General features: G+C 39.8%; 12 protein-coding genes across 30 annotated transcripts; 6 read left to right on the top strand and 6 right to left on the bottom strand.

Annotated features, from left to right (window-relative positions):
- Window positions 1-20,825: 20,825 nt before the first annotated feature.
- LOC115727743 (cysteine-rich receptor-like protein kinase 10) lies at window positions 20,826-22,601 on the bottom strand. The gene is made up of 5 exons (XM_048276415.1): window positions 22,466-22,601; window positions 21,990-22,200; window positions 21,664-21,901; window positions 21,326-21,456; window positions 20,826-21,222 (listed from the first exon to the last, which is right to left on the bottom strand). Exons 1-5 carry the CDS (start codon window positions 22,553-22,555, stop codon window positions 20,945-20,947), a joined length of 948 nt encoding a protein of 315 aa, XP_048132372.1. The 5' UTR covers window positions 22,556-22,601; the 3' UTR covers window positions 20,826-20,944.
- Window positions 22,602-29,026: 6,425 nt separating this feature from the next.
- On the bottom strand, window positions 29,027-32,454 carry LOC115727749 (B3 domain-containing transcription factor VRN1-like). Of its 5 annotated transcripts, XR_004013730.2 has the most exons (6): window positions 32,233-32,453; window positions 31,004-31,592; window positions 30,720-30,931; window positions 30,208-30,528; window positions 29,561-29,705; window positions 29,027-29,519 (listed from the first exon to the last, which is right to left on the bottom strand). XR_004013730.2 is itself a non-coding variant. In XM_030658020.2 (5 exons), the coding sequence occupies exons 1-5, from the start codon at window positions 32,326-32,328 to the stop codon at window positions 29,695-29,697; spliced, it is 1,251 nt and encodes a 416-aa protein (XP_030513880.1). In that variant the 5' UTR covers window positions 32,329-32,454; the 3' UTR covers window positions 29,027-29,694. The 5 variants fall into 5 exon arrangements, 4 of the variants coding, with proteins under 4 accessions (XP_030513880.1, XP_030513878.1, XP_030513879.1 ...); XM_030658020.2 differs by having other exon boundaries at window positions 29,027-29,705; window positions 30,186-30,528; window positions 32,233-32,454; XM_030658018.2 differs by having other exon boundaries at window positions 29,027-29,705.
- Window positions 32,455-42,583: 10,129 nt separating this feature from the next.
- On the top strand, window positions 42,584-44,030 carry LOC115727746 (protein EXORDIUM-like 7). Its single transcript, XM_030658012.2, has one exon. It carries the CDS (start codon window positions 42,658-42,660, stop codon window positions 43,678-43,680), a length of 1,023 nt encoding a protein of 340 aa, XP_030513872.2. The 5' UTR covers window positions 42,584-42,657; the 3' UTR covers window positions 43,681-44,030.
- Window positions 44,031-44,938: 908 nt separating this feature from the next.
- LOC115727745 (uncharacterized protein At4g19900) lies at window positions 44,939-53,840 on the bottom strand. The gene is made up of 5 exons (XM_030658011.2): window positions 52,425-53,840; window positions 51,727-51,876; window positions 47,835-47,969; window positions 47,086-47,280; window positions 44,939-45,311 (listed from the first exon to the last, which is right to left on the bottom strand). Exons 1-5 carry the CDS (start codon window positions 53,747-53,749, stop codon window positions 45,125-45,127), a joined length of 1,992 nt encoding a protein of 663 aa, XP_030513871.2. The 5' UTR covers window positions 53,750-53,840; the 3' UTR covers window positions 44,939-45,124.
- Window positions 53,841-55,312: 1,472 nt separating this feature from the next.
- Window positions 55,313-65,676, top strand: LOC115727747 (light-mediated development protein DET1). 2 transcript variants are annotated; one of them, XM_030658013.2, is made up of 11 exons: window positions 55,313-55,942; window positions 57,085-57,509; window positions 57,615-57,843; window positions 58,843-59,013; window positions 60,272-60,340; window positions 60,463-60,519; window positions 61,013-61,099; window positions 61,182-61,343; window positions 61,702-61,797; window positions 64,670-64,769; window positions 65,194-65,676. In XM_030658013.2, the coding sequence occupies exons 1-11, from the start codon at window positions 55,871-55,873 to the stop codon at window positions 65,328-65,330; spliced, it is 1,605 nt and encodes a 534-aa protein (XP_030513873.1). In that variant the 5' UTR covers window positions 55,313-55,870; the 3' UTR covers window positions 65,331-65,676. The 2 variants fall into 2 exon arrangements, with proteins under 2 accessions (XP_030513873.1, XP_030513875.1); XM_030658015.2 differs by having other exon boundaries at window positions 60,463-60,521; window positions 61,024-61,099.
- Window positions 65,677-66,681: 1,005 nt separating this feature from the next.
- LOC115732522 (non-specific phospholipase C3-like) lies at window positions 66,682-72,695 on the bottom strand. Its single transcript, XM_048276670.1, has 4 exons — window positions 71,910-72,695; window positions 67,665-68,074; window positions 67,350-67,526; window positions 66,682-67,071 (listed from the first exon to the last, which is right to left on the bottom strand). The coding sequence occupies exons 1-4, from the start codon at window positions 72,557-72,559 to the stop codon at window positions 66,737-66,739; spliced, it is 1,572 nt and encodes a 523-aa protein (XP_048132627.1). The 5' UTR covers window positions 72,560-72,695; the 3' UTR covers window positions 66,682-66,736.
- Window positions 72,696-77,274: 4,579 nt separating this feature from the next.
- LOC115757144 lies at window positions 77,275-77,798 on the top strand. The gene has a single exon (XM_030697260.2). The coding sequence runs from the start codon at window positions 77,296-77,298 to the stop codon at window positions 77,764-77,766; it is 471 nt and encodes a 156-aa protein (XP_030553120.1). The 5' UTR covers window positions 77,275-77,295; the 3' UTR covers window positions 77,767-77,798.
- Window positions 77,799-81,806: 4,008 nt separating this feature from the next.
- On the top strand, window positions 81,807-82,463 carry LOC115757143. The gene has a single exon (XM_030697259.2). It carries the CDS (start codon window positions 81,887-81,889, stop codon window positions 82,319-82,321), a length of 435 nt encoding a protein of 144 aa, XP_030553119.2. The 5' UTR covers window positions 81,807-81,886; the 3' UTR covers window positions 82,322-82,463.
- Window positions 82,464-87,124: 4,661 nt separating this feature from the next.
- Window positions 87,125-88,491, bottom strand: LOC115757157 (RING-H2 finger protein ATL52-like). Its single transcript, XM_030697267.2, has one exon. The coding sequence runs from the start codon at window positions 88,342-88,344 to the stop codon at window positions 87,214-87,216; it is 1,131 nt and encodes a 376-aa protein (XP_030553127.2). The 5' UTR covers window positions 88,345-88,491; the 3' UTR covers window positions 87,125-87,213.
- A 1,381-nt stretch (window positions 88,492-89,872) lies between these two features.
- LOC115757137 lies at window positions 89,873-105,280 on the bottom strand. Of its 14 annotated transcripts, none has more exons than XM_048275912.1 (22): window positions 105,087-105,280; window positions 104,945-104,995; window positions 104,087-104,350; window positions 103,812-103,902; window positions 103,637-103,714; window positions 103,476-103,535; window positions 103,268-103,372; window positions 101,428-101,538; window positions 101,051-101,092; window positions 99,429-99,542; window positions 99,138-99,313; window positions 98,239-98,318; window positions 98,060-98,166; window positions 97,931-97,973; window positions 97,725-97,816; window positions 96,361-96,409; window positions 95,352-95,422; window positions 92,019-92,138; window positions 91,583-91,668; window positions 90,673-90,755; window positions 90,537-90,621; window positions 90,174-90,446 (listed from the first exon to the last, which is right to left on the bottom strand). In XM_048275912.1, the coding sequence occupies exons 3-21, from the start codon at window positions 104,161-104,163 to the stop codon at window positions 90,551-90,553; spliced, it is 1,656 nt and encodes a 551-aa protein (XP_048131869.1). In that variant the 5' UTR covers window positions 104,164-104,350; window positions 104,945-104,995; window positions 105,087-105,280; the 3' UTR covers window positions 90,174-90,446; window positions 90,537-90,550. The 14 variants fall into 14 exon arrangements, with proteins under 14 accessions (XP_048131879.1, XP_048131878.1, XP_048131869.1 ...); XM_048275919.1 differs by having other exon boundaries at window positions 104,087-104,214; XM_048275920.1 differs by having other exon boundaries at window positions 104,087-104,207.
- A 7,277-nt stretch (window positions 105,281-112,557) lies between these two features.
- Window positions 112,558-122,356, top strand: LOC115757132 (protein SCAI). The gene is made up of 10 exons (XM_030697244.2): window positions 112,558-113,019; window positions 113,564-113,951; window positions 115,150-115,356; window positions 115,434-115,646; window positions 116,016-116,082; window positions 116,164-116,388; window positions 117,934-118,025; window positions 119,679-119,861; window positions 119,941-120,077; window positions 121,707-122,356. The coding sequence occupies exons 1-10, from the start codon at window positions 112,871-112,873 to the stop codon at window positions 121,942-121,944; spliced, it is 1,899 nt and encodes a 632-aa protein (XP_030553104.1). The 5' UTR covers window positions 112,558-112,870; the 3' UTR covers window positions 121,945-122,356.
- Window positions 122,357-123,101: 745 nt separating this feature from the next.
- Window positions 123,102-128,817, top strand: LOC115757133. Its single transcript, XM_048275631.1, has 6 exons — window positions 123,102-123,407; window positions 123,522-123,571; window positions 124,666-124,771; window positions 124,869-124,927; window positions 128,431-128,519; window positions 128,554-128,817. Exons 1-5 carry the CDS (start codon window positions 123,102-123,104, stop codon window positions 128,477-128,479), a joined length of 570 nt encoding a protein of 189 aa, XP_048131588.1. The 3' UTR covers window positions 128,480-128,519; window positions 128,554-128,817.
- The last annotated feature ends 6,196 nt before the right edge of the window (window positions 128,818-135,013 follow it).

The raw sequence follows: 135,013 nt of genomic DNA, 5'->3' as shown, positions 1-135,013 counted from the left end.
GTTAAGTATGAGCGATTAGAACGATTCAATCTAGGAAATGAATCGGACGGGCCTTGCCCGGTCAGTTCCAGACCAATTCACACGGGGATTGGTTTGGTTTTCAGATAATAGAATTGAGGACCCACCTTGATCCGTTTGATTCCCGATTTTTCGACTTGAACCATTTTGAACAGGTCGTTATAACTTATAATGCAATGTAAAAATTGTGGGCTTATTCTATTTTGATGTTTGCAAGCTGAGAATAGTTTTGGCTTCAAATTTTCGGTTATAGTCATTTAATAGTTCTCCTGGCAAGTGGAAAAGCTTGTGGAACGTTTCCCTCCAGAGTATATAGATCAGAATGTGTCTTCGGTTTAATTTTTAGGCATTTGTGATATGAATTTTTACAATATTGTTGAAAAAACAAATGAAGAGCAAATAAAGACAAGGATTTAACGAGGTTCGGCAATTTGCCTACATCCTCAATAAAAATCCGACGCTCTTTTTTCTTCTCCCTTTTTTTTTTTTCATTTCATATATGATGATTTGCCATTCTTCGCTATATGTACAATACACGGTTGCTACAATTAAGGAAACAAGCAACCACAAAGGAAAATATATCCATGAAATCAAGACACAAGAATAGGAAATACAATATTAACATCTCCTTTCCAAGAATAGGAGCATGAATTCCGCCAACACTCCCCCTCAAGTTGGACCAAAGAGATCATCAGAGGTCAACTTGTTCACAATCTCTTGAAACACTCCTTTAGACAGAGCCTTGGTGAAGACATCCGCCAACCGATCTTCACTGCGAATGTACGGGGTTTCAATGATCTTATCTTGCACTTTTTCCCTTACAAAATGGCAGTCCACCTCTATGTGCTTAGTCCTCTCATGGAAAACAGGATGGGAAGCAATATGAACATTGGCCTGGTTATCACAAAATAGCTTCGTTGGTTTGGTTATAGAATTGCAACCCAACTCCTAAAGTAACAATCTCAACCACACTATCTCACTTATAGCCGTAGCCATAGCTCGATATTCCGCCTCTGCACTTAATCTTGCAACAACCGCTTGCTTCTTGCTCTTCCAAGTAACGAGATTTCCTCCCACAAAGGTGCAAAACCCTGGAGTAGATTTTCTATCAACGAGACTACTACCCCAATCCGCATCCGCATAACCAACGCTGTCAGTGTGACCATTATGCTTCATCAGAATTCCCTTTCCCGGAGAGGCCTTCAAGTACCGAAGCAAATGATTTATCAATTCCATATGCCCCTTTGTTGGTTTCTGCATGAATTGACTCACATAGCTGACAAGATATGCTATATCAAGTCTAGTAATAGTTAAGTAGATCATTCGTCCAACAAGACGCTGAAATTGTTCAACATCATGCAACAATGTATTATCAGAAATAAATTTACTATTATAATCCATGGGGGTGCTTGCCGGCTTGACTCCTAACTTACCAATTTCCTTTAGCAAGTCAAGAACATACTTTCGTTGAGATAAGAACAATCCTTTTCGAGATCTAGCAACCTCAATACCAGGAAAGAACCTCAAATTACCAAGGTCTTTGATATCAAATTTTTTATTTAAATGCTGCTTGAGAGTTTCTATCCCAAACCGATCACCGCCCGTAATCACAAGATCATCCACACATACTAGGACAACAACAATTCCTTTGTCCGTAACTTTGGTAAACATTGAGGAATCTGCTGCACTTCGCTTGAATCCAACCTTAACAAGTGCGGAGCTAAGTCTCCCGTACCATGCTCTAGGGGATTGTTTAAGACCATAGATAGCTTTCTTCGGTCGGTACACAACTCCATCTTCATTTTGTAAGGAATGCCCAGGTGGAAGATCCATGTAGACTTCTTCCTCGGAATCTCCATGAAGAAATGCATTCTTGACATCTATTTGGAATAATGGCCATTCACAATTAACTGCTATAGACATTAGGGTGCGCACCGTATTCATCTTGACTACTGGAGCAAATGTTTCTTTATAATCTATGCCATAAGTTTGCATGTAGCCTTTTGCGACAAGTCTTGCTTTGTGTCTTTCAAGCGACCCATTGCTATTGTACTTGGTCTTGTAAATCCATCGACATCCTATAGTCTTCTTCCCTTTTGGTAGCTTTACTAATTCCCGGGTTTGATTTCGATCCAGAGCATGAAGTTCATCCTTCATGGCATTAATCCACACATTTTTCTTACTAGCTTCCACAAAGCTACTGGGTTCCCGATGATCTTCAATGGCAGATAAGAAACTCCAAAACTTGGGAGAGATTTTGTCATACCTTATATATTCTTGAATAAGGTGTTGAGCAAAATAATATGTGGTGAAGTCCCTAAGGCGAGCTGAAGGTCTTGGAACACGGGATGACCTTCGTGGCTGAACAGGAGCAACTAATGTGTTATTAGTTCCCCTTTTGACTTCAATAGCGGCTTCAACCGGTTGTTCTATTATTGGCATGACAGTGCTTTGTTGTTCTTCAATTTCATGGCCCACATGTGTGTTTTCTTGCCTCATAAAGTCTTGACCAGCGAACAGTCTTTCAATGTGCATAGTGTCGGCATTCACCGGGACAGGAGCAAATTCAAAAGAAAACTCATTGTAATCATTTCGCTCCCCCCGAATTTGAGTCCCGTCTGAATAAAACATGTGAGCTTCATCAAAAACGACATCCGGAGAAATATAAATTCGTTTCATGCTAGGATCATAGCACTTGTATCCTTTTTTAGCATAAGAATATCCAACGAACACACACTTGTGAGCACGAGGGTCCAACTTGCCCCCACTTTGAGAATGAACATAGCAAACGCACCCAAAGATTCTTAAATGGGAGAGATCAAACTTGCGACTATGCAACACTTCCATAGGGCTTATATAATTCAAAATATGACTAGGTAGTCGATTTATCAAGTAGCAGCTAGTAAGTACGGCATCTGCCCAAAAAGTTTTGGGCAAGTTTCCAGAGAAAAGTAAAGCTCGAGTGGCTTCCAACAGGTGACAGCTTTTCCTCTCAGCTACTCCATTTTGTTGAGGAGTACCAACACACGATGTTTGATGAGATATACCCATACATCGTAGCGCAGCTTGGAACACTTGATTGGTATACTCGGTGTCGTTGTCCGTTCGAAGAACTTTCACCGTAGTGTTAAACCGATTTTTCACCATACCGCAAAAATCCCGAAAGATTGTAAGAACTTCACTTTTTGACTTAAGAAGGTAAAGCCAAGTTGTACAGGATTTATTGTCAATAAAAGTAACAAAGCACTTAAATCCTTCTTTAGAATCAACGAGAGAATTTCCCCAAACATTAGAGTGCACCACATCAAACAAGTTATTTGATTTATTGGAATGTTGAGGAAAAGGCAACCTATGATGCTTAGCAAAATGACATGGATCACAATTACTAGAATCATGTGTCAATAATAAGTCTAAAGCTTGTAAGACTCTATCAGAAGGATGCCCCATTCGCAAATGCCAAAGCAGAGAATATGTAGAAATTTGTTTTGTTGCCACAAGACCCGCACCACCACGATTCAAAGTGTATGGTCCGTCTTGTAACCGTCCCTCACCAATCATCCTCTTGGTAATGCGATCCCGAAAAATCACCTTTTGAGGAATAAAGATGACATTGTGTTGACGCCTAAATTTTGACTAATCTATTTTTTGCATAAAAATTAGAACTAATTTTAGTTCTAAATAAAAATCATCTCACATATTTATTTTTAGCGTACATTGCATTGGCATATAATTGGGCAAGCAGAACACTTAATTTAGCATGCGTCTAGACTAGGCACGGGATGGAAAAATACACCGAGAAGATTTGAAACTTCAGGGACTGTATTGCAAATACTTAAAATTTCGGGGACCGCATTGCAAATACTTGGAACTTCGTGGACCGTATTGCAAATACCAAAAGAAGATGAAGAAGGGAAGATGATGAAGGGAAGGTGATGAAGGGAAGATGAAAATGGAAGGTGAAGAAATGTAGATGAAGAAGGGAAGATGAAAATGGAAGGTAAAGAAATGAAGATGAAGAAGAGAAGATGAAAATGGAAGGTGAAGAAATGAAGATGAAGAATGAAGGGTGGAGAAATTTGGCTATAAAAGAGGGAGAGTTCTTGAGAATTGAGGAGGAGAATTTTGGTGAGAGAGAAGGTAGAGAGTTCTTGAGAAGAGTTTTTTTAGGGGGGGGAGTGAAAGAGAATTGAGAGAGTTTTAGAGTGGAAGAGAATTGAGAGAATTTGTGAGAGAAATTCTTTAGAGAGGAAAAAAGAGAGTTCTTGAGAAAAATCGTAAGAGAAAATTTGAGAGTGAAGAAAAAAGTTTTAGTCGAGCATCATCTTCGACGAGTCCCGGCACGTACTTCGCCTCTCGTCATCCAACAACGCCACTGCTTGCCTTTTTTCGACGATAGCCACGTTCTTCCAACTCCGAGATCTTGAAGGAAGCCATAACGTGTACGTGAGTAAGATTTTGTGTAATAGAAGGTAACCCTTTCCATCTCGATCTACAAAAATGTAATCGTTTGGTGTGAACATTTGTTTGTTTATTTTAGACATGTCACGTGTCCCAAAATTTAGCATTATTACATGTTAATTTATTTTTGTAAATACTCGTGATTGGCTGCGTTTTCTTTCTTTCTAAATCACCCATGGTGTATATCGTACAAAGTTCAATGTTTTACATCCCCATAAAAAAGAAGAAAAAAATCAAAAAATTGCATCTTTGAATTTCAAGTAAAATCCATCAAAATTGCCAAATCAAATATTTTTCATGAAAATGGTACCGAAAGGGCGTTAGAGTAATCTAGCGTAACCAAATCCCCGAATTCAAAATCTCCGGTTCGCGGAAATAAGATAGTCTTCTCCCGCTATTTTATTTAGGTTTCTAATCAACCTACCGAAAATGATTAGTGGCGACTCCAAATTCAAAACACATTGCATGTTAATTATTTGAACCTTAAGTTGCGATTTGGTATGGACTTGGGAGAGTCCGAGTTAGGTTAGTTAATTAATTAACCTGATAATCCATTAGCCCGAAAATTAACTTGTTTATTTTTTAGGTCGTGACAGACTTAGCGACTCACTGGGGACCCAAAGAGGACTTAGGCCGGATAATTTCATGAAAAAGAAATCACTTGATTTGGTAAACTTTGGTTGAATTCTCATTCTTAGGTGTTAAATGTTTTTGCAGATTGGGAGTTATAAGGGGAGGAGTGATCGGCTAACCCTTTGTTTTGCGAGGCTTGGTGAATTGGAATTGTGATTTAACTTTTGAATCATTGAAGCGGTGTTTGCCTTTAATTGTTGTGCATGATTTATCGTATTTGCACTACACTTGCACACAACCCGTGACCGGACCCGGGTCACACTAATAGTTTTAAGATGGTATTTAGATGGTTCTTTAACCTTGGTGGTAAGGTTTCGCTAAAGGTTATCCCATCCTGGATCCCGAAAATTTTTCCAAAAAATGGCTCAAGGGTCGTTCTCATACACGTGAGGCTACGATGCATGAGAATTGCCCTTGTCGACCGAACCAAGCCGAAGTGATTGGACCCGACTAGTCATGACTATTGTACGCGAGGTTGCGACTAGTCATGATGATTGCGCGCGAGGTGCGACATGTCATTTCGTTCATCATTTCACTTTGCAAAAGCCTTTTGGATAGATAGAATAAGATTTAAACTCACAATTCATGCGCATGTCTTTGTGATTGACATTTTCTTCGTATGAGAGGTAATTTCTTGTCTCTTGTACCCTGTTATCTCATTTTTATTTTGGGCCGGTCCATGGTTTAGGTTGATTGTTTAGAAGTTTCATTGTCTTATTTCCAATTTCGCACTTTGCTTCTGCAGCTTTTACAATTTCATCGGTTGTCCTCAATTCTGATTTGGCTTATTCCTGTTGTGCGATTTTTACTAAATTCTACGATCGAGCTTTGAGTAAGTGCCAAACACGAAAGTTGTAGACCTATGTTTCAACTAATATCTTGCAAACTTTCAGAATTAAATTCATAATTTAAGATGACCCTTCGTTTTTTCAACAACATACGGTTATAACAGTTTTCTGAACGTGATTTGTTTGGAAAGACACATTAAACTGATTTGATCCATGCATTTCTAGTCCGATTGGCCAACATAAAAGTTTTTCATCACCTTCTCAACTACAAGCTCGTAAAATTTGGACATGTTTTGATCAACGTGCGAATTAATACGAATTTTTTCGTAAAAGCGGACAAACTGAAAATTACATGTTTCAATCCTTTGGTCATAATCACTTTGTTCGTTTGAGTCTAGAGGGATGCCATGGGCCGGCTCGCTATTCTTGCTCCCTATACTAATTTTGGGTTTGTTACTCGTATGCAGGTAATTTATCACGGATCCTCCACATATTACTCGATCGGTCGCAAAGAGGATGGCCGACATCAACGCTACCGTCGGTGCTGCCCTAGACGAGAAACTTGGCTCCTTGACCGAGCGCTTTGAAGGGATGATGTCCCGAAAGATGGAAGAAATGATGGCCGCCTTCACCGCCAAACTTCAATCATCCGCCGCCAGCCCGCCGCTAATCATTCCCGCTCGAATTCCTCCCGCGGATAACTCCGATAAAGCCCTGGAAGTTGCTCCCTATCAGATAATGCCGCTGGAAGATGTGATCATCACAAGCATGAACTCGAGCACGCCACCCGTAGTCCCAATCTCTCAAGTCAGCCCTATGACATCCGGATTGAATGGTGATGCGGCCAAGCTGTTGGCCCAAATGGAACAGAGGGTCCGAGAGGTTGAGGGGACTCACAACATACCCCAGATTGACCTATCTATCTTTTCAAAGGTCACAGTGCGAGAGAAGTTCAAGATGCCCGACTTCGAGAAGTATGATGGGACTTCCAACCCGGTTCAGCATGTCCGAAGCTGTCACAAATGTCAGATTCATGGTAACAAGATTAATGTCCCTCCAAACGAGTTGCATCGGTTATCCGAACCATGGCCGTTTTCTATGTGGGGCATTGATGTTATCGGCCCTATCAACCCTAAAGCATCAAATGGCCATCGATTCATCTTGGTGGCGATTGACTATTTCTCCAAATGGATCGAAGCCGCATCCTATTTAGCGGTCACGGCACGAAATATCGTGAATTTTATCCGCCGGGATATCATTGCTCGATACGGTTCACCCGAAGCTATAATCACCGACAATGGCTCGAACTTAAACAACAAGCTAATGGACGAATTGTTCAAGATCAAGCATCCGAACTCTTCCCTATATCGTCCTCGAGATGAATGGAGCAAGAGAAGCCGCCAATAAGAACATCCAGAAAATCTTAGCGAAGACGGCTGAAAATTATCGCGATTGGCATGAGAGGTTGCCATTTGCACTTATGGCGTATCGGACCTCGATCCGGACATCTACCGGGGCAACCCCGTATTCTCTTGTATATGGAATGGAGGCTGTTCTACCGAGTTGAAGTGGAAATTCCTTCCTTACGTATACTTGTCTCAAGCTATCGACGGAAGCCGAATGGATCCAGCAGAGGGGCGAGCCAATTGAATTTGATCGATGAAAAGAGACTTAAGGTTATATGTCATGGCCGAGTGTTATCGCAGAGGGTTGCTAATTCATTCAACAAAAAAGTTCGGCCTCGATATTTTCGAGATCAATGACCTGGTCTTGCGAAAATTGTTGCCAATGGTCCCACTCCCGGAAGGGAAGTTCGCTCCAAACTATGGTGGTCCATATATAGTAAAGAAGGTGCTCCCCGGTGGTGCTTTGATTCTAGCCGAGATGGATGGTCGTGTCTTTACCAATCCAATCAATTCCGATGCTTGTAAAAAATATTATACTTGATTTACTCTCATGTTTTCATAATCGAGTTATAATATTAAGACAGATTCGCGAGTTGTTCACATTCGGGCATTCGTTTGTTGAGAGATTATTTCAAATGGGGGTTTCTCCGGCCCAATTGAATTGATCATCGGGAGCGTGAGATTTACATATCCACAAAGTAAAGGGGTTATCTTGCAAAAAAATATGACGACCAAGATAAAATCACAAAGATATGGAAGAAGGAATAATGCGAAAGCGAAATGCAAATCAGTAAAAACTTGCATTTATTCCATCCATCGGGAAACCTTACAAACGGATCATCGGGGTGGGAACGTAAAGCCAAACCGAGCCCTAATGAGCATCACAAAGGAGTTTAACCGACTCTCCATACAGTTGATGCTCCGCCTACACCGATCGCTTCGAGAATCGAGATCCGCCAGCTTAAAGAGGAGGAGCTCACATTTCTCTTTAAGCTTGGCCACCCTGTCCTCGTGATACTCGGCAGCAGATTCCAAGTCATGGATCAGCATTCTCCCGCGGGCTATATCCAAGGTCGGATCGTCCAGCCTTTCTTCCAGCCATGTGTATTGGAACTTCAAAACGATATCGAGCGGATCGCGCTCGAAAATGGTCCGGGACATGGCCAAACGTTCCACCAAGTTCCCCCTCTCACGAATCAGCAGCGAGACTTGTTCATTACCATAGTCAAGGGCCTTCTTATGATTGTCGGCTACAAACCGGCCAACACCAAGTCTGTCCGACCGATCCCGATAGCGAGCTCTCACAAGATAAGCCAAAGTAACATCTTGATGAGCAAGATGGTAAGCCTCCCGGGAAGTTAGTGAAGAGGGTAGGGAAGATCCTATATTCCTTTTCTAACTCGGTACCTTGAATAGAAACGGTGTCCATATCCGTAAACATGAGACGGATTTCGGTTTCGACCTCCCGGATGGTTGGCTATATAAGAGTAGCCCTGGCCTAAGAGATTATAAAGTTTCTCCCATTTGGCCAAAACTTCAGCCGAGAAGACGCGTGCGGGGAGGGAGGCCATTGTTGCTTTGAAGCCGCTAAAAAAGAGTGGATGCGAAAGAGTGCTTAGAAGGTTGGAGATGAAGATATGAAAGCGATAATCGTCTCGGCGTTAAATCCTAATTTAAAGGGCAGAAAAAGTTATAGCAATAATTATTGTGGGGGCCGAGTTAATTATCCGGGCAAAACTACAGACGTTTCGTCCGTGAATCACGGATCTACCATCTCGAGGCTCACCAATTCGAAAAAGTTGCGAAATGACTTAAAGGTCTCGCCATATTAAAAGAGGGACAAACATACTCGCGAAAAAGATTTGAGGGTCCCAAAGATGTCGAAGGAAATGAAGAAGACAGAGCGGGAAACATGAAATCTTGGGAGAAGCTCAGGCTTGGTGGTTTTCATCCACGTTAAAAGGAGACTACGGAACATGCATGTTTACTCGGAAGAATTTGGAGAGAGTAAGCATACAACGGAGAGTAGAGTGAACAAAAGGAAGTAAGAAGTATTTCAATCCAACATGTTTGGAGGCTACCAAAGCACTTACCGGAGGCAACCAACCTAGACATCCCCGAGAATGAACTGCTGAATTTCGAGGCGGATCCAGCCAGGGCCGTAAAACCCAACTCCCTTGGCGGTGAAGTTCAAGATCTCGATAACAAGAACAACAATAGCAGCAGCAGCAGCCGTAGTCAACCCCGTAAAAGAAAACATCAAATCAAAGAGCTCGAAGCTGCCTTCAAGGAGTGCCCTTACGTGAACGGGAAACGAAAAAATGAGTTGAGCCGGAAGCTAGGAATGGAGCCCTTGGAGGTCAGGTTTTGGTTTCAAAACAAGCGGGCCCGAGTGAAAGTTCGAGTGAAAGTCATGAACTTGCGTCTCTAAAGGAAGAAAATGAAGAGCTTCGAGCGAGAGATCAAGAGGTATAGGGATGCTCTTAACATCGCTTTTTGCCATGTCTGCAGCAACCCCATCACCTTTAGTGGCATGTTCCTTGATGAGCCACATCCGAGCATTGAAAATGCTCATTTATCGATTCATCCTCCCGAGCAAGTTCTCGCACAATCGGATTTCGTTGGGGATACATCCCGAAAAGTCGGCCTTGCGGAGGCAGAACCGATGCCCTTCGAGGGAAGTGACATGCATCACTACAATTGGAGTTTCCACGATGTCACGCTCGGCCAATTCAACACCGATGAAACTCCGAATCAGTAGCCTACATGAAGCTTGAGTTTTTATTATGGGCTCTCAAAATGTCGCTCTTTTGAGCATTACTAGCCAGCCCTTACGAATCCTCAAGAAGAGTAGAGACATGCGTGAATGAATGTACTGTTTGTTACAAAGTTCCCATGCGAGACATTCTTCCTTTTACGCCTAGAGATAATCAAGGGGCAAAGAACAATACTATCCGCAAATATCGTCATGCTTAAATGCGTGAATTCTTTGTCAGATTTGACCGAACGCCGAAAGAAAAAGCATTAAAAGCCTTCACATAGGTAGAAGCGGAAAGATTTGAAGAGGGAAATAACCGCCTCGCTCGTAGGAGGGAGCGAAAAGATTTGAGGAGGGAAGTAATCGCCTCGTTTGTAGAGAAAGTGAAAAGATTTGAGGGCTCCTCCATATCGGAAAAGAAAAAGATGACAAATTGAGTGAGAGATAAGAGTTATTGCGAAATGGATCCAAGGCACCAAGACCGGAAAGGAGAGAAAAAGCTGTCATCTTTCGTAGAAAAAGCGAGAACTTATATGCGAGACTAACGGATCAGAAAAGTTTATAAAGTCTCCATGCACCTAATGATCACCAGAACTCGTCACGAAAGACCACCATCGCTTTGTGATTTTCGGGCAAATTGTTTTGCAAGTCCGAGAACATCTAATGCTCAGACTCTAGTCGAAACAGCCATTTTCGGTCTACATATGGAAGGTTTTAAAAGAAAAACACGTTCATTCCAAGCGGAAGTATGGGAACCTTCCTATCCCGAGGATCTCGCGAGTCATGGCCATTGATGGCAACCCCCGTTTCCCTCTCAATCCTCGTTGCTATCTTGAGAAGTTGCATGTACAGGGGTTTTTGCTTATGCGAAGGCAACGGATGCCTTAGAAGTGTTGAGGCGATAAAGAGGAGTTTGACATCGTCGTCACAGCCGTGGTAGGGATCGATATGGACGGTTTCGATCTCTTAAAGATCATTGATTCCGAGTTAGACATACAGGTCATCGTAGTATCAGCAAGTAATGATCAGCGGTTCATAACGAGGGCCACATTGCATGGTGCTCGAGACGTCCTTCATAAGCCGGTCTGCGTTCGAGTGCTCCAAAACATTTGGCAGCATGCTGTAGGGAAGCAATTACTCGAACAAAAAAACTACGACCAAGCTGATGACAACGAATTTGTCCAAAAGAAAAGGCTCCTTTGGTCCGCCAAGCTTCATTCTATATTCATTGAGGCAGTTCGACAACTAGGAATCAATTCGGCACGACCAATGGCTGTACACAGAATAATGAATATAGACGGACTCACCATGCAAAGTGTCACGAATCACCTTCAAAGGGTTAGAGATAAGGCGAGGAATCACGATGCAGGTTGGGACCAAGGTAACCGAACCAAAGTTGACTGGAAGATCAATACCGGGAAAACCTACCGAGCAAAAGGTACTCGGCCACTTCCCAATCAAGAATACAAGCCATACCAACCTTCCGCTGGTGGTTCTAGCAGCAGGACCGTTGATCATCCCTACAAGTTCCCGAGCAACGGCGGAAGCTCAAGCTCAAGGAGTCAGACCGCTCACGGCGAAAACAAAGTGGGAAATCCGTCGCCAATGTTAGCAAGTAACAATGCCCAATTCGAGTATCAATTGCTCGAAAAATCAGAAGATTACTTTGATGATGAGCTCACCACCTTGATTAGCCGGTTCGGAGTCGAAGGACCTCCCGAGTTGTGATCCGAAGCAAGTGATTATGGATCCTCAAACAACGATCGTTGGTGTATGATCCAAGACAAAATCGCTCGATCATTGGAATGGCCAAAGAAAAGAGGTGGAACCAATCTTGCATGAATACTCCTTTAATTCCATGTATAGTTCCCCTACGTGGGATATTTTTTTTACTTTCTAGCTGTCTAGAATTTGCCTAGAGTTAAAGGGCGAATTTTCTCCTCCCTTATCAAATGCGTGAGTTCCTTGTTAAGCTAGGCCTGTAGCAAATCAATTTGTGGACGATGCCCCCGAACGCCCATAAAGAGAGATTCCGAATAGCCTTACTTGGGAGAATACGAGTAAAAGGCCAAGCGAGCTCAAAGATGGGTAACTCCGTATCGTCCCAATTGGCTCTCAGTCATTTCAAACTCTAAATTATGCTTATTTTATTCTCGACAGGGGATTGCCAACTGTTTTGAGAACAATATAGCAAAAAGCGAACCAACCGTGGACGCCAACATCACCACACCTGGGTGGTTGGGGAATGACAGTGGTCCGAGGCGTCCCAGGTTCGATCCCGGGATTTGGCATCAATGTACAAAGACTAATAAAAAAACTTTTTTTTGCTTGGCGGTCCAAGATCGGTTGAAGTTTGGGCCCTGATGGTTACGTAACCTGGAGAAATAACATCCCGGACATACGGTTCGATCCAGATGAATTGATCTTTTCAATTCAAAGTTTGCAAGGAATTCGTACAAGGGTAAAGCGGTATCGTTTCAACTCGTTTAGAACATGAGAACGTACATTGACGCTTTCCCTTTTGATTTTTACAGGGGTCACTGCCTTTCCAAATAGGGAAGTATCCATTCTCCATGAAAAAATTAATGAAATGAGAAATTCCTGGAGCCTTTGACAATCTCATGTCTCGAACCCGGATAATGAAGTTTTGCAACTCATTTGCATGAGCGAGGGCAACTCCCAATCCACGCCCCTAAGAAGTTTCTTATGTGCTTGCGAATTCTGTCCACCAAGATAAAAAGTTGCTGCATTTTATATGCTCAAAAACACTCATACACTGCATAGTTTGCGCATGACTGTTCCTCATGTTTAATTTACCAACTCTGAATAAGGAACATGAACTACATAAGATACATCGAATGTATGGAATGGGGCAGGGCAGGATGATGAAAGGCAATCCTTTCCCAAACACGTCCCATTTTTTTTAGGAGAGTTGAACGGTGGCTAAGTTCCGCATTTCACAAGGTAAAAGGTTTTCTCGCAAAAGGTACGATAGCCGAAATGACAAAGGCATTCAGTTCTCTATCCCAAACACTATAGGTGATCCATTGATTACCCCTTTTGAGCGGTGGTTTCATTTCTTTACCCCTATCAAGAACCACCCCACATCGGGGTCCAAACGGGTTAATTCTAGCAGCAACACGAGGTAAATAGTTAGAAATTTTCTTGCTCGGACTAACATTAATCTTCGGGTGTTTCTTTGCATTTATACTCGAATTTTAATTCAAGTGCCTTAGGATGATGAAGAGCATTCACTTCTCTATCCTATACACTTCATTCTTTGCATAGCCCACTTGGGCCCGCAAATTCATTTCTTAAACCCCTGTTGGTGATCATTTGCTCATTCCAAAGACGAAGATAGCATTTTCCCAAGGATTAGAATTGGAGATGGTCGGGTCAATAGAGAATTCCCGAATGGACTCATTTCTTGTATGCTACATTTTTTTATGTTTACATAATTTTTCTTTGTAAATGTTTATGCTTGCTGTAATTCCCGGTTCAAAATCATGGGATTGTAAAAAAAAAAGGAGAGGCAAACTCAGCTTAAAGGAAAAGGGCTTGCTCTCGAAAAAAAAAACAAAAAAAAAAGCAAAATAAAGAGATGTCGAAGAGCTCTCAAAGAAAAAGAAAAAAAATCTCTTCTCGAAAAAAAGAAAAAAAAAAGAAAAATGAGAGTCGGGAGTAAGAAAAGCAAAGGCTGATCTCATATGAAAATTTCAAGCATAGGAAAAGCAAAGTGCCTACCAAAAGTAAGGCCAATGCACATTCATTTGTAAAGTACTTCTGAATTTTGAATGTACATTTTTGCATGTTAAGTTGTAAATTCCATGTACATGTTTGCATTGTGTCTCTTGCAAATCATCGACAGACACTTGTTGTGAAGAAGACTCCCCAAGAAGTCGGTTTGCAAAGTGCAATTTTCAGTAGAAAACTACCATCCCTCATTCAATTCTTTTCGAAGACATTTCCAGAAGACCAAAATCGGTGACTAGTCGGCGATGATCACCAACGTCAAGCCCCTTCTCATTTAATTTCCGAGCCAAAACGAGCCTTTTCGTTCCTCGGTCCCCAATCTTAGCCTACGTTATAACCCTCCAAAGTCTCTTCCGATTAGGGCACTTGAGTTAACGTAGAGTTAAATGATTTTAAGCATCACTCGAAGAAGTTCGAGCAAGATTATTTATCTCTCATTTTTGCAGGGCTCTTGACTTGTAAATCTGGAGCAGATGATGAAGAAATTCATTTCAGCAGCCTCGACTCAACTAGAATCCCCTTTGTAAACCTTTGACCTAGCTCTCATTACGGTCCTAATCAAGACCTCCGGATCGGCTCGGTCGTATCAATTGCGAGATTACTTGGATCCTTATCGAATGCGATGATGGAAAGATTGAGTGATTTCTCTTGAATCCTGCGGGCGGGATAAATAGCTTTTCTCGAGAGTGAGAGAAAGCCCTTTCTGACCGAAGTCCCCCATTCAGCTCACATTCGAGGTATTCGTAATGTGAGAACCTCCCTGGACAAAATTGGTAATACAAACTTGACGGAATGGTTATGCATGAACCATAGTATGAGTGATTGTATTATACTCATTGTTGAATATGTTTGTGTGTGTTACCTCTGACATTCTATGATGGGTAATACATTCCCGATGTTCGAGTTCCCTCCCAAGGTCTCGAAATTCATCCAAGGATTATTGAATGAGCAAGTTTTGCTGGCAAATGTCCGCCAGGTAATCTTTCAAATCCTCGGGTAAGTATATCTTCAACATGAACCTTTCCATGAGATTGAGTGGAAGTCCTTTCTGATTAAAGGTTCCTCATTTGATTTGATCAAACTCGTCAAAAGGATTAGACTGCTTTCCTTATCGACAAATTCCCAGTGGAGCTTTGCAATGTAAACAAAAAATTCAAGAATTTATGGACGTGTCATGTTGCGTTAACAATTGATCATGTTCATCTCAAGTGATTAAACAGGTACGATACAAGCAATCTACCTCGTTCCTTGGTTATTCGTTTGGAGAACCCGGGTAAGTTTTCTAAACCCCTTTTCAAATTAACAACTCTTCTGATGATAGTTGTTATGGTTCAATTCAGGCAATATGCCCCTTTTGTACTTATCGATTTCATTCGGTGGTACTCCTCTCAAATATTGTTCAAATCAGGCAATATGCCTCTCCTGTCAGGTCGTGTAGACATATGCACCGGCGATCTTGACATCTTATCAAATCATAACGACGTAGCTCTTATGGTTTCAATCTCAGATCGTGAAGACATATGCACCGGCGATCTTGACATCTTATCAAATTATAACGACGTAGCTCTTATGATTTCGGTCTTAGATCACGAAGACGTATGCACCGGTGATCTTGACCTTTAGTCGGCTCATAATGACATAGCTCTTATGATTTTCGACTCCTCTATCAAATCATGAAGACATAAGCACCCATGATTTTGATCCAAACCAAATCATAACGACGTAGCTCTTATGATTTTGGTTCCCCTTTGTCGAATCGTGAAGACATATGCACTGGCGATTTCGACATTTAATCAACTCACAACGACGTAGCTCTTGTGAACTTGATTTCACTTCTTTCGACTCACAACGACGTAGCTCTTGTGATCTCAAACGACACACATATCTTGCGCTGTCTTGCATTAGGGAGAAGTCTCGATAACGAGATAGGCCAAATACCTTAAAATCCTTGCATCCGCAAAAGAAGCTTGGAAATTAAGAGAACCATTAGCTTACGAGAAATTTGGTAAAACAGGTATTCTTGTATGCGATCCATGTGCAGTTTCTCTAACATGAAAAAGGGAAATTATGACACATGTTATTTACAGTCTTGCATATCATGCATCACTTCATAAAAATGGGATTAAAACTCCCGCCAAAAAGTTCATCCATAATTTGCAACTTCAAATTTAGGATTCAATTTTGTCTTTGAGCGGAACCTCTACGAGCCTCCACTCAAAGAGGGGCAGCTGTTGACGCCTAAATTTTGACTAATCTATTTTTTGCATAAAAATTAGAACTAATTTTAGTTCTAAATAAAAATCATCTCACATATTTATTTTTAGCGTACATTGCATTGGCATATAATTGGGCAAGCGTAACACTTAATTTAGCATGCGTCTAGACTAGGCACGGGATGGAAAAATACACCGAGAAGATTTGAAACTTCAGGGACTCGTATTGCAAATACTTAAAATTTCGGGACTGCATTGCAAATACTTGGAACTTCGGGGACTGTATTGCAAATACCAAAAGAAGATGAAGAAGGGAAGATGATGAAGGGAAGGTGATGAAGGGAAGATGAAAATGGAAGGTGAAGAAATGTAGATGAAGAAGGGAAGATGAAAATGGAAGGTAAAGAAATGAAGATGAAGAAGAGAAGATGAAAATGGAAGGTGAAGAAATGAAGATGAAGAATGAAGGGTGGAGAAATTTGGCTATAAAAGAGGGAGAGTTCTTGAGAATTGAGGAGGAGAATTTTGGTGAGAGAGAAGGTAGAGAGTTCTTGAGAAGAGTTTTTTTAGGGGGGGGAGTGAAAGAGAATTGAGAGAGTTTTAGAGTGGAAGAGAATTGAGAGAATTTGTGAGAGAAATTCTTTAGAGAGGAAAAAAGAGAGTTCTTGAGAAAAATCGTAAGAGAAAATTTGAGAGTGAAGAAAAAAGTTTTAGTCGAGCATCATCTTCGACGAGTCCCGGCACGTACTTCGCCTCTCGTCATCCAACAACGCCACCGCTTGCCTTTTTTCGACGATAGCCACGTTCTTCCAACTCCGAGATCTTGAAGGAAGCCATAACGTGTACGTGAGTAAGATTTTGTGTAATAGAAGGTAACCCTTTCCATCTCGATCTACAAAAATGTAATCGTTTGGTGTGAACATTTGTTTGTTTATTTTAGACATGTCACGTGTCCCAAAATTTAGCATTATTACATGTTAATTTATTTTTGTAAATACTCGTGATTGGCTGCGTTTTCTTTCTTTCTAAATCACCCATGGTGTATATCGTACAAAGTTCAATGTTTTACATCCCCATAAAAAGAAGAAAAAAATCAAAAAATTGCATCTTTGAATTTCAAGTAAAATCCATCAAAATTGCCAAATCAAATATTTTTCATGAAAATGGTACCGAAAGGGCGTTAGAGTAATCTAGCGTAACCAAATCCCCGAATTCAAAATCTCCGGTTCGCGGAAATAAGATAGTCTTCTCCCGCTATTTTATTTAGGTTTCTAATCAACCTACCGAAAATGATTAGTGGCGACTCCAAATTCAAAACACATTGCATGTTAATTATTTGAACCTTAAGTTGCGATTTGGTATGGACTTGGGAGAGTCCGAGTTAGGTTAGTTAATTAATTAACCCGATAATCCATTAGCCCGAAAATTAACTTGTTTATTTTTTAGGTCGTGACACATTGCAATTCCACCGTTTAGTACATTTGCTCATAGACAACAAGTTACTTTTCAATCCTGGAACTATTAGAGCTTCGGTCTTCTTTGACAAAATATTTACTTGGCCCGTACCTTGAATTGGGACTTCCGCTCCATTCGCAATGGTTATAGGAGGATATAAAGTGCTAGAGACAATATTATATAACATATGTGAAGAATCGCACATATGGTCCGTAGCCCCGTAATCAACTATAATAGGAAAAATAGACTTAGAAGAAAGAGCATGGATATTACCGGAGGTCTTAGCCACATTTCCAGATTCAGTGCTTGTAGCACTCGATCCTTGTTCATGAGTTTGTAGCAACCGCTGAACCCGTTGAGTTAAAAATTCTAGCTTTGATTGAAACTCTGTGACATCTCCCTAAACCGCTAACTTTGCTTTAGGACCTTTATCTTTGCTTGGTCGCAACTGTGGATTAAGAACCCAACATCGTTCCTTGGAATGTCCATCACGATTATAGTGATCACAGTGAAATCGTATTGGTTTCTTTCCCTTTCCTTTTGCCCACCGATTGCCAGCATCACCTTGTTTGAAATTAGACATAGTGTAGTGAGCTAAATTTTCCAGCATCACCTTCTCCTTTGAATCAGTGCCCATGACTCTTTTCCGTGTTTCCTCATTTTGTATGATGGAACACACAGTATTGAAAGATGGCAGCACAGGACGCATGAGAATATCTCTTTTGGTCTCCTCAAATTTAGACTTGAGACTAGCCAAGAGCTGGAAAATTATGTCTTGTTCTTCATGTTGAACATATTCCCGAAAATCTGTAGTAATAGGTCTATAATGCCAAAGTCCTTCCCATTGTTTCTTCATTTTTCCCGGATGTTCCGTAAAAGATTGATTCATCCCTTGCTTGGAATTAGCGAGATCTTGCTGAAGTTCAAACACCCGAGATGAATTATTGGCTTGTCCGTACATTTCATATAAAGAATCCCACAAATCCTTAGCGGTATCCACATAGGCGAATATCTCATATATTTGAGGCTCCATAGAGTTGAATAAGCACGACATAACGTTATGGTCTCCGGCTTGCCATTCTTCAAACTTGGGATCGGTATTAGCTGGAGCTTTGGTCCGTCCCGTAACATGACCCAGTTTGGATCTTCCCCCAAGAGCAATTGTGATTGCCTGAGACCATGGAAGATAATGCTTTCCATTCAACAGTAGGTTTGTCGGGCGTTGAGTAGTTGTGTCTTGCACAACACCCTTGATTCCGGAGGTACAATCACCCATGGAGTTGAAACATAAAGTTTTGGCTCTTCTTGTGCAAACAAAACTTGTAGATCCCGAACAAGAGAGGATATCCCGAACAAAACACGAACAGATCCTGAAGTAGAGAAGATCCCGAACAGAACACGAACAGATCCCGAATTGACGAGATCCCGAACAGAACACGAACAGAGGAGGTCTCGAACGGAACAACGTGGCTCACCGAATAGAGGAGATCCCGAACAGAAATCATGGACAAGTAGGACTAGGTCGATTCACTCATGCTCTAATACCATGTTGAAAAAACAAATGAAGAGCAAACAAAGACAAGGATTTAACGAGGTTTGGCAATTTGCCTACATCCTCAATAACAATCCGACGCTCTTTTTTCTTCTCCCTTTTTTTTTTTTCATTTCATATATGATGATTTGCCATTCACACGGTTGCTACAACTAAGGAAACAAGCAACCACAAAGGAAAAGATATCCCCGAATCAAGACACAAGAATAGCAAATACAATATTAACATCTCCTTTCCAAGAATAGGAGCATTAATTCCGCCAACAAATATGTCCGAAGAAATTCTATCATCGATGGAATGTGAGGCCAATTTTGAAGCAACTAAGGTTCGGATTGTACCAATTTATAAGATGCACAGGAAAAACAAATGAGACAAGTAAAGTGAAGAAAAAAAAAGAAGAAAAAGAAAAAGGTAGGCCACTTCTCGAATGACTCTAGAATCAGCCAGCTCCAAAGGCCAACTGTTTCGGTTTCCGGTTTGAAAAATTATGAACCGACATGAAAACTTAGAACTTGTGTTCTAAGCCCGAAAGCTACTCACTCTGAAATAGATCATCATTGATCAGTATGTAGGAGGGAGAAGGTGCATTTTTCCCCCCAATGGTTATACCCGAGGCTGCGTTTGGTGGTCGGGATTTCTGGTCATGATAGGATTGGATAGGATAGGATAAAAAATCTAGGGATTTGGCCATATCCTATCCACCGCTTGGTGAACTACGGATTTAAAGTCAGATATTCTCATATCCTGCATTTGGTAGAAACCGTATATCAATATAAAAGACATATATGCCCCTACGTGATGCTCATGAAATATTCCGATCTTATTACTATAAAAATAACGTTCTCATACACAAAAAAACTTGAAAATATACACATTTTATTAGATTTTCAAACCTCTTTGCAAAAATAAATAAATAAAATGAAAATAGAAACAAATGAGACAAGAAAGTTGTCATCATTCTAAAAGTTAGCTTTTATATGACGGATAAGAGAAATCATATCCGACCTTATCCTACCCCCTCCCCTCGAATTTTTTTTTATCCCGAGTTTTATACGGACGACCAAACACAGCATGAGATTATAACCCTTAGAAAATAAGCCAATCGGAACTGAGGGATTTAAATATGCAAAAGAAAAGTTCATGGGGGTTCGTACCATACCATGCAAATTATGTACTGAAACATAACACATTTCGTGGTCAGATATTGGGGTGATGACTATCCTTTAGAAAAATTACTATGATGTTTTTACTTTAGGGAATCATAAAACTTATCAAGATTCATATAATTGTGAGTATTGATTGTCTTTAATGTCGTCGAGTTTCGCAATTTTTTCAAGTCTTTTGAGTTAGACGTGGCCCACTTGTTCACGACTCTCTCCCTTGTGCGAAAAGCTTAACTCTTATAATTGTATTAGTTGCTGCTCAATTTTTTATATGATTATTACTTTTAATCACATGCTATGCGATTAAATTGAAACTATATTCATAATCTAATAGAAATAGGATAAAAGCATTCGTATTAAATTACAATATCTCGACAATAGACACGTGGTATTGCACTCATAATTGGCTATTAAAATGCTAATCACTACAATTTAGACTTTAGTTTAATAGGATCACACATTATGCGCTTAGATTTTAATATTATCCTAGATAAATAAATACTTGATATATTAAACTATATATCTGGAAACTTATATAGTGCATAAAACTTATGTATCATGATTGATGATTCAAATGATAATTAGAACAATACTCCTGACTTGTAGAACTCGATCCTCCAAATGGGACAATTCAGAATACTAATTCATAAGGTCTCATCTTTCTTCCTGAGAACTTCGATCGTGTCCGATGGACAAGTTTCCTTTATGATAACACTAGTAACAGCAACACATCAAACCAAGGAACGCCTAAAGAAGCGGCTCGTCGGATACCGAGAGTGAAAGTGCTCGTCCAGCCGAGCTCATCGGTTCTATCGGCCTGGGAAGTTCTGTGCTGTTCCCACCCAGCATGACCACAACGGAGGTCATAGACGGCCGGTTCTCCGCATTTTCTTGCACGCACAACAGCCCAATGTGGATGCACTTCAGCACTCGATCTGCATCGGACGACTCTGCAACCGAAGCGTCCATCAATTCCAGCGCTCGGCCCTGGGACCAAAGTTTCCATGCCTGTTGTATTGAAGCATCTTGCAAAAATTAGAGGAAAAGTACAGCTATAACTTGTTTGACAAGAAGGGGACCAATTACATATTCGGCATTAGGGATGTACCGACGCAAGCAGCGTTTGACCAGGTTCTGTCGAATGCGAGCAGCTACTCTTTGTTCCGCTAATTATCTCTAGCACAAGAACCCCGAAGCTATAAACGTCCGACTTCATTGAAAAAATCCCTTCCATCGCGTACTCTGGAGCCATGTATCCACTGTTGCCACACAAGGAAAGACACGGTAGAAATTGCCTGAGTAGTTTAATTGTAGCAGTGAAATATAAGATCATGAGTTTTGCGATCCTTCTAATTACCCTTTTAATGTCAAAGTTTTACTCACTCTGTAATGCCGAACGGGGTGATTAGCACAAAATCTCCATTAAGAGTTTATCAACATGTAAAAAGGACATAGTAGCAACATACTATGTTCCTGCAACCTTGTTGGTGTTTGCATCGATTTGGTTATCCCCAAAAATCCTTGCCATCCCAAAGTCCGATATCTTTGGGTTCATGTCATCATCCAGCAAGATGTTGCTAGCCTTGAGGTCCCTGTGGATGATTTTGAGACGAGAATCCTCGTGCAGGTACAGAAGTCCTCGAGCGACTCCGTGAACGATCTTCAGGCGTGTCTTACAATCAAGTCGCGCACTCTTGCTCGAATCTATGAAAACATGTAAATCAAACACCAAATTTAATGTCTCATTCTTTCCAAAACATAAAGGAGCAGCCAAAGGTTTATGGGGACAAACCAAAGAGAACTATGTCTAAGCTCTTGTTGGGCATGTACTCATATACTAGAAGCTTCTCACTTTGCTCTAAGCAGCATCCCAAGAGTGTCACAATGTTCCTGTGCTGTAGTTTCGCAATCAAGGTGACTTCGTTTGCCAGTTCGACAATGCCTTGACCTGAAGTTTCCGACAGCCTCTTGACTGCTATTTCCTTCCCCTCTGCCAGTCTACCCTGCAGCGTTGGCACCCATCGACGAGTTAGCCGCAGGAATCTACTTGAATTGGACAAGAAAACCTTTTCCCGTTCCATTTACATCACAATTCAAGTACATCAGTCACCCCAAGAGGTCGACGCATGCACGGAGTGTTCTTCGATCTCGGCATTCCACAGCTTTGACCTCTTGGTCGGACTGCCACCTCCTCGCAATAATTTTCACTGTTCTTTACAATTACCAGGTCTAATTGGTAGGTGCAGGATATATTCTTACAGCACTTACCTTGTACACTGTACCGAATCCGCCTTCTCCAAGTTTATTCTGGTCTGAAAAGCTATCTGTAGCTGCCTGTATGGCAGCTAATCCCATCATCGGAATGTCCTGCAAGACAGACTCCCGCGAAAATACATTCCCGCGGTGCCTTGCCCTGATTTCTCTCAAGTTCAGTGACTGAATCACTGGAAGACTTTCCTTCTCAGCTATTTCCAGTACAATAGGAGTGATGAGAACATGTGAAGTTTGTCTAAACGAATCATAGTGTCTAGTTCGCCTACCTCTATGCGACTTCCTCCTCCTCCTGACCACGACGTAGATGCAGCAGCACAACAATGCTATGCCGAACACTGATGACACAATGCTTGCAATCCAGATCACTTTGTTTCCTTTATCTGTCAAATACAATATGCTTCGTGATGGTTTGAGACCCCCTTCGTGATCAGGATAAAATAACAGGAGTCGAGGAACTATTGAACTCATACTCTTACTCGTTTCGTTTTTTCCCTGGAAAAGGAAGAGTAATGGTACTTACCCTTGGTAGTACGAGAAAGTTTGGCTGTGGGCGGAGATGCTTGAAACACAGATCCTGAAGGGCTGAATGCAGGAGAGTTTTAGCCACGCATGATTGCACAGGAGAATTTTGTACAATTGAAACCACAAGAGGGATACGAACATAATCTGTGGCTATGAATAGTTTCTTTCGTCATTTCTTCCTGATACGACATTCATGAAGATTATGACTCTTTATCTTTATTAAACCAGTCTCATGCAGATCAATTTTGTAACAGAGTCCTAAAATTGTGAGAAGGGTTCTGACTTCCATATGTATGTATCATCGTACCTGGGTGTATCGTTTACAGTCTCACCGAGCAATCTCAATTTTAGTTTGCTTCCTTCTCCCCCACCTTCAAATCTTATTCTTGCTGAGCTTGGCACTGTCGAGGACTCGAAACATCCGGCCACTTCAATCACTGACATCGGAATTGTTAGTCTCTTTCGTCGAAACATATGAAGTTCGTAATGAATGTCCCATGTATGTAGTAGCCCTACTGACTAGGCTACTACTGATACTTTCAGTTCGACATTTAGGCTCCACTTGTTTTACAAAAAATGAGTGATTTCAAAAACATTTAAAAAAAATAAATAAATGAGTGAACGATATTTTCATTGCTCACGTAAATATACAAACATAAATTACTATCAATGATGAGAATATTTTTCATTGGATAATTATTCCAAACGACAAAAGCGATTATTTTCAGGAAAATATTCTTAAAGTCACTCATTTTTTTACGAAACGAACGGAGCTTTGGATGGATGTCCCATTCAAACTAGTGAGGATTCTGACCCACTGCTGACAATTGCCTGTTCATTTAGCGTTGCTGAAACGTAAACCATGTTTAATAAATCGTTTAACTATCTAGTTAACAGATTATAATGAACCATTTGAAGTTGATGCCTTTCTCTTACTAGGAGCTTGCATTTTCAGCACAATGTGCACAAAACCTGACCTCAACAACTCTTCCTCGTTCTTATCTTTTCAAGCTTCAAAATACGACAATAGATCAGCTTTTGGGGGTTAAACATGATTGGTTACATCCCTCTACTTCGTGTTTTATATATTATGGAAAATTGCCTGCCATGGACAATTTCGGTTTACTATATAACTCAAGTCTTTTTGCTAAAATCCATTTACTATGCTTGAAGCTAACACTGGAAATCACGGTGCGAGTTCTAAAATTTGTCGATTTTGTGCACTTAAATCCTAAAACTTTTTATTAGTGCGTTTAAGTCTAAAAACTTTCAATTTCGTACATTTCGATCCTACTGTCTAGTTCAGTAGTTTTAGGTGAATGGAAACATATCTTTTTTGGGTTATTTTCTCCAACATTATGTGCCTCTTGCACAAATAACGTGGTGTTGTGCGCCCCATCAGAAAATTTGACAAATTGAAATTGAAGAAAGAAAGTTAGATGATGACAAAAAAAAAAAAAGACAAGGGTGGACCAGTGGGCCGTCCCCTTTGTCATCGGTAAGGGCCGATGGCGCTCATCGAACTACCGACGCCCTCACCTAGTAATGGAGACAGTGATGATGATGACGAGCCTCGCCACCGCCGGGCTAAGGTCGCCGTTGCCACGAGCAAGGGCCTTCCCCTTAGAGCGACAAAGGAGGCGGCGACACCACCCCCTTAAGCCACCATCCTCAACCTCATGGGGTCTTTCTTCTTTTTATTTTTTTTTTTCAGCTTATTTTTTTCAATTTGTAGATTTGATTATAATTTTCTTTTTGTTGGTTTGTAATTATTATCTTTGAGTATTGTCATATGAAGTTACAAAACGAGCTCCTTTTGGATTCAATTGTGAAAACTTCTTACTTAAAAAAAATCACGTAGGACTGAAAAATTGAGAAAGAAAGCCACACGTACATTTTTGTCTGCTTGAAACTAACACATTCGACATAAGGACAAAAGTGGATGAAAAATACAAGTTTTAGAATTTTATATATGCGAAAGGAAACATTTAAAACTGAAGTATACGAAGTTGATAATTTAATATTGCATTGTAATTATCTTAAACCAACACTAGCCATATTGACGAGGAACAATTGAGCTTGAATCCGGGAGACTCCTATTAGGTTGTGAAGGTGGAGACAGGGGCGTGGGCGACTCTTGCCGGCCCAACCCCCCCCCCCCCAACGTAGGACGGCCGACCACGTCAACAATTCATAGTCGAAATTGGCCCGATGGACTCAATCGATTCCAATACAAAAAGGTTTGAACTAAATTGTTCCAATTAAAAGCTTCATGATTGAATGGAATCCAGGTTTGTGACCTTTTTTGGGGTAGTTTTCCCGTTTTAGAGCGTTTCTTTCACTATGGTTGGTTCTATTCACAACATTATCCCCACAACAAGTCTATCCAGTGCGTGAGAGAGAGAGAGAGAGAAAGAGAGAGAGAAGCCATATATATGTACTCACTGTCACAATATGATCTGCGACGATTGTGTCGATCACGGTCACTGGTATTTTTATGTGCTCTTTGATCAGCTGGGTGTACCATCGGCTGAGGCCCTCTGGATAAGAATCGCCCTGTCCCGTGCGCCCCTTCAGATTCGTCAAGGCTTGTGACGAATCCGTTATGACTTTCGAAAACCGGTAGCGCAAACTCCACCTGATCGTATCCAATCCCCTCGCCAACAGAAGATGATGGTGGTGACGGCGGCGGCGGTGATGAGACATTGAAATGAAATGGGAGACACACATTGTCATCCTCGTTTCCCGCTTTCACGACCATCTCGCAACGACAATCCGCAGCTGCGGATGTCGAATTGTCGTGACATCCGGGGAAATAGCAGCTGCGGTACTGCTTGAAGTCGAAGATGTTCCCAGTACTAGCAGCATCAGGACTAGGAAATCTACCGGTGCGAAGCTCCTTCGAAGCACATGAGGTCGTCGCGAGCAGATACAATGTGGATGCGAATGCGAGCAGGACATGGACATGTGCTCCCGAGATCATCTCTTTCTTTCAAGTGATTTGTGAAGGCTGCCTTCAGTGATTTCTCTCCTTACAAGTACAAAGAGTGTGCATTTATAAGATCGTTTGGGAAATTTGTGGTGGTGAGGCCTGCTTTGCATTCTTTCTTATCTTCATTACATTACGTTGACAAGGTCGAGGAATAATTGAGCTTGAATCTGGGAGTCTCCTAAACGGTTTTACTTAAACGAGAAGGATCGATTGCGAGTGGTAGTTGGCCGTTGCTGTCACCATTGACATAGAGCCCAAGTTGGTGGAAATTTCCGACCGTTGAGACTTGACTAGCATTTGTAAATCTTTCTCTTAATTAAAACCAGTTGTCGCTCATAATTTCTGCGAAGTTCCACATGGAATGTAAAGGTTTCTTGAGTGATTCAAGTAACATTCATCTCTATTGTGAGGAACGGTACGATATGTCCACCTAGAGAAATCGGCAAGAAGGAGCTCGAATCCGAGCCCGTCAACATATTCGATCAAACATACCTTCACTTAACGGCTTAAGCCAATGAGCATGGACCAATATAAATATGTTAACTGCGCTACCAATTCTCCGATGTTGGATTTTTCTAACATAACTCACTCGTGCATTTCAACAATCTCCTCCTCCACATGTGAGCTCGGTGTTAAGTCTGCTCCCCTTAATCCAGGTAACCTTTTGCATCAAAATATCTTAGCTTGAATCATCATGAATGCCCAACTTCATCCCAGGTCTTACTCTCCAAATCGAACCATGAAGTCTGTCATTGGGTCCGCGTTGCTAATCTACAACGACCACCGCTCGGCAATCACGATGGTCGCCGGATTTCTACTTTGAGATATTCACCAAACATCGAAAGAAATTGGGGTTCCACCAATCTACCATTGGCTTTGATACCATTTGTTGGAAGCGCACATCATAAGTTTAATACCTTTACCCAGGAAGACTGCTACAGGAGTGTCAACATATCTACTTGATGGAGATTCAAGCTGAAATATCTTTGACATTAACCAGCGACGCAACCATGTTTCCAGCGTTCGGACTCACCATCCTCCAAGCAACCCTCACACATGTAGCAGGAAATATCGATGCCTCCATCGTGTAAAACAAATCTTCAGCTATATCTTTACATTTTTCGAGCAGCAGTTTCGCAGCAACTTCCGCGAAACAAATAGAGCCCCAATGGTGGAAGCATGCCTTCGTAGGGTAGTTAGCATCAATATCTTTCATGGTGATTGGTTTGTCCTTTTTCTTTCTTTTTTTTCCCAATCCAACCATACGCTCGTATTTCCATCAGTATAGCTTACGGTACCATAAAATTGGTAGGATGAAATAGAACCGAATGAACCCAGAAAAGTTTGTGTATGAGTTCACAAAAGTATGTTTAGGATGTGCACGATTAGTTCACCAGAGATGGACGGTTTGCCCTGTGGTCATTCGTTTTTCCCTTTAGTAATACACAAGCGTGTTTTTAAAGAATGATTTCTTAATTTTTGTACTTTGTTTTACTTTCAAGGTGATCAATGTTTAAACGTTTTTGTTTTTTTAATCCTTGGGCAATGAGTTTCGATGTATTTGGGATATCCGTATTTATAAAAGCTTTCATTTCCGTGTTTATCCCGATTGTTGATTTCGTTTTGTTTGTTTAAGTCATATATTCAGGGTAAGTGAAAACTCTAGTGATTAAATTTAGGTTGACCTACTTGGCATTTTTTAACTTAGCTGGTTAATGATTGCTCATTTAGTTTTAATTTTTATATTAAATGTAATTGGACTTCAAGAATGGCATGTTGAGTTATTGTGAATTCTTGACTTGAATTGAAATTTTTTTTACATGTCTAGAATATGTTTGAACGATTATCAAAAGATTTTACCAAAAAGGGGTATTTTATTAACTCTGACATGTTTTGGTGCAATTTTGTAGATTGCCGTAATTTTCCCAAGCTAGAGGACTAATATGTTAAAAATGGAAATTCTAGGGCTGACAACAAATCTTATGATGATAGGTAGTTAAGTTATCTTATTTAGATAATTGAGGAAAAGGATAATCGCAAGTATCATAACTTTCGTAGAACCCTCACTTAGGCGACAAAATCGTTCGCTTGAGTGTCTATTCCGTCAATTCGTTCGAAGTGGCCTCTTGAATAATCACTCGGACGTGGCTTTCTAAAAAGAAATTGAACTCCATCTTGGGAATTCTTCATCCAACATGGCAAGAGTAGCAAGAACATGGTAATCTCCCTCTCTCCAAACGCTTCCTCTCTGAAACTCGTAAGACTCCATAGAAATGCAAGAATAGGAGAGTGATGGTTCTTGATTTGGAGGTAGTCGCTCTTGATCTGGATCTTCTTTTGACCTCACTTTCTCCTTCGTCGTCGTCGGCGCCTCTGGAGAGGGAGCTTTCACGGCAGCTTTGGGATTTGGACTGATTGATGGCTTCACCGAGAACGAGAGAATTTTTTCTTTTTCTTTTCCTTTTTCTCTTACTCTTCTCTTTTTGCTAGTCGCCAGTCACTGGCCACAGGCCATGGCCAGCGTTGGGTGGCCTGACTTGGGCAAGGGTCGCCCTTACTTGCCACAGGCCATGGTCGGCGAGGGCAGGTGAGGCCGGCCCTCATCCAGGCCCCAGGCAGCCTCGCCTAGGCATAAGGAGTGAGCCAAATTCTGGGATTTGCACCAGATACATTTCAAACTTTAGAAAATAATAATAATAATAAAAGCACCTTTAGTAAATTTAAAGGGAAATTCGCTTTGTTATTATGGTTTCTCATCCTATGATCACGTATTTGCTAATTGATTATCGTACACTTGCAAAGTGTAGTTACATTCCCCGTCTACTTCAGTCTTTCCATAGGCTCTTGCCTCATTTTGTAACGAAAAAGAAAATCAAAGGGCGTATGACTTATTTTTTCGGTCATGAAAGGCATATGACTTAAAAGTAGAGGGAAAATCCTGAAATAAATTTTTTAGATATAGATTACAAAAAAGCTTCCTTCCACAATTTCTTCGAATTGCATGTTTTGTAAGCGTCTTACATGATCATAGTCCGATGATGAACGCAAGAAAGTTTATGTTTTTCGATCAGCACGGCGAGAGCATTATTCTCCATGGAGCACAACAAAGATAATTTCGGGTTGTTTTAGGAGCACCATGTTTCTGTCCCCGTCGAGGGTATATGAAACTTCGCAACCCCAGCAAGCTACAATCGGCTCATGTGGGCTAAAACCGACATGTTCTGAGCGCAAGGAGAATCTCTCGGCATGGTCACGATCCATATAAACTAGAGAAACCCTTGCTCATTCTCCTAGCAGCAGCAGCAACCACGAGCACAGGGTCAAGCGCTGCCGGCGGCTTAATCGTCTCAGCAATACATCATCATCAGTTCATCACGTGCTATATGCAAATTACAACAGCATGCGACGTGTGATGGAGGAAGCTAGACATGTTTAATCGTTTGGCAGTCATTCTATGCACAATGCCAATGCCCAGTTACTTACAACCCAAGTTGTCTTCACCAGGATATAACCAACAGAGTCTGGTCCATGGAGCGTACCTACGTTACATGCTACAAAATGCAACACTCCCCGAGGGCATTAGAATGCCGACCGAGCATGGCCAACGAGCAGAGCATTGCCATCCACCTCAACTAGCAAAAATTAGTCCCACTGCACAAAAAGTTTGTCAAAATCTGGCTACGGAAGTGTCTCAGAAGTATAGAGACATTCAGCCGGCTCCTGCACAGAAACACAAGCATAAGCATCACCGTGACAAAACAAGGAATTTCCCTTCACAATGCTTGTAAAAGGATATAGTATGAAGTGCACTGCTCACCCTCTAATTCGTCGAAGCTGCGACATATTTTTCCTAGGCAACTATAAATGTCAAATTGAGAATAAGGAGCTCTTGCAAATAGTTCTATTTTTTTCTTTTTTGGCTAAGACAAGCAAGAAGACATTGGAATCTGGCATGCATCTGTGCATTGTAATTGAAACAGATCAGTCGACGTCTCTCGACCATTAATATATGAACCGGCAATTTTTCCTTGACTTAGCCTGAATGACCTACCGGTGCAGACAAAAGTTTATATTGCTCTTTCAGGGGTTGACCACCTTAATTGTTTGGGGAAACTTGAATAGGTTGACCATAGGACTTCCAATATACCATAATAATTTGAAAGAAATTAACTAATGGGACACAGGTACCAGGATGCTCACCGAGTTTCTGGAATTCATATACCTGTGAACTATTAAACATCAGCTTCCCCGAAGAGCTTCCTGTTGAACAGGATGCGCGACAGTCGGCCCCGACCCCTATCTGAGGAACTCGAAATATGGTAACTTTAAGCACAATGTCTTCTCTCCGAACCAGTTCGAAGATGCAGACATCTCCTATCACCAGATTATTGTCTGTCACAAATTCACGCCAACCTCTGCTTATCTTGCCTTTGCCACTGAAGAGAATGCATCGGACGTGCCTTTTCTTCCCATCAGAAACCTCAAGAGTGATGTCTCTGGAGGCCCCCTTTAGATACACCCTGACGAAAGAGGTTGGCAGATTCTGTTCAAGAGGGCGAAAAGAAGAGCTTTCCCCAATATCAGTATATATCACGGTGCATATGAACTGAAATTATTACGAAATTCTTTCTGTGGATATCATAGAGGATGTAGGTCTTTCTAGTCTAGTTCTTTTTGCGAAATGAATAAATTGTAAAGGAAAAATCAGAATGAACCATTGCGGAGAGGACTCACCAAAAGAAATTTCTCTTTCACATATGATGGCCGCATGATTACTCGAAAGAACGGATTATTGGGCTCATCCATGTGAGATGCACGGATAGCCATGTCTCTTGCCTTGACGATTGCAGCATTCCACTCCCTTGAAGATTTTCCATAGGATGCCTCGAGAGGAGGAAGTTCATCTCCGTTTTTCCTCATCACTGACGGCTCACTTTCACCTGCATCTTCATCATCTGTGTAAGGAGAAAGTAAATGGGATAAAGCATTGACATAGGTATCGAGATTATGGTGCTTACTAGATTCTTGTATTTGCTTTCTCCTTTTCAAGAATCTGTTTCTCTGAGACAACCAATCTACCCCAACTCCATCGACTTGTACCCGCTTATCTCGATGGAAGGCCTGCCAATCAGTCACAGGCTCAGGCTTGATGATGTTGATGCCATCATGATTCCTGTTTGACGTTCGCCGACCCTGACATTCATCCACACACTTGTCCTTTAAACGGCTACGAATCGAGCATGCACAGCAAAGGTCTCTGATTTCGACAACATTGTCAGTATCTCGATTTTCCTCCATAGGCGTTGGAAATTGCTTGCTCGAAATAAATTCTTCGCTACCAGGAGGATTGTGAGGATTCTTCTCCCAGGAAGCGGTGAGATTATATATGTAAACATGAAATGTGGAGCCCCCTTCATACTTGAAAATCAGAAACTGACCGGAATGAATGGAATGGTGTTCCATGAATCTCTGCCAACCATCATGGAACCATAATCTGTGGTCATGTTTTCTCAACTCAACTAGCCAGATACTAGAATCGGAAGCGACAAGCCTAACGACATCAGAAAGTTCATCCCCGTATTTCCGAGCAAACTTTTTTGGAATCCCCTGCAGATTGAAAGAAATTTAATGCCATTCTCCCTTCAATTGATCATCACGAGAGGGCCAAAATACGAATGTGTTCAATCACCATTGAAGTTCATGGACCCCATATGTACAGAGAACGTGAGCAAGTATAAAGAACAAATTAAAACAGCTGCCCACATACTACATAGGCCAAATTAGCTCCTGCAGACCTTCTTAACTCTCAGAATGAAAGAAGGAATGCACATTAAAAATGCAATAGACATCTCAACCAAAATCGGGTCATGCTCTAAGCCGGTTCATACCGGGTCAAACTTTTGCGTGAAATTGGGTCCAACAAATTCTGTCAAAAAGGCTCAATTTTTCAGACTCCTCTCATGCCACCTTTCCCAACAATTTTTTTCAAATTCAAGAAACAGCTGCCCAACGATTCGACCCACAAAAATTTCAGTCGTTCAACAAGGTGACCGACCATTCATTCCACCAGCATGATCTTTTCTCCTGTGTTCTCTCTTTCACTCAATACGCTTCAAGAAAAGGAAAAGACCAGAAAGAACCAGCCATGCATGAGATTCCTCTGCTCAAGAGATTGCGTGAGCTCATTTCTTGATAAGCAGAAAGACATGGCGACTGGCGAGCAACGATGATCGGTTCAAAAGATTACCAGTCGCTTCTCATGGAGGAGGGAGTCCACCATCAACCTGTAGAAGATGCACGCCCTTCTTCCATTTGCAGACACCCTCGCCTCCTCCTGCGGCATTGTTCCTTACATTTTTGTTCTTGTTTTTCCTGGGTTTTTTTCTTGTTGGTCTCTAATTGCACTCGTGAACCCAGAAAACAGTAAGAACTAATCATCTCCCCTGCGTGAATCTCCATGAGAAATTTCAGATGAAACGCTTCCTGGTGGCCAAGTGTCGTCCAAGGGATCAGTGGATGTTCAGTTGTTCACGTCACCAAGTTTTCGTTCAACTTTCTTCGGGGATTTTCCACTGCCCCTTCCTTTTCTTCGCTGGATTCGTGCTTCAATGAGAAAAGGTTCCACTTTCACCTTTTTAAGCAGGGGTGTCTTCACGGTTCGGTTAACCGAACCGAAATAATCCGATTTGAAAAATGATTATCTTTTAATTACCCGGCCTGAAAACCGAATCAAAATACATCAGATTTTCAGTTTGGTTCTGTTCGGATCGGATCGGATCGATTAGCGGTTTGATTATTGACAACCCTATTTTTAAGCACATTTTCAAGAAAACAAAAAGCTAAATATCAGAAATCGTACTAATCCTTTTGTCGATTTACCTTTCATTTTCCGATTCAATCCACTTCTCTATTTATCTCGGTGTGTTGAAGCGCTCGCAACTAGTGTCCCCCTTGAATTCTTGCTCACGAATGAATTCGACATAAGAATTTTTCTTTTTTCAAAACGTTAGATTGTATATCGAACGAGGCCACATGTCAAAGACTGAAAGGGTCCTTTGAAGATCCCTATAGCCTTTTTGCCTGTGATTTTTCTTTTGGATGGGGAAATGGGCTTGTATTCATTCGCCTAGAAACCAAACTATAGGGACTAAATCCTTTCTCTTTTAGCAACAACAGACCCAGAAGAACAGGGAATGTGGGCTGAATCCAAAAAAATGAAAGGTAAACCAACGAAAGGATTAGTTCAAACTTCAAGCCCACTTATGCATAAGGATTGAGCTAAATCTTATGCATTAGGGAAAATTTTCAGAAGCAATTCTTCTTCACTGCGGCATCTCCTCCTTTTCGGATATAATTCCGCGGATGATTGAGGGGGACTCTAAAACTAAATCTTCCTCCCAATTTTTAGATTCATAAACTCTTTAGTCTCGAGTCGAATAATATCTTCGCAAGATCATGCATGCCCCCAAGATTCTCCTGACCTCGCATGCAAAATCCATAATTAAATGGATTACATTGTTAAAATGCATCCTCAAGTTAGCTAACGCATCTCTAATATAGTCGCTGAATAATTTCATATTTCATTTGGCCGTTGCATATATTCCCTTGAACAACCGCCGCCGGCCGTCGCCGCCTGTGGCCACCAACTCTGTCGCATTCTTTGAAGGTTTTCGTCTACTAACCGCCATATGAACCGCAAAACAACTAACATGTGTATCAATCATTGGCATTCATCTGTCCATCTGCTTTGATTATTTTCGTTTAAATGTAGATGTTAAGACATGCGGACCGATACGGTATTAATGTTCACGGGAAAGATGGGTAGCAATAGACAATTTTTCCATGTGGTTTTATTAGTTTCCATTAGCCAAGGATTATCCCAATCACATACTTAAAAGCACGTAGGTGTGTGCGTCTCTCTCTCTATCGACATATTATACATATATACATATATATACATATATACGTATGTGTGTGTATATATATATGTATTTTTTATTGAGCTTGCTCGAAAATTAGGATTTGAGTTTTTATTTTCCAATTATCACCTCCAAATGATGGACATATAAGCAATCAGCTCCATCATGGAGGTCCAGATTCGAACGCTCCATGAAAAATTAATCATCCGACTAAGATACCCTTGCGTTTAGGAAAAATTTATATCTACCAAACCCCGAGATAATTACCAAAAAAAAGTATAAAGCATATTGTACTGATGTCAATTCAGTCCACAGCCTTTCAATTTGGCCAATTTAGTCCTAAACCTTTTGATCATTTGCCAATATGGTCCTTCCAACCAACTTTAGCAAGCATTGGCTGATGTGGATATTCATCATCTTACGTGGCACGAACCAACATTGGCGTGAACAATTTTATATGATTGTTTCATATTTTTTAATATTTTATGAATTTTTTCTTTTTTTGTCCTTCTTCCTTTATCGAGCATTGGCAATGCATGTGATTGGCCACAGATGAGGGTCGACCTCACCGGGTCTAGCGAGTCCGGTGAGGTCGACCCTCGCCCGAGACCGGTAATATTGGCCCTCTTTGGCCATCGTCGAGGCCCGATGACCGGCGAATGAAAAAGGAAAAAAATAAACAAATCAAACATTATGAAACTTTCAAAAAAAATTTAAAAATGTAAAATAAAAAAAAATGCCCATGTCAGCATTGGTACCAAATTGGCCTTAAGACTACATTGACAAATCATTAAAAGATTTAGAATTAAATTAGTTAAGTTGAAAATTTTCAAACTGAATTGATATTCATATAATAAATTTAGAGTACAGGTAACATAACGATGAGCTTCTGATCACAAATCTTGCATAATAATAGGTGGGCAACCGGATTATAAAAAGAGAAAGATGAGCCAACTAAGGACACATGTTAGACAAATAGGAAATCTGAAAAGGCAATGGATTATCTGAAGAAATAATCTAAGTAAGTAATATTTACAAAGTAAATAATTTATAAATGACTATGCAACTTTTCAAATTTATTTTACATTAGAGTTTCAAAATCATAGAAAAGGAAAAGTAGAAAGGAAAAGCTTGGGGCAAATTTTTTTTATCGCATTCGCTAAAATTGGCTTAAATGGCTCAATTGGAAAATGTTCAAAAAGATTTAGAACTAAATTGACTAAATTAAAAAGTTTATGACTGAATTAGGACAAGTGCAATAGATTTAAGACTTTTTTGACGACTTTTCCTTAATAACTTTGGCTAATACTTGCTCGTGATTGAACACCCAAAAGATGGTTCAACTTGTATGATGGACATTAGAATGTTTTCTAACTCACGTAAAAGAACACAGCGTTATTACACAAAAAGCGACAAAAACAAAATATTTTAAGACGATGTTTAAAGTCGTGAGAATTAATGTTGAGACCCAAATCTCTATTAAATTTTGTGGCCCACAGAAGAAATGAGGGCCCAAAGGGTAAGAAGCAATGAACCACGTATCCAAAAGAGAAAGGCCAGCATGGGACACATCATATGAAATCCAAACTCGAAGTCATTGTCTATGTTTGTTTTTGTCAGGGACAGAACATGCATACATCTTTATATAAAAATAAAAAAATCTGGGTAGATCTTCATCATAATTGTGCCGACAATCATGTTGGCGATTTGCATTTAATATAAATAAGAAAACTTTGCTCTCTATCCCCATCCCCCGTTGCCCCAAAACAACATTGCGTGATTTATAGGTGAAAAAATACCACAAATAATCTTTGAACTTTAACTCAATGTATAACGTTGTATTTGAATTTTTAATTTATTCAATGTAGTCCCTAAATTGTCACGACGAGTAATGTGGTCCATGAATATTTAGACTTGTTCAATTTGATCGCTAAACTTTTAGGTACATGTTCAATTTTAACCCTAGACTATATGAAAATGTTCAATATTGTTTATTTTTATGTTGTTTATGAACTAAGTTGAATATGTATCAAAAGTTTAAAAGTACATTGAACAATTAAAGTTCAGGGACCACATTAGATATTAGGTAAAGTTCAAAAGCCACATCAAATATATTAAAAGTCCTTGGACCACATTGCATATTTGGCTAAAGTTTAAGGGCCATTTATGTCATTATTTGTTATAGGCTATGTCAATCCCTAATCTCATGTCAAGGTCTCAAGCACCTCGGACGACCTTGATCTAAGGTCATACCTATGCGGCTTGAAGCTAGAGGTAGAGAGGAGAAACAGTCAAGGCGGGGGGATACGAGGGAGAGAGACTAAGATGAGGGGGGTGACAAATTGAGCAAGAGAGAGATGGAGGTGAAGACCCGAAGTTAATCTAACCGAGAGACAAGAGAGAGGCGACGACTGTGGTGGGTGGCGGAGAGGGTGGCGGAGGCGACATGACAATGCGCGGCATGCAAAGGCCAAGGTTGATAGAGGCAAAGGACGATGTTAGGTATGTCCTCGTATTTGCTACTAAGAGGGAAGCGAACACAAACGAGTCCGGATTCGAACTCCTCGATGCTTTTGCTATTTATTCCTTATGCTCCTTTTTCTGTGCATGTGAAGTTTGACATCTCATGACTTACGATGTGCATCTACATGATAATTCCAACATATAACTACTAAACTTTAGTCTTTGAGTCGAACAATATCTCCATAAGATTGTGCATGTCGTTAGATTCTCCTAACTGCTCATGCAAACTGCATAATTAAAGAATGTTACATTATTATAAGTATATTCTTAGTTAGCTAATATCTCTGAAATAATAGATTGGATAATTTGATAATCCATTTGTCGAATGGAAATATATTCCCTTGAACAACCGCCACCATCCGTCGCCGCAAGGGGCCACCAACTCTGTCGCATTCTTTAAGGTTTCTGTCTACTCTTTTTCGCTAACTGTCGTATGTCTCTTTAGTGCCTTCAACCGCAAAACAACTAACATGTGTATCAATCATTGGCATCCATTTGTCCATCCGCTTTAATTATTTTCATTTAAAATTTAGATGCTGAGAAATGTGGAACGTATGATGTCGTTTCTCACAGAAAGAATCTATATGACATACCGCACCCACACGTATTTATACTTTCATTTCATAGTTTAGTGTAGAAGATTTTCCTGCAATTTGTTTTTGAAGTCTCCCTAAATTGAGCTTCCTCGAATTTTAGGATGTCTATTTATATCACCTCCAAATGATAGTCACATTAGCAATCAAATAAAAAAGGAGGCTTAGATTCAGGCGCCACATCAACAATTTATGTAGCTAAAATACCTTCACATTTAGGCTTCATTTGTTTCATGAAAAATGGAGGATTGGAAAAATTTCCTGAAAATGATCTCTTATATCGCTTGAAATAATTAGTAAATTAATTTTTTTTATTATCAACAATAATTTATATCTAAAAAAATTTTGTGGACGTGAAAATAAAACTATTTTCATTCATTTTGTAAATAATACGGGCGATCATAGAAAAATATTTTTCAAATCATTCATTTTTGTGAAATAACATACCCAGAATAAATCGCATTTAGCAAATCTCTACTTACCAATCTCTCTCTCTCTCTCTCTCTCTCTCTCTCTCTCTCTCTCTCTCCTCATGTCATTGCGTCTACCGTGCAATGCCTTACGACAGTGTAGTCGCTTGCCATTGCCACCTAGGGATGAGCACGGTTTCAAGGTAGAACCGAAAGCCGAAAAATCAAACCGGTGAGAAACAATCCAGTAGCAAGTACTAAGGTATGTATGGTAGGTTCCAAGTTCGAGAGTATTCAAATTGGAACGTAAAACTAGTCTTTGTGTTTCGTTGTTCTATGTCTTTAGGCGATCCCGATGTATTCCATGGCCCCCAATGATGAGTTTATAATTTGAAACCATTAGTCTAAGCTTCCATTATCGGTGATATCATAACTAAGACTTTTATTTTGTTAATGTTTCATATTTTTCACGTATCAATATATGAGTTGTGGTCATGGGTTATAGGAGCAACTAGTGGTCATTAGAGTTGATGATTTACTACAATCGTTATTGAGAATGAAAGTGAAACTTCGGTAGATGCTAGAACATATGGCAAGGTGGGTTCCAAGATATGCAAAAATTGAAAAACCATTTCCGACTAGTAAATTCCAGGTTCTAGGTAAAATCTGGGCTGATCCTAGAATCGCTTACCCCAGCTGCCACATCTAACAATGCCAACCAAAGGCTACAAATGACTCCCAATTGCCACAGCCACCTCTCTCTCTCTCTCTCTCTCTCTCTCTCTCTCTCTCATAAGATGTTTTGCAATCATGTTTCCGTCATCCGGACTCTCCGTCTTCCTAGCAACCCTCACAGATGGCAGGAAATATCAATACCATTATCATGTAGAACAAATGTTCATATCTCTCTCTCTCCTTTCACATTTTTTAAGCAGATTAATAACTCAAGTTCGGTATCTAAAGATTGAAAGGTTGAATAGGATGGACCTACCACATGCATGTTCTTAGCAACGATAGCCACACTCCCCAAAGAACAAGAATAAGTCCTCCGCACCAGGAACAGACGCCAAATGTACGTTGAATGTCGATCCACTGTGATGGGGGCTATCCAGCCAGACAGCAACGCAAGCATCATCTTTTCTTTTTCCCCATGTAAACTCAACGTGTTCGATTTCCCATGGATGACGCTCAATCCCTATTAATGTAAGCGGTGGTCAGGTCCGTGCATGTTCTGCGTCGGATGCGGCTGTTTAGCAGTAACTTCCGGGGGATTTCTTTGGTTGTGGAGCAGACACACCTGCCACTGTTCATCAAGTCAATGGTGGGATATTGTTCTGAAGCTCTGCCTCAAGTGCTGACCACTTACTTTGCCAACACATGGCCTTGTATACTACGTGGGGGAAATTAAAATATGTAAATAGAAGTAGACGAAAGAATTGGTTTTTAAGAGGAAATTACTCGTGAACCCTAAACTTGTTGTACAGTTGTCACTTTAGTCATCAATTTTTTTTAAAATTTGTTCAATTTACTCCTAAACTTTTGCCCGAAATGTCAATGTAATGCTTTCGGTCAATTTTTTGATAGAAATTACCGACGTGACAGCCCAATCATCACCGATCGTCCTACGTGCATCGTCGACCACCTCATGTGACACACCGCTATGTTAGCAATTTCCGGCAATAATTGGTTAAAAGAAGCACATTAGAAGTTTGCCTAAAGGACTAAATTGCTAAAGTTGAAAATTGTATGACCAAATTGGCATTCTTACAATTTTAGGGCTGATTGGATAATGTCCCCTGAATTTTATCATGTCTCTATATGTATATATATGACCGATGCCAAGATGACCCAATACTTAGAGAGTATCACCTAAAGAGGCATCGCATAATTCAGAGTCCATCAACTAATTGGTTTGATCAAATTATTGAATCTGTTCTAATGAGTAGTTATTATGTGATTACGCCTTAAATTTATCAACTCCCGTATGAAATTACTAACTTTAGTTTAAGGGATTTATAAACTTTTCTCGAATCAAGATATGGAATAGTTCTAGAATATCTACTTTCCTTTGAGTTACACCAAATTTTTCGTTGGGTTACTAATTCTGGAAAATAGTTGAAAAGTCACCCCAAGGTTGATGATTCCATGTAATGGTAGGTGAAGTTCAGAAGAAAGGCAAGAAATAGTTGATTGAAGTTTTGATTTTGTCTGAGACGAGCGAAGGTACTAATCAAAAAGCAAATAAAGTTTAATGATCGACTTTCATAAGACTTAGTAACACAAAACTAGTCGAAGTTAATCATAACAAGGGGTCAATAAGTAAAATAAATAAAAGTGGTAACTAACTATAAGAGTTGGTAAATTAATGAAAAAAATAACTTGGTGAGCAACTTAAATGAGAGTTGATAACCCAATACTAGTTGCTAGCTATAAGAGTTGGAAACTCGTAAATTCAAAGTACTTGTAAGAAAGAATAGATGAATATTGGTAAAAGAAAAAAGAAAAGTCGGTAATTTACAACCATAAAAAAGGTTCATAATTTCATAAAAGTCTCGATAAGTAATCAATAATTATCAGAAAATCAAGTGATCAATAACTTTTCCTTAACAACATTTTTTGACATCTACCAACTCTTCTACAATTAACAAAGAAAAATAAATACAATGGTCAAACGATGATAGACTCTATCCAATCAACCATAAAAACGGTTTAGATGGCATTTCCTTATCTTGGGAGGTGTCCGATAAATGACTACTTGAATGGGATTGGGGATATCAAGGGACCACTGACCTATATAATTGGTAGGCACGTGTACACATCATCTCCCGCACATATAATGTGTACTTCTATTTTAATTACAATGGAAACAAAATCTAACACGTATGCTGACGGTTTAGCACATGCCTAAATCTAATCAATTTATGAAGTGATGGTTCATCTCCTAAGGAAAGAATTTTAAGAAAAGTCTTCAAATCTATTGCATTGTGTTAATTCCATTCTAAAATTTTTTTATCAATTCAATCATAAATATTTTGCATATATGCTAATTCATTCCTAAATATTTTGTATTTATGTCAATTCATTCCTTCTGACTTGTGCTAATGTGACAATTTTTAATAATATTTTGAATTGTTTATACCTTTTTTTTTTCTTTCCTTTTTTCTTTTTTTTTTTCTAGCTTAGGATCGGCGAGGGCCAAAACACCTTTTTTTGTTAGCACTAGGCAAGGCCCGCAGCGCCCTCGCTCGCCTAGATTAGGCGAGGATGCCGTGGCCCTTGCCGGGTCTGGGCAAGGGACGCGATGCCCTTGCCTAGCTAGATTTGGCAAGGGCGTCCTAGCCGTCACTTGTGGCCAGCAAGGATCGCTAGCCCTAGGTTAGAAAAAAATTATAAAAGAATTCATAAATTATTAAAATGTTCATGTCCGTGCCAGTAGCGCTACGTCATCGCTAATCAACCAAAGTTGTCCGGAATAACTGAATTGATACAAATACAAAAGATTTAGAAGTAAATTAGCAAAAGAAATATTTAGGACTAAATTGACACAATTACAATAGATCTAGAATTATTTTGGTAAATCTCTCTTTCCTAAGTATCAATCACATGCGGATCTGTCAATTGTGGGTAAGATTTTCTTGGACAATTCTAGTTTATCAGTTGAAAATCTTGTGTTGATCAACAAAATCCTTCCATATCTCCGCTCTTGGCTCGTCTTCTGACAGTGTCATTCAAAAGAATCCATTGACTTGTCACATGAACAATGACTTTTGGACATAAAGAACTGTAGTGCGGTCCAATGTCGTATAAAGGGTCAAATGATGTTAACTCCAAAAGTGAGAAAACTTTGAAAAGGCAACATCACATGGCCTGGTTTTACTCACGGGCCACATCCATAATTGCTTATTAATACTCAAATTTGTTGACTCTTTATCTTTTCTTTTTGAGCTATACAATTGATTGTCTCTCCAGGACCATTCGTCCAAGCACTGAGGTGGGATTAGCAATTGATTAAGTTAAACCGTGGGGTCTCGTGTTATTAATGTAGGATCCCCAGTTTGATCATGATCTTGCTGGTCAAGGTTACAAAAAGTAGGGGAAAACTTTACTTCCATTGCAACAACCGACCACTGTCCATAGGGGTCGGTTCTCGAAAAGAGGCTTTCCGACGTCCGGTGTAGACTCGAAGCATTCATGAAAGATCACGTAGTATAGAACCGACGGCATCGTCAAGGCCAATGCATATAGCTCGAAACCATGGAGCATTAGAAGTAGAGGTGGCCACGCAGGTTCGAAAGCCGGCTCCTACCATGGAGCATTTCTGTCCCAGACGGATTCGAAAAGGGGTTTCATCGTATGTTCAAAAGTTTAGTCCTAGGCATCCGAATCGAACCGAGAACCTTTTGTCAGGCTAGCACACATTGGCTAGTTTACTGCACTCATGTCCTTGCCAACGACGTGATACGGTTCACACGGATCAAGCCCTCAAAATGAACGACATAATAGCGAAGGGTCGAGCGACGGTGATCGAGATATCACTATTCGACATTCTATTTCCTACTCAACGGGGATGGGTGCTGCAACTTCGCTTTTTTGAGTCTGGAATGAAAATAGCAAATTCTTTCCGGATTGATCGAAAGTTAGATGAAGCCCTTTCACTTTGCGTGCATGATTGACGCATGCCATGCTTTCTCTCCCCTTTCCTTTTCAACTACCTCTTTTTTATGATTCGTCTTACTTTGTTCAACTCTCTGTTAATGATGAAAGGACCATAGATATGCATGCTAGTCAGAAAATATCTAGTGCATCGAACATTTCTCAAATTGAAATACTAAACTCTATTAACCGGACCCCGTTCCTCATTCGCTGAACAAGAACCATTTGCGGTAACGGTTTCAGCGCATATAATAGTACCAAAATTCTTATAATAACCCAAGTGTTTGAGCAAAGTAGTGTATAGGCATAAGGAAAAACAAATCAAATTGAAGAATCCCCATAGCATATTGAGAAGAGGAACAAGAACATTAAACACGAGATGTGGGGACAACAAACATATTATAAAGTAGCAACCATAGAAAATCGGAATTATATAAATATTGCAGAAGAAGAATCTCACCTTCCCATTACTTAAGAAGCTAGCTACCCCAAGTCTTCTCTTTATAATCACTTGGCCTCCCCAACCATCGCCACCCACAAGACAAACTTCAACAGTAGAAAGAAAGCCAGAAAAATGAAGAACCGCTGGATTGAGCTGCTCTTGCTCTGTGTCTGTCTCTTGAGGTTTTCTTCTATGGTGTCACCATTGGACCAGAGCAGAGAGTTCAGTGAGGCCAAGAACTTTGAGGGCTCATCGGATCTTGTCGACCTTCAGTACCACATGGGTCCTGTTCTTGCATCTCCCATCAACCTTTACATCATATGGTATGGCCATTGGAACCAAAACCAGCAAGCCACCATAAGAGATTTCATCTATTCTCTCTCCTCTCCATCATCCTCCGCCTCTTATCCTTCAGTCGCCGACTGGTGGCGCACCGTCCGGCTCTACACCGACCAGACCGGGTCCAACATCACTGGCAACTTCGTCCTTTCCGGGGAGTTCTACGACTTCAAATACTCCCACGGAGGTTACCTCAGCCGCCTGGACATCCAGTCCATCATCAAAAACTCTGTCACCACTTCAGATCCGCACACTCTGCCACTCAATCCTCACAATGGCCTCTACTTAGTCCTCACCTCCACTGATGTCCAAGTCCAGGATTTCTGCCGCGCCGTGTGTGGGTTCCACTATTTCACGTTCCCCACGATCGTCGGCGTCACCATTCCTTATGCATGGGTTGGCCACAGCGGGACCCAGTGCCCCGGGATCTGTGCTTACCCGTTTGCCTGGCCTAAGAACTCGGGCAGGCCGCCGCCAAGCATGAATGGGGGCCACGACATAATGAAGCCGCCAAATGGGGATGTGGGGGCAGACGGGATGATCAGTGTGATTGCCCACGAACTCGCCGAAGTCTGCAGCAACCCGCTCGTGAACGCATGGTACGCAGGGGATGACCCCACAGCACCGACCGAGATCGCCGACCTATGCGTGGGGGTGTATGGGAGTGGTGGGGGTGGAGGGTACGTGGGGGCGGTGAACAAGGATTCATGGGGGAGCGGGTACAACTTGAATGGAGTGAACGGGAGGAAGTACCTGGTGCAGTGGGTCTGGAGCCCTGTGAGGAGGAGGTGCTATGGTCCCAATGCTCTGGACTGAGGAGGTTGACTTGTGGAGATGGGTACATGATGACTTCATGAATGAGTGCCCACTTCTCACTGTCGATGCTCGGAGACCAGCATGGCTTGTGGAGACCATGGCGCTGGAACCGAACGAGGCTGTGTCGGCACACCTTGTGACTGCAGCTCAATGAAATTCCTTGTCTTTGCTTCTTTCGACGGTGAGGATCCGGAGCAACAGTGCTTTGAGAGAGCATCATCCTCCTACAACAAATAAACTCACTAGTGCAGTTCCCTATATATTGCTTCCATTGTAATAATATATTTGCTACTGCTTCTTGTAACTCCATTAGCTTCTTATTGCTTGAAGTAAATACGACTATTGGCTGAGTTTTACTATGCCAGTGACGAGGTTTCCAGTATCACCCAAATTACAAGGCAATCCAGGAGTACCACCTAGAAGCTAATGTTCTTAGTTGTTGTCATAAGCACACCGCCCCTCATACTTACTTGTAAACTGTAAAATCATAGGAGAAACGAACCTGAGCACAAGAATGCATACTCTACAGATGCCTAGTCCTCAACTTGCCGTCAAACTAAAATGCAACAATTATGCAGCACTATGTCAAAAATGAAATTGGACTTAAGTTCCAACAAAGCTAAATGACAACAATTATGAAGCTTACTACGTTAGAAAATGAAATTGGACTTAAATCTCCAACAAGAACAAGGACGAAGTCCAAACTGACTGCTTAATATCTAGGTCTCCTTGTGCTTCTGATATAAGTTGTGTACCGAGCAACAGAAACAAAGACGTCCCACTGAACATACAAAATGTCACAGGCGGGGACAAGCACATGCACTTGCCGTAAACAAAAGCATAACCACACATGCTTGCTCGTTGTCCATTTCTGGACGATACAGGATAATTGCAGATGCCTAGATGACATGATTACTGATATAGCAGCTAAGATAACATACACAATCCTACATGATCACTGTAAATACCAACAGTAAATATCAATCCAAGGGAAGAACATTTTTCTATTATAAAAAGGGGCGAACCACAGTTTCCATCTCCCATTAAGTCATTTGTACAGGCATTGATGAGGAAAAGAAAAGGAAAAACTCTTACACGGAAGAAAAGGAAAAACTCTTACACGGATAATAAAGAAAAGAATAACTGTACAACAACATATATGCCGCCCTAACATAACTCCATTTATGGTTGGCTTCCTTCTGAAGCCGTTCCTATAGCTGGTAACACACCCCACCCCTCCTCCCCTCCCCCTCCCCCCTTCTTCATGGAATTTTCCTAATCATTAATACAAGAAATACATAGGGCCCCTAATCTTAACCAAAAACAGGGCCACAAATCTGAGCAAAAAAACTGAATCTCCACAGCATTTGACCAGTGCATGCTTCTAGCCAATTAGGGTGCCAGTTGAAGTCTTCAATCAACTTGAGGAAAAATTGGGTGAATTTCACAATATGTCAGAGCAATGGATACATCTGTGGTCAATTAGCCTGGATACAAGACTTCCTGGCTCAGGAACTAGAGTAGAAGTAATGCTGTTCCAAAAATGAAACGCCGAGGATTCATCCAGAATTTTTCTGAAAAGAGAATCTTGTTGTGCACGTTCAATCTCCATTGAAGGAGCAACCAAGTATCTGTTTGCAGCTCACAAATGTCAATTTAAGGGCAGACAAGCTTTTGACGAGAAAATTTGAGCTATATATGGTCTAAATGAAAAACAAAAAATATATATATACATATATATATATATATATCTTATGAAACAACTCAAATGGCATCAGTAGTCAAGAAAAGATTTGTTCATACCAGATCTAATGTGCAAGTTTCAACAAGAAGCACACAGAAATGACATATATGAGCAACTATATACCTGTGTTCTTGTCATAACTGATTAAGAGACGTGAAGTTACATAGCGTATTTACCAAGAGGTGCAATCAACATCATTTTTTTGCTGGTTCAAGTTTGTAAGATCACATGCCTCTCTCATACAATCAGTATGGCAGAGGCATACTCAAGGTGCTATCACAATCACTATTCCTGGTTCAAGCTGCTGAAAATTGACATCACCGATTGCCAGGATTAACAATTTTAGAATCTCTTGCTCCAAATTTTCATGAAAGTGCATGTATTTTATCCATGAAACAAAGGCTGAAAGAAGACCATTAGAAGCAAATGTCCTGAAGTCCATCCACTTAGATGCAACAGCTTTCATCGTACTCCATGAAGCCCAATTTATTATTAAGCCCAGAAAAAACCAACTTCATCATGCATGAAGGGTAGACATTATATTCACACCTTCTCTCAATGATGTCAACACAACCGAAACCTATATAGTCATCCCATCACTTCAGAATCTTCCCACAACACTCTTGCCTATAAAAGCCTAATGCTTCGTTTAGCCACACCAATCAAGTTGTGATGGTGCTCAGCCTTTTAATTGAAGTTTTGACAAGATTTTATATGCACAAGGGGTTTCTCTGAACAGAACCCCAAAGTTATTAGCTAACTGTTTTAATTTAAAAAAATGAACTCTCATCTCCCGACATGAGCAATATCTAGTCGTCACTTCCTCTACAGTCTTTTGTGGAATGTTTCTGGTTCAGGATCCATAGTCTAATGAAAGATCAAGCATTTTGCTTCTATTGGGCCGACCTATTTCAATTTGAAGCTTATGCTGGAAACCATCTTACTGTCAAGGAGGAAACGATGACCTCACACCCATAAGGATTATGATCCTTGTCACAGGCAAAAAGTATTGCTTTTACCGTCTCCCAGGAGTGATGCAGAAGATAAAAGAGCAGGTTGTTTCTCAGAAGCAATTGTTATCTCAGCGTCCTTCCGATCAGTGACATAATAACTGGACCCATCTGCGTTGACACTTTCAGTAATTCAAATTTATTAGATTTATTATTTTTCCAATTTTCAATGAACTAGCCCTAAAATAGTCAGCAGTACCATCCAACTTCAACAAGAACGCCTCCACATGGCAAGACAAAACTTATGTATTTTAGCAGATAAGAAAGCTTGATTAGAAGGAGATGAAGGTCAGGCTTTCAGTAATTACCACACCCGATGCCCCATCACTTAACTATAGCTGTGATGTATCTTATCCTTAATGCATTCTTGCTTCATTTTATGGCAATCAGCTTGGGATGTTTTCTCATAGCCTCAAATAGTTTGTATAGTAAGATGTTCACAACTCTGAATGATACATCCAAGTGACCTTATGCGTCAAGACGTGGTCTGATGTGGTCTGACATGAGGCCACCACTTTCTTGCACCCAAAAATATGTGGACCACACACATGCAATTGGGTCAAGTAGGACCCACATGGCTCCCGGTGCCACATGCTTCTGCATAAATATATCCTCCCAACAAAAAATTCTTACAACAAAGGAAAGAGATACCTCGTAATTTCTTGGCTACTAATAGGAAAGAAGATGAAGAATGGTTGCACTTTCAACTCCAGCAGCTCAACTTCTCTCCTCCCACTTCTTGAAAAGTTCTCTGCCACTCTTGTCAAAAGATCAGCCCCGTTCCATCTAAACTGGGTATCATCATACACCAAGTAGAACTCCCTCAAACACTCCATTATGAAGGGGCTGCAAGTGTAGATTACAATTAATGACTCAGCATAGAGTAAAAAAGAAAGTAATAATAACGAATCAATGGATGCCATCAGCAAAATGGTATACTAACACAAAATAAACAGATACACGCTGCAGCTCTCCTTTCATCTTATTTAAGGGTCCAGAAAAATATCCAAAGTAATCATCCTTTTCAAGTTTCAAGCAACATGATAAAGCCAATCCTGTACACTAATAAAATAAATATTCTTTTGTGGAGGTGGGGAGGCGTTGTTCTTACTCATGTGAAAAAGAACTTATAATAGTTGTAAATAGTAATGATATGGAAAGTAGAATATTTAAACAATATAAAAGACACGATGAAAGAAGAGAAAAAAATTAGCTCTCAATTTGCATAGATATATCATATATCAGTGGCATATTTATAAACCTCAGTTACAAAAGTCATTTGGTGAAAGCATCTATCAGTGGTGAGTAAAAGAGACACAAGCAGAATCTACAAAATGACAAGTTACACTTAGAGTTGACAGCACATGCATAATTCCTCCATGGCTAGAAACAAGAAGTACCTATGCCTCCTGAATGCCATTACAGCACCATTGAAAGAATGCCGATCAAGCCGACTCTCCAAACCAACAGTGTTGTTGAGAGAAGAGAGTGATTTCAACACAATGACATCAAAATCGATATATATTCCACCATATCTGCAGAGAAAAGAACAAAAGATATGTAAGTATGTATGTCGAAATTAATTATCAATGGCAATTTACAGATAAGACAGACCATAACTATCCTGTATCTGAGTAAAACAAAAAACTGAGCATTGGGAATCAACCAAGAGATAGTAAAGACACAGCAGACCTATGCATTAACTTTATAACCATAAAAGAGATGTGAATTATATGGATAACTAAATTAAATTTCATTAACTGCTAGATGGCATAATCCATTCTCTCTTTTTTAGGTTGGTATTGCCAGAGAGAAACATTTATAAGGAAAAGACTGCTAAAATTTCAACAGCAATCATGTATCTTCACTAAACTACCAATACAATCAGCATGGCAAGGTGCTAAGCACCTACAAGAAACTATGCTTATACTGCTTTCTTTCCCGTAATGGGCCTCTGCGTCTCCCATTATCCAAAAAGTTGAAAGAGGTATTACTCATAACAGCCTTTCCTTCTTCTAAATAATATGTGAAAGTCCACCAAGGATATGAATAACCCATTGCATCAATCAGAATATTGTAAACACTAAAGAAGGACAGCTGTTCTTGCTGAGCCAAATACAACAAGGGAAAGAATGGTACCAATCTAAGATGTTTGTCATGGTCATAAGCAAGCAAACCACACAAAAACAAGTTATTTGAAGCTGATTGATAGGATAACTAGAACCCCTTCAATTCTTGGCAAGCCAACAAGGACAAACATAGCACTTTTGGAGAAGACGATACTAAAACTTTGCCTTAGAGGTAAGTCCTTGAATATATAAAGACTTCTACCTAGGCTAACAAATCTGAAGCAATTCTAAGAACAAGAAATACTTGATGACTGCCTTAAATGTGAAGCTTCACTCCTGCTAAGGAAGTTGAACTTCTTTGCGCGTGACACATAATAACTTAACTATCCAAAAAGGAACTACATTTCCATAAATGAAGACTTGAATACAAACATTCTTAACTACTCTATGGGTTTCAGCCTACTTACCAACGTGAAGGAGTAAGTAAGATCTGCAAATAAGAATCGTAATTCATGCCTAGCTGATATGCATGCCCATACAGATGCTAAGTTTGCTAATGCAGATGTCTCACCACATTAATAGGGTAGCCTAGAGCCAACTATTACAGTGATTTTTAAGGGCACATTTCCCAATATCACAGTTGTATTCAATTCCTTGAGGAAAATATTTATACCACAGAGAGACCACCCTTACCCATCAACATCAACATCACCTTTATCCCAAACTAGTTGGAGTCGTCGGTCGATGAACCCAAAAATAAATAAAATAAAAGCAAGACCGATTGAGGGAAAAGAAATAATTACATAAAAATAAAATAAATATATAAATATGTATAGGGAAAAAGGACTAAAAAGGATAGTCTAGAACATAGGAATTCTGCTCCTCCACAATGCTAATAGCTTTCCTTCACTCCGTCCTAAGACAAACCGTGCACCAATCTATTTCCCATTTCATTAAATCTTGTTTTACTCCTTTCCTCCAAGCAAGTTTCAGCCGACCTCTTCCTTTCTTCATGTCATGCTCTCGGTAGCAAACTTCTGCTCTTACAAGAGTATCTAGGGATCTTCGAAAAATATACCCAAATCATCTCAATCTATGCTCTCTCATCTTTTCTACCACCAATACTACTCCAACTTTTCGTCGAATATCTTCATTTCTTATCTTATCCATCCATATATGACCACACATCCACCTTAACATCCTCATTTCCGCTACTCCCATTTTATGCTCATGTTGCCTCTATGCTGGCCAACATTTAGCTCCGTATAGCATTGTAGGCCTTACTTCTGTTCTATAAAATTTTCCTTTTAACCTAAGAGGGATTTTACGATCACACAAAAACCCTTATGCACCGCCATTTCATCCAACCTGCTCTGATTCTATGGCTTACATCCTCATCAATCTCTCCCCCTTTTTGCAATATTGATCCCAAATATCTAAAAGCATGTTTCTTGGATGCCTCCCGTCCGAGCATATTCATGGATTCTTTATCTCCTCCTCTTGCGGTGTCGAACTCACACTTCATGTATTCAGCTTTACTTCGACTTAACGTAAATCCTTTAGACTCCAACGTGCTTCTCCATAATTCTAATTTAGTGCCAATCCCAGCAATAAGCACAATATCATCAGCGCCAATCCCAGCCCTGGGTACCACCCTTACCCATCAATGGTAGAATTATTCCTTTCATGTTATCAATCCTAAATCTCATCGACTGCTTTTGAACCTCCAGTACCAAAAGCAGAAAATATTAGCCTGGTGTTATATAGGAATGAAAATTTGCAACATCACTAGCAAAAGTTATGAAGTTGAGAGGTAATCGCCAGGAAGGATTATCCTGTTTTAGCAGATCGGTTGAATTTGGTGCCTACACTAAAAAAGAACTAAAGAGACCCCATGGGGAAGAAATCATTGCTATATCAATAGCAAGAGTTAAGAATTTAAAAGAGGTAAACGCCAGGAAGGAATATGATGTTTTAGCAGATCAGTTGAATTTGCAGCCTGCACCAAAAAGGAACTAAAGAGACCACATAGTGAAACAAAATGCATAGACTGAAGTTGAAGGCACATGTCTAGCCAGATAATGTCAAGCTAAGTAAATTATTTACTCCAAATTCTCATATAACTCTTCTATAGGTTATCAATCCACCTTAGATATCAGTCCAAACTAAGACCACTATGCAAACCATGGCAGTGTTACCCAATGGCCAGTTGTAACTTCATATCATTCTCATCCAAAATCATATCATAGAGGACGTGTTGGAAAATAACTTTCTGATGCTCACTATTTATGCAGCAGATCTCTCCCCCCAAACCAACATAAAGCGGACACGCACACGCACACGTGCATAGAGAGAGAGGGGGGGGGGGTATCTCTCAGTCCAGAATAGTCCCCTCGAAATCCAACTACCAGATTTCCACCTTTATATAACAACATCAGCAAACCAAGCTTTATTCCACTAAGCAATGTCAAGTGTATAAACCCCATTCTATTGTGCTTGATCATTCATTTATATTCTCTGCAAAGCTTTGGATATTCATATCTTTCCTTATTGACTTCTTCCACGTCTTTCTATATCTTCCCCTGCCCTTCTAGCTAGTATTTCCATCCCTTTGTCACACCTTCTCTCTGGGACATCCCTAGGTCTAAATTCGTCATGGAAAACCATCTTAATAAGTTCAACAGTTACTTTGAAGCCTGATTTTTCACCAAATTTTTATAATCTCTGGGAATAATTTTGCAAAGCTAGTTCTACTATATGAGAATCAAAAGGGACTTCAATAGAGCACTCCCAAGAATTTAAAAACATAAACAAAACAAAACAAAACAAGCCTAGAGCTGACTGCTTACAGGTGTTTTTACAGATTCTTTCTGACTTCTCCATTGAATATTTCCCATACTTCAGTAATATTTTGCTACGAGTGTCTCCAGTAATTGTCACTTATGGATAAACTAAGTTAATCCTACAATAGTCTGTATAGCTTTCGCTTACCCATGCAGCATTGCTGGACACACTCTATATCACATATATGACACATTCTAACAACCAGAGCACATTCTCACTTTTCAGCAACAGCACATCATACAAACAAAACCATAGCATCAAAAAGGATTCACATGAACTACTGAATACACTGGGGGTCCTTAACCATTATGTAATTAAAAGGAGACGACTTGCAAAAATTTCAACGAGGAATAAAACAATTTAAATGATGAAAACCTACTTGTAAAGAGCAGCAAGCCGGATTAGCTCACTGAAATGAGTAGGATAAAACTTCGTCTTTCTCCACTCAAACCAAACAGAAGCAAATATGAGGGTGGGTGTATCTTTCAGCAATTCTTCAAGATTTGGCATGGCAACAGCAACTTTGTATCTACAAAATTAAAAGCGAGCAGTCAGTTGGCAACCATCAGTTATTACAAATTAGTTGTGTGAGGTTGTGAGCTTACTTATGCACCAATTCAAGAACCACAATGACAAAGGGAAAAAAGAGCCAATAGAGGAACAACTCTACTAAAGAAATTCCCTATACTCAGTTAACCTGATTAATATCTAAGCCAGAACAGAAGTCAACTAGAAAAGGTGTGTCTGGATAAACTGCACAGACCCAGACATTATTCCAAGAAAGGAACTTCAAATCAAGACAAAAGCCATTTAACACAAACCTGCCCGAACAGGATTAGACAAGATTACCCAAAGATCCAACAGATGCATAGAAACTGGAGTTTATTCAGCACATATTATCATCAGTAGTATAAGACAACCAATGCGATGCGAACTCCCAAAAGAGCAACAACAACTGGTTGAACCAGGTAAGAAGCGACTTGATGCTCATTGTTCAAACATAATTAGATAACTATGCTTATCTATACAGTAAAAGTTCATCTAGAAAAGAAAAGCAATGTGAAAATGAGCAATTACCCATCCTTCAGAAAGCTATCTCTGAAGAAATCGAGCTCGACAGTCTCAGAGAACACAACAACACAAGCATCTCGATGCTGTAAGAGCACACTCTCCAGGGCCCTTTGATGTCGAACACCAAACATCCATGGTGGCGAGTTCCACACCATAAAAACTCTTAAGTGACATGTACCTGTTCTGAAAAATGCATTCATGAATTCTGTGAATGTTAGCCCAGGATGCAAGCCAGGGTAGTAACCCCATCTCCTTCCATCTGCATATACATGACCTTCGATCTCAGAACTCCTCCTATTCTCTTGAATTGTTGCACTCCGACTATTTTCACGTCCATTAGCCTCACTTCCATCATTTATCACAACACTATTGGACGCATTCCTCACATTGTTATCTAATGTCCGTCGCTCCGCCCTCCTAATCTCACCTCTCCTTTCAAATTCACTATCTTGACTCTTTGCACTACCAGTCTTCCTACTACTAGCCACATTATTGTTTTCACGCAATTGCGCTCCATGAGCATCCTCTGAGATCCCTAATGGCTTCTTGACAGGAAACGGCACTTTCCTGAACTCATTCAACCACCATTTCTGCACCAATCTATCTCCTCTTGTATAACCGGTTACGCCAACCCCATCCGGGTCCTGCAACATTGGATTGTTCAACGGATTCAAAATATCTAGACTGGACCTGAACATTCTATCCTTCCTCAAGAACTCGCTTTTCTTATCAAACCAATCGCCCCACCCTTCTCTCAGCGGCGAAATCCTCTTATTCACCTTCAACAGTAGAGCATCCTCCACGCTCATCACTTCAGTCACCTTCCTTCTCAAACCCTCGTCCACTGGAATATCATCGGATCCAAATGCCGTCTTACTGCGATCATCAGGAATCGATCCTAGACCCAAAATCGAGCCATCATAGTCCCACTCGTCGATCGAGCGCTTGCTAAATGCTCGACGTATGGACCCGGTCACGTGGTCATAGAAGTAATTATTACCAGCGGGCGTCGAGCGGTCGACCTCCGGCTCGTCGTCCTCGTCCTGGTCCTCGCTTTCCCACCGCGAATTCGACGCCCCGCTCCTATCGGCCTCCTCTTCGATGATGTCGAGCTCGTCGATCTTGTCGTCCCCTCCGAGCTCGAGCCTGTCGACGGATTCCGCGGCGGAATCGGACAGGATGCGACTGGAGACGGCGTCCGCGGCGGCGGTGGTGGAGGAGAGGCGGGTGTAGAGGAGGGAGACGGAGAGAAGGAGGAGGACGGCGGAGATCAGAGCGCAGACGTGAGCGCCGCAGCGGGGACGCCGCCGGGAGCGGAGAGTTCGGAGCATTATGTTTTCCGGCGACGGCTTGAGAAGTTTCAATGACGGTTGTCAGCTTCGGTTTCGAGCTCCGGAGCGACCACGTAGGTAGGCCATGTGGAAGTGAAGAGGGTCCTTCGATTTTTCTTCATTTTCTTTAATTTTGAAAAAGAACGGATCTAAAAAAACGATAATCGTAAAAAGAATTAATTAAAATCACTAAAATAGAAATAGCGCGTACTAATATGCTTCGATAATTAAACGTTAACACGTTTCGAGAAAAAAAATTACGAGATTACCAAATATCTTAAGAAAAATTATAGATAAAGGGTGCCCTCATTGTTTCAAAAAATGTCTGATCAAGAATATTTTCTATCATTTCTTTAATTTTTTTCCTTTTTTTCTTTTTTTCTTCCTTTTTATTTCTTTTTTTTTATCCTTCCTTCTTGCATGTAGCAAATCTTAGGTGATAGCCGGCTATCGGCGAGGGCAATCCTTGCCCGGCTCGAGGTGACTCGACCATCGCTAGGTAAGGCAAGGTCGCAAGGGTCGCCCTCGGCTCACTCAAGTGAGGTTGATAAGGGCAGCCCTCTAGGTCTCGCATGTGGCGAGTGAGGGCGGCGTTGCCTAGCCCTCTCCGGTGGCCAATCTCAAGTGATGACCAGCCATCACCAGCCATCAGCAAGAAGCTAGGAAAAGAAAGAAAAATTGAAATGACGAAAAATGCACTTGGTTAGTTCTTTTTTTGAAATAATGAAGGCGGTTTATGTTCTTATTTAAAATAAAATTAATTTCATACTCTTATTTGATAAAAATGAGTACACTTTAGGCTTTTATTTAGAACTTTCCCAATATCTTATATGCACTCTTTAATATTTTCCTTTAAAGAATCTCTAATTGAAGAATAAATTAGAAAAATTGGCCAATAGGTAAAAAAAAAAAGAAAGCTCAAGTACTTATGGCCTGAACATGAATATGGTCACACTTTTCAAACCACCACAGAATCACGTGATGCCCTCTCAATTAAACTTAATGACATAACGTAAAATATATTATTATTAAAAATATTTAAAAAATCTCTTTTGCTATGTTTTATATTATATATATATATATATATATATATATATATATTATGTTCTTCATTGCAAGAACACATCCTCCTTTTTTGCTCTCGTCTTTACACATACTCTTTCTCCGCAAATGAACATTCTAAAAGCGAGAAAGCCAAGCACAAAGCCCATCAACTTGCTAAATATGGTTTTACCACCAGAAAGCTAAATCGCGATTAAGTGCGATATTTTCGTCATTTCATTACTAATTTACGGTCTACATCACATATAATTACTTGGTAATTTCATATATTTTTAGTGGGTTTAATTTTTTTCATCAACTCTTGATAAAATACACATCTTTTTTCATCTCTAAATGAACAATGTACCTTAAATACTTGTTTATTTCAAATTAAGTTCGGGCAATGGTTAATATGGTCCACTTACAAATCATTAATAAAAATCCTCTTTATATATTTTTTCGGCCAAAAGATTAAAAATCGAATTTCCATTTTTGTCTCCTCAATTGGCATCGTATCGTTATCAACATGTCGGAGTCGAGTGTGTGTGCGCAGACCGTGCCAAGTGTTCCCCAAATCTTCCATGGCGGCTCTCCCCTCCGCTCCTTCCCTTCTCCGAAACTTGCGTGTACGTCAATGAAGTCTGCGCAGATATTTCCATGACCCAGATAAGCGAAGCTCTCAACTCTTCTGCTAGGCTCGCAAAGGTCCCAAATTGAGCTCTCCAAGCTCTCGCTCGCTCTCCAGCTTCTTCTTCGTCTTCTCGGCCCCTCCTCGGAGCCGGCCGGAACGATCGAGTTTCGGGGACCGTTTCGAGCTTCGATCGGAATGCGGAGCTCGCGTCGGGTGGTCGCGGCGGCTCGGTCGTTGAACAGGCGAGACGCCCACGCCCATTGCTGTCGCTGTTTCTGATCCCCGTCGCTCTGCTTCGCCGTGTTCTGGCTTAAGTTGATTCGGAGAGTGGGTGGTTTTGCGCGCCTAGGGGTTGTGAACGCTTGGCGGGTCGACCAGCTAAAGCTGGGGAAAGCGGAGGAGTTGTTCCGTCGCGACGCATCGCTCGGTACTTGGCTGTTTCGGCCGGGATGTTTAGGAGCAGCAACGTGGCTGCGAGGATTTTCGAACGGCAGATTCGCACTCCTGCTCCTGGCACCAGTGTAATCCTCAGTGCTTTTTCCATGGCAAATTGATCTTCGTTGTTGCTTATGCTTGCTCGTCTTTGTTGGGGAACTTCCGGTTTTGGCAGTTCTTTTTGTGCTCCGAATCGAATTTCGAATTTCGAATTTTACGTACTTAGTCTTATGCGAATTTGCTGAGCTCTTGCTGAACTGACTTTTGGGGCTACTTTTTCCAATAATGTACCATCAGGAATGTGCGTGGAAGAAATGATGGAGGAATTGCTTCATTAAAATTAAACCTCTGGAACTTGGAAACATTTGAGCACTGTTAATTCAATGGAAGTGAGCTGGATACATACTGAACTACCATACAAGACTATATCCCAACAGTCTTTTGGATCGGCTTTTGAATAGTCACAGTTTTATGATTTCTAGCTTTTTTCACTGTTCCGTCTGTTAGCATGATTGGTTCTTGTAGGGCAGAAATTCCTCGTGTACTTTATCCGACATTATATCTACATGGTGCATGGAAATTCGGTTCTTCCACAAATTTCTTGTGCGTGGCTTGATTTAGTAAAGTAATGCTTCAATTAGTCAATTAAAAAACTTGCTAGAGTTGGATGTTGTGATAATGGAAGTTCATGTACATGCATTGTGAGCAGAAGAAAATAACAAATCAAATAATTTTTGTGTAGTGGATGTGAGTGATTCTGCATGATTGTGGGAGAATAGGCAGAAATAAAGTGAGATGATAAAAATTTACATTCCTGACTGTTATATGAGTTTCATTGGCCTATGCCCTATTTTGGATATATAAATCATAATAGCATGTGAGAGCATTAACGGAATAGAAATAACCTGTACTTCTGCAAATTAGAAGCCTTCCTTCCATTGCGTAGTACATATGCATACTCTTTTTGGTTGTCCATGCAGCATATCATTAAATTTATTCTAGTATCTGGAACAAGCAGTAGATAGATAAACAAATTATGTTGGATATTTGGTGTGATGTACTGAACATGTTAGATAGTCGCAGCAAAAATCACATCTGGACATGGCAAATTTTACGAATTGTACCATTAAGACGAATGTTTTGTCCTCTCTGGAGCCATGATTGGGCCATTGACATAGAATGCATGTGGTTGCATCAAGATGAGACTGATCAAATCTGCACCTTGCAGGTTCACTGTGCTAGACTATTTTATGAGAATTTGGTCCCAAGCCACACTATATATGATGTTGAATGTCCAGATCACTCATTTCGAAAATTCACTGAAGATGGTCATTATCTCATAAGTTTCAGCCGGAATAATCAAGATTTGATAGTATATAGACCAAGATGGCCGTCATTCTGTTGCAAAGAAGATAACTGCATTCATGATCTCCCCCAGAAAGCAAAAAGATTTGAGAGTTTTTTCACCGAACTGTACACTGTCTCACTTGCTTCTAACAATGAGCTCATATGCAAAGACATGTTTCTTTACTCGGAGAGCAATCAGTTCGGGGTCTTCGTTACTTCTACTGCTCCACTTCATGATGCACCTTCATCTGGGGAAGCTGTTCCTGGGATCCCCTCAATCGATAAGATAACTTTTCACCTCTTAAGGTGGGTTCTTTAAAATATGAAGTCTCTGGTGTCAAACCTTGCACAGCTTTTCTTAATGAAGTCTTTTAATTGTCTTTCTTTGGTGGCTTTTTCTGGTCCTTATAGACTTCGAGATGGAGATACACTGGATAAGAAGGTTTTTCACAATGATTTTATTAACTTGACCCATAACATGGGAGTCTTCTTATATGATGATCTGCTGGCTATTGTTTCTCTTCGCTTTCAAACAATCCACATACTACAAATTCGAGACTCTGGGAACCTAGTTGATGTACGAGCTATTGGAACATTCTGTCGTGAAGATGATGAACTTTTCCTCAACTCCAATGCCCAGGCAAGTAGACTTCTCGATTTTGTTGTTTAGGGTCTACATGGGCTACATCTCTTTAATTTATATAAGCTTAAGCCTGTCTGCTTCTAGGAGAGAGAACGAACTGCAGCATCCTCCCTTTATAGCTTGTCAGCTCAGAACTTCACATCACACATGACCAGATTGCATGAGGAATAGATGGTTACCAAAGTAGTAGAACGATTACTTGTTGCCATAAGAGATTTGACTGTCGCTCACAAGCTTGGACCTCAATATACTCACTAGGACAGATTACATCTTAAAACTATATTTATTTGGTGACAAAAGTCCTTTGCTAGAATATTATTTATGTGTGATAGCAAATGTGGTTATGCCCTTGGCGAATAGTGATCCTTTTAATAAACTAGCTCGTTTGCTTTTGTGGGCCTACAAGTTTATCAAATGTTCTATTTTGTTCTAAAGGACGTGGTATGAACGTGTCAATTGTGTCAAGCCACGGTAGCGAGGAAGTGGGGAAGTCTACAAAATAGGCAGTACATTTTAATTTTATTGGCAATTCTACTCTTTAATGTTCTGTCTGACAGATAAAACTTTATTGAATGAACTCAAAGGCAAGAGAAAACTGCTAGTAAATTGCACAAAACTGTCCTGCCTATATAATGGAGTTCTCTGCATATGGGTCATTGGCTAAAGAAATGTGATCCATACGGATGTTTGGTTTCTTTAGTTATCTCTTCATGTATGTCTTTATGATGGTCTCTTTGGTCTTTGGTCTCTTTGTAGACTACCAATAAAATTTGTCATTAGTTTACTTTATCCTGAACTGGTCCCATTACAATTGCATACAAGATGATATGGTTTGCTATTTTGACATTATGAGTATCTGAATTCTGAACTTACTAAATCTTGGTTGCTATTCAATGCCAAGGATTTTTCCTATTTGGTTGGTTTTGTTCCGTACTTTTGGTCTTGTTTGTCATCTAAGGTTGCAGTCTCAACTAATGATATTACTGTTGATGGCAGTATATGCCAGTTTCTGACCAAAGTCAACTGAATCACTCAGAGAATGACGTGGAGACTCGTGCGCATCAAAACCCGCTTTATCAAAATAATACTCTTTTAAGTGGCATCAAGCAACGCTTGCTGTCATTTGTTTTCCGAGAAATATGGAATGAAGAATCTGATGATGCCCTGGTTAGTTCATGGTTTTGTTTTCTGATCATTAGCTAGCTTACCATGCTGCTTTTGTGATATGGAAGTGTTCCATTCATTTGTTAGGTGGCATATCCGTAGCAATTTCATTAAAAAGCTTTTTAGATCTTCCCTATGCCGATCACTTTCCTTTCAGGCACTAGCCCACTAATCCATTGTGGCATTGCCCAGTTACAGTCAGCAGTTGGACAGCTGCACTCTATACCTGCCACAGCCCCATCATGCTTGTCAAAGTAGTCCAGAAACTATTTCGATTGCTAGCACATAGAGCAGAAGGCGATACAAATCAAACTTTCTTTAATGATTATGCGTATCATGGTGTTCACTAGGTGGTGGTATCTATCTAAGACAAGCAATTTAATGCAATTTGTGGGACTTAAAATTCTAAATAGGCTTTATGTGGAGTATTTTGACACTAGCTGGCGTCCATATTCTTGTATCTATTGTATCTGGAGTCTCTTGCAATTCATGGACATCTAAGTGCCACAATGGAGGGCCGTTCTTTCTTCAGGTTGTATCTTCGCCAAATATGAAGATAAAGACTAGAAAATGAAGGCAAGGGCTCTGATTGGTTTCTTTTCTCCAACCCTATATGAGAGCCCCAAAATACCCGTCCTTATTACATATTTTAGTGTAGCCCCACTCTCTGTCACAAGCTATAACCACATTCCACGTTCCTCCTAATCATTTACTGACTCTGCATATACCGAGAGAGGCAAGAATCTGTTATTCATTTTGCATCCATAGTGCAAAGTGCAGCGATTCTCTTACGAACCATACTAAACCAAGAAATATCAAAGGAATCGGCATAAAAGATATCCATATGGAATAGTATAATTGAGCTACCTTGGGCTTAGTTTAGAAAAAAAAATGGCTGAATTAAAAGATGTAGGAAGTTTTGGATAGGAAACACGCTGTATCTAGTTCATTCAGCTGATGGATTCTGTATAATTCTGAATTCAAGAGCTTGGAGGAAGCTCTTTTTGTTTGTCAATAGCATCTTGACTGAGTGAGAGGAAAATCCAACCACTTTTATTAGCAAAACTTAATGTTTGGATATGTATGCCAAGCATATGTTATCAGTAGTGTACTCAGTTTGCTATCTTTCTCAATTTCCACTGCCCTCTTTCTGACACAAGTACTTGCTTAAATGCTACACTAGAAGGGGCTCATCATTGTTCTTTGATATCGACGGACTATGATTGCTCCTTGTTCTAATGAACTTTTTTTCTTGGACCAGAGAATTCAATCCCTGAAGAAGAAATTTTATTTCCATTTCCAAGATTATGTTGACTTGATAATCTGGAAGGTAAGGTCTGAAGTTTTCACGGGATGATTTTACTACATCCCTTTGCCCTTTATCCACGTGGACATTGCTTTTGTGTCTCTGTCTTAATTCTAGCTCTTACTCCTATAATAATTTTTTGACAGGTACAATTTTTGGACAGGCATCACTTGCTAATAAAGTTTGGGAGTGTGGATGGAGGGGTAGGTCTCACTTTTTTCTAAAACTACTCTAGCGACCTCTTATAGGTAAAGTGTATAGCAATAAATCCAAGATTACAGTCATGGTAGAGATATTAATCGCAGTGCCTTGTCCCTAATGACCTTTAACCTGGAAATATGGTAAAGATAGGGTTACATGTCAAGCTGGAACCAAGGAAAAACAAAGTGGTACATGGATACCACCTTGTGATGCATCTAGATTAAAGAATCCATATGGAGCCCAAAAACTGTTCTTGCTTAAAGTTCCTTTCCACTAGTTCAGAATCAAATTAGATGAGACACTGATTATGCTCGATGAGTGCAGCTCCTATTAATCCATGTTAGATGGTGCAATTCACTGATCCTGGCTTATTGTATTGTAGACTTTTGAGTTTCTTCATTTTAAGAGTCTTATGTTTGCCTCTCTTAATTGGAGAAAGTATTTCGTAATACAGAAGATATAGGACTGGATCTCCTGACTTTCTTTCTTTTAAAGATTTTGGTATCAAGGAACGCTGATCAGCACCCCGCGTTCTTTGCCGTTTATAACATGGAGACAACTGAAATTGTTGCCTTTTATCAGGTACTATTTGTCTCAAAATTTCTACACTTTCCATTGTACTACTGGAACTTATTTGCAGATGGATTCGATTTTCCATTTGTAGAATTCAGCAGAGGAGCTTTATCTCTTCTTTGAGATGTTTTGTGATCATTTTCACCCTCAGTCAAGAAGTTCGCTTCACATGAACTTCATTTCTTCTCATTCAAACAACATCTATGCTTTTGAGCAATTAAGGGGCATCAAAAAGAAAGCAATCTTTACACAGGTTAGTTGTCCAAGCTGGTGCCTGGTTAATTATAATATTTTATATCTCCCGTGGGTCATCTTGAATTTATTTTCATGTAAAGCATAGGGTAGAACTGATTCTGGATGGGATACATTTACAATATGTTCACCCTCATAGTGCTTTCTCAACCTAGAAAATAAGGGGAAAAGTTAGTAAACCTGGAACCATCATCAGTGCTTCAGTTAGGAACTAATTTTTTGGAATTTTCCAAGTTTTACTGAGTGACTTTGATAAATTTGAAACCGGTTTTTCATGATAGAATTCATTAGTGTTGACTTCATCAACGAAGAAAAAATACAATGGAACCTAATAAAAGTGTGACACTGTCATCTTGCAGTTTGTGAAGAAGATGCTGGGTTCTCTACCCTTCAGCTGTCAGTCACGAAGTCCTTCTCCCTATTTTGACCAATCACTCTTCCGGTACGACGAAAAGGTTTGTCTTGGAAGCTTCTCTAATCTCTAGCCTACTTCTTGCATGTATTGTTCCATGTGTGGAAAGCAACTTCAATCTTGCACTTTGAGGCTGGTTTGCTCACCAGTGAGCAAGGAAGCTCTAGATGTTCAAATTTGCATTTCTAAATTGCACAAGCTTGACCCCTTTCGATACTGAGAATTCATATTGGGTGAGTTTTGGCAGAGGATCTCTTCGAATGTAGAGTTGCTTATAAAATGTTGGCCTGTGGATTTGGTTGATTCTGAGGTTTTCCTCTTTGTTTTGGCCATAATTCACAAGAACATTCGGTAGTCTTAGTAAGAGGGGGAAGGGTTAAGAATTTACCTGGCGGAAGATAGAGGAGCAGAACAATCCACCTATTGATATTGGAAGACCCTGTGGCGGCTGCAATAGCTTTAACAAAAATGGAGAAAATATCTCCTTTTAATTGTTGACTATAAAAAAATCTGCTTTTATTGGGTTAGGAGGGACTAATTGTAATCTTGTGCTTGATGCTGAAGTCTGTGGGTCTAAAGTTCAAATTTTCTAGCCCTACAATAAGAAGAACGAGTGCGCTGAGCATATGTAGCTAATAATTTCCAAATACTTATCTGACAGATATGGCAGTCAACTTAAATGTGGCAATATATGGCTTCTCCCTTGATACTGATCTGTCCTACCGCTAAATTGTATAACTTTTCAGATTCACCTTAGGTATTCTATATCCAATTTCTTTACTGCAGCATGTCTTTCACCAGTAGGGGTCCACCATTTTATTAGTCTTGGGGAGTTACATATATGGGCCTCAGCACCTTGTAATTGAAGATCACTGTCTATCCTTGGTTTTACAAATGTGGAACAAATCATCAAGGATGCATCTTTTCTAACATGGAGTAATTGCTAGGAGTTTTCCCTTAGGTAGCTTTCTGGGAGAATAGAAAAAAGCTGGACATGTCATTCGCTAAGCATGAGTCCGAGGAAGTCGGCAATGGAAAAATGTGGCAAGATTCTGCCTACAATAGTCAGCTACACAGAGAATTCTCTGCAACTTTGATACAATATTCCCAATTATCCGTACACCACGCTAGTCTTGGATGCTTTACCTCTGTCCACACCTCTCCTTGATCATTACCAAGAAATTTTAAGCAACAGAAAATCAAAGGTAACCTGAGAACCAATGAAGGGTAGACCTGGCTACAAGTTAAGAGGAAATGTAAGAATATCGAAATTATTCAGTAATGTGGATCATGGAAGTGTGACACATCCTTGTCAATTCTTGGTTCTGTTTCCTCTTTTGAAAGCATGATTACATCGAAGTTTATCAACTTTGACTCAGTTTCCATCCAAGTTATGGAACCGTTATAGATATTTGTCAATTATCAAAAGAAAAGAAAATTATCCTTGTCCACAACTAAAATGCTTCCTTCAGCTAAAGACATAATTTTACTGGTGTTCATCAATTTCTAGAAAACAGCGACAAATGCCCCCCAAAAAAAAAAAAAAAAACCGCACACTAAACGCGGCGTGAAGGATAACCATTATGTTTCCGGAATTAATTTCTAGCCAAAAATAGATATTTCTATTTCTAGTTTATGGACGAGTTTTTGAGAAAATAAAGGCATTTGAGAACAACACAAAATTTCTGTTCCCGGAACATAAATTCGTTTGACAATAGCATAAAATTTCTACGGTGGACGGTAGATCGGCGATCGGCGGGCGGCGAATCGGTGATCGGCAGGCGGCGGACCCGTGACCGGTGGACAAGCTACCGGTGAATTGGTGGCAAACCGACGAACTAGTAGATGGCGGGCCAGCGAACCGGTGAACTGGTGGACGGCGGAGGTTCGCGATCTATCGGTTCGTTGGTCCGTTGTTGGTTCACCGTTCGTCTATCCACCGGTTGCCAATGGACCACCGACCAATGATCGGTGACCAATGGCCAACTAACAGCAGATCAGCGACCGGCGATTGGGACGTGAGAAAGAGAAAGTGAGCGATGAGAAGAATTCTTATTTCTCATTTCTGTTCCAGAAACAGAGAAGCTGAAAATTTTAACTTTCTCATTTATATTCCAAATCTATTTCTAGAACAAATTACTGTTCTAGAAATAGATAAACAAAATGGTTATCATTCGCGCCATAAAGCTTGAGTGCCCAACATGATCGATGCCAGAAATGAAGGAAGAATGAAAGACAGGGAAGTGTTGAAAGTTGATATGTATTGTAAGACTAGAACTAACTCACGCCCAACTTTTGACAGATTAAGTAGTTCTTCATTTTGGAGTATGTTGTATAGCGTATATAGAAACTTTCACATGCTCTTGGTTCGCTACTGACTTGGCTGAAATTTCTAGAGTTGCAAATAATTCGTTCTGCCACTTACAGGCTTAATTCGGCATGATTGCATCCAAGTGATGAGAAACGATAAATAAAAGCATTTTGGCACAAAAGTGAAAGCACTTGAATCAGATAAGTTTCACAATTCATCCTCCACGGTTGGTTATGAAATTGAAGGGTTCCCTAGGGATTTTCTTTAGGCACTTCTGCTTCCTAAGTTTAATATTCTGTGGTTTCATTAAGGTGGTATCAGTTCAACTATTTGACTTAATTCACCCTGTTTACTATACATGCTGAAGCTGTAGCAAGGATCTTAAGTCATCTATATGCTAATTTTTTGTTAACTCTGTTCTTTCTAGTGGAGAGTTGATGCATACGCTTATTTATTTATTTATTTTTTTATTATCTATTCTAGAGTGTTTTTTCTCTTCAAGGGTGATCCATGCTCCGTTATTTGGTTTGCTTACAAGTGGCATCATAGGTTATAAGATTCGACTATAAGGTTGTGTGCTGGTCTGATTCTCCTTCTCTTGCAGTTGATTTCTGCCACTGATCGGCACAGGCAGTCAACTGACCACCCTATCAAGTTCATTACAAGAAGGCAACCATACACGCTCAAGTTCAAGATTAAAACAGGTAACCGTTTTAATTACGTTGGACATTTAAGTTGGTAATAATCAAGGTAGCGAGGGAGGGGTCTTAATATCGTCATCTGTCTGCATGTGTTTCATTGTTTGGCAAGGTTTAGGCTCCATTTATTTCTCAGAAAATAAATTTGTAAAATATTTTCTTAAAACTAATCGTTTATATCGCTTACAAAATGAAAATTTTAGACATAAATTGTTGTCAAATAATGGAAATATTTTTCATTGACTAATTATTTCAAACAATGCAAGCGATCGTTTTAAGGAAAATATTTTTAAAATCATGCATTTTCCGGGAAACAAACAGAGCCTTAATGATGGTTGAAGTTCCATTAATGTTCTTGATTGTGATTTTTTTTTTCTAACTATTAAGATCAGAGAAATAAATTATTGGAATTGACATGGCTTTCAACTAGGTCCGGAGGCTGGGAGCGCGGATAGTCGGACAAAAAAGATATCCTCTTTCCTCTTCCATCCATTTTTGCCCCTTGCTCTCTCCATACAGCAGACGGTGTTCTCACAGCCATCTATTAACATTCACTTCCGTAAATGAGGTTTCGCTTTATCGCTTGCGGTATTTTTTGCTACTAATAGTCTTGTAAATGTATTTCAGAAATGGTAAAGCTCTAAATGGGTTATTGTAGATTTGATGCAATTAGCCCCTGGTATAATTGCGATTACCGTAGACCTTTTGCAGTCGTATGTCCTCCTATAAATTGCGATTATATTTCCATTGTCTAATGCTAGGTATGTTAAGACTTGTCTCATGTGAATCCAGATGAGGTAGAGATGACGAGAGATATTAGTCTACGTGCCTATTGACTCTTACGTTGGTGTTGAGTTCTTGATGGCTTCGAGTGACCAGACTGAAAATAATCGAAAGGATCCAAATGCTTTAATACCATGAAAATGATCAAGGCCACAATTTAGGTTGAGAATTGCATCTTATGTGAATATGGGCGGGAAATTGAGGAAATTGTTTGTTAGTCTTAAATCTATTGTTTTTTTAATGTCATTTCAGTCGTGAACTTTTCAATTTCGTAAATGTTGCGATAACCATTTGTGCAAAATTTTAATGTAGTTCTTTTGGATGTGGCGGTGTGACATATAAAACGATTAGCAATAATTGGATTGCCATGTTCGCTATTAGTGAAAATTGATCAGAATGATTATATTGAAATTTTGCATGAAAGTTTAGGATTAAATTGGCAAAATTAAAAATTTTAAAACCGAATTGGCATACATACAATAGACTTTGGACTTATTTGGTGTTTTTTTTGTGAAGCTGAGTTTTTTTTTTTGTCGAAAGAAAATTTTCATTCATTAATCAAAAGAATGCTCGAGAGGTACATAAAAAGTCCCTACTAAATTTCAAATAACTGCAGAGAAGAAAGTACATTCCGAAAAGCAAATAATAATGTATAGTCTGCAGCTTAAGGCAAACTCTAATCCCTCGAGAACAGTTTCATCCCTCGAGAACAAATTTGCCATCGTAAACTATCACTAGCCGGTCACCATCGCCGTATAGAGATATTAACATCAATGTATTGAAAAAATACAAATTAAATATCGTTAAGAAACTTTCAAATATATATTTAGATCTAGTTTGGGAAAATAAAGTTCTTATATCTTGATCCGAATCTGAATAGGGAAAGGAGAGCAGCCTAATTTCAAAGAGGTTGTGAAGTCACGTTATGAACATTACCATTGATGGATGTTGATGGGAAGAATGATTGAATTGGTTTTCATGTTCATCCAAGATCATCTTCAGCAAGTTACTCACACATATAACCTCCCAAAACAGATTGGAAGATAAAAGAAAAAACAATCAAGCAAAGACAAAGAAAATCATGGACTAAGTAGCTCTCAGCTTCAGCTGCGTGCCTACAGGAGATGACTAAGCACCATCACCAAGGTTGTACGCGGCACTTGGAAGAACGTAGATGACTGCGTGGAGTGTCAATGATCACAAATTACACAAGAAAACAACCTCTGAAAGAAACTTCGGGACGCCGTCTGAGTCGATCCGTCGGCCTGACCGTCCTCGTACGCATCGTTCAAGCCATTCTCAGGGGGTCCCTCATGCTTGCTGCAGAATGTTTTGAACGCCGATTCAACATACTTCACGGCTTCGAGCACTGTCATGTTCTGCACTAACTTGTGTGGATAGATGTCCTTCTTATGGTCCCCGTTCATCGCCGCGGCCAATTGAACCAGCTGTTCTTGAAAGTCATTGAGTTGTGCTGCCTCCTGTGGCGTTGATTCTCTCAGCTTCACCGGATCTGGTAAAGTCACTGCAGTTTTCATGAAAGATGGTATAAGTCTCATAGGAGTTTCATGAGGCGGCCGATCGCCTTTCCTTAAATGAATAAAACAAATTACCTTACAAAAAAGAATATAAACAAGAATGAACCATAGAAATCAACGTCGAATTTAACTAGAGAGTCGCTGCTCGAAACACATTGGAGATCACGAAAGAGCCCTTGACTAGCTTTTTTGAGTTGAGATTCATGTTAGTCCTCATGTTACGCGTAAAATTAGTGTAGCTAATGTTTGAGCAGTTAATGTTCACCTGGGCAATCTGTTCTTGGACCGCTTCTGTTCAGGTTCAGGACAACATCGAAGGTGCCCGCCCACTCGTCGCGGTTCGTTAGGAAATTCGGGAGATTGAAAATCTTCTTAACTGTTGCTGGGATTGAGGAATGCTCGAACTGGGATGTAGGATATGGTCCTGAAGGCTCATGCAACACTGCAAAGAGAATGCAACATTGTCAATGAATGTGACTAAGCAAATGACTACGCCCTAGGGTTACAATCCTTTCAATTTGAATGAGTAGTTGTCTATATTCCATCGGAGAGACGATGCAAGAGAAGGTTATGAACAAACCTGTTCCAGGCTCAATCCAGGGAGAAACCAATATCGCGGGCACTCTGACACCGAGACGATCAAAATTGAAATTGTAAGGTGCAGGTCCGACGATGCCATCTGGACTCGGGACGCCCTCCACCGGCGTCGGGACATGATCATAGAAACCGCCATGCTCATCATAAACAATCACAAACAGGATTTCGTGCCATTGAGGGCTCGATCTCAAAGCTTCGTACACTTCTTTCACAAACTTCTGCCCCTCGGAGATGTCGTGAGAAGGGTGGTCGTCGTTGCCGGGCAAATGAGACAGCTCGAAGTACCTTTGCTCGATCACCGTGTAATTCGGCAACTTACCCTCCTTCGCATGTTTCTTGAAATGTAGGTCGAACTGATGGAAATGTTCCAAGTATTTCGGTTTTCGAAGGTTCCTGGAGAAGGAGAAAAACAATTTGGATTAGCCTAGAGGTGTGAATACAACAAGTTACTAATCCTTCTAATCCAAGAGAAGTAAGTCCGGAAACTATAGGCACTTATTAAGAAAATCTATTTAATGTACCGATATAAAGATGGCGATTACACAGTCAAACAATATATTATCAAGATTGTTGAAGTATTGTCCCGGATCGCTTGACAACGGATCTAAAATACTCTTTATATTCATGTATATCTCCCTTCATCTATCGATTTAAATCTTTTGGGTTGAACTATGTAATAAGCTAAGTAACACCGACACCGATACACGACACATGACCCGACACGACACAATACGTCGACACGTCATTTTTAAAAAATAAAAATTTCCGACACGTTGGGGATACGTTGGTATTAAATATATATATATATGATAAATTATTATTTTTATTATTTTAAAAATAAATAATTTACAAAAAAAAAAAGGAGGCTGTTATATTAAAAAAGGATATTTTCAACCATGGGTAGTCTCGTAAATTTGATACCATCCGGCCTAGGAAAAATAAATAATAAAATAAAAAGAAAACTAAACCACTTAGACCAAAAAAATATTGAATGTTCTCGAAGTGACTATACCTAGACCTCTGCTGCTCTGCACTCCCCTCCACTACAGACTAAATCAAGACTCAACGATCTCCTCGACTCCACCCTCCTATCAAGAAATCTTGTGGCCTCTCCATCCTCCCCCGCCTCGAGTCCGACCCTCCTTTCAAGAAATCTGTGCTCCTCCGCTTCAAGTCATGGAAGAGATGGACAGGATGGCCGACGGCACCACCGTCTCCGACGCCATGCAGGAGGCATGTCGCCGTGGAGGGGACCGTCAAGCCCGTCCTCTCCTTTTTTCCCCCTTACTCCCCCTCTCCTCCTGAGTTCTAGATCTGCGCTTTCTGCACGACTCTCGTGTCCGCAGCATGTCACTACCGTTGACGACGTGTGGGACCTCCGACATGCGTTGATCGCGTGTCGGACGCATGTCCATGTCCGACACGCGTCCGACACGGACGCGCCGACCTGCTTGGCGTGTCGGTGCTACGTAGGTAATAAGAGTAATATGTGTCGCAATCCACTCAGCATTTCATTCGAAGAAAGGAGAAACTAATTCATTGTCTTCGACCAACTAGAACACGATAGAATGTTTTGCGAGGAAGTTGATGAACCTTCCTAAAAAAAGGGGGGGGAGGAAAGAAAAAACCAACACGTAGATGACCCAAATGAAATGCTATTGTGTTCTGGTTGGTCGAAGACGACGAATTAATTTTTTCTTTCCTCGAATGAAATACTGAGTGTATTGCGATGCATATTACTCTTATTACATAATTCAATTCAAAAATTTAAATTGATAGATGAAAGGAGATATACATAAATATAAAGATCATTTTAGATTCATTATCAAGCGATCCGGGACAATACTTCAACAACCCCGATAATATATCGTCCGATTACATGTCCGCCATCTCTATATCGATACATTAAATAGATTTTCTTAATAAGTGCCTTTTGCGTACTTTCCAAATAACTAAATAAATTAAATTCATAATTATTAAGACACGATTTTCTTTTTTATGTTATATATTACTAGTGCTTTGACATTCAGGTATATATCCTTTTAGTAAAGCTTGGTTAGTAATTGATCTGAAAATATCGGTTAGCAGGACTCCCAATCATTTTAATATGCATATACATAGACAGATAACTTAAAAGTCGAGCTACGTGAGAAGTTCTAGAACGACAAGTACGTATTCCGCATTGGAATTCTCCTTCCTCTTCCCCCATTTTTTTCCTCATTTAAATAAAGACGGATCGAGGAAGATGAAAAAAAAAATAAGGATAATAGCTAAATATTTTTGTTTCTTATCCATTTAGTGCTGAATAAAAATTTAGAATATAAGAGACACATCGCAAAAGAATTTATCAAATAAGAAAGTTGAACAGATGAAGGGGTTGCATAGAAACGGATTAAAAAACAACGTAACCATCGTACCGGAACCGAAACATCGTACTGACCCGACCCGATCGTCCTGAGTATCACGGAAACACGACCAGACCCGACCCATTGCCACCCCTTTTATGCTCATTTTTTTATTTTCGAATAGCCAGATAGATTCAACTCTCTCGGCTTGCATATATAAAAATGGCTCGAAACCCGTCATCAATTAAGACAAGAACTTTAAACCTTAATAATAAATCAGTTATTAATGTCAAAAGGACTATTCTATTTCAAGGGAAAAGAAGAGGCTGAGGACAACCCACATATTTTATAGGGGTTCAACGATCAAAGCCACTCAAATCAACGACATAAGCAATGACGAAAAAGGGAAAAAGCCAAAGGATGGTGGTGGGTGTGATTACTGTCAAAGCATCATTACTCTGCACCTAATCCTCGTTTACCAAACCAATAAACATGGGGGGGAGGTAATGTCTGCGTATGGCCAAACAGAAGGTGAGATCTAACGACAACAAAACTAGATTTATTCATTAAACAACGAGGAAGTTGAGATGAAACTTATTGATTAATTACAAGATAGTGGTCTGGAGATCATGTTCCTTGATCTTTTTTTTTTTTCTGGGATGCTTTGGAAATGCATATGCTAAGGAGATAATGTTAAGTTACGTCGCCACTTTTCCCCTTATTTTCTTAAAAAAATATTTGTAAATGCCATGCTCGAGGTGGGTTTGTTTCATCCAAAGTGTTTTCACTAGTTTGGTTTACCGAGAATGACTTAATCAATAGAAAACATTTTCTAGAAATGCTCTTCTTGAATTTTTTTAATTATTTTTTATTTTATTTTATTTTTATGCATTCTATTTTTTATATTTTCAGATATTTTTTTTCTTTATTTTTTTTCCTCCAACGGTCGTCTGGCCTGCGAAGGCCGACGATTGGGCACATGGGCCAGCAAGCTCGAGCTCCCCATGTGGCTGTCGCCGGTTGATCACGGTGGAGGGAGAAAAAAAAGAAAGAAAATAAAATTCAAAATTTCTAAAAAAATTTGTATAAGATAAAGTCATGAGATTGAAATCATTTTCCAAATGAGTTCTAAATACTAAAAAACGTTTTCGGTCACGTATCACTGAAACTAACCATTTTTTTTTTTTTGAAAATGCTCCTTTTTCATGGAGGTTTTTCCCTAACCAAACGTACCCTCGACTTTGGCTTTCAAAACCTAATTTTGCATCTCTCTTGTCTAAAAAGACCCTCTAATTAATCTACGACTTTCTTTGATTGTAGCCTGTGACTCACGAGGACAAGAACAAACTTTGGATCCGACATACAAAACTCCAAAGCAACAACATAGCAAAATCAAAATTTCCATGCTCAATCCCGGCCAAACACCTTGATTTTCCCTACCTAAAAGGTGACATGACAACACGTTCCAGAAGCAAAACGTCGCAAAAACGCACTATGGGTCAAACAAAGGAAAAGCTGGTCAACGAAATCACCTCATCTTGAACGGATTTTATGGAGATATTAGCTGTAATTATAAGCAAAACAACAACTCCAACGAGTCAACAGAAGTCATATAATATCTTCAGTTGGAGAAATTTCTGCCGCCCTGAAATTAGGTCAGATCCGATTCTACAGCGTTCTAAAAACCAACCAAACGCAGATAAAAAGCACGTTCTTCTCGGGATCATTCCGAAAATGCATTTGTCTATGTAAATTTGTCTATTTTTTTTTAGAGGAATTTAAGGAAAAATGCATTTGATTTACATTGGACCGACCGGCCTAATAGTAATTCAAAAAAAAATTAGAAAAAGGTAAAATGCCAAACTTTACTTTGGAGAATTTACCTGTAAAAAAGGGTCGATGGAGGGTAAGCATAGTAAATCCCGAAGCTGTGGCCGGCCTCGTGCATGGACTCGAACACCGTCCTCTGCGGGTACCCTTCCACCAGCTTCTGCGTGTCGTTCCCCATCGCACCGCACGACGTCGCCGCGTGGACGTACAGCCGGTTGGGCTGCGTCGATGAAGGGATCGACGCGAACCACCGGTCGCACACCGCGAACTCCGAGACCAGCTCCCTGTACACCGGCACGGCCTCCGGCCTGAACCCGTTCATGACGAACTCGGACAGCCCCTTCTGCTTCCGCTCCGCGTTCTGCGCGAAGCCCTCCATGCTCGGGAGCAGGTCCCCAGACAGCGCGTCGTCGGCCCACGGCTGGCCGAACACCTGCTCGTAGATGGCCTGGAAGGAGTGGTCGGGGTCGGGGTCGACATAGACGGCCGAGTCGCCGAAGGGGACGCGGAGCGAGTTGGAGTCGTCGGCGACGGACAGAGGGTTGGACTGGGTGCCGTCGACGCCGTCGATGTCGGGGTTGAGGGACTTCATCCAGCCGAGCATGTGGTCGAAGGAGCGGTTCTCCTGGACCAGAACGACCACCGTCTTGATGGGGCATGCCTGGGCGGCGGCGGCGGCGGCGGCGTTGCTCTCGGAGACCATGTTTGGGTTGTGTTTGATCTTGGTGAGGAGAGTGAAATCCAGTGAGAAAGAGAAGAGCTTTACAGATTGGAGAAGAAAGAGGAGGGGAGAAGGTGGAGGGCCATATGCAGACAGATGGTCTAATCTGTCCTCCTTTGAGGTTGACGAAGGAGCTACGAAAGTGAGGGTTCCATACGCGAATAATTTGCACATGAAATGATTGTCAAATGCACGACTGACCTTATGGATGGATATTTCCGACCAAAAAAAAAAAAAAAAAAGAGGAGAACTTGTAGATGGATAGATGCGACCCAAAATTCCAGATTATTAATTTAAATAAAAATCACCAAATACCCAAAAATTATACCAACGTGACGCATTCATCACAAACTTTTATTGGTAGCACAAAAAATCCTAAACTTATAACGATGTGACACATTTATCTTAAATTTATACCTGTGTGACACATTTTTGACGTATATGTGCCACATGGCCATAAATTTGAGATTTTTGGTATCACAAAAAAAAAAAAAAGTAAATGTATTACACGTGTATAAGTTCTGAATTTTTTATGCAAAAAAAAAAATAAAGATTGGAGTAAATGGGTGACACAGGTATAACTTTTGAAATTTTTGTGTTACAAATTTTTTTTTTAGGATAAATGTGTCGCAAGAGATATAGTTTAGTGTTTTTTCGTGATTTTTTTGACTTAATTTAAATAATATGACAAATTTGAATTATAGATTCTACAAAAAAAAAATTAGAATAATTACAAGGACACGTGAAGAAACGAGACAATTGCAGATAAGAGAATTTCAAAAGGGTCGTGCTCGTGCATTCTCTTAACCCGGATTTTAATTGGACGCTGTTTAAAAAAAAAATCGATAATGTTCCTATTGATGGATGCCCCTGAGCTTAATTTAGAATGTTTCAATTCGTAACGCTGACTTCTACCTACCACGAGAAAGATCAAAGGAAAAAGTTACAAAAAAAAAACTCTAAATTATGCCCGGCACATTTATCCTTAGTCTTCTTCTTCTTTACGTAATACAGAAAATCCCAAACTTATATTCACGTGACATATTTACCCTAAAATTTTTCTTTGTGGCACCACCAATGCCAAATTTGTATTTGCGTGATGCATTAACCTTAAAATTTGGGGTAAATGTGTCACATATCTCGTAAGTTCGTGATTTCGTGTGTTACAAAATGCGTCACACAAGTATAAGTTTTGGATTTTTGGTATTGCAAGAAAAAATTTGGAGTAAATGTGTCACACAGGTATAAGTTTAGGATTTTTGGATTTGAGGCAAATATATTGGACGTAGTTTAGGGTTTTGTATTTTTATTTTTCCAAAGTTATTGCTTTGAGAACTACAAAGTTTCCTTAATTGAGTTGAGTGCTTAACATGTGCTCACAAGACATTCGTTAAAAAAGTCCAATAAAGATAAAGTTACAAAATTCCCGTAAGTCAAAAGTAAGAATCAAAGAGTTAATGATGTTCCAAGTGGCCCTACATTCAATTTTTTTTAAGGTTAATATTTTTGTTGATCATGTACCAAAGACAAATCTGACCATAAAAAAGTACCAAGGACAAATGGGAGGACGATTATAAAAAAAGTTCCCAACGTACTGTGCCGATGTCAATTGATTAAATTGAACTTATGACTGAATTGACATTCGCACGCTAAGTTTAATGAGTTGTAATCTTCTTGATAAACGGGAGGACCACTTCCCATCACGGGCCGACAATAGCAAAAACAGCCCCTAACCCAAGGGCCAACAGGCCTTAATCCGGATGTAAAAACTAAACCCAATTTCCACAAAGCCCAAGACCCGACAGGCCCTTACCTAGCTAAAATCCCGCAAACAAAAGATTACGGTAAGTAATACCGCCAAAGATCCGAGCTTCGAATGTGAATTTCGACCGCTCGTCCGTGGAAGGATCAAACAGGGGAGCCTTCGCCTATGTAGTTCCAGATGCGTCAGGTAATTTGGTGGGCGGAGAAGCGAAATGGCTCCGGCGTCGTCAGCGATCCAAGCCGAAACCCTAGGTTTGCTCGCTAGTCTCTCTCTCTCTTGGAAGGTAGAAGCGAAGAAACGATCATACTTGAGTCTAACTGTTTGACTCTTGTGAACTTAGTGAAGTCTTTAGAGCTGAAAGATTGGGAAGTTGATGCTCTCATCTTGGAAGCACGTCAGGTCATGGGCCGATTGAAGGATTATAACTCTAGCCCACTGTTCTTGAACTTTGCTTGTGCAAGTTAAAAGGCCAAAGAGTGGTCAAACTGTTGTCCAGTTTACTGGTCGGTTGACTAGTTCTTGACTGCTCCGATTCTTTAGCTTTCACGTTAGGAAACCGGACAGGACCGTTCTCAGGTTCAACCGGTTGAATCTGCCGGTCCGGTCCGGATTCCAATAGTATGTCCCAAAGTCTCTTAAAAAGCCAAATAGATTGGATTACACGAGGGACTCACCTTCGCCTGGACATGTACGGCTGCAGTTGCAAGTGAAATGCATCAGACCCAGCAAACGACCCCTTCTCAAAGTCAACATTCCAATATCTTCCAAAAATCTAATCTTCCATCTTTTGCAGGGAAAAATGTCCAATAAGTCCTAAACTTTTTACATTGGTACTAATTCAATCATAAACTTTTCAATTGTGTCAATTTAGTAAATTGTCCTAAAATATTGCGTTTGTACCAATTGAGTCAATTCGGCTAATTTTGGCCTCAAAATCGTTGACGTGAACGTCGATCATCTTATGTGATACCACCGGCACTGACATTGACATTTTTTAAGTATATTTTTTTAATTTTTTAATAATTTTCATTTTTTTCCTTTGTTTATTTTTGGACTGACGACCGGCGACCCTCACTAGCCATAGGAGAGGGCTGGCAACCCTAGCCCATATCTAGGCCAAGCGAGAGCATTGCGGCCCTTGCCTAGCGCCAACGCTAGCTCTTGATTTGGTCGGTGAGGGAGTCGTAGCCCTTGCTCAGAGCCAGCAAGGAACCCTTGCCCAAACCGATAAGGGCCATGACACCCTTGCCCAGTGTCGGTGAGGATCAATCGGTGACCCTCATCAATCCTCAATCTAAAAAAAAAAAAAAAACTAAAATATATAAAATTATTTTAAAAAAATTATAAAACTATCCACGTCGGCGTCAGCCGCGCCACATAGGATGACCGACGTCTATGTCAATGATTTCCGATTAAAATTGGCCGGATGAACTTTATTGACACGTATACAATAAATTTAAGACTAAATTGGCACAATTGAAAGGTTTAGAACTGAATTGACGTTAATGCAAAAAATTTAGAACTTTTTGGACACTTTTTTCATTTTATGCATGATCTTGAGCATCATAAGCACTCCTTTTCAATGGTAAATACAAACTTGTGTACCGGAATTATTGTTATGTGAATTAGTACACCGAAGACCAAGCTAATCTCGATCAAAAAAAAAAAAAGTCGAAGCAACTACATCTCCAATCGGACCTCAAAGTAAATAAACCGTTTCTAAAGTGTTATAACCTTAAACCCTTTTTGGTCACTCGGGTAAAACCATAAAAAGAAGAAGGCATCCGCCTCGAATCAAAACGATGTCTCCTTTCTTTTTCCTACGCTACCTACCTTTCTTCTCTTATGAAATTTCCAATTAACGGCGCCGCAACCTATCCGATCAAGGGCCTACCGTCACGTTGCTTCGAGAGTTAGCTCTCTCAACGTCAAAGGAATGAAAACAAGGGTGGCTTGAAAGCTTTGACTTCCATCTTTTTCGGATGGCTGCTTTCTAGGAAAATTGTCCAAAATGTGCTAAATTTATTGCACGTTAGCCGATTCAGTCTTAAACTTATGATCGATCGGTATAAACATCAATAACTCTGAATTAAAACAGTTTTCCTTCCCTAATCCCGTTCTTGTCTTTACTAAGCCATCTTGATAAATGAAATACTTTCTCGGTATATGAGATATAAAGTATTTCGATTTAAAATGTCTTTTTCGAGTTCAATCGTGGTTTTAATTCAAGGCGATGATGAGAAAAACCGTTGTTGTACCGAACTTGTGTAAATAGTTGAGACCCGCATGTTAATTCGGTGCTAAACCTTTTAAGGACCCGAAAAGTTAATCATGAGCATTTTCACGAATTGCCAATATAGTCCTTCTAGTTAATCTTAATCGGAAATCACTAAAGCTGATAATTTTTTATTTATTTAAAAAATTGTTAATTTTATTGCCTTATTAATTTTCTTTTCTTTTTGTTTATTTTTTGTTTAATGTGCTGGTGGGGCCATCAGTCCCTCGCTGAGGGCCAGCCTGCCGACCCTAAGGCTAGGGCTGCGACACCCTCGTCAGGGCTTGGGAGTGCGTGGCCAGGGCTTGGGAGCCCTTGTCCAAAGAAAAGAAAATAAAATAAAACGAAGAATTCAATAAAATTTAAAAATTTTAAAAAATTATGTACTGACCCCGCCATAGGACCACTACGTCGGCGATAATATAGGTTAAGGACATTTTATACGATTTTCCCTCCATTTCCTTTACATGTGCGAAAGGCTCGTCCTAGTTTTTCACAAAAGCATTTAAGAAAAATTGGTGGGACCATGTAACGTCGTTATCTAGTTGTCGTTATCCCATCCCAAATTAATACCCACGTGTCTCCCGGAAAAAAAAATTAAAAATATTTTTTAAATAATTCAGTATTACATGTGATCCTCGGCCTTTTCACAAGAAGATAAGGACAGAGAGGAAAGAGATGGGGGTGGTGATAATCGACGGCTCGACGGTGCGCGCCTTCGTGGGCGACGAGGGGCAGTTCCGGAGGAGCGTCGACGAGCGTTTCGCCGCCCTGGACCTCAACCGCGACGGCGTCCTCTCCCGGTCCGAGATCCGCAAGGCCTTCGAGTCGATGCGCCTCATCGAGTCCGACTTCGGCGTCGACGTCGCCACCCCGCCGCAGGAGCTCGCCCGCCTCTACGACTCCATCTTCGAGCGCTTCGACTGCGACGGCAGCGGCGCCGTCGACCTCGAGGAGTTCCGGTCCGAGATGCGGAAGATCATGCTCGCCATCGCCGACGGCCTCGGGTCGTCCCCCATCCAGATGGTGCTCGAGGACGACGACCCCAGCTTCCTCAAGCGGGCCGCGGACCTCGAGGCCTCGAAGCTCGGCGAGGGGGGCCGCGTCGTGAGAGAGAGGCTTCGATCGAACCGGTGGGTGGGTCAGTAATGGAATAACATTCGGGTCGGGATTTGTAAATGCGAACCCGAGAACCGGTTACGGTTTTATTTCGGGCCGGGTCGGATCTTGTGTTCGGCGTCACGTATGTGGTCGCTAAGGATCCAAATCTTTTCGGTCTCATAAGCCTTGTTGCCGCATGTTTCTCGTGAAAGCTTCAATCTTCATCATGACTTCGAGATCATACGTAAACTAAAAATTTACCAATTAAAATTGGTAGCTCCGATTCACTTACCCATGTATTTTTTGACCCAAAAAAAAAAAGGTTACCCTTTTATTTTACCATTAGGTTCGTAATTCGAAGAATCATAGTCCTCCTTCGTTTAACCAACAAGTGGGGGAAAGTGAATGGAATTGAACGAGTAGAATCGATGTGATTATATGCCGGGTCGTTAAAGAATGTTGCTTTCTCAGACTCGAGAAGAATCCGAACCGAACATCCGGTTTGATCTGGGTCGGATGGGTATCTGAGTTTCCTTTCCCTTTTTTTTTCCCGGGTCAGATGGTGAAATCAATCTCCATTTCTCTAACTAAGATTTGCTCCAAATTCCTATTAGCTTATTCTCGTCATCAAAGGTGAGTCTACATTGCACAATTTCTCTGTGTCAGCTTTGCACGAAGGGCAAATAATGGAAGAAAAGAAGACATCCATGGAAAAATCCGGGTCCGAGCATGGAGCCAATCGGGCAAAACCCGATTAAAATCTCATAAGGGAGAACTTCTGCTTCTTCCGATTGTTGTTCTCTGTGCTCAATTAGGGTTTATGATCCGAGCTGAACCGTACCCGAATCTTTGCTCATTACTCAAACAAGAACGAGGTCCGATATTTTCGGTTTAGGCCGAGCCGATTTGGGTTTTTTGGCGACCCTTTCTAAGGGCATGCTGTTTTCTGAATTGACAATGGCAAATAATTCCATCACAAACGGATTTGGGATATTGGTGCTAGAGAATGTAGTTGACGGATTTGGGAGCAAGATAAGAGCGTGGAGTTTCATAATCTTGGAGACGATAGATTTGCGATCTAGAAGAGTTTAGTTAATGTGTTTCGTTCGAAACTCAAATCGAACCGAATTGTTTATGATATCTAATTCTTTACTCATTATCCGAACAAGAATGAGGCCCATCCCACACTTTTCAGGTCGGGTCAGGCCGCCCGATTCGATATTTTTTTTTTTTTTTGGGCACCTCTCTTTATAAGAGCACGATGTTTTCTGAATGCATGGGGGCAAATAATTCCATCACAAATGGAACCAAAAAGACCCATGGAAAGATTAGATACATAATCTAGGAAAGGAAGCATGATAGAGACAAGAATCCCAATTAGCTCGATCTCATGTAAGAGCTGTGATCCATATCAGGTCGGGAGAAGAATTGTGCAGATGTCAGAAGTACGTCGACTTTTCTTTTAGTTTAATTAATTACTTGAACTTTGAAAATCAGCTGCTTCCGTTAAAAAAATAAATTAATGGTCATAGCTGACGTGGCCAATTTTGCTGGTAAGTGGCCTTTAGTTGTACACGTTGGATGCCTATGCATGGTTTTGTGGTGATGCCAAGTCAGAAAATAAACCATCAGACGATCAAGATGCACCACATCGCTCTCGATACACAAATCCCAATTTAAACTCCGTTTATTTCTCGAAAATAAATTATTTGGTAAATATATATTTTTTAAAATTAATCTGCTTGTACCACTTGAAATAATTAGATGATAGAAAATGTTCTCATTATCTTAATATTTTCGTGAATAATGAATATATTTCTCGTGTTGCTTTAGTTGCGTCCAATCATGCTCACTTCGACGTAGCTCCATTTGTAAAGTTTGGATTTTTTTTTTTTCCTAACATGCATTCAATTGACTTTTCCACCATTTCCATTCTCTTATCCAAGATCCCTTTCTCATTCATCAATCCATAAAATTCTCCATTCTCATGTGACGAAGACTTAGGATCGATCCATTGCGAAAAATCGGCCGTTATCGGCCCCGTCAATGAGATGGTTAAGCAAGCAATAGTAAAGATAATACTCGGTCCAACTTCCTTGGTAGAGGAAGTAATCAACTAGGAAAAATGCACAAAATAGACAAAAGTACCACCACAGCATGTCTTCACATGTCCTATGATGTACTACCATCACAAGACGTCTCTATGAAACACTTTTAGCATGGCTTGAATTCATTCCATTTCTTTCCTCGTTTGCGATGCACATCCATGAGACGAAGTACAACCAACAATGCTTGGTGCAAAGAACCAGGAAAAAAAAAAAAAAACATGAAGAGTTGCCCTTAAATTCATGACCATCACCCTCCACAACGAGGAATGGTAAAGATCTCCTTCCATGATTTTTAAGTCTCCAAGAAGTGTAGAGATTTGTAGGCCGGCCATGATTGCATAATAGAGGGACAAACTTCATTGATTGAGCTGGAAGATGATGCGCTTCTTTTCGTACCACTTGCAATTGAGGTCATTGAACATACTAATTTGGTGATTTGGACGAGTTCGCCAAACAAACCCTGGAAAAAAAAAAAAAACCGAAGGTAAGAAGATATCAGAGATAAAAGTGTGCTCGAACAAATTTCAACGTGTACACTTGAAGACGAGGACAATGATGAAGGAGAGTGCTTGATGAAGAAGAAGAATAAGAAGAATTAGAGTGTCGTGGAGAGAGAGAGAGAGAGAGAGAGAGAGAGCTAATTGTCTTCAAATGAGAGATAATTGAAGAAACAAAGACATAATGGCGGATTTTCATTTGGAGTCAATTGAATTATTGTTATTTGTCGTTTAGCTCGATAATTTAACTGTAAAATTTATAGAAGCAAAATGGAGGGTGAATATATCACGCGAATAGCATCTAGGGATTTTTGGTGACACAAAATAGTTTGAAGTTTGGGATAAATTTGTTACTTATGTGTTAATTTGAGATTTTTCGTGGTATTAACTTTAAAATTTGTGTTGATTTAAAAAGATGAATTAAAAGTTTGAAGGGGTTGTTTTAATTAACCAAATGATCAATATCCTCGGTAAAAAGCAGGTGAAAATCCTAGTATGAAGCTTCGATGAACAATCAAGATTGATGCCCGATTTAATAAACATTCGAGGTGCATTTGGGAGTGTTTTTCGAGAATTAGTTTTTTAAATAATCAAAAATTACTGTTCAATAGAAAATATTTTTCAGTCAACAAAAAATTCATGCATTAAATTAGGAAAGAGAATTTCTATATCTAAAGAGGTGAAAACACTTTCCAAAATTGCACCTCTCAAGTTTTTTTTTTAATATTTAAATATATTAATATTCATTTTTTTATTTTCAATTTTATTTTCTTTTTTATTTTTACTTCTTCCTCGGCCAACACCAGCCACATATGAGGACGAGCTCGCCCAAAGCCGGCAAGACTCAACCTCCCCAGAGCTCGCCACGACTCGCCGACCTCTAGCCAGGCCTTGAACTTGCCAATCTAGAGAGGCCCGAGCTCGTCGAGTTTGACTAGGACGAGCTCACCCAAGGCCGAGTCTCATCGGCCTTGGAAGAGCTCGTCCTCGCTTGTGACCGATGTCGCCCGTTGCTATGGCTGGCCATCGATCGAGACAGAAGATGAAAAAATAAAATAAAATAAAAATATTTAAAAATTCAAAAATGAAATTTAAATTATTCTCCGAATGAGATCCAAACATCGATAAACGTTTTCGTTCACATATCACATAACATAAAAAAAAAAAAAAAAAAAAAAAAAAAAACTCTCTTGAAAAACGATTTTTCAGAAAGCGTTTTTGTTTGTCATGAAATTTTTCTCCGACCAAACCAAACGCACCATTAACGGTCACATTATGCAAATGATATTAAATACTGCTGCTTTTTTCCCCAAAAAAGAAATATAAAAAAAAATCAATTTGTGTACGATGTAATGGTGTCCACGTGTCCCCCACCAAAAATGATTAAAAAATAAATGAAAAACAAATTAGCATTATGTGTGATTCTCGCCCTTTTCCAAGAAGATAATAATCTCTTTCACTTTATTCCCCTTAAATTCAATTCTATTATTCCTTTTCCATTTTCAATATATCCTCAATTCGGACAACTACCAGTTTAGACAGAGAGAGAGAAGTAGGTGAGAGATGGGGGTTGTGATAATCGACGGCTCGACGGTGCGCGCCTTCGTGAGCGACGAGGAGCAGTTCCGGAGGAGCGTCGACGAGCGTTTCGCCGCCCTGGACCTCAACCGCGACGGCGTCCTCTCCCGGTCCGAGATCCGCAAGGCCTTCGAGTCGATGCGCCTCATCGAGTCCGACTTCGGCGTCGACGTCGCCACCCCGCCGCAGGAGCTCGCCCGCCTCTACGACTCCATCTTCGAGCGCTTCGACTGCGACGGCAGCGGCGCCGTCGACCTCGAGGAGTTCCGGTCCGAGATGCGGAAGATCATGCTCGCCATCGCCGACGGCCTCGGGTCCTCCCCAATCCAGATGGTGCTGGAGGACGACGACCCCAGCTTCCTCAAGCGGGCCGCGGACCTCGAGACCTCGAAGCTCGGCGGGGGGGCGGCCGCGTCGTGAGAGAGGGGCTTCGATCGAACCGGTGGTTGGGTCGGTGATCGGTCAGTACGGTAGTGAATAAGATTTGGGATTTCATTGTAATAATTGTGAACCCGAGCACCTGTTTTCTTCTCTGCAGTTTGAATGAACCGGTTACCGTTTATCTCGGGTCGGGTCCTGTGCCCGGCCGTGTATCTGCCCGGCTGAAATGGAAAATTTACCAATAAAATGGCTGACTTGCACCTCGAAAAAATCAGATATTCAGTTAACTGTACCGGCAGAAAATTATAATAAGGTAGATGAATGGCATTGAACAAGTAGAGTCGATGCGATTACAAGCAGGATCCGTCGACGGTTCGGTTCGAGTCGGATATCCTTGGTGGAAGAATGGTAGGTGCGATCTGAGAAGAACCCGAATCCAACGCCCGGATCGGCCTGGTCCGGCATTGGGTCGGTTTTCGGGTTCCCTTCTCTCTCTCTTTTTTTTTTGTTTCGCGGATCTTAGATGATGAATCGATCTACATATATCCGATCTCGAAATTTCCGGAGACGAATTTCGCTACGAGTTGTTTGGGAAGAAAGAAACTCGAGGGCAGTGATCAAACTCTTGTTGATACTGACTGCTCGAAACGCTTCCGCCCCTCCGACCGGCAACCTTCAAGATTTTCATTCACCTTGAGCACGAACTTGAGAATGAACGGAGGCACCGAACCGAAGAATTGCTGTAAATCCAATCGCGAGATCTCCCAAAGTCCCCATCTTATTCTCGTCATGGAAAGTGAGTCCTCGCTGCCCAATTTCTCCCTGTCCGCTCGGCACGACGGACAAAAAAAAAAAAATTTACCCAAATAAACTTCAAATTTGTTGCACTTGTGACAATTCAATTCTAAACATTTCATTTTGCCCAATTTAGTTCTAAACATGTTGATAATTTATCAATGCATTCTTTCGTGTCAATTTTGACTGGAAATTGACAGCGTGGACGCCGGCCGTCTTATATGCCACCTCGGACACTAACGTGAAGTTTTTCAATTTTTTTTTTCTTATTGCTAAGGGCATGTGAGCGCCACTGGCCGCTGGCGAGCGCCACAAGCTCTCGCTCGTAGCTAAACGAGGGCCGCGACCCTTGCAAGCCGCATGCAAGGATGGCGAGCCCTCACCGAGGCTGGCGAGCCCTCACAGCCCTCCCTCATATCTAGGCAAGGATTTGTGTTCCTTTGCTCATGTGTGCGAGGGTGTGCGGCCCTCATTAGCCACGCGGGAGGGCAGCAACCCTTCGCCCAGTTCTGAGCAAGGGTCAAAAGTTCAAGGGCTGTCGAGGGCCTCAGCCAGTGGCCCCCTAATCAACCCTAATAATGAAAAAAAGAATAAAAGTCAGTAAAACAAAAAATTAACTAAAAATTATGACATGTAAGATGATCGGCATTCACGATATTAGTTGTTGCCAAAATTGGCTAGAAGTACTATATTGACAAATTGTCAAAACGTTAAGGATTAAATTGGTTAAATTGAAATGTTTAGGACAAAATTGATATAATTGCAATATATTTATGATTTTTTTGGTGATTTTCCTAAGGATAAATAGTGGAAGAAAAGAAACAGCCATGAAATAATTGAATCCGAGCACAGAGCCAATCAGGCAAAACCTGATAAAAGCTTATGGACGACAAATTTGGGATCGAGGAGCTTCATGATTTGGGAGATGATGGTTTGGGATCTAGTAGAGTTTGTTTAAGGCGTTTCGGCTCAACTCGGGTTGTGATCCCAAACTAAACCGAGCCGCTCATGATACTTGATTCTTTACCCATTAGCTGAACAAGAAGGAGGCCTAACCCACAATTTTTTTGTTGGGCCAGGTCGGGCAGGGCTAATTCGGGTTTTGTGGCACCCGATTTCATAAGGGCGAAATAACTCCATCCCAAACTGAACTGAAAGGGTCGATAGAAAGATAAGATGCACGATCTAGGAAAGGAATCATGACCGAGACAAGAATTCCAATTAGCTCTATCTTGCATAAGAACTGTGGTCCACATTCGGTCGGAACAAGGATTGTCATAAGTACCTCAACTTTTCTTTTAATTCAATTGAGTACTTGGACTTTTCGACAAAATAAAAAATTAAGTACTTGGACTTCAAATTAGTCTACTTCCATTAAAACTTTTTAGCGGTGGTAGCTGAAATGGCCAACTTTGCCGTTTAGTCACATTTAGTTGTACACGTTGGATGCCTACATGTCGTTTGTGGTGATGCCAAGTCGGAAAATAAATCCTAATTTAGGCTTCGTTTATTTTGCAAAAAATAAATATTTTAGAAAATATTTTCCTAAAATTGATCGATTCTACCACTTGAAATAAAACAATGAAAAATATTTTAATTTTTCACAATAACTTATTTCAAAATATTTTCGTGGATGATGAATATATTTTTTATTTATTTATTTTTATAAGCTATACAAATTATTGTTTTAGAAAAATGATTTTCAAATTATTTATTTTTCGCTAAATAAATCGAGCCTTAACCACTAATTTTTCTTACTTATTTTTTTTTTTGATACTGTGACCAACTTCCGCTCGTCAATGGAAGTACACCCTATCACACATCACCACTAGAACCGAGTAACTCGTTTGCCACAAGCCCTGCGCCACCACAACCAACTGGCACCACCAAAACCGACGATCATCATCCAAAATCATACCAACATTAGCTCTCATCACCACCACGGACGACCATCACAACCGGCTCACACCACTGCCACAAACTACCATCACCTCCAATACACAACCCAAGCCGGCCACCGTCACTCAAATCACACCCCCACGGATCACCTCCATCACACGCGTACGCCGCCACAGCCCGCCTTCTTTTCAGGATGACTTGGGCAAGACAAGCCGGCGAACATTTTACGACGTGGCGTTCAATTTAACAGAAAACATCGAGCCGAGCTGCCTTTCGAAAAATCGAGATACCCAATCGAATGAGGGAAAATTCAAATGCGTGATTGAAAAGTCCGGAAAAGAAAATTAGGCAATTGCGGATTCATTACCGCTTCCTTGTCGGAAAAGCTTTTGGTATGAGCTGAGAGGTAGGTGGGCCGACCGACCAATTCTTGTCCCGAATTCCTCAGATTGATTTCTTCTTTGACTGCCCAAACCCCAAAAAGAAGAAGAAGAAGTCTTTGATGTGTTGTCGGGTCAATGGGGAATCAATCAAGATCGACGTCGTTCTGGCCAAACGTCAGTGTCAGCTCATTTAGTTTGATGCAAAGTAGGTAACACTGTCTTGTCCTTATCTTTTTTTTTTTTTTCTTTTCTTAAACTTTTAATTTCCCTGGCTGAAGATTCCCTGCCGACCTCTAAAAAGTCGAGACTTGAAATATAAAAAATTAAAATTTTTTTGGGGGGGGGAGCTGGGACAGTGGTGAATCAAACATGGCATGACATGATCCCATAAAGTCTGGGTAAAAAAAGAAAAAGGAATAAAGTCACTTCTGTGGGGAACCCTTGTGAATTTAAATATAAAGTATTAAATCATAATGAATTCCTGTAGTGGGTCAATAAGAGTGCGTATGGTAACACTTCTGATTCAAAAAATAACTTCTGGTCAGAAGTTAAATTTTCTAAATCTACTCTAGAAATTATTTCAATTAATTTGGTAACGATTGAAAATTTCTACTTCAGAAACATTATAAACACAAAATATTTTATGAAAAATTATTATCGGCGAACGAAAAATTTCTACTTCATTTTTTAACTTTTTAAATTTCTTTAAAAATAATTCTTATTAAATAAATATTTATTTTTTACTTTTTATTCATGTGGCCGAAGATGGCTACTCCGATGGCCGGAGACGCAACTTGGCAATAGCGGCCGGCGTTCGTGGCCGACGAAGATCGGTGGTTGGCGTCGATCGCGGCCGACAAAGGTTGGCAATGGGTGGCGGTTAGCGGCGGTGGTTGGCCATCGTGGGCGGCGATGAGCCGGCGGAGGTCGACGATGGTTGGCTACCGAGGGTGATCGGCGGGTGGTGATCGGCGGAAGTCTACAGTGGGCGAGGGCGATCGGCGGGTGGTAACCAATGGAAGTCTGTGGTGGGCAAAGGCAAGCGATGGTCGGCGGTTGATAGTGGTCGTGGGCAACGGCCGGTGGAGGTCGGTGTTGGGCCATAGTCGGTGACGGCCTGCGATAGTGAAGGTTGACAGAGATGGGTATGATCGAAAAAAGAGTAACGGTGTAATAAAAAGAGGATGATACGAGAAGTACTTCTTGAGTTGGACAAATAATTTTTTTAACTTCTCAAATTGAGGGAAATACAACTTCAAAAGTAAAAATTTTTACCAAAAGAATTTTTGCTTCAAAAGTTATATTACCAAACCGATTTCTACTCTAGAAGCACTTCTAGAGCAAAAATCCACTTCCAGAAGTGTTATTATGCATACCCTAACATGCCCATTGGCAACAGAGTAACCATGGTAGTGGTTCTTCATTTTTTTTTTAAAGATATGTTCATTAAAAGTTCTAAAATTTATCACGAAAGTATAATTAAATGTTAAAGCTTACAAAAAATGATATGCCCGTAGTGACCAAAGTTGTTGGAACACTTTCTTTGTTTTTTTTAAACCTTTTTTCTATTTTTTTTTTTTTAGTAAATCAACGAAGATGGCACTTACGGACCCTCGAACTTGTCTATCATGCATCTAGGGAAGGTAAAACTTTACACCTAAGCTCAAACAAAGAAGAGAAAAAGGGTCTTCTGCAGAGGAACACCAAGTGTAAATCTGAAGTTTTTCATGTCCGGATGAAGAATGTACATCAAGATCTGTCTTTCGTCTGGTATTTGTATCATATGCACAGAGATTGTGTTAATGTGTACAGCAAACGTGGAAAAGAGAGAGGGTCAGAATTTTCAGCTGGGGGTTAGATGAAATTCCTGCCTCTCCCGTGCCTTCCAAACATGAACCTCCCTGCAGAAATCGATCTCTTCATCTCTGGTGGACTCCTTTCCATTTGTGGCGTCGCAACTCTTGTTCTGTGGCTGGAGTTGGAATCTTCTCCACCTAGTGGCTTTGAGGGTCCAATTCCCATTGCAACTTGCACATCCTCCACTCGAATGCAGTCGAGATGATCGTCATTATGTTCGTCGCGATCCTGCAAAATGTCCGTGATCGAGACCCGTCCTTGCGATAGGCCGGAGTTCAAGGACACCGATCTCCTCATTGTTTGAGCACCATCTTGCCCAATTTCGATTTCCCTATCTTCAGTTACCCCTGCAGTTCGAATTGGAGACTTCGAAGTGGCGAGGCCGTCGCTAGCCCCAATGCCGACGGCGGCGGCGTCACGGTCCTCGGTCCTGAAATGATCGTGAATCTCTAGGACAGTCTCATCTCTATGCCGGGATCCTAGTGCTTCGACATCATTGCTCGCCGGAGGAGCTTCTCGGGCCGGCGCTGTATCCTGCGGAAGAGTCATCGGCGGGGGGTCGTGATTCGCAGACGCGATGTTAGATCGGCAGAGCGGGCAACTCGAGTGCGACTTGAGCCAGGTATCGATACAAGGTAGGTGGAAAGCGTGGCTGCATTTGGGCAACAGCCTCAGGCTCTCGTCTTCCTGAAACTCGCTGAGGCAGACCGAGCAATCCGTGCCCTCGACGAGGCCGTCGCCTCTCTTGTACTTGCAGACGGCTATCGACTTGATCGCCGCCTCATCAAGCCCGCCCGACGCGGCGTTTTGCCACGACCCGCCATTCATCTGATGGTCCGAATTGGTATCAGCCAAGTCCAAAGCGTAACTGTTCCTCCTCCTCCTGCAATACTTGGTGATGATGGTGTAGTAGCTTACCAAGAGGAAGGCGCTTGCCAATATGCCGATGACTGCTATGACCAGAGGGGAGAAATAAGTGCCGCCGGAGCCGGGACCGGAGTCACCAGGTGGGGGCGGAGGGAAGACGATGTAGCACCACTGGGGGCAGTAGATGGAACAGATTCCTAGAGAGCAGTCTTTGTAGGTGTCATATGGTGCCCAAGGGTTTGGGCTGCCTGAAGATCCCATTCTAATTATGTCTGCTCTGATTTTTGATTTTGGGGGCACTAACTGCTGGGACAGAGTGCCAGAATGTTTGGATTCCCACGCAATCTGAGCTCAATTTGCATACCACCAGACAGAGAGAGAGAGAGAGAGGGAGAGAGAGAGAGAGGGGGAGAGATGATGGGAAGGTGTCAAAGATGAAAGGAGAGCAAAAGGAGGGTCTTGGTATTGGATGAAAAGGTAAGCAAAGTTGAGATAGAGAGAGGTGGAAAGCTGACACGCCACCTTGTCATCTATTTTTCTACAATTTCTTTTGTTGGGTGAAGTTTCTCCATTGGAGGTGATGGTTTGTTGACTAACCGAATCATTGGTTGGTTGGTGCTTTCCCATCAAAGTGACTAATCAACATTGAAATTCTCTCGAGCCAGGTGGTTTAATCAAAGTAGGAGTAGCACAGTCCAGCCAGGCGGGTAAGTGTGAGGATGAGAGGAATCTCGCACTTTACCTTCTCCTTTTGGACAAAATGAGAGTGCCCCCACACTTCCGACTTTGGCCCTGTTTGGTTCAATATTTGGTCAAGGAATTTTGAGAAAATATAAATACCTTTTTGAGCTAAAAGCCCTTTTCAAAATGCAAGTAGTGTTTGGTAAAGTGTATTTTAAAAACACATTTAAAAAGCAACTTTGACGAAAATATTGTTTGGTGAAAAATGAACTTCGTAAAATATTTTTTCTTTTTGAAAAAAGGGCGGCGGCGGGCGGCCCCCGGAGCCGGCAAGCAAAGGTGAAAAAATTAAAATAATAAAAAAATTAGTTGAATTCCAATTGCATTCCAAAGTACCTTCAGGTCCAAAACTTTGAGCCCAATTACACGCATTTACATTTGGCCAAAAGAGTTAAAAAAACCTAACACCATTATGGAAGACTTAGACCTCAATGCTCATTTGCAATGCTAAACCAAACAGGGCCCTTTATCGACCAATGAAAACATGGCATTTGAGGCTAAGAATTGAGAATCTCCATGGTTACTGTACTTCTTGTGCCGGCATGAACTTACATACGGGTAACGAGCATATGATCCGAGGATTTATTGCTTAGTTCGAACATTAAGTAACGCATTTGAGATTCTTACAGCAGCGCGTAGGGCAAACTGTTATGCCCATCGTTCGAATCGCGGGTGAAAGATTACCTCATAAAATAGGTTCTTACACCTACTTTTACAGTCGTCGTCTTACGTGTCCGATTCTTGGTCATTAGCGTACGTATTGTAAAAGCTGAAGTCAATGGTTTTCTCAAATTTTGTTTTTCCGGCCAGAATGGGAGCGTGAAACATGATTAGGAAAGTTTCAGCATCTCTTTGTGGGTGGGGGTGGTTGGAACGAAACAGAGTTTCAGATCTCAAATCAGCAGAAAAGGGTAATAAAAGGGAAGATGTGAAATCTGCGTTCGAGCAATTGACGAACGGTTCGTAGGGACACGGGGTATCAAACCAAGACATTGGCATTTCAGACAGCCATCACCATGCAGAGTAGAGTTGCTCGTGACAGTTGTTCTTGTCACGGAGAAGATCAGGACATTGCTCGTGGTCGATTAATGAGGCGCATGTGCGGACATTACAGCCCAGAAATTACAGCAGATGGAAGACAAAATTACAACATAAATTATCAAAATCAAATAACAAGCCTTTATATTGAATCAAATCGAATCATTCGTCTCTGAATTTCTGTAGTAGGGGAAAACTTTACTATTGAGACTACTGGCCGACTCCCCAAGTCTACGCTCTTGCTTTTCTCTTGTCGTCCAGAGCCTGAAAATTGGAAGACATTGGAAAGTCAGAGCAAATACACCGGATAAAAAAAGAAAGCATGCACAAGGAGCCATTTCACCCTTTGTTGAACAGCCGCGTTTCTGAAGAACTTAAAAGCTGTCGGTCATGTCATTAACCAAGAATATTACTAAGCAGCCTCTTTTCGACTGTGATAAATATCTCAAAGTTACACGACACAACCCTTCTCTTGGATATCATCCTTTTAAACTTGGTAGCCAATACTTGGGTGGAATAACTACTGTGTACTTGCGCATGCACGTGATTTCAATACATGAAGAATGGAAATTGGGTCTACGCCTCTCATTGACAATAAGCATAGAGAATAAGGAGGAGCCCAGAGCACTGGAACTTCCGTATACCAATAAGCATAATTCCACATCAAGCTTTACTTTAGAGCAAGTTGTCAAAATGACAAGCAGATCCAGGAAGGCATAAATAGAAATTTAATGCACATTTCACTGGAAAGAGCAGGATATTTTTTTTTTTTTTCGTTTCTTTTTTGGTCAGAACTAGAAAGAGCAGGATGGAAGGGCCCTAACAGTTGTTTGACAAGAAAAAATACCTTGCTTTGGAACATTCTCATAGTCACCACAAGAGTGTCACGTGTCCTACAAAAGTAACAGGAAAAACATCATTTCAAGAATTAGCAGTTCGATCTAGCTCTATCCAGTGCAAAGAAGAGAACAGAGGATAAATGCGTAATAGGAAAACTTCTGTTTAAAACATATAAACAGGCCAGATAACAAAAATCACAGGCCAATTGATATCGAAACTTTGGAGAGATAAGTTCACTTCTATAGGGAGAGGAATAAAACATGGTGGAGCTTTATCCAGAGAAACTCGATCATCAACATCTTGTCATGCGGTGTCCTGTGAATAATTACCGTTTACCATCCAGGATGAACACTTGAAAACATCGTTATATTGCATGGTTTGTGGCTCAAGGTCCAAAGCTTGTCAATAGGAAAAAGGGAAAAAAAGAAGAAGAAGAAGAAGAAGCCGCAGTTTATCATAATAGCTCAAGTTAGCATGGGCATTTAACAGGACACTTGCATCAGGAAAATATTAGTTTCTGCATATGATGTAGAAGGTTATCAAACGTAGCTATCACCAGGTGAAATATTGAGCATAGAGTCGATGCAAGCCATACGGGGGCTATTGTTAGTCCAAAAGCTGAAATGGTATGCTGGCTGTATTAGCAATGCAGTATCCTTGGCATAGAATAACAGGCATAAGTTACTCGCATCCTCTATTTATTCACACTTTATATGGGCTAATGGGGCCAAGAGTTCAATTTCTCGTATTTACCTTTGAGACTCTCACCAACAGAAGAAATGAATATTTAAAATGACAACTGTAAGAATGACTATCGAATTGTACATAGAAAATAAAGGCAAATGGTGACAATTAATGTGCACGTCAAAATATGTATTACCAGACATTGTATGTGTTTATAGGACAGGACGATCCGTCTGAACAAGTCAAAACAAACTGCGTTGAGAGCCCAGAGGGAACTTTTATCTGCAAGAATATTGCCATATAAATTCCTCTACTTGAAGTATAAACCAAAAATGGTGTCTTTCGTCAACTTCTATGCTAATGTGAAGTAATGCAGAGGAAAATTCTTTTGTGAAAGCAAATCAAAGCAGCTTGGGCATATCTTCACTGTATTAAGAAGCAGCACTTTTAAAGGGCAATGTATTTATCTAAGCAAGAAAGACTACTAAAAACCATCTGCAGCAACCATATTTCTGCAAAATCATCAATGATATTGAACTTTGAGTTCAATTACTATAACTTGTGCATGACTGAATGTTCGTCTAATGCATGTGGCATCCGATATCTGTCGAATTTTGAAGCACTTCACTTACAGACGACTGCCTTGAGAACTTCTCAGAAATTACTGCTGCTCCTGTTCTACTGATTTTGATCTCGTAGCCAGACCGTCCCAAAACCATGGCAGCTGGTTCCCAATTCTCAGAAGAGTCTACCTGCATATAGTTAAGATCACGGACTGTCACGTGCAGAACTTGCTGTTGAATAAACAACCCCCCGAATAAACAAAAGTGGCATTTAGAGTTTAATTTCAAACTGATTTAGCGATTAGGGAAGACAAAAATCAAAACTAATGATACTGGACATAGAAGAAAACAATTGAGTACCCTAGTGATTCCTACAAGAAAACCCTGGTCTGAGACCCCCACCATATTAAAAGAAAAAGAAAAGGGCAACCTGATTATCTCACTAAAAACTGGAGCTAATTATTGTTCATTCTAAAGATAATCAAAGTTAATAGCCAAAAATAATCACAGTTGAATGACCTCAGCCTTGTGAGATCATAGCTGTGATTCACTATGTAGAGATTTGGACCATCATAATATGATTGGGACATTGTAAGAGTTGCATGCTTCTAATGAAAAGAAACCAAAAAGCACCGAGTCAGGACCTTAGTAATAAAATCACCACCGCTACCTCTAATCTTATAACACCCCATCTTTGCTTGACACTAGTAGCACAAGAAGCAACGGTAGGCACCAATTATGTCAATTCCATTCCCCGCTGGAATTCTCCTGACCAATAGGTCATTCCCGATTATTTCGTGCCGCTGTAGATATTAAACCTAAAAGTTCATGCCAATCAAACTTCATCCCAATAGGCATGCAACTAACCAGTCCCAGCAACCTGCACCGCCTAACCTTATGAACCTTTGAAAATATTGGATCCTCATCTTTCATCAAGATTGTGAACCTCAATGTTCTTGATCATAATTTATGCCAGTAAGAAGGTAATAGTCTAGCTTTACCAATCAAAAACTAGGTCAGTAACTCAACTGGACCTGATACTGTATGTAATCTATTAAGTCCATTCCTATTCTCATAATCACCTTCACTTTCTTTGCCTTATTTATGATGAAGCCCACAAAATTGAAAAAAAAAAAAAAGAAAGAAAATTTAAAGAAGAGACGGATAGTGATTGAAATTATGACATTGTCACCAAGTTTTGGACCAAGAGGGGTTTAAAAGAGTGTTATACATAAGGTTGTAATTCTGCCCTTAGTAGAAGGTTATTCAATTTTACAGTTGTTTGCTTTTGGATAGCGCGTCATGTAATTCTCATGTCTGATTCTAGAGACAGCCTAGGTGTGCTTTAGGCATAATGCCTAAAATTTCAGCATAGGCATAACTAAAAGCATGTCCCTTTCAGAATTCAATCCAAATGAGGTTTACTATTTTGGGACTCATTCTCCTGAGGGTTTGGTATCAAAGCGACTGTACTATTACTATAGAACTTCCAACATGTTGGATGCTGATTTGGATACCAAGTTCGAAGTCTTGCAATAAAGTGAAGTTTAGTTACACTAGGAAAAAAAATTTACAAAAAGTTTGAGCCACTAAACAAGCTTTGCCTTGCCAACAGGGGTAGCTGCCAATTTAGATGCCATTCAAATTGGATTTAATGAGACGATCTATACACAAGACTTTATCAAACCGTGCAGACATGCGATGTGAGAGACTTTAACACTCCTTATCACGAGTAAACCGATTTAAGAATATCACGTGGACAATCATACACAGTAAATGCGGTGTGAACAACTGAAAGTTAGCTCCAATATCACATTGGAATTTTCAACCCAAAAGCTTAAGCTATTATCAAGGTTGTTGGATTGAAATTCTACTTAGGATCAATGGAGGTGGCAAAGGATCGGATCTAGGATTTGTAAGATCAACAAAATTAAAGCAACAATAAAAGAATCTTGCAGAGTCACATGAGATTTGCTCATTACGAACATTTTCTGATATTAATACTTAAAAAAGCGTGACATTAAAGCTTTTGCCATCTTTAAACTATTTAAAAAGAAATTGATTTTGTAACCTCAATATCACGATAAATGGCTTGCGAGGTTAAAATATATCAAAATTGGATCAGTGGGATCAGGTTCATCCTACCATTTTTTTTCCGCTTAAGATCGGGACCATGTTAATACCCTAGCAAATTGATATCCTACTTATGATCTGAACCTATCGACTATGGCTATAAGGTGAATTAGGGACTAATTTTTACGAAGACTAGTCAGAAGTAGATACATGTATATTTTCACAATTTGATCAAGCCACTCTTCTGTGAATATTAGTTAAAATGCTCAAGTATTAGAAGTAACCATCCCTGAGAATGAAGAACTTGGATCATCCGACATTGTTGGTAGCGAGGAAGAGATCATGAAAACTTTATGGATTCAGGCGCGACTCAAAGCAATAATGATATTTGCTTGTGGTATGGAGAAAGGTCTTATGACACAATCACATGAAGTTGGTGGCGAACTTCAACAAACCGATTTAGTTATATATTGAAGGATTCAACATACCAGTCTTAGTATTAGAATTCTTCTCCCAATCACTATTATAGTGTATGTTATTTAAGTGTGGTTAAATAAGTTGTTTACCTCTGTATTTAAGATTATTTCCCAGGTGCAAGGTTGTGTCTTTTATCATTATTCGAAACAAGTTGCCTTTGAAGTTCAATCTTAATGGGGGCTCACTATATTTGGACTCACAGTCCTACATAAAAACCACCTTCGATTTTCTGTTTCTCTAAAATTTTCTTTCTTTTCCTGCTTATAAAATTCTCTACATTGCTCCAGTTCAGCATATGTGAGTACACCAATTCGTCAAAAACAAGTTGGAGGCTTAAGTCAGCCAATTCTGCCCAGGACTTTACAAGCTCAGACAAGCAAGGGCAATGATTTGTGTCCAGCACATTTGAGAATCCTATATCTTCGACAAAACTTGCATTTTCACGCAAAATAATATTAACTAGGAAAAGGAAAACCAAGCTAATGACACCATGGTTTTCCCCTTTTTTTTTCTGAATAGAGAAGTTTGATGATATGCATAAGATCAATCTCCCTCCCATGGATGATCTAAGCAAAGGAGAGAGTGCATAGTTTAAAGTTCCTCCAGCAGTACTTTAAAAGAGCATTTCAATCCCTACTTTTTGCTATCGGCCTTAGTGTATCCTTTCAATAGTCACTTGGTCTAGGGGCAGGGCTAAGGACGGGAAGTTGGTTCAAAATCCCATGACCTCAACCACATAAGTGATATCACAGCAGGCAATAGTAGACTTGACATATTGGAGTAAAATACAGAAATCATAGCAACATTACAACAAAAGAGGTAACATTTATAGCAAAGCCAAACACAACTTACCAGCATTAGAATATTAAACATGGCCTGACCACTAGAAAGATATGTATCAATCTCCATTTGCATATCTGGGTCTGCAATGAGTAATCCGTAAGCAATGATAAAGCATTCACTTCAAGGGAAAATTGTTAAGCAAGCTAGAACACGCTAACTACGTTAATTATTCCCATATTCCATAGACTCTGTACTACTGATGCATTAGTCAACTAAACCAGTTAAAGATGCAATAATCACAAAAGAACAATCATTCATACAAGAAAGATTAGAAAACCTTGGTAGTCTGACACAAAAAGACAGACAAGAAAAGTCATAGAACAAGCATTACAAGTCACGCCTACACAGTCAAAGAAGAATCAGGGAACAGGTGCCCAGTTAATGATATCAGGTCCAATATACTTCTTTGACGGAGAAATATTTGCATGGCTGGTGTATAAATTTCTTAGAAGGCCCAGACAATCGGCCCATTTTCCATGAGGCCAAGTTGAACCTTGTGCCTAACATTAGTTGTGTCATGTCTTGAAAAAAATATAGGAAAGTACAAGTCCTCTGATCGTTCGGTGGAAAAAGGAAACAGAAAGCATTCCAGAAGAATAAGCACAAAAGGTTCTTCTTTCGATTTAGAGAATTTTACAGCAAAAAGTAACCATAGAGCTTCTGAAGATTGGAACTTGTCTAACCATTTTGTACACTATCTAAAATTTTCCCTTTTTTTAATTCTGGATGCTTTTACAGTCTTTCCTTTTCACGTTCAAGGGTTGCTGAACACCCAATATACAAGATCATTGTCATGGTCCCACTCATATCAATGTACAGATTGCTCACTTAATTGACCCTTCATATCTATCCGCTCATGGTCAAAGCAAGCAGAAAAGGATGAAATACTTTTGCTGGAGCCACTTTATGGACGTGTCAATAAAAGTACTGCACTTTCGAGTTTACGGGAGAGAGTCTTCGGTTCTAACCTAGAAACCAACCCAATAGGAACATCTTTGCAAACCCACGATGTACTTACCACATTGTATTTTATTCTGGTCATTAGCAAAAAGCCTCACAATGTCCCCCTGCATACAAGTTTAGCACAACGATTAGCACAATGCTTCTATCTAACGTACCATGAACTGACTAAGCAACACTTCTAACGAATCACTCGTCCAAATGAAGAAAAACTCTATAATACAAGGCAAGAAAAGGCTTTCAAACAGAAGCAGTATATGGAGACAAGGCAGTAGGTGCAACCAAGTCGTGGTATGTTACGTGCCATTGTAGCACAAATCCAAATCTTTATTACATTACAGTGGATGTGAACTTAAAGAGAGACACTACCTGAGGATGCTTCCAAAATTGAATCATCAATCAGACATCATGTATGGCAATCGATGAACTACTCAGTGACAACCCAATGAGTCTAAGAAGAGCAATGTAAAAACTGCACGTGGACAAGAGTGGAAGGTAGTTCGCAAAAACAACAGCAGACAAAGCAGATGCTGACTTTGGCTCCCTCTATTTTACAATGACGAGAAATTACGCCTACGGTAGATGAACCCAAAGACTACAGTAAGTGCTTTTCACTTATCTAACAATTCCAGCTACCTCAAGGACTACAAGAAGTTCTTTGATCCGTGACTTCTTCAAGTTACTTGTGAGCTCGACCCCAAATAGCATCTCTCATTGAGGATATTTGATAAACAATTAGCCTTACTTGGCGTGGAATTATGTCTCAAAGGAACAGAGTCTATAAAACCCAACAAGGGTTCAAAATGAAGAAACAGGGCCTGAAAGGCAGATCTTTCCTGTCTAAAAGATATTTAAGCAGATCTCAACGAGAGATCTTTAAGTAATCCAATGGCAACTTAAGGTACCATATTAAAACCCACCATCACATAGGCCCAAAATTGTCTCTTCAAGTAGAGAAGCAAGATATGACATTGCCCCATGGCAATTATATAGGCAACCACTGCAGTACCCCGTTATAATGGTCTCCCAGGTAAAAGTTCTTCTTTATTAGCCATTCTGAGGTTTCGATTAAGCATGCAGAGATTCTTACATGATCCTTGAGCTGATAGTAATTGATGCTTAAACTAGCAACCCATAGAGTGCTAGTCTTTATCTATACAAGTACTCCACGTACTTTAAAAACATGACCAATTCCTTGAAAGAGAGTGAATCAGGAAATGGAAAGTCCCTCCACATGATTAGCAACTTTCTGCCGCTGGCCAAGTAGAAACATACTAATGTATGAAATCACAGAGAATACTACAAAAAAAAAAAAGTATTTCACAGCCAAAATTATCTTCTATCATCTCTTGCTGATCCAAATTGTAGTGCATGATAGATCCTGTCAGTGTGAATATACATTCAGAGAAGGAGGGAGAATACCTGACGGCCTTGGTCATCCATTGGTATGCATTCAACAGCAATAAGCTTGTCAACGTCATCAGCAGTAACAACATATTCTGGATTTGTCGCGCCTGAGTCAGTAAGCCCAAAGAAAGTTAACACAAAAGCTCCACAGTGAATTGACAAATTTTTTGTGCATTGGCCACGAAATTTCCCACAAATGAAGACTTCATTATGCTAGTTACCTTCAATGTAATGCGTAGTACCATCAGGAAGATGACGGACCCACTGATTTTGACAATGTTAACAAGACAAACTTTAGCTTTCTGAACATGTATAGCAACCGAAAGAAAGTACATATACTAGAGTATCACCTGAAACATACAAAGAGAAGTTCCACGAACAGGATATCCACACCCGAGAAGTTGGTTCCCTGGTGTAGCTTCACCAATAATCTGAAAACCTTCTATACCTGGTCCCCCTGAATTGAACCAAGGCACGTGAAAATAAATCAGAACTCCTTTACTAGTTGTACCTATGAGAGTGTACGAACCTTGAGAAGCACTGGAAGCAACACTGTCGTCATTGTTAGGAGTTTGGGATACTGCCCCCATCATTGTTCTATCTGAAGACCTACAGGGAATTGGTCCAACAACTTGGATGTTACTTTAAAAAATATGTCGGTAACAAGAGAAATCTTGATGAAAGAGAAGATTTACTCCAAATAAAGATACTTAGGCCCTTACTTCTTTCTGTAACAACAAATGCTCTACGAAACTTCATTTTTTTTTTGGCCAAATACAAAAATTATTCAACTAAAGCATCAATGTCAATTATACACATTACACTAAATGCATGTTTAGGAAACAGATCAATGTCCTATAACTTACATTAGCATCATGCACCAAGCACAAACAATGCATGCTGATATAATTTTACAGCATCTAACTTAAATGAGCAAAGTTTGGCAGCAGTTGTAGAAGAAATTCTGGTGACAATTAAAAGGACGTAAAGAATAAAAGTTATAAGCCATAAGAAGCAGACATATGAAAATAAAAGCATAATTATACACTATGCAATCTGCTGCATATACTAACACCCTAGCAAAAAAAGTTGAGGGTGCTTTTACAGCCAATAAGAAGATGAAAAGAACAAAACTTGAACATCAAAGGCCTATACAACAATAAATAAAAGATGAAAACAATCAACCTATAAAGACCACGAATTGGTTTTCACAGGAACACTCAATAACGGTCAAAGTGAAACTCCGAGCTCCTCAAAATGCCACAGTTCTCCTATGGTCCATGTACCTTGTAGAAAAAAACTATAATCCTCCCATAATAGGCCTAGTGCATTGTCCAACATCAATATCTCTAATTCCCAGTAAAAACTGACATCTCTACACCAACTTCTTAAAATGGCAACAGGAAATAAAATCCGAAAAATGCCAACCTTTGTGTATCAAATGCGAACTCTGCTGCATTATCAGTACCCAGTTGCCGGCTCATCGGGTGATCATATGTTAAGTTCGGCATAGAGATAGGTTGATTGTAATGCATATACTTTGACAAATTGTTCGTTAGCTCCATAGCATCTCCATCTTTATATGCGTCTCGATCGGAAACACCCTGATGATAGTGCACAGAAGAGCGGGCATATAGCTTTCAGACATAAGATTACAGATTGTACTTGAAAAGGCATTATAATTGGACAGGTTACAAGTGGAATACATTCCGAAGTTACCATCGATCTTTGGGGAACTTGTCTTGTCGGCATGCCAGACCAATAATTGCCTCTAACATCTGAAGTATTCCCAGCATTGATTCCCCCCACATTTTCTGCTTCTCTGATTTTATCCTGTTTGAGATTTTCAAATCAGTACAAAGGTACCGAAACACACGTCTTCAGAAATTTTCTTAGGTCCAATAGCACATAGACAAACTATCAACAAGACAGACGATGAAATCCAATACGTATCTTAAACTCTAGCACTAATCTACAATTATATGTGCAAAAAATGGCAACTCTATATTACTTGTGAACATAACACTAAATAGACTGTAATACCGATAACTCATATATACAAGGAGGAAGTACTGCCAAGAGAAGAAGCTATCTGGCAGGAAAGCAGGACAGTCTTTTGTTTGCAAGTCATTTATTATTCCTTCTCGGTACTAGATACCTATGCAGTTATAGAACATGTCCATAAGCAATTTCAAAAGAAAGTCATATCAGAAGCAGTAAAATGCTTGTTTGAGCCCAAGGAGCGAAGTGTTGCCACAGTTTGAGGGTAAAAATCATTGTCTACAATGATAGCTAATTCCCTAATTTGAATAAGGAGGCCCTTAGATCCCTCCAATTAGTTTCACTGAATACGTAGGTGCATTGCCAGCAATTCTATATCTGCAATGGTAATCCAGAGAACATTAGTAAGAGATGGCTCGTTCATTCATATCAGTTCATTCCATGAGCTTATTGATTAGCTTTCAGGAGGATCTACACTCTACTCAGATTATAAAATATTGAGCTCATAATCACACACTTATGCTTGCTAAGGCTCCAAGAGAGAACCGATTCAAAGTATTATGCGATTTTATAGTAATATTAGATGTATTAATTTCCCATTTTACATCTTTTACAAATTGACCATAACATAAATCGTGTGAGTCAATGATCATGAACTCATGCTCTCTAAGCCCTCTCACAAGACAGAACCCCTTTGAAGTATGACCTGATTCTAAAACTTCAACGATTTTTTAAATTTAATTTTCTTTTACCATCTGACCATGACACATATTATGTGTTCTCATCATCATATGCTTATTATCCTCACAAGCAATTCAAGAAAAAGCCGCCGTTAAACTACCACATTACTAGCAAATTTGGAAAATCTTTTAGAAGCTTTAATCTTAATTTGAGGTTTGATTTAAATTTAATCGTAACATTTTGCTAGAGGAAGAGGACCCTCCAGCTTAGGAAGCAACACGTTTTACTTAAAGGGGAGAATGGAACATCATTAAAAAACGTCAAGCAAGGTGGAATCACAAAGTTAATCACTCTACTTTGCACATGAATGAAGCCAGGCTAACTAAGCAACCAGTGCTAAACAAGTCTGTATGACACATACAACCCAAATGCTTCATGGAACCAAAAAGTTTGATAAACAAGATTAACTGCTAGTTAATGTGATATTGTTTACAACATAACAATCACCAGTCTAACCATTTTAAGCACAGTTAACATTACAAATGGAAGTACATGATCAGAGTAAAGAAGCACACAGATACAACTAGAATCCTACGTCAGAAGAGAGAGGAAAGGAAGGATGTTGATGTAACAAAATAATACAATGTTTGCAGGATTACCTCTGAAGTTCTAATCTTCCACTTTAATTGATCGTGCAAACGCTGTGGACAATTAAAAAAGAAGAAAATGAAGAAATACAATAAGAACAGATACAAAAAAATAGGTTATTAACTAATAGATGAGAAACTTTCACTCAAATAATATTGATTCATGCAGTCCTAAAAGAAACTATCGCTTGGAGCCATGTAAAACTTTACAGTGTTGCCATTCCCTAACCAGATTGGAATCCATGGTTGGCACAGCCTTCCATTGCAAAATTAATACCATACATGCATAAATGCAGCATTTGCCAAGTAATTTTAGATTTTGGATTCCAATAGTACTAGATGACAATTTCAAATGCATACAAGCTTATCAAGGAGAAAAATGTTTCTACCTTGATGTACGTGGATATAACAGCGGCATTCAAGACTGGTGGCCATATGTCATATGGAGACAACAAACCAAGCATGGAAGACACAAACATGTATCTTTCATCCTCTGTCTCCTGGAGGAAAATCAAACTTGAAACTTATACGGCAAAAGAATTCTATTGAACACATTCATCTAAAGAGATTGAACAAAAGAAGGTTAAAAGCAGCACCTCAGTGAAAAATATGATGCTTCACCAAAAGCAAATGGCAAAGAGAGCAACATTATGATAAAATGCAAGCAAATCGCATATATTATGATATTCCAGTTGAATGGATGCTAAATAGACTTATCTGGTAGACAAATAATATATAAATAAAAGGACTACAAAAACAAGTACACAGGAAGTGCCGAAGTAAAGAAAGAACAAATGAGATAGCAAAGAGAGCAAACGCCATGATAAAATGCAAGCAAATAGCATGTATGATATTCCAGCGAAATGAACGCAAAATAGACTTATGTGGTAGATGAATAATAGAAGGACTACGAAACCAAGATAAGAAAGAACAAAAATGCGGAAACTACAAGATTTGACTGATATTCTTCGCGCTCAACCAACATAATCATCAACCATGGCTACCTTTGAAATTACTCTATTTATTACATCGCCTCCAAGCTTTTGTCAATGCAGCCATCCAATCAGATGCAAAATTCATCAAGTACCAAGCTTAGTGCATTTACCCATCCATATACACATCTAAAGACCAGTAAACCACTATCCAACCACGGGCGACCAACCAGTCAATACTATAGGTAGAGTTTCCGAATCTTAAATTTTCTGCTTCTTAAGCAATAAGATAAATGTCAACTATGCCATTAAGGATAAAAAAAAAATACAAGAAATATGTGATTATAGAATGCAACACCAGCTTGATAACCAATCCAAAGCAAGATTCCCTCAGTTTGCCCTGTTTGGCTCGTATGAATAAGTTGGCAGTTCTCTGATTGGAGCATTAACTAGACGAAACGTTTCATTGTACTTTGGTCCTTCTACTAGGACCAATCAATCATTCATCCCCATGAATCACTCCCAACCCTGTAACGGTGAAGCATCCTCGCTCATAGATTCTAGGCTCAGCAGTATTTCTTAATAGCTATCACATGGATGATGGACTGAATTACTAAGGGACAATTAGTCTTGACTTTTAATAAGTAGGCAAGTCTATGATACATACCTCAGAAACAATCTTTTAGCAGAACCTCATGAAGCTTTCATTTATTGAGCTTGCTGATTAGAGAGCTAGTTTTCGAATGTAAACTGCCCCAAAAATATAAAATGGCAACAATGCTTGCAGAAGCGTGAAGATTCTTTCAGCTTAGAGGTCCTAAGAAGCCTATGAACATCTAGAAAGTGACAAGGGTACCTCATTCATTTTTTCCCAACTCAATGAAAGTATTGTATGGTTGCCAAGGTTTTTAAGCTTATTTTGACATACTGACGAACAAGATGGTCATTTCAGAACATCACAGGCAATCATAGCACTATTCTTCTGTATCAATGTATACCCAAGCTAATACGAGCCTTGGCTCCACCAAAATTATTAAAACCCACAGCACGTAAGTTAACTAAACTTTCATCCCGATTTTCCAGTTACCCTATTTAGCTAGTAATGTCATACAGAATTAAATTCAACTCCGCTTGTCAGTCAGAATTTTGAAGAATTTCGATAAGGACCCAAACCCCTGCATGAACCTTGACGGTCTCATATAGAAACAAGTTCTGACCACATTTTAGAGGAAAAGGAAAAGCAACAATAATAACCAGGGCATTAGGAGCTGTCTGAGGATACGGAACTGCAGTATACCTTCAGATCATGAGCCAATTTTAGATTTTGTTCCAGATCACCTTTCCTATGAGCCAGTTCATTTGAGGCATAGGCAGTGGCTTCATTTTGCTTTTCATCAATTGCCTATAAAACCAAACAGAATCGTGTCAGCACTCAGAAAGAACCTCATGATATTACTTACTGAGCTCTATTCTGATGCATATCATGCAACAGGAGAAAGACAGACCAGTCTTAAGTCCGCAAATTTCTTCTCTAATGCATATTTTTCACTCAAGAGCTTCATTTCCTGATACCAAAAGGACCACATCATGGCAAGTTAGAGATAGTAGAGAAGACTGCAAGATTAACGATCAATAAATAGGCTTCTGACAGAAATATGCAGTATACATTCACGTAAGCCGAAGCAATTTGTTCGCGGAGAGTCTGGATCTCACTTTCTTGTGCCCTAGCTCGGGCATAAAGTTCCTACTTTGAAAACAAAGATTAAAAGGGCGAGGTTAACTAAAAATTCTATACTAGATGCAAAAGTTCAGGAAAAGAAATGGTCACAAAACAGTGATACCATAGTCTCTGGGTCGTGTGAATGATCAATCTTGCCATCTCCATTGGGAATCCTTTCGTAGGAATGTCTTTCAAGGCCACCTCTATGGAAAAGTAAAGGAAAAGAAAATTGCATACTTCAAGTTAGTTAATAGTTAAATGTGCATCTCATGGTATCATTAACTGAAGTTACAGCAGAACAGAAAAGAAAGGTTATAGATGATTTTATGCATCTGAAAAGAAAATCATTATGCAATAAGGTTGCAGAAAACACTACTTCTGACTAAGAATAACAACCTGCTTAAAGCACCAGATTGTTGGCTGCCAAGACCGTCGCCACTAAGCCCATTTCTTGAGCTTCTACTGGCAGACATCACACTGCTGGTTCTTTATCCTCTTCAACATAAATCATGCCAGCCTGACAGCTAAAAGCTTTCATCGTTAACAATCCTAATCTGCATCTTAGAGCATTGTAATTTTCACCCTCTATGTTGCTTCTCAGGATTTGGTCAACTTTCTTTGTATAGTTGATGGGAGCTCCAAAATGGTGTCAGAAGCTATCTACAAGAAAAAAGAAGGCCTACAATCAGCATCAAAGTCAAAACACACATCTGAATCTAACTACAAATGACAACCAGAGAGAGTGCGTATCGATTTTCAGTTGCTGAACAAATTAACAGATAAGCAATCTTCTTATGCAGTCCACGTTTCACTCAAGCCACATAGGCATGATATCAATAATATGTCAATTTCATACTCAAGTGGTCATCTTCTACAGTCATAAAAGGACCCTATAATTGGACTGTAACACCAAGAACCATTACTCATGAAACAAAAGGCAAGAATAAAAGGTATAGGCAGCTAAAAGAAAAGTAAGCATGTGATTAAGCAAGTTTGCAACACCAAACAAAGGCTTTTCGCACAAATTGGGATAGGCTACACAAAGAACAAGTAGGATAATAAAGAAAAAAAATCCAAATTTAGAAAAGAAAGATATCGACCGCAGTCTAATTATTCACATTCCAGTCATCACCGGTAAAAGTAACAGCATACAAGTTTTAGCTGTTAATAACAAAGTCAATAACATAAATAGAGAACATGCAAACCAACGCTCCAGTTCCTCCAAAAAACATGACAGGCCAGGTCATGGATTACCTAAAAATAGAACTTTCCAATCCGAGACAAACCATGCAATAACCGCACGTACTGTCATTCACTGGTGCATAATTAGTTTAAGAACCCGGCGACTCAAGCAGGAAGGAAAACGTCCACAACTGCTTCAAAAGTTCACACGTACATCGCGCAGTACAAAACACGAGAACATACGCGAAGTAATTCAGCTAGCGACTGAGCTCAAGCAGCCCGCGCAATGCTCCAGCTCCGCCGCCGGTAGAGAAAGCCAGCGATTCTTCCAACTTTCTCCGACTCGTTTGAGCTATTTTCTCAGCAAACCAAACAGCACACCACAATTAGCAACACTCACGCCGATCACGCTACCAACCAAAATAAAAAATGAAAAAAAAATGACGCCACTCAAAAGCGGGCCAGAGCTCCACAAACCAGATCGAGCATACGACAATTACCGGCGCCCAACAAAAGCAGTTCCTCCGCCAGAAGCTCGCGAATTCTCAGCCAATCGATCGATCGGAGCCGTCGATGAGAGCGACGGGGAGAGCACGCAATGGGACGCCCTTGTGTGGAAGCGAGACTTTCCCGCGGTGGCCTCCTGCGGTCGTTGGAGGTTTCATACGGAGGAAGAAGAAGACCAAGACGAAGAAAGTCAAAGGAGGTGTGGAAACGGGGAGGAGAGTCTCTGCGCTCCCGTTAAGAAACTGGATTGCAGTGGAAAGGGAGAGATTCGAACGAAAACGACGTTTGTTCTCGTTCGCTCAAGTGGCCTCGCAACGAACCTTCGGTCTACTTCCGACGTCGGATCGACGCTTCACCCCTCAATCCGGTCGTTTTTTATCGAAACGGCAGGAATACGCCGAGCGGATTCTTTCCTTGAGATAGATGTATTAACTGAAAATGAAGGCGGCTTGCCGTGCAACTAGTTTAATTAGAGAGAATATATCTTTGACCCAAATAATTTTTTTTTAAGAGACATAAATTAATTGGAGTGTGGAAGGAAGGTGTTGTTTAATTAAAGGGATTATATCTTTGACCCAAATAATTTTTTTTTAAGAGACATAAATTAATTGGAGTGTGGAAGGAAGGTGTTGTTTAATTAAAGGGATTATATCTTTGACCGAAACAAAAAATTTGAATAGATATAAATTAATTGTGGTGTGGAAGGAAGGTGATGGGCCCTACGTGGAAATAGGTGTTTTGATATTTTGGAGCGTCCGACTAATGTGATCCGATCGCAAAGTTTCTCTTCTCATTAGAAAGATACAAGAGCCCGAAAGCTCTTAAAAGTCATCTCGATTAAGACCATGGATAAAAAAGTCGTCCCGCTTGACGATGGACTCAAAAGGAGCCCCCGGAGTAGGTGCTCGGCCCGAAATTTGAGTTGATTTTGGATTAAAGATGCATTTGGTTGAGTGAAAGTGCTTTTCGAAAGTTAATTTTCGGGACTTTCACCTCTTTAGTTCTCCCCAAAATATGACATGGTCAAAACAAAATATTTTCTGGTTAACGAAAAATTTATGCTTAAAATTGTAAAAGTAAATTTCAAAATCGAAAAAGGTGAAATTTTTTTTCGAAATTGCTCATATCATTCTTCTTAATATTTTATTTATCGTTTAGTATTTATTTTGTTTTTTTATTTCTTTTTTTCCTTTACCCTTCATGGGTCGCTAGGCCTCGACAACGGTTGGTGACCGACCACAGATGCGGCTGGCTCGTGGCCGCCACCAACTAGCCATGATAGAGGAAGAAAGAAAGAAGCAAACAAAAGAAAAAAAATCAATAATAATACAATTGTTTAAAAATTTATTTATTTTTTTTGCAAATCTCTGAGATTGAAATCATTTTTCAAATAAAGTTATATTAAAAAAATATTTTTGGTTGCACATCACAAAACAAAAAACAAAAAACAAAAAAAAATAATTATTTTTTTGAAAAATGATTTCTTGAAAAATATTTTTCTTCTAACGTAAAGCTTTTCCCCAAACAAACGCATCCCAAGACTACATAAGATTCAGATTGAAATTTCTTCGTTCTCTTTTGCAAAGCTAGCTTTCGAATTCTTCATCAGTTCGGGCTATTTATGTTTCTACGTTCGTTAATTATCTCGAAACAAACTATCTTTTTGCCGACAATATTAAATTAATGGGTAAACCCCAACTTTTGACTAGAAAGACAAAAACCATGAAAAACAGTAAATGCAAAATCGTACTAGCGTCCTAATTCTAGAAGCCTAGACTTTTCTAGAAGACTAGACTTTTCTTCATACCTATATAGGCTAGTAAAATTAAGTACGGAAAGATATGTTTCTGTTCGCGAGTTACACGTGTCTTCCGACCATTAAAGTCAACCTATTTCCAAGTCTACTCTCTTCGCCGCCGATTGAGGGTGAATTTTTTCGTGGCTTTTTCCTCTTTTTACGCACGTTTTTGCCGAGCTCATGTTCTTACTTCTTACGGTTGTATTGTTCGTTTTCCAATAGGAAAGATGATTTCTTCATGCTAAGTTTGTTACTTTGGATGCATTTTTGCACCTCAAAAGATTTGGGACAAATTAATTAGTTGGTAGAGGCGACCACACACTCCCCACGTGACATGACATGACATGACATTGTTGAAAGATAGGAAAAATTATTTTAAAAAATTAAATCTATTGTAATAGTATCAATTCCATCATGAACTTTTCTTTATTTTTTGCCAATTTAGCCCTAAATATTTTATATTTATGTTGATTCAGTCCATTTGACTAATTTTGACCGGTTGGCGCCGACGTGATGATTTTAAATAATATTTTTTTCATTTTTTTTATTCTCCCTCTTCCTCCCATCGGGGCGTCGGTTGCCAGATAGAGACACCTCGCTAGCTATTGGCGAGGCTCGGTTGCCCTTGTCGTCGCTAGGCAAGCTCGGTTGACCTTGCCCTCACCTCTAGCCGGTTCTTCATTCGATGATCAACGGGAAGAAGAAGGAGAAGGAAAAAAAAAGAAGAAAGAAAATAAAAAATAAATAAATAAATTTGAATGAATAGATAAAATTGAAAAGTTTAAGATCGAATCGACATCCGTGCAATAAGTCTATGACTAGCTGGGTAATTTTCCCCAAAGTAAGCATTCTGAAAGTGGAATGAGCAATGAGGTGGGATGAGTGTCTTATGTGTTCTACTTAGAAGTGAGCGGTTTCAGGTTCCAATGAGATTCTACCTAGAACTTGGAACCTACCCGCGAGTAGAGGTTTCTTATTTTTCAAAACCTACAACCTATCTTATGTATCCCGAAATCCGGAACCTATTCTCTCACGAGTTTTAGGATGCCCGAGAACATGCAATTTTACTAAGTCCACTTAAGAAAAGCAGCTCCAACATCCACATAATCATTTTTAATCGGAGAGAGTGATTATCAGTTGATAAAAAAAAGCCAATGCATTACCAAAGTACAAGATTGTGAATTATAAAACAAGAGATTCGAAGAATTCAAAGTATTTGCAATATACCAGCATGCCACGTGTACGGTTTCTTTTTGAAATTATCTCGAATCTCTTCCCCATTTGAGTACAACACAATCAAGCTCAAGTTTTCAATTTTTTTTAGCTTGCTCTTGTAAACTTCTCTCACGTTTAGCTTGGGCTTTTTTTTTCTCCACCAACTCTAGAGCAATTGGCTCCCTCTCCGGTTTAGTCTGTTAAAGAAGTTTGAGTGATTTCAAGATCACATTTCCAATTTCTATGACACATATACAACATAAGTAGTAACATTCCTAATTTTTATGACACATATAAAAAGTGTCGGTTCCTGTTCCGATTCCGATTACGATTCCGGTTCCGGTTCGGTTCGATAGCGAACCAGGAATCGGATCCTATTTCACTCGAACTTGGAACTATCCTCACCCCTAGTTCTACTTGTTGAGGAATGGAATGAAGTCCAAAGAAGTAACTAGGAACCATCACCTGAAGGATCTCACCGAGAGAGGAAGCCCGAAACAACCGGAAGGAGGGACGCTGTTGCGATTAAGGTTCTCCCCACACTTGTAAATTTAGTGAGCGAGCCATGTGACCATCGAATGATCAATGTTGACACACATGTTTCAATATTCCACATCGCTTGTTCCTATTAGAAGGTCAGGTAGTAATGGAGCAAAGAGGGTGGCGAAAAGTTATTGTAGGATAAGTGCAATATAAGTGTCATAATTTTCATGCGGCACTTACTTGAATATCATTTTTTTTATTACTTAAGCACAACAGATTCTAAAAAAACATTTACTTGGGTGTCATAACTTTCAATCGATCACTTAGTATAAAAAAAAATTTAAATATGTTCATCCAAGTACTGAAAATTCGATATTATATAGTACTTATAGTGAACGTTTTAAAAAGTTATAGCGCTCAAGTAATCGATTAAAAAGTTATATGGCACTCTAGTGATTAAAAAAAAAAGTTATGAGTGCCATACACAAATTATGATATAAAAATGCGAGTGTCGTACGAAAGTTATAGCACTTGTGTTTTGATAATTTTTTGCTAAGTTAATCTCTCTCTAACATAAACATCTCCCTTCTTTTGTCCATGTGGATTTGTGGTTTGCATGCTTTGCTCCAAGTTGTGTGGTTTTATATATTTGCACATTGAAAAATCATGCGGTATAAAACTTCACATGGTAAGGTCGGTGGCCATGGGTTGACCCGATAAAAACAAGTGCAATAATCTATGTATTATTTCGTACGTAGACGCAGCCATCTTAAGGATGTATGGTCCAGGATGGAACATAACTCTTGTATAATAACACAAATCACGCATGCAATTGAGAGAGATCGTTAACTAATCCGAAAATGATACACGATCCCAAGATCACCCCTTGAATATCTTTTAATAAAAAATGAAATGTCATGCAGGTCTTTTTTTCCCAGCAACCAGAATATTATTCTACTTAAATTGCCGCAAAGTGCAATGGTGCCAATTCAGTCTTAATTTTTTTTTTGCCAATTCAGTCCTAACTCTTTTGCAATTGTGCCAATTAATCCGTCCGGCAAGTTTTGGCCCGCCGACATAATATTTTAATATTTTTTTTAATTTGTTCTTATTACCAAGCCAATCCTTCAAATGAGTAAGTGCTTTGGAATCCTGTCATGAGTCACAGCGAGGAAGAAAAATGATTCCTCGATGATAGTTCACATGACTACCTCACCTAATTAGTTATAAACTTATTATATTGTATGGATGTTAGTTCACTTATAAATGTTTTGATTTGGACAATGTAATCCTAAAAATTTGCGCGAGATTTTGATATAGTCCTTTCAATCATTTTTTATTATGAATCGCTGACGTGTCGATCTAGTCACCACCGGTCGTCATACGTGGCATATCGCAATTCCGATGAAAATTGACTCGGAGGACTATATTGAGATTTCGCTTCAAGATTTATGGCTTAAAATAAAATTGAAAAATTTGTAATCGAATTGGCATCCATACAATAAATTTAGGATTAATTAGGTAATTTCTCCCAAAGTCATCATTATGAACGTTCAATGGGTAAGAGGCAACATGAGTGCCTTATGTGTTTTACTTGTTGAGGAATGGAACGAGGTGCAAAGAAGTAACACGAAACCATCAGCCGAAAGGTCTCACCGACGAAAGGAAACCCGAAAGAACCGGGAGGAAGGACGCCACAGCACTTAGGGTTCTCCCACCTGTAAATTCATTGAGCGAGCCATGCGATGATCTGACGATCAATGTCGATACACACGTTCTGATATTCCGCATCGCTTGTTCATTCGAGATGGCGAAGTGGTAATGGAGCGTGGAGGGTGACGATAAATAAAAGTTATTTTTGGATAATTACGTTGACACTTTTGTGCGGTGATTACTTGAGTGTTATAATTTTTTCCGATCATTTAAGGATCATAAATTCTAAAAAAAATGTTCACTTGAGTGCCATAATTTTCAATCAATTACTTAGGACGCGCATTACAACAATTCTATTTTCCTGTCTTTTTATTTTTCTATTTTGGGGAACAAGTTTGGAACATAAATTCATATGATAGCACAATTTCATTTTTCAATTTTTGGGATAAATTTTTGGCCTAGGAATAGGTTTTGAATAGAAATAAGAAGTAGAAATTTTCTATTACTTCCTATTTACGTAAAAGAAATACAAATAAGAATTCTTCTCATTGCTTATCCTTCTCTCTCTCTCTCTCTCTCATTCCCGCCGTCGGTCATCATCCGCCAACCATTGGTCTCGGTCCTTGATTGCCGTCCGCCATTCACCAGCCTCTTTGGTCGCCATCCAATGATTACCTCTCTTGTGTCCCTATCGTCACCTGACGTTCGTCATCCGCCGGTTGTCGGCCTCCAATCCACGACTCTTGTTCCCCATCGCCGGCTATCGGTGTCCATTCATTTGTAAATCACGATCTTCCTTAGTAAAAATCTCCAATTCCATCTTGACTTGCTCGCTACTTCAAGGACTCAGAATCGCTCACAATCCTTTAGCGACAATTACCCCCGAGTCGATGGATCTTTCTTAACTTGGATTTCATCTCCATTTCATATCTCGAGTCGATCGATGGGCACCACGTGAATCTCCATTCAAACTTCGTCCATTGGGAACTCACGGCCTGTGAGATATTCCATCGATGAGCTTAGTAAGTCGAGTATATTGTGACGACTAGAGTTGTTAAACAGGTGGATCAAGTTGGGTGTGGATTAGGGTGGGTTGAATATGATCCGACCTATATTGACCTATTTAACTAGTTTTGACTCATTTTTACGTAGTATAATTTTAATGACCCATACCCGACTCGACCCTTATTACCTTTTTTTTAAGATAAAAAACCTATATTAATTAAACACTTCTATATTTAATTAAATCATGGAATATTTATTTCTTTAATTTGATAAGAAAAATGATATTGCTAAAGCATTTTTAAGCAATAAAAATTTAATGAGTTATTATTTTTATTTTTTTCTAAAAAATGATAACAATTATTAAATTTTTTAGAATTTGTTTTATTAAAAAGTAATAAAAATTTATTACCTTACAAAAAAAAAGTAATAAAAATTTAATTTTATTATTAAAAATTTATTAATTTTTTTTATCTTTTTCATTTTTATTTTATTTTCCTTTTTCTTCTGAGGCAGCGGCGGTCTGCGGGCCATGATGGTTGCCAACGGTCGTCAATTGATGGCGGCATTAACCGTTTTTGTATTTTTCAATTTTATTTTTAATTTTTGTTTCTTTCTTTTACTTATTAAAAAAAATATTAGATTGATAAATTTTTAAGTCAATAGAATTGTAAATGGGTTGGGCTTCTCTAGCTAAACTCATTTACAACTTACATATAATTAGGTTAACCCATTAACAATCCATTTTGTATAATTTGACTGACCCATATTTGATCATGTATGGATATTTTTGAGAACGAAAAAAACATTTTTGGTTTATAAGTGATAAAAATAATTATTTTTAATTTATTTAAATTATTTTATTTTTCGCGAAATAATCTATTGACTTAGGATTAAAAAAAATTTTGGTCGGATATTGGATCAAAATTGATACGGGATAGAAGCGCCAGGTTATTTTGGTAATTTCGAGAAAATCCTTCGGCTCGGGGAAAAAGATAAAGAGACAGTGATTTGAGGGACCATTTTTGCAATTTCGAAAAAGAACTTCTCTGGCAGACTGGCACTGACACAGAGAAAGAGGGAGAGAGAGAGAGTGAGACGACTTTTTTCGCTCCCCGGCTTCACCACCGTCGCTTCAGGTGGAGGCAATCGCCACCGTCGACGATCGCGGCGCTCGCTTTTCATCTCCGACTCTCCTCTCCGGTCGCTGCTCTTCAACGTCGCCATTCCAGCAATCGCTTCTTCCTAGATGGTGTGAATCACGCGGCCGTACTGCGAACCGCGGATCCTCAGTTCACGCAATGATGGCGAATGGTTCGTGAAGTCGATTGCTGATTACGATGTCACAGCATCAGCATCAGCAGCACACTCATGCCAACAGTAGCAGCAATGCCAATATACCGGTGAGCGAGGTGTATTGGTCTCTGGTCGATAAAGCCGACAAGAAGTTCTCCAAGATCAGGGACTTGCCCTTCTACGAGCGCCAGAGGTTCCTCTCTCTCTCTCTCTGAGCGCGCGCGGGGGTGGGTTGGTATGGAGTGATGGTGCGTGTGTGTGTCTGTCTGTGGGTGTGTGTTCACTTCCACTTTTGCCGCATGTACTGGTCAGTGAGTTAGGAGAGGGTTTTAGGAGAATTATGGTGATTGTTGTTCTCTCGTAGCAATTGTGGCACCGAATTTTAATTCGATTCATTGAATTAGAAGATAGTATTAGTAGAATTGTGGTCATGTTTTCTTCTCTCTTGGCAATTGTGGCATCCAATTCAGTTAGTTTAGCTCAGTGCTGAGTGGCAAGCTCAGTGCTGAGTGGCAACTCTAGATGTTGACCTATGTTCCCTGTTTATTAACCAAGCCAGATTTTTGCCTGTCGTATGTTTGAGATACTTAAGAAAATGGAAGTGGCGTGATTTAATTATTGTACCTTCATTTGGGTAACTTTTTCGGACATAGTAAGAATTTGTCACTTCTTTTTCATGAATTCTTCCTGTTAAGATCGGTTCATGAGATGTATGTATGGTCATGGTCTGTTAATAGGTATGACACCTACTTCTACAAGGTATTTAAAGTGTACACCCAACTGTGGAAGTTTCAGCAAGAGAATAGGCAGAAATTGGTGGAAGCTGGGCTCAAGAGATGGGAGATTGGCGAGATCGCATCGCGGATTGCCCAACTATATTTTGGGCAGTACATGCGCACGAGCGAAGCGAGTTATTTATCGGAGTCCTACATATTCTATGAGGCCATTTTGACCCGGGAATATTTCAAGGAGGGATTGTTTCAGGATCTCAACTTGGCCAACAAGCAGCTGAGGTTTCTTGCCCGGTTTTTGATGGTCTGTTTAGTCTTTAACAAGAGAGAAATGGTGAATCAGTTGGTTGGTCAACTAAAGTTGTTGGTTGATGAATGCAAGAAGACATTTCAGGTTCTTATTCTTCCCTACTGTGAGCTGTCTACATGACTGGTATTTTTAAGTTTGTGGCACTCATGTCTGTGATTTGTCTTTGGAGTTTTGCTGACACCTATATCTTGGATGTTGTCATTGACTACACATCTAGGTTTCTCTTTAATGAGTTCTGCGTGTGCATTGGACCTATAGGTTTGTCATCTTAAATAATTGTAGGACATGGAGATGGTCTCACTGAACCAAACTTACCTATACTTCCAACTGGAAAAGGAGCAGTCTTCCCTTTATTCAAAAGTTGACTAGAATGTACTGCGCTGAACCTCAATTAGATGCACGTTAGAATTTCAAAGCCTAAAAAATGTGAAGAAGTTGGACAATCTAAAGTGTTTACAGGGGTTCAACTTGCTTTTGGTTTTTCATGTCTGACATTAAATTCATGGTTTGTGGTATTGATCGTGATGTTCTGTAATTGTAGCACTGGGAATCATAGGCATCTGTCTATTCGATAAAATGATGAACTGTTGAAAAAGTGGGCCATAAATCTTAAATTGTCTTTTCAGAATTAAGATGCTTTTATCATTTTACACAGTTATTTTGACACAGCTAAAAAAAATAAATAAATAAAGTGGGGGGAGTGGGAACAACTTCCTGTTTCTAAGTAGTACAGGTTGGGTTTCGTGTGGCTCATGAAAGACAGAACAAGTTGGATCAAATGTCAGAAACCAGAAGTAGAATTGAGGGGAAACTGTGCCAAAAAACAGTGGATATCTGATCGAATTAGGAAGAAAGACTATGAATTACCAAATGCTATGATCCTGCACTTGTATAGGGTATTCTTATCTACTTGCCACGTGTCTTTAGTTTTAAAACACAGCTATTATTATGTTATTGATGGGATGTACAATCTATGGTTCTGATGAACCACTGCTATGAGAGCATAGGAGGAGCTTTTGACTGAATGCAAAAAGCCAAAACATTTAGAAATTTACAGTGTTTTAGTTTAGTATAGCACCTGAAACTAATTATAGGAAATCTAGCTTGCCCCAAATAAGCTTTCTTGAGTCTATCACAGACATATTTCCGATTTATTTACCCTATGAGGCCATTTATTTACATTATCTTATGAGTTCCTAAATTAGATCTTGGCAATACAAAGTTGTCATGCTTCTTCATTTTGTATAGACTGAGCTTCACTTGTACATGATCTTATTTTCAGGACACTGATTTTAAAGAATGGAAGCTCGTGGTTCAGGAAATTAATAGGTTTTTGAAGGCTGACACGGCTTTTATGAACACCAGGCCTTTGAGATATAGTCTGGCTTTGGATCCCCACACAGATACTCTGCCACGTGTTGCTGCATCTATTACAAATAGAAATCTGAGATTACGAGATGCAATACTGAGCAGCTATCACCATAATGAGGTAACCCATCAGTCTTTAGGCCCCTTTTCTGGGAAGATCTTTGTACCCTTATTTATCTTTCCTGCTTTTTTAATCAGGTGAAGTTTTCAGAGCTCACTCTTGACGCTTTCAGGATGCTTCAGTGTTTGGAGTGGGAACCAAGTGGCTCATTTTACCAGTCACCTGGAACTAAACTTGGTGCTTGTGCTCATTCTCGCACTAACCACTCTCAGGATATTGTTGATCATACTTTGCCTCCAAACCCGCGAAAAGCTGTTTTATATCGACCATCAGTGACCCATTTTGTGGCAGTAAGTATATTACAGAGCCTAAATCCCTACACACATGCACACAGCACAAAAAAGAAAAATGTGTAAAAAAGTATTAATAGACAAAAAATCTTACTGGTGTGCTACGTACGGAGCATGTGAGGTGGCCTCAAAATGTGATGGCAGAACAAAACATTTATGATGGTTGCTGATCTTCTCAGTCTAGCCAGCCTAAGTCAAAATATTCAATGGTTTGATTAAAAGGTTATAGACATTTCATTTTTCATGCCATCATGTTGCACAAACAATGTGAGGAGTGTTTCCTTTTACAGAAGTTTTCAGGGACCATGATTTTAGTTACTGCTATTTGAAGGTCTTCATTTATATTGCCATTATGCTCTTCTTGGACAGGTACTTGCCACTATTTGTGAAGAGCTTCCTCCAGATGGAGTTCTTTTACTATATCTGTCAGCTTCAGGTGGGACACTTTTGGATATTTTTTGGCTTATGCATGTGAAGTACAATCATCAATTCTGTGACAACTATTAAATTGCCTCAGGAAGAGGAAGATCTCCCAGTTCACTGTCAGCAGGGGTTGGGGCTTTTTCTGATGCTACAGAAAACATAGCGAGAAACCTCCAAACCGTTGCCATATCTTCTGATGAAACCTCTTGTATTACATTTCGCTCTGTAAGTAACGATGTACCTCCATCTGGACAAAGCAAAGGTGACTGCATGCATCACCGAAGTCCTTGTTTGCAGTTTGGTAATCGTAATAATGGAGGTAATCTCTGGCATTCTTTGTTGAGATATACAAATGTAATGTGTTTGTCTGTAGTTGCATGTGAATACATTACCTATTGAGACATGCATTCTGATTGCATCTGTGTTCTTTCCTTAATTGTGACTGTACTAATTCACTGGCTAGGTGTAAAGCATACTCTAATTTTCTTTTGATAGAAGCTCTTGTTGCAGCTTCTGACTTCTTTGAAGCACGTTGCGAAAAATAAAAGAGGCATCGCCAACCTTTGTATAGATCTTACAGGCTTTAACTTACTTCTAGTGGACTCTTTTGTCAATGGGAACACTCAGTTTAGTTTCACGGAGATGGTTATCTTTGAAGAGCTTTGTTAACTGAATAGCTGGGGGTAGAAAGTCGGCTTATGGCTTTCTCTTATAGTAAGCTTACTATCTGGGAAGTGCAAAAGAATATTTATCTTCTTCTTCTTTTTTTTTTTTAGGAAAGCCTAATTAGGTGCATAGAAATCAACTTTAGTCTACTGGGCTGTATTTAGATGATTAGTGCTTTTCATTTTCATAGCTTAAAGCCTAATTAATCATGTTAGTTTGTCAATTAAATAATCATGCTGTATTTTCTCGTACATTTTGTGAATCTTGGTGTCTGTTACTGATATTTTTGTTGGATAAGATTGTAATAATACAATACAGAATTTGTGAAATGGAATAGCTTTCCCTTGTATGCCTTCCTGCACATGAAATGCTGGTGCAACATATGGTTTGCATCTAGTTACTTGCTCAGTGAGGTTGAATTTTGAGAAATTTAGGGACCAAAAGAGGATCTAGGTGATGGAGAGTGAATGTTAAACAATGTTGTAAATGGTGATTGGTCTGCATTATTGGTTTTGGAACTTGTGATACTTTTCTTGCTCATTGATTTAAACAAAAATTTGGGAGGACGGTTTTTGGCTGTGTTGCACTGACACGACACACGATACGAGACAAGACATGACACGGCGACGTGTGATTTCTCAAAAAATAGAGAATTTCGACACGTTAAGATATGTTATATATTAAATATATATTTCTATATATATATGGTAAATTATCATGTATATATAAAAATATCAGCGGTGAGTTTCTTCTTCTTTTATTAGGGATTCACGATTAGGTTTTTTGGGCTAGTTAGGTATATTAATTTTGGGGTGGTTGAATATATGACTTCAGTAAATATATATATTTATAGATTTATATTTTGACCTTTGATTTATTGAGAATGCTTAAAATTGATCCCGTGTGTGTCGAAATGACGTGTCGGGGACTCGCGTGTCTAGAGCGCTGACCATGTGTTGGTTACATGTCGGAGAGTGTCCAACATGACACAGAGGCTTTCGGAGAGTGTCCGTGTAACATAGTTTTGTGGAGATCTATTAGCTATATCTCCAACTTATTTTGTGGTACTGGTACTGTGAACTACTTTTCTAAGTCTTGCAATAAAATATTCCTCTCTCATAAGGAAAGAGTTAAATCCTGTAGATGCTATTCTCCATTGAGAAGTTTCTCCTCCTAATGTTGGACACTAAACTCTCAGGTTCAAACTGCATATATCCCTGTGACTTACTTCCGTTCACAAGGAGGCCACTGGTTTTAATAATTGACAGTGACAGCAGCATGGCCTTTGAGGTAAGTAAGGGACTAACTAGATCTACTAACTTCAAGCTTGTAAATATCTATTTTTTCTTGGTAGGAGGTGAGTTAGTGAGCAACCTACTGCATATTGCCAGACTAATTCCCATGATCCTTCTTCCATTCTTAACTTCTGGATCCATAAACCTGTTCAATCGATATAAGCCAATGTTTTGCTAGCCTATGGATGCTGTGTGAGTTATGTTACCAGTGATAAAGAATTTTCATTTCTGTTAAGTCCAACGTAATTCTCCTGTTGTGCATGTAATTTTTGTATCGTGCTTGAAGTTTCTTGGTGGTATTTATGCAATAATATTGCGAATTAGGCAATGAAGTGTATGACACAGCAACACCAAACTAAACCTCAGCCTACTAAGTGCAGTTGGCAAATAATGAAGTGTATGCTACTTGGGAAAAAAAGAAGTTTTTTCAATAAATTATCATTTAATAACTGTGATTCACTAATGGAGGTAGTCTCCTACCTTTGAAACATAGCTCCTAAGTGGTAGCAATCGATGTTTATTATGTGTTTGAATATAGTAACCGCTTCTGTTATCATGAGGTGCTTTCAGCTCATTGAGATTCATTTGGATGGATTCTGTTAGGCTACAGAAGAGTGAGTCAATTAACACAATAATGTATAGGAGAAAGTGCACTTATAGATCCATTCACACCACTCTGAAGTAAGAAACATTTTCCATTAGAAGCATGCCCAAAATATTTTCCTCATACATGGAAGTATTGGCGACGGGCCGACCTCCATGATGGCCTAGATCTCGATGTCACGACCATGGCAAGCTCCGATGAGCTCCATGGCCAAGCTCTGAATAGAGCTTGCCATGATGGATCTCTGAACAATGCTCGAGCCCAAGCTCCATGGTCAAGCTCTTTTAGAGCTCGTGTGTGAGAGGGTGGGGGAGAATCGTGGTGGTTGGCATGGTGCTGGTCAGCACTGCGCCAGCAAAGTGTATCGGGTGGTGGTGGGCAGCAACGATTATGGTGGCCGATTTTGGGTTTGGATAGTCTGGACCTTGGATTAGTTACGTCGTGGTGGGTTGTCTTTTTGTGGTTTTCTATTCAAAGAGGGGCGAATGAGTCTTTTAAGCTTTGGATTTTTTCTGGAGGTGCAAATTGCAGGATTTTGTGGATTGGAAAACTTTAGTTGGTTTATAAAAATATAGATCCATCAACACCAGTCTGAAGTAAGAGACATTCTCTATTAGAAGCATGCCAAAACATGTTCTCGTACATGAAATATTTTTACCGTCACAAGATCTTAGCATCTATTCTCACCTGTTCGTGGGTCATGAGGGAGCATCTAAAACATAATTTCTTTTAACTTATTCATAGTACAACAATGCTATTACGTTCCTGCCCCTCTTCTAGTGTGAAAACTGGAGTTTGGCATGACGACGTTATAATGTTGACAGCAAGATTTATGGGCCAAAATCTTTTCCTATTGCGTACCTATTGGACTGACCTCGTGAAATTTAGAGTCCATGTGTTGTCTAAATTATGTGTCCTCCTTGTTCTTCTAACTTTCAAAAATGTTGGACTTGACTTACTCCTTGTAGAAGTCTGGACTCTGTCTGGCATAATTTAGCATTCCATGGCAAATTTAAGGATTTCAGTTGATGGCTGTCGTCGCAGGCTATACATGGAGCGGAAAAAGGAGAACCTGCTGCGCTTCTTTTATCTCCAAGAAGTTTAGCTCCAACTGTCGCACCTGATTTCTCTCGTTTCCCTGGTGGAAGCTTATTTACAGTCTTCCTCACAGCTCCATTGCAGGCTTTCTGTATATTGCTAGGTTTTTCAAGCTCCGAAATTCATATGGTACTTCTTGCTGCTCATGCTTTAATTTGTTGTTTTTTTTCAGTGTCTTTCAGTAAGTTAATGGAAATACACCATTCAGGAAGTCTTTAATAAAGCTGAGAAAATGCTTTCGTCCTCATTGAATGACTGGGGTTTGGCTTTGGCAACATCTGACTCTCTTAATCCTGTCTGGGCACAAACTCTAAATGACCCTTTCTTAAGGCGACTTCTTATCAGGTACCGATCATCTCCGTTGGCTAATTTATCTCTATTACATACATATTTCTCCTGCAAATAGACAATTGATATTTGCTTCTGATCATAGAATTGAGTTTTGTAATGGCAGCCATGTTACTCGTAAGTCTTATGTATAAGTTGGCCTGGTCTCCAACACATGCATATAGATGAGTGTGCAGATTTCAATGCTATTAACAGTTCAAGTTTAGTGGTTCATTGTTGAATTAATTGGTTGCCTGAAGACGTGGTCTCTTGCATGGCTTTCTCATGAGATTGGATCATTCGGACTGTAAGGTCGCGGATGGAGTTGGGAAGTCGAATTAATAGGGGTCGTTGAATCCTTCTGTAATGCTCACCCCAACTGACCATACGCAGATGATGCATGACATGAAAAATGTTAGTGAAGCTGGATAATGTAGTAGCATCAAATAGCTACGACAAATTATCCGTAGTTTCCTTGCTCTCTAGCACTGAGATTATGTTCAGTGACTATCTCTCATGCTAAGAGAAAAGGGAAAGCAGGTAAGCTTGCTTAATCATGAAGGAAGTAGAGTGGCATTTGCAAAGATTAGTCCTACAAATTTCAGGCTTTCACCTTAGCAGTAATGCATAAGCTTGTTTTTGTTACTATTTTCATGGAGATATTTTACAGTCTCTCCAAATCAACAGCTCAGATGTTTTGCCAAATGTGACTCCATATGCTGTTACACAGAGATGTTCAGCTGGTTAGTTTGTGTTTTTGTGCAACATATCTAGCAGAGGATATTGAAGGCGCCAAAGTTAACGTCTTGTAGCTTTCTCCAGCTTTGTCGTTGGACACTTGTCTGAAAAACTTCTGAATCCCTGCTTACACAGCTTTAATGTATGCTAAATTTCAACGATGTGTCATGTCCATAATTGATCATGATGGAAAAGTCCCCTGGTCCTGAACATTTAAAAGGTTGTCTTACCCTTCGTATCCTCTGCATAGACCTCTCTTTTTGGAAATTATGATTGTCAAAACCTTACACCAGATCAGAAAAGGCTGGTGATATTTTGGTGTATTGTAAGGGAATGATGGGGCTTTTAAGCAGGCTACCTCAAGAAAAGAGCAGCTTTCGCTCAGTGATGAAAAGCTCTCCAATCTGCTCCCACACATTACATTCTGTTTCATTGTCTTGTGTATTGTATGCTAATGTTTTTAAACTGCACGGGATTGGCCAACCTAGTTCTTCGATGCATCTTTATTTTTCTTTCACCTGAGTAAACATATTGGTCAAAATTAGGTTTTACCCGGTTTGATTGGCCAAACTAGTGAATCTATCAATGTGATGATTAAGCTTTTCAGTAATATTGGAGAATCGGGCTGTAAAGTCAGCAAAGTTCAAAACATTGCAGGTTTTGTGGGCTTATTTCTTTGACTTGCAATGAGTTATTACCACGAACTGTTCCCTTTGAACTTAGTTTACAGTTGGGATTGTCAAGATTAGTTGTTCTAGCCATTTAGCTTCTTTTAGATACGAGAATTTTCTGGCGAGTGTACAGATTGCCTTTTGACAAAGGATCTTCCAAATTATTATATAACATGCATGTTTTGCTTCAGGCTCTCCTCATCTTTCTTTTCCTTCTCTTTGTCCATTTCTTGTGCAGATTTCTGTTTTGCCAGGCAGTATTGAGTCTGTATATCCCAACCTCAGGTAAGGAGGAGTTTCTTCCCAAGTGTCTGCCCAGTCTTCCCAAGTCCGTCATGCCTACAAGTGTCGCAGTCCAAAGCGTAGTCCGTCAGATCGCTAGCATCTTCTCCGTTGACAAGAAGTTCAACTTTTCGGAAGCAATCCCCGTGTCTGAATCCGGAGAAAGTGAATCAGAGTCGATCTCATCTTCATGATGTTTCTCTGGTGCGCAGATATGTTATGTATCCTGACCACATCGCCCATATAACAACACGCCGCTCAAATTCGGTGGCTGTCCGTTCAGATTTGCCGAGATTGTGTTTGGGGTGGTTTCAAGTTTGTGTCAGGTGGCCTCTTCTTAAGTTCTGAGGGGAATGATCCCGGTAAATGCCAAGTTTGTACGCCTACGGTCTGCGGAGGTGGGACTTACAGAGAGTTTATGCATATTTTTCGGAAGTTTAGGGGAGCAAAGTACAAGGATTTTTATTTGGCTCCTGCCAGTAGCTTTACCAAAATAGAAATGATTTATGTGCTCCATGGGACAAAATTGTTTTTCAGTTCACGATCTTCTGTTTCAACGTAAATGGGTTGTAGTGAAATGACGTCACTAGTCGATACCACACGTCACAATGGACATTCGACTTTCCTCCTGATGGATATGCTGCAGGAGCATGATGCAGGAGTACAAGTGACGGCGAAAGTAAGTGAAGTACCATGTTGTAGTACTCCACCGACATATGCAAGAGACCGTTCGCTGATAATGCCGGATCCCCATTATTCATCTCCGCTAAGGCGACATTCCTATAGTCTTAAATTTTTTTAATTGTGTTAATTTAGCCTTAAATTTTTTTAAATTTTGTCACTTTACAACTAATCTTATTATTTGAATGATTGGGCGAAAGAATTATATTGACAAATTATCAAAAGTTTCATCATTAAATAGATAAATCGTCAAAAGGTTTATGATTAAATTGACACATTGATGAAAAGCTTATGATGGGATTGATCATCGTTCAATAAGTTGAGAACTTTTTGGATAATTTTTCCATATTTTAAGAGATTTACTAAGTCGAGACTACATGTAAGGCAAATAAAACGGCATCGGTCGCATTCAGATTATGATTTTGATTCAGTACATCTTTCGTTTTATCTTGTTGTATCGATTTCCCTTATCGAGAAGCAACTTTATTGTCGACATGACAATTCAACATCTTACTCTAATAATAGCTCGATCGTATTTTATTTACACGTTTGTAAGTTCATAATGATCGATTTCCTCGACCCTTCTTCACAAACTCGTTGCTCAGTAGCAGGATGGTCAGTTTTGAGGTGAGTCGATTCTTACCTGAAATTTGGAACTGGATCGGGGAGGATGGTTAGGCCCATCCGGTTCGGGTCAGTTTCCGGGTTGGACCGGACCGATGGGCATCCGCTACTCCTCAGTGGCAACGATGATGACAGAATTCAAAAACTTGCTCTTTTGAGTAAACACCAGAGAGGCAGACGGCTCGTCAATTCCGTCGATTCTGTCGATAAGCTCGATAGCAGCGCCATTTGGATTCAGATCATGGCCAGAATCAGCGACGATCCTCCTCTCCGCACGCTCGTCTTCCTCCTCCTCCTTTCTTCGCTTCTCTTGGCTCCGACGGTCCTCGCCAAGTCCCGTATCCCGATCTCCGTAAGCCCGCGGCATATTCTTGATTTTCCTCTCGTTCGAGTCTTCGTCAGCTGGAATTTCGGTTGATTTTTCGTGCATTTTTCTGCCTTTTTGTTTTTTTCTTCTTCGAACTAGGAAAATGAGATCAGACAGAAGAAGAACGAGTGTTATGCTGATATAGAGAGGTAATTGTAACGTTGCATTGATGCACCCTCTTGTTTTCTGGATAATTTTCCGTCACCAATTCGCTGCTTGTTTGGAGCTTTTTGTAAAGTGTTGTGACATGGGTAGTTGGATGCTGCAATTTTTGATAGATGGTGGAGACTTGGGTTCTGGGGTTCATGGTTGTTGGAACAAGTTGAGTTCAACTTGAGGAAGCTATTATCCAGCTGCCCGTGTGGAATAGCTACAGGAATCCTTTTGGGTTGATTGGCTTGTCGATGAATGATTTTGCCTGTTCAATATGATCTGGTTGTATCGCATCGTATTAATTGTCTTAGCACAGCTTCAATCGAGCGCCTTCATGTCATCCTTATTGTCTGGAGGGAAAAACTGTATAAGTTCGAAGTGATGCAGTATGCATCCATATGTTGCTGTCATCCTATTATTGATTTGATTAACATCCACGTTCCATGTACGAACTAGTTCTTTACCCCTTATGTTGAACTAATAGCATGCAACCTCTGTGAGCTTACCACGACTTACCCATCTAACATCTTCTATGGATATTGACCTTGAAGATATAGTACTTGGACGTTTAAGGAGAGCAAGAAGCACTTGTCTAATCAGCCTACCCAACTTGAAATTGTACATATTTTGCTATTGATATCTTTATAACATTTGAACAGTAGATCTGATAGCAAAATTCCAGACCTTTAAGAAGCTCGCGGTAATAATACTAGCTGTTTCCGCCTTTTAGTAGTGTTACGGAACTCACTGCATATATACTACACTTCTTGGTTCCTTTTCAATGTCCTTGCTAGTCTTAGGCCAAATCTTAGCTTCTGCTCGTGGGGACGTGTTAAAGCATTTAGATATTAAAAATGTCAGCCCGTCTGTTAATATAAGATTTCAAATGGATTGTCAGTAGGCCCACCAATTTGTACACAGCTCACAACCCGTCGTGTTTCTCTAGTTAGTTCCTCCATACCAGTGCAAAACGATAGACTCACGGCATATTTGTGATGCAAGTCAATTGTGAAGGGGTGTTCACAAAGATCTTCGTTTAGAGAAATCTAAATCACTTTTGAATGACTCTCCACATTTTCTATTCTTGCAGCGGCTTATGGGGTTGGCAATGCAAGTCTTCAACGGTTGCAAAGGAAAACTGTGCTTTGAAATGCCTTTCACCAACTTGTTATGAGATTGTCTATGAGAGTGATCCAGTAAGAGGAACCTCTATTAAGTCTCACTATATCTTTTATTCAAACCCTTATATGTTCTAGCTTTCTTAATACATATATGGACGTGTTCATTTTGTAGCTTGAAGAAGGAGAGAAAGACTTTACACGGGGCCAGGAATACAAATACTGCATGCATAAGTAAGTTCTATCTTGTAGATACTCATTTTGGCAGTGACAAAAATAACTAATTAAATTATTTGCTAATTTCCATATGCTGGTGTAGAAGGTAAACATGAAAGTCTATATTTTGGAGTAGGGCAGGTGGGACTCATTGATGCTGGGGCATAGTTTTCCCCAAGTAGTTTTGAGTGTTTAATTTCTTTCTTAGTCTTATACATTGTCAAGACTCTAATTAGTGGTTATGTGATACACATGCTACATTTGATAAAGTTAAATACCTAAGATCGAAAGACTTAATTTAAGTTTGAGTTCTATTTATAGTTGGAACCCAATATATAAGTAGTCTTTAAGACACTCTGTAGCCAGATGTTTTATTCTAAATGTATTTGGTTTCTAGGCCCCAGAATATCAGGTTTAGTTTCTATTACTATTCTACTATATTTTGCTTCTAGTTCCTTCAGGTGCCTTTTATATTTTCAGTGACTAACTACCATGACATATGGTGTGTGTTGTTGTTAGGGCATATAATAGAGAAGTTGAAAATTGTCTTATCCGCTTAACTGTCATATATAATAGTTGATGAATAGAAGATTCTTCTCTTAGATTTATTCAAGTGTTGAGTACCTCAGAAGGTTAAATTAGATTGTTTCATTTAAAATCTAGAATGGACGTTTAAAGCTGCTTGTATATAAGAATAGGATGATTCATGTGGAAGTACTTTGAATACATAGCTTCTCTTTACTGTAATGATGTGACATCAACCCTCTAGAATATAAAGTTATTGGAGGAGTATCTTTTAGGTATTATGAGGTTGTCAGCCAGTAGGAATGTCAAGGAAGGGATAAATGATCATAATCTGCAAGAAAATAGTAGAAAGATCCATTTGATGATGTTAATTATCTCCATGGCCTGATTACAGGATTTCAATGGACTTTGTATGCTTGTAATTTCTTTCCATCTAATACCCTTAGCTCTTGGGGTGGACATTCTAACAGATGAGATGGGAGTGCCATGTCATCTTTAGTAGTTCCTTAGCTCAAGTGTTAAAGTGAAACAAGTTCTGAGTTTAAATGAGGAAAGAAGGAAGTTTGTTATTGGAGGTTTAGGGTGGCCTGTCCCTGATAATAAATGTGTGGCTGTTGTAACCCCAACTTTGAAGCTAAATATATACCTCTGTTACATAATAGAACGATTTAGTATGACTCTAGGTTTAACTAGGTAAATTCTTTAAACATTAGAGCTATGCAAACATTATGTTCCAGTTAAAGTCAAAGCTAAAGCCACAACTACCCGAATGACACACTTATGATTGTGCTTGCAAAACTATTGCGGCCTTTCAAGGACCTTTGAGTGCCGCACGATATGAGTTAGCAGTCTTGCTTTAGGTGTGGCATCAGGCATATCCTGCTAAGACAACCATTGAAGCTTTTGCTATGGCCTTTTCATGAGACATGGACAAAATCGTCCGGAAAGCCTTAAAAGTAATAAGAAGCTCCAGTTTTCTCTAGCAAGCTTTAAAAGTAGGAAATCTAATCCATTACAAAACATGCAGCGGCGTTTATCTCTCCCTCTATCTTTCTCCACCCTCTCCAATAAAATAATGAACAGACAAAAGATACAAGTGAAAAAGTTAGAATGTACGAAAAGTCAGCGAGAGCGAAGCAAGAGTAATCTTCAACAACTCTCACAATGCAGAGTTTAAATATACGGAGTGTCTTCCTCTGCTCCTTCACTGTTGCCAATACCAGCAAACGACTACAACCCTTCACTCATGCGGGTAGAAACAATGTAAAATTCAGTAGAACGGGTGAGATAATTTAAGAGCAAGACAGAAGTAACACCAGGGGTTTCACATTGGAAAGATCCATTTACTAGAGTGTTTATCAAGTACGTATATTGCCAAAGTCAGCAGAATAATTATTAAGGAATTAGAAACCTGGCAAAACAATATTGTTAGCACAATTTTTTATGATGTCTATTTGTGAGAATGAGGAGAAATTTATTAAGCTGATCAGTTTTGCCCTATATGCTGGTTAACAGTGACAGTCTATCCCAGTTGCCTTGTGGTACTTTTGGCTTTCGTCGGTTAGTGGAAACTGCTCTAACTAAATTATCATCGGCCTATACAGCTGTCTTGATTTTCTCTTTCGCTATAGAGAATATAATGCTCACCTAGAATGGAGATGGGCATTCCAACAGAATGTGCCTATCCTTTAATACTATAACCAATCTCCCTATACTTCACATCTGAAACATAGGAGCTCCGTCATTGAGCTGAGAAATTTTATACGAGGCATGCATTCTTCTTTCTCACCTTATTAGAAGTCTCCAGCCCCTTAGAGAGGAAAAAATTATATTCAAGGATTCTTTCCTTTCAACAATTACTTTAGCAGGATCAATTTTGGCCACTCAAAACCTCAACCGAAAATTCTCGATCACTTGCAGTTCTAGAGGTTCTGTGATATCTCTTTATAATTTCATTGCTGAATATTCCAATTGCATTTTTATGTGAGATGGCCGATTAGAGAGAAGTGTGCATACATCTCATGTAGAACGGAGGACCATTTTCCTTACATGTGAATTGTTCTGTTGAGGTGGATGGTAAGCATAACACTGTGTTTGGGCTATTTTTGGTTAGGCGCGTGCGGCATTTTAAAAGGTGATAGGTCCAGTGAGAAACTGTCCACCCACACTACTGAGTTTAAGGGTGCGCATGAAATCACTTCTCTCCAAGAAATCAACTTCTGATCAAAAATTGATTTCTCTACTTCTCTTTAAAAGCATAAGTTGATTTTTCTACTTCTGCTCCAGATTGACTTCTGATAAGAAAAATTTGTGTGGTAACGGTTGAAAATTTCTATTTTTGAAACATTATTAACAAAATTTTCGGCGGCGATGGTCGGCAGCCGCGTTGGTCGGCGGCCATAGCGGCGGCGGTGGTCGGCGGCCGCGGCGATGGTCGGCGGTGGCGGCGGCGGGTCGGTGGCGGACGGTGGTGGGCAGCCGACGGGGGGGCGACGGTTGGGCGGTGGTGGGCAGTCAGGCGGCGGCGGTCGCGACGGCGGCGGTCGCGACGGCGGCGGTGGGTGGGCAATGGCCAGCGAAGGCGAGTGTAGTCCAAGAAGTGATTCTCGAGCCTAAAAGTAAAAATTTTTTACTTCTCAAAATTGGCCGAAAATCTTATCAGAAGTGAAAAATCTTGTTAGAAGTGAAAAATGCTACCAGAAGTCAATTTTTTTACCAAACCAATTCCTACTTCGATTAGGTTTTTATCAAATACATTTCTCTGTCAGATGGGCTTCTGGCAGAGAAATGAAAAATCAGATGTGATTTCATGCGCACCCTAAACTTCCCCACTTCTGGTTTCCGATGCAATTTCTTGTCCTTCCTCTACTGACATGTACTCGTATCTTTTAGTGGATTTTCTTGCTGTCATGCTTTTCCATCTGTCTTTTCAGGGTAAAGTACTCTTTTATATCTGTTACACACCATCTTATTTCATTTGTTTCTGTGCTTCGCAGGTTGTCACTGGGAGAGAGCCTTGAAGGCATCAGAGGATCCTTTGCTTAATTAGGCAACTTTGACATCATTTCAGATATAATATTCTTTCGATCGAGAGAGAGAGAGAGAGAGAGAGAGAGAGGGAGAGGGAGAGAGAGAGAGTTGTCTAGAAGCAAAACTTGTGGATACCTCTGGCTATGTTACTTCTGCTTCTGATACTGGGACAGGGCATGTTGGTTGTGGCAAAGTATAAAAAAGGAATCAGTCTGGGTTCCTTTCTGGAACAAATGGGGTCAATGATAACTCATGTATCACTTTGTCTGGTCACAAAGGCACCATGACTGTAAAATAAGAAACTTATTATCGGCTCGAAGGGTACTTAAGTTCAGTTGATGCTGATGTGAGCATGTCATCAGAGTTTAATCTGTTACAGAACAGAAACTCTCCGGTTCTTTGTAGTTGAGGAGTGCATCTTCTTCTATTATGATTCTCAAACCCCAGTATTCATGCAGAAATTTTTGACTCGTTGGCCTGGCTAATTACCAACAAAGATCTAAAATTGTTACATATGTTCGTGAAATTTAAAAGATAAGCAAAGAGATGATAAAATATAAGAAAATGAAGGAGTTGAACAAAAAAAAAAAAGGGATAAGTGCAGTGAGGTGGCGATGGTATGGCGTCGATGGAGTCCACCGATAGTTATGGATGAGATCGGAGTGGTTACATTTTGATGTTGTCTCCCATTTGATGTTTGTTTGCCTTCTGAGATGGACAACGTAATTAACCCGTTTATGAATATATAAAAGTAAGTATTTTGCCAATTTATTGAATGATTTTATTGATTGCTTGTAGGTTAGTGAACCTATTGAGGCTATACCCTTTAGGCGCCGAGTCTACATTTTCATGTTTGCACTTGTATGATGACCTGTCTTCTATTTAGTCTTCCGCATGTGCCAAATAATGTATGAAATATCAAATTAAAGCAGAACACGTTAATTAGATCGGTAGAGAGCTTGGGACGCTATAGATATTAGGGATGTTATAATGACACAAAGATAACCGTTGGTCGGTTATGTTTTATCCATTCGTGAAGTAACTTCCAGTAACCATTGAAAAGTTGATTGCTTTTATTGTGATCCACCGAGACTCATGTTCAAAGTTGTAATGGAACTCATCTCTTCTTTAAAAAAAAAAAAGTCGAAGAAATCACGTTCGATGACAGGTGTTTCGTCATGGGCCATTTTGGGCAAAACAATACTAACATAGAGGTCGAGCCGTTGCACCACATCGGCGACACCATCTATACGTACAATTCTTTCTCGTCCTCGTCGATTTTTGGTCAAATAATTGTTTTCGTTATTAACTTTCAGACCCAACATTTTCTTTTATCAAACTTTTCTTTTAACAGTATACAAGAGTTTTAGAATTTTACTTCTTTACTTTTTTTTTTTTTTGGCGTACATCACCTCTTTGGATCAAACCGGGCCACTTCCATTAAGGGGGAAAATTTTCAAAAAATCACAAACCTTTTATACTTTTGCTAATATAGTCCCAAATCTTTTAAGTTTATTAATTTAGTTCTAAACTTTTTACATTTGTGTCAATTCATTCCTTCTTGCTAAAATTGGCCGGAAATCGTTGAGGTGGCGCGATAGGCTGTGACGTGGCCCATTGTAAAGACATTTTAATATTTTTCAATTTCATATTAATTTTTTTTCCTTTTTTTGTTTTCTGGTCTTCTATTTTTCAGCGGTTGGTGAGGGCCACGATGCCTCGTTGAGCAGGGGGGAGGTTGCAGCGGTCGCTCGGGCAAGGCTCTCCCAAATATGGGCAAGGCCAACACGGCCGTGGGGGGTGATGCCAGGTGTGGGCCACAACCTCACCCGCGCTTGGCGAGGACTCAACGACCCTCACCAACTGCAAACAAATAGAAGACGAAAAAATAGAAAAAGATAAAAATTCATAAAAATAAAATGCACCAGTAAGAGCCGGTGGCACCGCATCGGCCGATTTCTAGCCGCTTTGGTCGAAATGACTGAATTGAAAAAAATGCAAAAAGTTTATACCGAATTGGCAAACTTAAAAGGTTTAGGACTAAATGATAAAAAATACAAAAGGTTTAAAACTTTTTTTGATAATTTTTTTCCAATCAATATCAGGTGGCTGGTAAGGAATTACTTTTTAATTTTGATTCGCCCCCATAGGGGTCATGCCAGAAAGGAATCTAACCGAGACATCGAGCCTATTACTTTACAATTTTTTTTGTCAATTCATCACCAACTCGACCAACGCTTCGGATATACTTTGGTTATCGATCTAAACTTTTAAATGAAGTGAATTATTGGAAATAGAAAGGCACCCTATCCTCATGCAATAGTTAATTAGCCATCCTGTCCATCTCCAACATACAATGATGCAATGTTTGCTAATCGCTCTACTACTATATAAAGTTAATTAACATCAAACATTTACCTAGTATTAAAAATTTTCAAATTTTATAACATTTTAAAAATTTCTCCCCGAGATAGGTCAAACCTTCATGGATCATTTCTTCGTTTGTTCTTTCAAAACATTTTCGATGCTCACTGCTTTTTCAGTCACGCAATGTGTGAGCTCTTTTTTTAATGACTAGGCTAAGTGCGAGGGAAATGATAAATTAATTAAATATTAAACAATCTCTTCATTTAACAACTTAAGTTTCTATAACAGCTAGCAGTGTTCTGCATAGTTGCCGATTATCCAATCGCTCGGACCACTTTTATCGATCAATCTCACTCAATCGACCAGCCTCAATTGCGCACATCGTTAGAGTGGGCTATTTTTCGGTGTGAACAACGTGAAAAGCTGGCACATGTAATTAATTACACAATTTACAAACTACAGAGAACAAAAGCTGAAGTAACTTTTGATTTGATGCCCCGTACGTTTTAGGGCCATATAAAGTCGTGTTAATTAAAAGAGCTTTCGCATAACTCAGAAAAATAATTCATCGGTGAACGAAAGTAAATTATGTGCAAATACGTAATTAATGCAAATGTGTAGGCATCTAATTAGCAGAGGAACTGCAGAGCTCAAGGCGCATAAAGCGGAAGCTTGTCTGGTCAATTTTTTTTTTATTCAAGGTGTGATTAACTCGTGCTGATTTTCTTTAAGCCTGCGTAAGGTCAACTATTGTTCTCAGAAGGAGGTAGGAAAGGTAAATAAATAAATAATAGGAAATAAATAAATAAATAAATAATAGGAAAATTTTCAAATAAAGTTTCGAAGTGCTTTTATTTTCTCAAATAAGGACCCGAGACAAACCTTACTTCAAACAAAAGCATGAGGTGCCATCATTATTTTAAAGAAGGAAAATGCCAGGGCATTTTCGTCCTTTATTTTTAATTTTTTTTCCTTCTTTTCTTTTTCTGATTTTCTTTTATTTTCTTTTTGTTTTTTTTCCCTTTTTCTTTGTCCTCTCCTCTCCCCCAACCCTTGCCTCGGTAGGGCGCCCCTTGTCCAAGCCAACGTCGGGTGAGGGCTTTCCTTGCCCGACGCCGGCGAGGGCAACAACCCGAGCAGAGGGTGAGGTTTGCCCCGGCCCACCCAAGTGAGGGCGAACATTGCCTAATGGTGGCCTTTGCATGAGGCGGCGATGGTCGAGGGAGGGGGGAGGAAGAATAAAAAGTAAAAAGAAAAAAGAAACAAGAAAAGAAAAGGAAAATAGAAAAGGAAAAAAAAGGAAAAAAATTCAAAAATATAAAGGACGAAAATGCCTTTCGGGCATACTTTTTTTGAAATAATGACGGCATTTTAAGCCCTTATTTGAGAAAATGAAAGCATTATAAGTTCTTATTTAAAAATTTTCTCATAAAATTTTTCTTTTTATCCAATAAAAAGATGATAAAAGAAAGTGATGCGTTTGAAAAGTTAATTTAGAACACGGTTATTTGTCCGAAATTTGATGCAGAGGACAAAGAATTATATGAATTGATGGCGTGGTTGAATGACTCGATCATACTTTAGTATGCTTATGGATCTCAAATAATTTTTTACCTTCACTTTTAAAATTCTCATCTCTTTTCAATTCACCTATAAATATGTCAATGTGAAACATTCGCCACGTAAAATAACTCTTGTTGACATGTGATATGCGCATTAGACCTAACCAACCGAATTAAAAATAAAAGTAAACCCTGAAAAAAGAAGGGGAAAACAAAAAGAGAGAGCTGAAAACTATCATTTGCCCACAGTTAGAGGTATGCATCAGTCCGGTCCAACCATAGAAATCGGATAGGATCTGACCGAATTGACCCGTTATGGGTGATTTCCGTTCCAAAAATTTGAAATCGAGAATAATCGGTCTAATTTCAGATTCCATATAAGGAACCGAACCAACCGGACAGGATTAGTAGACCAGCCCATATTAGTTTTTTAAACAAAAAATTATATTTTTATGTAAACCCTAGACTAGTAGATTACATTTCAATCTTCAATGAAATAGAGTGATGACTTGCATATATAGTAGATTATATTCTGTTTGTCCATATGTTTACAACTAGAAGTCCTAAAACTAGTCACAAAGTACAATTGAGTCCCAAAACTTTTAAAAGTACAATTAAATTGTACAACTTGTCAAATTGGTGCAATTAAGTTCCTTCGTTAACTCTGTCTAACTTGGCTAATCGAAAATAACATGACTTTGATTATACATGGCAAAATCATGAAACATTAAGGATAAAACGACATCATTTTGGTCCAAACTTGATCTTTTAACAAAATTTTTATATAAATTATACTAAAAATTTAGGAAAAAAAAAAAACACATGAAAACTCAAGCCATAAGTCGCCCCACCATTGGCTGGAAGGCCAACAATGGTGGGGGGATGGTTGGCAAGGGTCGCCTAGATCGATCGAGGGCCACATCTCGCGGGAAAGGGCCGACGAGCCTCGCCGACCACTAGTTGGCTATCCCCACCATTATTGGCATTGTTCGGCGATGGTGGGTGATGGCGGCGAGGGCCTCGGCTTTTTGCCTTCTCCTCATTTTTTTTTTTGAATAAGTGTATTGGAAAACCTAAAACTTATTACGAAAGTGCAATTGAGTCCTAAAACGTGTCAAATTGGTGCAATTAAATCCTTCCGTTAATGCAGTCCAATTTCGCTAAAGAAAAATGCTGATGTGACTTTATTTTATTATTTTATCTCTCCTACGTGGCGCTAAATGGGCTTGTCCTTTATGTTTTAGCCACGTCGGTGTCTTGGCAAGGGCTCGCCCTCACCTAGGCAAGGCCCCACAAGGTTGCTCCGGCCTGGATGAGGGTTGGTCTCGCCGGATCTAGCAAGGGTAGCCCTCACCGGTGCTTGCCCTTGCCCAAACAAGGCCTAACAAGATCGACCCTTGCCTATGGCGGGCGAGGGTGACCCTAGCCTAAGTTAGGTCAGCCCTTGCTGGCCAAAGAGAAGGGAAAGAAAAAAAAAAGAATAAAGAATAAATTATGAAAAAATTATTCATGTTAGCGCCAATCATGTCACATAGGATCACTAGCATCCACATCAACGATTTTCGGCCTAAATTAGTCAGATTGACTTAATTGGCAAAAATTGAAAATGTTAATATTTAATAAACCCAATTGAATAGTTTAGGATTGAATTGGCACAAATGCAATAGGTATTAAAATTTTTCCGGTACTTTTCCTATAGTTTTAGGCATTGAAATAATTCCATCTATTTTGACCAATTCCGGGGAGCCAGTCAAAGCAATCATCAATGACAATGTTTTGTCAGTGACAAATCATTTTTGGTCTGCAAAATTTATTTAGGGCTTGACAACCATTAACATCTTAGCTAATCACTCAATTTAGTGCCTAATCCTTCCAATCACTCCACGCGTGATCATTCCATCAGTTAAAATAAGGAGAAGGGCCAAGATCAACGTGCCTAATGGAATGGTCGAGTAAAGGGCGTACATAATGACTGCGTGAGGTAATAGAAAATTAATCATAATGATCTCAAGACCACCACTTCACCGTCCACTTAATAAATTTAATGAAATGCTAAATGCGTTCATTTAAGATTTGTCACATTCACTTTATTTCTTTTAGTTTTAAATAAAATATATTTTTTATTAGGTTTAGTAATCGATGATTTGCTTGGTTTCATAGTTATATATGAAGTTTCTTTTTAGGAAGACCTAAACATTCTAGAGGTAATCATGCTTGATCTTGGGGTGCGTTTATTTGAGTGAAAATGTTAGTCGGGAATTAGTTTTCTGAACTTTCACCTTGTTTGATTCGTTGAAAATGACTTAGTCAACTAAAAATTCATGCATAAAACTAGAAGAGTGAATTTCTAAATCTAAAAAGGTGAAAACACTTTTCGAAATTATTCCTTTTAAATTTTATTTTTATCTTTTTTTATCTTTTTCCTCTTCCTCCATTGTTGTCGACGGGTAGAGGCCACGGGTGAGCTCGTTAGGTCCTGGTGAGCTAGAGGTCGGCAAGCCTCGAGCTCGCCCGGTGGCCGTCGCGGTCGATCGTCGTGGAAGAAGAAAGGAAAAGAAAACGAAAGACAAAAAAAAGTAAAACATAACTTAATAGTGTTTTTTAAGTTAGTTTATAATTG

This window comes from Rhodamnia argentea, chromosome 3, assembly GCF_020921035.1.
Source record: "Rhodamnia argentea isolate NSW1041297 chromosome 3, ASM2092103v1, whole genome shotgun sequence".
Taxonomy (NCBI): domain Eukaryota; kingdom Viridiplantae; phylum Streptophyta; class Magnoliopsida; order Myrtales; family Myrtaceae; genus Rhodamnia; species Rhodamnia argentea.
This window is presented reverse-complemented; position numbering and strand designations above follow the sequence as displayed.

Bases quoted from the DNA above. Each gene is read 5' to 3' on its own strand.
- LOC115727743 (XM_048276415.1), bottom strand. From the start codon at position 22,555: ATGATGGGATTAGCTGCCATACAGGCAGCTACAGATAGCTTTTCAGAC. The intron at 22,201-22,465 runs GTAAGTGCTGTA...CCAACGCTGCAG, and splicing joins GATTCGGTACAGTGTACAAG to GGTAGACTGGCAGAGGGGAA. The intron at 21,457-21,663 runs GTATGTTGCTAC...GTGTGGCAACAG, and splicing joins AACAAGGTTGCAGGAACATA to TGGATACATGGCTCCAGAGT.
- LOC115727749 (XM_030658018.2), bottom strand. From the start codon at position 32,328: ATGCCGCAGGAGGAGGCGAGGGTGTCTGCAAATGGAAGAAGGGCGTGC. The intron at 30,529-30,719 runs GTGAGTCCTCTC...CCTCTTGAACAG, and splicing joins TGAAAGAGAAATTTCTTTTG to AATCTGCCAACCTCTTTCGT. The intron at 29,706-30,207 runs GTATATGAATTC...GTTTCTGTGCAG, and splicing joins TGATGTTTAATAGTTCACAG to GAGCCGGCTGAATGTCTCTA.
- LOC115727746 (XM_030658012.2), top strand. From the start codon at position 42,658: ATGAAGAACCGCTGGATTGAGCTGCTCTTGCTCTGTGTCTGTCTCTTG.
- LOC115727745 (XM_030658011.2), bottom strand. From the start codon at position 53,749: ATGCTCCGAACTCTCCGCTCCCGGCGGCGTCCCCGCTGCGGCGCTCAC. The intron at 51,877-52,424 runs GTAATTGCTCAT...TTAATTTTGTAG, and splicing joins GATAGCTTTCTGAAGGATGG to ATACAAAGTTGCTGTTGCCA. The intron at 45,312-47,085 runs GTATCTCTTTCC...AGCTGCAAACAG, and splicing joins AGTAGCCAAGAAATTACGAG to ATACTTGGTTGCTCCTTCAA.
- LOC115727747 (XM_030658013.2), top strand. From the start codon at position 55,871: ATGTTTAGGAGCAGCAACGTGGCTGCGAGGATTTTCGAACGGCAGATT. The intron at 61,798-64,669 runs GTTTGTCTTGGA...CTTCTCTTGCAG, and splicing joins TCTTCCGGTACGACGAAAAG to TTGATTTCTGCCACTGATCG. The intron at 64,770-65,193 runs GTAACCGTTTTA...GCTTTCAACTAG, and splicing joins CAAGTTCAAGATTAAAACAG to GTCCGGAGGCTGGGAGCGCG.
- LOC115732522 (XM_048276670.1), bottom strand. From the start codon at position 72,559: ATGGTCTCCGAGAGCAACGCCGCCGCCGCCGCCGCCGCCCAGGCATGC. The intron at 67,527-67,664 runs GTTTGTTCATAA...TTCTCTTTGCAG, and splicing joins CTGGATTGAGCCTGGAACAG to TGTTGCATGAGCCTTCAGGA. The intron at 67,072-67,349 runs GTGAACATTAAC...TGAAAACTGCAG, and splicing joins TCCAAGAACAGATTGCCCAG to TGACTTTACCAGATCCGGTG.
- LOC115757144 (XM_030697260.2), top strand. From the start codon at position 77,296: ATGGGGGTGGTGATAATCGACGGCTCGACGGTGCGCGCCTTCGTGGGC.
- LOC115757143 (XM_030697259.2), top strand. From the start codon at position 81,887: ATGGGGGTTGTGATAATCGACGGCTCGACGGTGCGCGCCTTCGTGAGC.
- LOC115757157 (XM_030697267.2), bottom strand. From the start codon at position 88,344: ATGGGATCTTCAGGCAGCCCAAACCCTTGGGCACCATATGACACCTAC.
- LOC115757137 (XM_048275914.1), bottom strand. From the start codon at position 104,163: ATGTCTGCCAGTAGAAGCTCAAGAAATGGGCTTAGTGGCGACGGTCTT. The intron at 96,410-97,724 runs GTATTCTCCCTC...ACTTGTATGCAG, and splicing joins TGGATGACCAAGGCCGTCAG to GGGGACATTGTGAGGCTTTT. The intron at 95,423-96,360 runs GTAAGTACATCG...TACTCATTGCAG, and splicing joins CCAGAATAAAATACAATGTG to ACCCAGATATGCAAATGGAG.
- LOC115757132 (XM_030697244.2), top strand. From the start codon at position 112,871: ATGTCACAGCATCAGCATCAGCAGCACACTCATGCCAACAGTAGCAGC. The intron at 118,026-119,678 runs GTAAGTAAGGGA...CTGTCGTCGCAG, and splicing joins ACAGCAGCATGGCCTTTGAG to GCTATACATGGAGCGGAAAA. The intron at 120,078-121,706 runs GTACCGATCATC...TTTCTTGTGCAG, and splicing joins TTAAGGCGACTTCTTATCAG to ATTTCTGTTTTGCCAGGCAG.
- LOC115757133 (XM_048275631.1), top strand. From the start codon at position 123,102: ATGGTTAGGCCCATCCGGTTCGGGTCAGTTTCCGGGTTGGACCGGACC. The intron at 123,408-123,521 runs GTAAGCCCGCGG...TCTTCGAACTAG, and splicing joins AGTCCCGTATCCCGATCTCC to GAAAATGAGATCAGACAGAA. The intron at 123,572-124,665 runs GTAATTGTAACG...CTATTCTTGCAG, and splicing joins TGTTATGCTGATATAGAGAG to CGGCTTATGGGGTTGGCAAT.